Source organism: Chenopodium quinoa, unplaced genomic scaffold (genome assembly GCF_001683475.1).
Source record: "Chenopodium quinoa cultivar QQ74 unplaced genomic scaffold, ASM168347v1, whole genome shotgun sequence".
Taxonomy (NCBI): domain Eukaryota; kingdom Viridiplantae; phylum Streptophyta; class Magnoliopsida; order Caryophyllales; family Amaranthaceae; genus Chenopodium; species Chenopodium quinoa.
The window spans coordinates 3,739,971-3,884,149 of NW_018744813.1; the positions used below are offsets into that span (position 1 = coordinate 3,739,971).

The window sequence follows — 144,179 nt, forward strand, 5'->3', positions numbered from 1 at the left end:
TCATATTAGCCTAAACAGGATTATTAATTATCTTATTACGCGTGATTACAAGTACAAATCCCCTTTAAACATGTATAAAAGGCGTGATCAAGCAATAACAATAATAATATATCAAGCAACATAATAACAATCATCAAAAAAATATTCTCAATCTCAAAGCATAATATTAATAGCAAGGTCCTAGGCATGATACAAACATAATAGAAGAAAAGAATAGAAAGCATCATATAAACATACATGATATTAGAAATTTTAGTTATTACCCTAAACATGATACTAGGAAGCAATAAACATCCTACATGATACTAGGAATAAAAAATAATCAAAACATGATTTCTATATTAAAAGAATAACAATGAAATTACTTACTTGAATGCCTCGTATCACTTTATAATAACAAAATACACGAGTTAGTAACTTCAAGGAAAATAATAAATCAAACAATTTAATTAAATAATTAAAATAGAGATTTGAGACCAAACCCTCAGAAATTATCAACCTTTCACGTCTAGGGCGAAGGCAACTTTGAACTTGGCTAGGTGTGTCTAGAACTTGTGAATGTGGTATTTTGTAAAAGGGATAGGTTTAGAAAAAGAATAGAGAGAAAATAAGCTTCTAGCTTCAGAGAGAAGAGAGAAGAGAGAAATTAGATGATGATTGTGAAGGAATAAAAACGGGGAGATACGACCCCTATTTATAGAGAAAATTGTACGCAAACGATAAAAAAAAGATAGAATTCGAATCAGAATAAAATTAGCTCCTGTAGCAGAGCTGTCGCGCGTGCTACAGACTTTGTCGCCGTGCGACAGACCTGTCTTTTGACGCTGGGAGATTTTTTTGTGGATTTTGTTTTTATCATATCTTTTGATTTAGAAGTCAAAAAAAGTTGTATAATATGTTGTTGGAAGATCTTAAAGTCTAATTTTCAACCCAATTAAAATCAGATTAAAATATTTTTTACATAAAAAGATATGGTCGAAATACTGGAAGGGTGTCAATTTTGGATAGAGTTTCGTATTCCTTTCATATCTTTTTCGTTATAGCCCGAAATTAATATTATAATATATCATTGGAAAGATAATTTCAAGATCTATAAAACCATATAATATTTGGATAAAAATTATGAGATATGAAAATAATATCTAAACATATTCCATTTCGTACAGAACAAGGACTCTCAAAAAGAGAAGTTTTATCTAATTTCGAATTTTTTGATCTTATTTCTTATCTTTACAAAAAAGGATAATTAAGATCTTTTAGAAACTTATAGAAGCTTGTAATAAATTCTAATTAGTTTAGGAATAGGATTAAACCTTTGGACCCTCCACATGATCATTGGGTTGTAGGTAAAATCCAGTTTGAGCCTAGTTTAGTATTTCGGCCATAACTTCCTCATTATTCATCGGAATTGGGCTTATAATATATAGTTGGAAAGGTCTTTTCAAGCCCCATCCAACTACACCATTATTTGACCCTTATCATGGACCAAACTAATCTGTATTGGACGTTTTTCATAAATAGAGTAAGAAAAGAAATGTTTTCAAAAACGGAAAGAAGTATTTTTATTAAAACAACCGCATCACAAGACTTTTCACATTTCACCTCGTTTGATAATCAAATGACGTAAAAGATATTCATCACTGGGTTTGGTTTTCGGGGAGACACAATTAGATGTCTACAGGTATGAAAAGCTTTTATTCCTCGATGAACAATGATTAAGATCTTTGCATCAAGTGCAAGTCTACCAACCACGCATCGCGCGACACTTTACCAAAAGGGTTTGACCCAGTAATATTAAATAAGGTGACTTTGTAGTAAAAGAGGTTAGAGGTCCACCAAACGATCCAAGAGGGAAATTCAAACCTAATTGGATAGGGCCATACTGTGTAATTAAAATTCTATCAAGAGGATTCGTTCGATTGATGGATATTGGTGGCGACGAAATCCTTGAGTTAATAAACATTGATCGGCTAAAAAAGTATTACATATAAATATCCGGATAAACTCGTTCATTTATAATTCACAATCATGACTCTTAGCATTCAAATAAAGATTCTAAGTGTTATGCACTTTACTGAATCACATGGTAAAGCTCATAACACTTGGGGGGGGGGGGGAGGTAATAAAAAATATACCGTTCAAAGTGTTCATATTTTTTGCGAACATCACGAAAAAAACTCTTCACAGTTTTTTTTTTTATGAAAAAACTGTTCACACTTGGGAGGGGGGTAATAATGATTAAATTTTTTTTAAAACGCTCGTAGCACAGGTGTCGCGCGCAATTAAATTAGTTGAGCGCGAATGTCACGCGCAACAAAATCAGCTGCGCGTGACAGACACTCGCAACCTTACGTTGCTGTAATACCTCGTATTTTTATACGTATTTTGTTTAAATAAGTATTTTGAGAAGTATTTAATTAAATTGAAATATTTTATTTAAATCATTTTAATTATTCATTTTAATAAGTTTAGAAATACTTTATAAAAGAAAAGTTTATTTAATTAATTATTTTATTTAAGTTGGGGTTTAATTTAAGAAAGTTTTATTTTAGTAAAGTTTTATCAGGGAAGGGATTAGGAAAGATTAAAAGGAAAGTTTAGGGAGAAGGGTTTCTAGAGAAGGGGTATAAATATTCAACATTTGAGGCAAATCAAACTTTGCCCAGAGTGGAGAAAACCCAAGGTAAACTTCTCTCCCTTTCTCTTTATTTTTCTTTTTCTTTTTCTTTTTCCCCTTTCCCCTTCTCGGCTTCCCCCTCACCGTCGGCCACCACCACCGGTGGGCTGCCGGCACTAGCAGCAGCCGTGGTGGCTGTCGGTTGCCACCCCTTTTTGAACAAAAAAATAAAATTAAACCTTTGTTTTAAAAACTAGTTTAATCCTAGATCTAATTATTAATTATGAGTTTTGTGATTTGATTTTTGATGTTTGATTATGAGTATTATGTAAATTAATTTTCAGATTTTATTTTTAATTGAAAAGCCCCAATTTTTTAAACCTTAGGTTCTTGAATTATTAATTAATGAAGGATTTTGATATACAATGGTTTAAATCTTTGATTAAAGTGTTTTAAGGCCTAATTACAGCAAGTTTTCATTAAAATATAATGCTGGAATTTTTGGTAGTGCATTAAAAATCAAGTTTCTTTAAGGAATTTCAATTACCCATTAATTGTGATTAAAGTATGATGCTTTAAATATAATTTCAGATTATTTTAATTAAATTATGAGGGGTATTATAATAGTATATATTGCTGGAAATTTGTGTAGAGAGGATTTTAATACTCTTCTATGATTTTAAATTGTAGGAGATTTTGAAGTTAGTGATTTCTATTAGTCGAGGCGATTTTAAAATCGTATACAAGGTACGTTCGCGTACTTAGCATAATTTTGTTGATGTAGTAGCATGCAAAGTGTGTTTAATTGATTTCAAGTAGTATCATGCTAGATTTGGAATGAAAATTATGGTTTGGATGTTATTAGTGATTAAATTATGAAGCGTGGTTTATTTGTGATGGATTAATGGATGGAAAATTATAGTTTGAAATTTTTTACGAACCACACTTTTATTTATGGCTTGTTAGAGAGCATGTTTAATTAAACTAAATGTTTAATTTGGTTTGAAATATTAAAAGGGAATTTTATTATGATTCATATAATTTTTATTGACGCTTTAAGCATGGGAAAGGAGCTATGTAAGTGTCTAAGTACACTAGGAATAAATTATATGTTGGTGCCTTAGTGCACTTAAGGTGTTTTTAACACCGAGAGATAGGATTTGTGGCGCTTTATGCGTTTTAAGGTGTCATTGGAATCGAGGTAGAATTAAAGAGGGTTCAACATTAAATATTATGTGGTCACTAATTATCCAAGAACTAAATTGATATGTTTGATTGTTTGAATAATCATTGTTGATTGAATGATTATGGTTTGAGAGTCATCACCAAGTTTAATAATCTGTAAATAATGTATAGTGAAAGAGATTACGCACTAAAACTCTTGGAACGTATACACCTTGAGTATGAACATATGGGGGGAGTTATGTGACTTTATATTTGATCATATTTTCTATTGGAGTTCAGGACGCTATACATTCCTTTTATTATTATTATGCGCAGGAATTCCGCCACTTACGAGTGGTTATTGATGCTGGCACGGTTAGCTCCCATGTCAATAACCTCAATTTATCGGGGGAGGTTAGTGGGGAAACCCGTTCGATGCGTAATCAACGCTAAATAAATTATGTAGTTGTCTAGTGAGAAGTTTTGTTGAATGTTGTATGTTTGAAAAAAAAACAGGTGCAACAAGGTAAGTTATGTGTTAATAGGTAATTGCATGTTAGTGTGTTAATTACGCTTATGTATGCAGCTTTGCTGATTGTGTGTTTTGTGTGTTTGTTGGCCTTGTCTTTATCTTGGTCTTATGATGACCCATTTTTAATGGAGAGCAGTGGAAACAAGTAGAAAGAAGCTTTTCACGCGATGAAGCATATTCATGAATGGGCATGAGTGAAGAGCGAATCATGCTAGTTTCTATAAGTATATGATGTGTATACTGCTTTAATTATTTATGATATTATTATTATGCATGCCTAACGCACAAATTTTGAAGTTGGTTTGGTTTTAATAAGGGTCTATAATGGTTCCAAGTTGTAGGTTGATTTTATTTACTTCGTTTGACTTTGGTTTGACTTTACTTTCGTTGGTTGACTGTTTAAGTTGACTTGTTTTGAATGGTTTTGAAATTAGATCTACGTCGTGTGTCTTTGATAGTTGCCTTAGCCGTTTTCACGGTGGCGGTAATGTCTTAGATATTCCTATTTAAAGTTTTAAACAAGGCAAAATAGGTGTTTTAAAAGAAAGGAATTTCTAGGGTGTTATAGTTGCGCACGCCATCTAATGACGAACTACGAACCCAGAATATTGATTTTTACTAGTGATAAAATAAGGGCAGTTTCAAATACAATGTATACTCGGAAAACAACAATATTAAACTTTGATTTAAGTTATTTAACAAAGTTTGATTAATTTTTCATTTAATTTCTACAAATAGGATTAAAGAATTTTTTTTTTTTGAAAAAAAATAAAAAAAAACTCTTTTTGCAAAGAACTACGCAAAGACCTGATTTCGTAATACGAATGCGTAGGCAATCTTTATGATTCGGTCATATAAGAAAAAGAGCTCATTTTTATTCAAAACAAAATTCAAAAAAACATCATAGAACTAGATAATAAGCGATTCAAAAAAAAAATATATAGTAGTGATTACACTTTATTCAAAAAATATTATTAAACTATTAATATTGTGTAACACTCTAAGGTTTTACTATATCCTTAATCGTCACAGTTGAAGGAGGAGTATTTTCCATTGCAGTACTCTCAACAACCATAGAGCTTTCCCCTTCGCTCTTCTTTCTGACCCAAATGTTGTTCTTCAACTTAGGAATAGAGGCCTTTTCAACTCTCTTTCCCTTGTCCTTAGTATTTGATGAAGCCTTTTTGCGAGGATTTGATGAAGGTTCCTTAATCATAACACCTTGTTGCGCGAGTTTAGAAGGAGCCTTCCTTTTAGGTTCCCTTAAACGAGCCTTATGTGATGAGAAGTCTAACTTTCTTCGCACTCCTTTGTTTTGGCCATTAGGAGGAGTAGTAGTGGACGAATGCATCAAAGCTTCGGTGGATTGAGAGCCAAGGCAGCTTGATTTTGTTGACGAGCCTTATTTAACTCACCCTTGTCCGCCGCATTAATCCAAGCTTTGTAGAAGGAAGATAGTACTATGCTTGCCGTGGGATTTTGCACCAACCACTTAGGAAGACTAGACCAATATTCCATCCAATGAGGAATCCTTTTAGGATTAAAATTCATATCTTTAAGGGCAACACAATCTTGTGGGGGAATAATTTGTTTCATCCCATACTGTCTCATCACCCTGCAAGGAAATATGTAAGTATGTTAGGAACCCCCACTAGTAGAAAAACGTTCATTTGCGTCGCCCTATTTGCGTCACTCATACAAAAGAACGAAGCAAATATTGTTTTTTAGCATCCTTAAAAGTCATCTGCGTCGCACTTATCAAAGAAGTAATGCAATAGTCAGATATATTTCGGCTTTCATTTATTTGCGTCGCTCTTAATTATTGGAACGACGCATATGATAATGTTATTTACGTCACTCATTTAGGGACAAGTGACACAAATGAGCGAGTGAATTAATTTGCGTCACTCCTTAAATTAATAAGCAACGCAAATGAATAATGTGTAGCATTATAGTGTTCATTATTTGCATCACATATTATTAGTAAAGTGACGCAAATAATTATTTTGCTTAGGTTATTTTGGTTTCCCTTACAGGTTAGCTTGCTGCCTCCCTTTCACTAAACAAAAAAAAAAACACTTGCTACTCCATCCCTTCAATGACAGCAATTTCCTCAGCAAAACACCAAGAAATTTGACTAAAAACACCCTCAGATTTTTGACTAGAAATTCAACCAAAAATCCAGCAACATTTGAGTAGAAATTCGACCCAAAACCCAGCAAAATTCAAATAGAAAATCGTCCACAAACTCAGCGCAATTCGACCAGAAATTCAACCTAAAACCCAACAAAAGTCGACAAGAAATTCGTCCAAAAACCCAGAGCAAGTTGACCTGAAATTCGACCACAAAACCCAGTAAAATTCGACCACAAATTCACCCAGATTTTCAGCGATATTCAACTCAAAAACTCCCAGATTTTCGACCAACCCCCCCCCCCCCCACAAATTCAACAACAAAATTGTAATCAAATCGGGAAAAATTCAGAGCTACATTCCTCTAATTTCAATCAAAACACCAAAAAAACCCTAACATATTCGAACCCATATAAACCCCAGAAAAATTGAACAAATTTGAGAATAAATCCTCCATTTTCAGCAAAAAAAATGGAATCAAAACCCTAAGTTTGAACCTTAGAAACCCCAAAAAAAATCAATCAAAATTCCTGGCAGATTATTCGAGTAATGTAGGGAATTATTGTCTGAATACTTGATTAATTTTGCCCCAAAAACCCTAGGAAATTCGAGCAAATTAAAGCAACAATAATTTTTAAAGCAACATTGGTGAATTTGTGAACTCAATTTCATTGGTTCTTGTTTTAATGTTCAAAATTTTCATGGTAGATAGAATGTAGCCACTGACTTGAACAAGGACTTAGTTTAATTTCAGGTTTAGTGTTAGTTCATTAGAAAATAATTTTTAGTGTGATTGAATTTTGTTGGTTTAATATATGTAATTTTATATGGCAGATTTCTCAATTATACGGAAGTGAATTCCTCAAGTTGCACAAGTTTTTGATTGTGGACAAACGATTGACACGGTAGTGCACATACGACATTGTCTTCACTTGTGGTATATATATTTTGACCATTCTTTGTAATATTAACTTAATTTTTGTGGTTGGTATAATGATTGTGAATTATATGAGATTTGTAATTGTGATATTATTAAATGGAATTGCAAAAATATTTGCATCATTGGCTTAGATACCCGTTCAGGGCTTACTCATTAGGAGTAAGTCTTGAATAGTCCCGGTTTGGGACTGTTCTATCTTATTTAGGTTGTAACTACTTGAATTGTTTTTGGGTTTAAGAAGATCATGGCTCACTATTTCCTGATCGTTCTCCGGGTACATATGTAGATAGCTGATTATCTACATTGTGTGCTTGGAGATTTATAGGGAAATGCTGCCAAATTTTCTTCCGAACCAAACTTTATAAATAGTTATTAGTGAGATAGGACATTCAAGAATGGGTTAGGTTGGAGTGATAAGGAACTAGTTGGATCATGTCACTGCATTTACATGAGATAAACTTTGAATGAAAATGATTTGTGCTTTATAATCTTGTTTATGGTTAAGAACATTTATATGTTAGAAAATATACACATTTTCTTAAAATTATTTTTTGTTATTCAGTGGTTGAAAATGGATCGAATTTGGATGTATGGTAAACGAAATTCTACAAGATTTTTACAAGGAATTGAAGAGTTTAGTAATATTACCTTAAAAGACCAAACAGAGAATAAATCAAGGATTATTCTTTGTCCTTGTTGTGACTGTAATAATTCGAGGGGGTATCGTGATATAGATGATATTAAAGATCATCTAATTCGTCGTGGGTTTAAAGAAAACTACACAAGGTGGACATGGCATGGTGAGAGCATACATAATGAGGCAAGTTCTAGTTGTTTCCCAAGGGAAGATGAGAATAATTGTGATGATGATAATGAACATCAAGGTGAGGATATCAATACCGTTGATATTGGTGTTGAGATGAGAGTGAAGTGGATAGATGAGATGAGATGATGAGATGGTTAAGTTGGTTAAGTTGAAGTAACCTCTTTTATCCCGCTAGCTTAGCATCCAAATTGAGCTCCTTAATAGCCCAATATGTCTTGTATTCTAATTCCACCGGAAGATGACATGCTTTACCGTACACAAGTCGGTAGGGGGTAGTACCTATTGGGGTCTTAAATGCAGTTCTGTATGCCTAAAGGGTGTCATCTAATTTATCGCTCCATTCTTTCCTTGATTTGGCTACCACCTTCTCTAATATGACCTTGATTTCCCTGTTGGAAACTTTAACTTGGCCACTAGTTTGGGGATGATAGGCTAGACCTGTCCTATGGTATACACCATACTTCTTGAGAAGGGTGTCTAACTTCCGCTCATGAAAGTGAGATCCTCCATCACTGATTATAGCTCTAGGTACTCCAAATCATGGAAAGATGGTCTTCTTGAAAAGTCTATGGACCACCTTGGCATCATTGGTAGGAGTGGCAATGGCTTCAACCCACTTGGATTCATAGTCAACGGCGAAAAGTATATAGCGATTCCCATTTGAAGAAGGGAACGGTCCCATGTAATCAACACCCCAAACATAAAAAATTTCTACTTCCAAAATCCCGGTATGAGGCATCTCATGCCGCCGCAAAATGTTGCCAGTCCTCTGGCAAGAGTCACAAGCCTGAACAAAAGTGTTAGCATCCTTGAACATGGTGGGCCAATAGAAACCTGACTCATTAATCTTAGCCACCGTTTTGGTAGGGCCATGATGTCCACCATAAGGTGAAGTGTGGCAGTTGGTAAGAATGTCATGGACTTCCCATTCGGGAACACACTTGCGAAATAATCCATCTGCACTCTCACAAAACAAAAAAGGATCTAACTAAAAATAATGTTTAACATCATAAAGGAATTTCTTTTTCTGTTGGTAGGATACGTCAGGGGGTAGAGTACCACCCACTAAATAATTAGCAAAATCGGCATACCATGAGTGCTGCTCCACAACTACATACAAGTGATCATCAGGGAAAGAATCATCTAAAAACTTACCGAATTGTTTATCAAACTTACTCTTCAAATGTTTATTGGGGAATGGTAGTTTTATAACTGGGCTCTGCACATCTCCTCCCTTATCCTGAGATTTTCCCTGCAAAGAAACATTAGAAAGGTTAGTATCTTTTTGTAGCCATGCAGGGTTAATAGGATTAGCATTTGGTATAAAGGAATCAGGATCAGGAACAGGTCCATCTTCCTTTGGCATAGGAGGTCCATCATAGTGTGAACCACTTCTTAGAGTGATCGCATTGGCATGATCTGTGGGATGAATTGGTTGCGATGTAGAGCTCTGCTGACGGATTTGTAGGGTAGATGAAATCTGCGCAATTTGATTATCCATTATTTTATTGTAGGCTATAATTGAATCAATTTGTGCATCCCTACTATCCATGTGCTTTTGCATGCTTGAAAGCATTGCTCTAATTTCTGTCATAGCAGGGTCAGAAGATGAGGAGGTTTGTGATTGGTTTTTCTCGCCAGAATTAAGATGGTAATATTTTTGATGTGGTGGGGGTTGCTGTTGTGTTTGTTGTAGAGGTGGAGGGTTTTGTACATTGGTACTCTGGTAGGAAAGATATGGGTGGTTCCGGAGGCCAGGATTATAAGAGTTAGAGTATGGGTTATTTTTCCTATAGGTTTCAAAGGCATTAACTTGCTCCATGGAACTCCTACAGTCTTGCTCCCAATACCCTACAATTCCACAACTTTCACAGAAAGCTTCATTGTTAGCAACACCAGAAACATTAGCTATAGAGTTAGGAACAACAGTAAGATTATCTAGTTTCTGACAAATAGATGTTGACTGAGTTTGCCGAAAGGATACATAACCGACATTATATTTTCTATTGTTAGAAAACCCTCTTAGATTCCCGTATTGGGAATTGTGTATTGCCATATCTTCGATTACCTGTCCTGCATCTTCCACATTAAGATTCATGAATCTCCCACTAGCTGCAGAATCTAGAATTGATCTAGATGAATTTCCAAGTCCGTTGTAAAAGGCTTGGATCAACTACCATTGTGCCAGATTATGGTGGGAGCATTCTCTCTGTAGATCCTTGAACCTCTCCCAAGCCTCATATAGAGTTTCATCGGCCTCTTGGGAAAAGTTTTGAATAGCACTCCTTAGTACAGCTGTTCTCTCTGCAGGGTAATATTTATTATAAATATTCAAGGCAAGAGTTTCCCAGTCATTAATACCAAGTGTAGTTCTATTCAAACCATTAAACCATGATTTAGCTTTTCCACATAATGAAAAGGGAAAAAAAATCTCCCTGATTTGGTCCTACGTGACCCCAACTTGTCTAATGGTGTTGCAATACTGGCAGAAATCTGCAATGTGAAGATTATGATCTTCACCCTTAGCTCCGCTGAATTGCTTCCTCTCTATCATTGTGATAAATTGGGGTTTGATTTCAAATTGCAATCCATCAAGGGCCGGAGTAGGAGTAAGATGTGGAAAATCTGTCAGGGTTGGCTGCGAATAATCGCTGAGCTTCTTAGGTGCTGCCATCTCTGATTCTGGATCTAAAGGGATTTCTGAATCACTGGAATCAGTTGGAGGGTCTCTTCGATTATTGTTTTCCTCAGAGCCCGCCAGGATTTGTCTGTAGAGATTCTTTTGTCTATGGAAAGAGTGCTCGATCTCAGGATCGAATGGAATGTAACCTGATCTGGAACACCTGGGCATAAAAAAAGAACTAAAAGACAAATATGAGAATTGCCTAAGAGAACTAACATTCTCTGAGACAAGAAGGGAAAATCTAGACTACAAAAAATAATCATAAAATAAAAATAAAACCGTTTCTCCGGCAATGACGCCAAATTTTGACAGGCTAAAGTCGTAATCACCCAATCAAAAATAATATCTAAATCCACTAACTATGTAGATAGGGAAGAAGGGTCGAACCATAGGGAAACGAGTTAATTTATTTCTAATTAATCAAAATAATCTAAATTATCAAGTAACCAAATTGTTATTATAAAAGAGAACTAAACTACTAAGAGTAAAAGTGGGAATGAATAAAAGTAGGAGGGAAATCAATGAAATAAAAGCCTAGGGCATTGGTTCACCAATAAACAATATTCCAGGGTAAAACATAACAATCAATCATCAATGCATCAATTAACCAGATCATAAAGGGCTTTCACTACGTATTATAATCACAGAGTTAATTTACCGGTATTAAATCTCATCTCTTGAATCTCGAATTAACCATTTATAAATTAGTACGCCTATTGAAACTAAGCCTTAACATCAATTCTCATCTCTCGAATCTCGAATCAATATTGCTAAACTCATACAATTAATTAAACCAGGCCTAATCTACTTGCATAACATTAAATCAATCAATAGGAAATTAATCAAGCATTGATAATTAACAATAATAATTTACCCCTTCATATTATTTATGGATCCCCACAAACCCTAGAAATAAAACTACACAGACATAATTAAACATAAACTAAACAAAGCAATTAAAGGAAACATGATGAAGAAAATAAAGTAAAATAAATGAGATTAAAGTAGAAGAAATTGTTACCAAAGTAATCGAAATTAGGGAGTTGAATTAATAACAAAAATAGAGAACAATGTTGAAGAGAGAGAAACTAATCTTAAGCTAAGTAGAGAGAGACAGTCTAAAAGAAGAGGTCCTAAGCAAAAGCCTTAAGATCGTACTTATACAATAATCCAAAATTACTCCTAATTATAAACAAAGGAATCTCCAAAGATGCCTCCCCAGAAACACTTGCCCAATCGGGCGCAGGGCCGCCCGATCGGGCCCACCTTTTTCTTCGCCCTCTTGTTCTTGGCATCCGCCTGATCGGGCTAAAGCTTGCCCGATCGGGCCCGGCTATATGTTGGACTTGGATTGGGCTCCATTCTTGGCCCAATTCGAATCTCCACTTCGGGTCTTGAATACTCGGTGTCTAAAAGCAATTGGTCGTGACTTCAAATGCTTGTAGTTGCACCGCAATAATCCCGGGACAAAGCTCCAAAGATGCAATTCCCTATAAAACTCAATCGAAACTACGAAAACACTAGAAAACACCAATTAGTAATAAAAGTGGCTCTAACGAGCCAAAAACACTACTAATTACGACCAAGGGACGGGGGTAAAACATCATATAAAATAGACATATCAGTGGGATGGTTTACCAATCGGTAGGATCGACTTACGAATTCGGCTGGGAGAAAAAGGAGAAGGACGACACCTAGTCGTCAAATTCTTGGTCGTTGAGGAATTGACCGCCTATAACATCATCTTAGGCCGTCCAACCCCAACGAAGCCAAGGCTGTAATCATCCCTTCTCTCATGCTTATCAAGTATGAGAGGGATGATGGCTCTGTTGGTTCTCTGAACGGGGATCAGAAGACGGCCCAGGAGTGCTACCTCTCAGCCGTTAAAGACACTGTGGCCCCAGAAGGCCAAGGTCAGGAACCAATAGACCTTGACAATGTCAAGGATGCCAACCTAGCCCCACCAGCAGCCGGAAAGAAAAGAAAAGCTACTCAGCTGGTGGAGGTGAAGAAAGAGAAAAAATAGCAATCACTGACCGGAGAGCGGTCAGACGAGCTCCGTCCCCAGCCAGCCGGAGACACACATTGATCTTGCTTTGGATGACAGCTTTCCAGAGCATACTGTTAAGGCGGGGACGTCTGCTTACGCTAATATGGGTGCAGACTTGCACCTTCTGCTGAAAGAATTCAAAGACATTTTTGCCTTTGAAGTGGAAGAGATGCCAGGAGTCTGCCCGGATCTCGCTGTCCACAAACTCGCCGTTGATCCAAAATAGAAGCCCATTCGGCAAAAGAAAAGAAATCACGGCGAGGAAAGAAGTAAGGCGGTAGCTGCCAAGTCAGAATGCTGCTAGATGCCGGGTTCATTCGGCCATGTAATTTACCTTACTGGGTGTCCAATGTTGTGCTTGTAAAGAAGCCGAATGGTACCTGGCGCATGTGTGTTGATTACACAAATCTCAACAAGGCGTGTCCCAAGGACAGTTATCCGCTTCCAAAGATCGACAGTTTGGTCGACTCTACAGCTGGCCACGCCTTGATGAGCTTCATAGATGCCTATTTCGGCTTCCATCAGATACCCATGTGGAAAAAAGATCAAGAGAAGACGACCTTCGTCACTGATCAAGGGTTATTCTGTTATAATGTGATGTCATTTGGCTTGAAGAATGCACCTGTCACTTTCCAACGGATGATTAATACAGTCTTCATTAATCAAATTGGGAGGAATGTGGAGGCGTACATTAATGACATGATAGTCAAGTCTAAGCTATAGGCAGATTATCTTGCTGATCTCCGAGAAACGTTCACCACCCTTAGGCGGCATAAGGTCATGTTGAATCCTAAGAAATGCGTCTTTGGTGTTGATTCTGGGAAGTTTCTCGGATTCCTGATTGATTAAAGGGGGATAAAGGCTAACCCCGAGAAGATACAAGCGGTAATTGACATGAAGTCACCCCGTACTGTCAAGGAAGTCAAAGATTAACTGGTTGTGTGGCGGCATTTGGAAGATTCCTCAGCCGGTCAGGTGAAAAATGCCTTTACTTCTTCCAACCAATCAGGAAGAAGACTAGATTTGAATGGGGGGATGATGCTGAGGTGGCCTTCCAGAAACTGGAAGAGCACTTGCACTCCTTGCCGAGGCTCGTTAGTCCTCTTCTTAGAAAGACGTTGTACATGTACTTAGTCGTCTCAGATCATGCTCTCAGTGTCGTTCTCCTTGCTGAGCGAGACGAAATCCAACTCCCGGTCTATTTCATCAGCCATGTACTAAAAAATGCTAAACTCCGGTACCCAATGGTTGAAAAATTTGGCCTTGCTCTGTATATGGCATTCAGAAAGTTGAAGCCTTATTTTCTGGCACATCCGGTGGTGATCTACACCGACCAGCCACTCAAGCGGCCAATGTCCACCTTGGAGTCATCCGGAAGAATGCTAAAATGGGCTATTGAAATGCAAAGTCTTGAGATCACTTACGAACCGAGAAAGGCAGTGAAAGGTCTGGCGTTTTCCGACTTCATTGTTGAAATAACCCGTCCGGTGGCTCCGGATAATCTTGACCAGGTTTGGAAAGTGTATGTAGACGAGAGCTCTACAAAGAACGCCTATGGTGCAGGCGTAATCTACGAATCTCCTGAAGAAGACAAATATGAGTATGCACTACGGTTCAAGTTTCAGGCCTCAAACAATGAGGCAGAGTACAAAGCCCTGCTAGCTGGAATCCGCATGTGTAAGGCAGCAGGGCAACAAAAATTGACGCCTACTCTGATTCTCAATTGGTCGTTAGCTAGTACGAAGGTACATATGAAGCTACCCATCCGGCAATGATCAAATATCTTCAGGCGGTCAAAGAAGAGGCTGGGATAATTGAAGGGTTCACTCTGAGCCAAGTGCCCAGGTCCGGCAACAACTAGGCGAATGCCTTGTCCAAATTAGCATCCTCCGCCTATTGTGATACGCCTCGGTCAGTCTTTTCGGAAGTTCTTGAAAAAAGAAGCATATATGAAGAGCCCATTGGAATTCTGGACCGAAGCTCTACCTGGATGGATGGCATCCGGGCTTTCTTAACAGACGGCATGCTCCCTGATTCGCCACAGGAGGCAGCCGTTATGAAGAAACGAGCGAGGAACTTCGAGATGAGAAACAGAGAGCTCTTTAAGGCGGGGTTTTTATAGCCTCTTTTGAAGTGTGTTACCCCAGAAAAGGAGAAGGAATTTCTCGAAGATTTGCATGCGGGATACTGTGCCTCCCATATAGGCGGCAGATCCCTAGCCGTTAGAGCCAGGCGGCATTATTTTTGGCCTACCCTTGAGGTAGACGCCAAAGAACTGGTGAAGAAATGTGACAAATGTCAGAAATTTGGCAAACTTATTCATTGCCCGGCTACTGATCTGACGGCAATCCACATCCCAGTACCGTTTGCTAAATGGGGCATGGACATTCTAGGTCCTTACACGCCTGCACCGGGCAGAAAACGGTACATTCTACTGGCTTGGATTACTTCACCAAGTGGGCGGAGGCGGAGGCGGTCAAGAACAGCAAGACAAAGGATGTCATGTCTTTCATTTGGAAGAACATCATCACCCGGTTTGGGGTGCCTATGTCCATGGTGTTTTGATGATGGCCCTCAGTTTGAGACGCCTCAGCTCAAGACTTGGTTGGGAGATTAAGGGATCTCAAGATATTTTGCATCAGTCGACCGACCCCAAGCAGACGACCAAGTTGAAGCCTTTAACAAACTCATCTCAGACAACATTAAGAAGAAGATTGAAAGAACCGGTGGTTTATGGGCAGAAGAATTAATTCATGTCTTATGGGCCATCCGGACAACAGCAAAAGGGGAAACCGGTGAAACCCCATTTCTCATGGTTTACAATTCTGAAGCCGTCTTTCCCATTGAACATTACGAGCCGACTCTCAGAGTCATGCTTTATGATGAGAAGACAAATTGGGAGGCCATGCGTCTAGCATTGGACTCACTCCCAGAACGCAGGGGCAATGCCGCCTTGCGTCATGAGATATACCGTTTAAGAATGACAAGAGCCTACAACAAGAAAGTGCACAAGAGCCCTTTGAAAGTTGGTGACTTAATGTTACAGAAAATGGAGGCAACCGGTAGGGCCAATGAGCTTGGAAAGCTGACTCCTAATTTGGAAGGCCCCTACCGGATCTATGAGGAGGTTAGAGACGGCACCTACCGCCTGGAAACTCCAGACGGAAGACGCCTACCTAGGACTTAGAATGTAGACAATCTGAAAAAGTACTACTTCTAAGTTGTAAATTTTTGTAAACAAGAAGTCTATTAATGAGAAAACGCCTTTTGTTTTCAATTATGTTATTTCCTTTTTAATTTTTAAACCATCTGGGCAATGCACAGACGCCCCAATTGTTCGTTGAACCGTCTTAGTTTGAAACTTAGTAGCAAATTCAACGTCCAAGTGACACGAGGCCACTGACCAGATAACTAAACTAGGCACAAAAAGCGTAGTGGCTATACAGCCGATCTCCACCTAGACTAGAGGCCAATGGCCGGATGGTTGTTTGTTTTATAAAATTGCTTGTTCTGATTTGGATAATGGCGTCCGGCGACACCCCTTTGGGTGAAATCGTCGCAGAGAGAAGCCTACCTGTTTGCTCTATGTACCTATGCAGATAGTAGAGATTGAACGACCAAATTGGTCAACACATAGCCGTCTAACCAGACAGTAAAGAACGAATAAGTTTTTGAATTACCGGATGTCCTAAGACATCAGTCGGTGACCGACCGAAGTTCTTACTTAGGGTTTTCATTCCAAAATTGCACACTCTCCCATTGGGGTAAAAAGGGTTGTGTAATGGCTATGCAATCTTCTCAGACGGTCTTTTTCCGTCTGGGTAGAAGGCTGGAACGCCTGTTGTTTGGACGGCTATGCACTTGGTTTGGGGCAATCACTACTGTGATTGATTGGCTTACAAACATATCATGCTCTTTAAAGCATCAAACGTTTCCAAGCCAATCAATCGACTTAAAGTTGAAACCAACCACAGAGCCGCCCAGGGGCAAGAACAGTCGAATTGTCAATTGCCGCATGTTTTCCGTAAGTTAGGCAAAAATATCAAGTATACATGCAAAACTAAAAACGCGAAATTTAAACGCTAAACGATAAAATGATCAAAACCGACTCGGTCGACACATTCATTAAAAGTCTACCCAACCAAACGGTTGTGGTAGAGAGATGTCAACCGGACCCCGTCCGGGAAAGTGACGCAATTTGTTAATTAACCCGACTCCTCAGCCGGTAAAAACAAGAAATACTCGGCACGCAGGCCGGAAAGAAAGTAACTTGGTATACAACCGCTGAAAAAGATTAAAAAATAATGGCATACTGCCGCTGAAATTATGGTTGAGCTACAGACGGGTCCTCCTGGTCATTCTTCACTTCATCCTCATCCTCTGAGGGAATCTCATGAGCTTGACCATGGACGGGAAGCTCAGGCTCTGGTAGCTCAGTATTGGCCCAAACTTCGAATGACTCCGGCTCCGGCTCGCCCTTCTTTCTCAAGTATACAACTTCCTCAGCATACTTGTGAGCCAATGTCTAGACGCCGTACTCCTTCTTTGGGTACAAAGCGTTACAGGCAATCCTCATCCGGGCGTCATTATCAGCATCACTTTCGGCAACCAGGCACTCTTGTTCCACCTTCAAGGTCGCCACAAAGTTCTATTGTGCCTTAGCAGCCGCGTCCTCCAGCTTTTTCACCCGGGCCTTGAGATTGGTGTTCTCTTTGGAAACACCCTCAAGCTTGTCCAAATCCGCCTGAGCCTTGCCAAGGTCCATCTGAGCCTTTTTGAGCGCCGTCCCTACTTCGCTGGCCTTCTGCTTAGCTGCCCCCAAGTCTAACTCTAGCTGCTCAATCCTCGCCGCTTGTGTCATTATTGTGGCTTTAATCTCAAGTTCATTTATGGTACAGGAGTATAGAGCAACGTTGTCAGCGTCTCTGGCTGACTTATTGGCTCTCTTTACCTCTTTCCACTTGCAAGAGTAAGGACGTTTGAGACCGTCTACCCGCAAAAGAGCCTGCAAATACAAATCACGTTAGTTATACAGGCGGAGTAACACTTGGAATTTATCTTGTTTATATCTCACCTCGACCAGAAGGGACAAAATGCGTTCAAGATTGAACGTCTCTATCCCAGGGATAACATCTTTGTCCTTCTTGCGGACGGCATCAAGCATGAGCATGGCCTTGGCATGCTTCTGGGCGTCTAGCCAATGGGGGGATTGATCTGCACCATAATCAACATTCGATGAGTGCGAAATAAAGGCGGCACCAATCTGTTGTCGACTCTGTGAGGAAGAAGTCTGTAGGGAGTGGGATTTCACTCGCAAAGGCCACCCTAACTCAGGAAAGGATTCAAATAGGTTTGCCTTACCTTAAGAGGCGGCGTGGCGAGAGCCACCCGTAGGCGTTGTAAAACCTCCGCCTGCAGACAGAGGGTTGGCAAGGTCAAGACCCAGGCCTTCGCCTATATCCTGGTTCTTCCCCCCGATGCGCATTTGAGTCTTCCCGGCTGCGGCGCCAGAAGCCATTGTGGAGGCAGATTTTTTGGACTTGCTGGGGGTGGAGGCAGAGTCCTCCCTCGCCCGTTTGAGGCCTTTCTGTGAAATTCATATCCGATAAAATGAATTGTAAATCCAATTGAAGGAAAAGAGTTGGGCGTTTTACCTTGGCCCTGATCTCAGCTGCCTGCTTCTCCGCCAGCTCTTTGCGGATAGTGGCTGAGGATCGTCTGGGGGTCTTCTCGTCTGGGAGCATTGCCAAAGCTTCTTATGCAAAAAGAACAAGTAATAGAAATCAGTAATTACACAACAGCTTTAACACCCCTGATTTACTATTAACAATAAACAATAAATAAAAGAAAAATAAACAACCTTTAAATAAAATTGCGGAAGCATACACCTAAATCGGAGGTATTACCGCCACACTCAACAACTTGTCAAGTGTTAAGGCTTACAAAAATCCTAATAATTACAATCTAATAAACTAAATGAGCTATTTATACAACTTTATAAACTCATGACATCACACTAATCAAAACACTTGAGCTCCTTTAGCTACGACCACTTGATCAACCTGCTTAGAAAATCTTGATTGCTCACCCTTAAGGACAAATTCCAAAATAGATCGTCGCAGGGCCACCATAAGAAAAAGACATGGCCGCAAACACAAGTAACAGAACAAAATAACACACACGTCAGCAAGAAGCTGAGTAATCATCACATATCAGAATACAAAGAATAATATAATAATTAAAATTACTAGATCAATTCAACAATGTAGTTCAAAACTACATTACACATTGTACTCTGAAAAAAAATAACTTTTATCAACTGAACCTCGAATAATAATACAAACTTTCACTCAATTAACTCATAACCAATAAGTGTGCCACGCTCTTTGTTTTATACCTAGCCTTGGACATGGGTATTCAAATAACAAACCAACAAGTATAAAAACTTGAATACTCCCAATAATTAGAAAACACCTTGAATCAGACCATATACGGGCCAATTCTCACTGTAGAGGACCATAGAAAAACAAATAATAAAGATTGTACCTCATTCTTAACTCATGATCATTATCTCATTACCAACATACCAAGGACTAAGGTCTATAACGCTGAGCCTCAAACCAAGAGCAAAATAATAATTCTCAACCTTTTGATCTCATACATCGATCAAATAATCATAAACTTGATAATAAATAGTATCTCAATAATGGCACGAGTTCCCAAATAACATGACAATTCAATTCAAAAACATCTCAACTCTTAGGAAAATAAAACTAGTTCCCAAAATAATTAATTCTCAACCCAAAAATAATACTCTGCATTAGGAACCCTAAAACCTCGATATAACAATACTCCCTATAACAACAACAATCATAAACAATAAAAGTAATATGATACTCATATCCAATCAAATCATATAATACCAATAATCAATCATGTATATATACGAACTTGATCACACGAATTACAATTATAAAATTTACACATAATAATAATATAGAGTGCAAATAATAAATCATATCACACATAATAATACGAAATATCAAACATGTCCAAAGTTTTGTGTGATTACATAAAATAAATAATACAATCAAATTATAAATAAACGATCTAATTAAGGGTTGATAGTGTGATTACCTTTCCGACGAATACCAAAACAATGAGACACAATTGAGAACGAAATATGAAACAAATACTCCAACACTTCAAGTAGAATGACACAAATTCCACAGTGAGTGATGAGCAAAATAATTGAATCAAATAGTTGTACGCCACTCGAAACTCACGTCCAACAATTGATGAGTAAATAAAAGGCTTGATGATAAAAGTTTGGGTGAAATCATAAATCATGATGATAATCACTATACGCTTGAGGTATTGCTTTACAAAAAAATCAAGATTTTGAATGTTCAAAAGTGACGAGATGAGCAAGCACCAAAAAAAAAAAGAACAAAAGTGGCGAGCAAACGGCAAAAGAATAAAAACAATTCAAATAATAAGGGTTTATTAATATTTATAGGTGTTAATAAAAGAGTCTATTTAAACAATATAGGTTTTTAAAACTTTCCTAACTCTAAAATTAAAAAAAAAAATGAGATTAGGAAAGTTATTTAATAAATAAAAATAACTATTTTTTTTATAAAATATAATATATAAAATTATAAAATATTCGGGTATTACAATCTACCCTCCTTAAAATAATTGTTTCTTCCTTTGAGCCATTGGAGGTGATTGAGCTGAAGAAAACCAGCAAAATTAGATTGCCATTAGAAGGAGAGAGAAGAGAGAAAAGTTAATGCAAGTCAAACCCCCCCTACACATACAAAGCTATTTTGCAAAGGTCATTTTTGATACCTCGCAAGCGTTTGTGTTTCTCCAATTCTAACTCAAATTCGTTTCTGAAAATTCCATAGCGACTCTCGTGGATGCCATATTCATTTCCCATGCATAAAATCCTTAGATCCAACATCCGCAAGCATGAATCCTTCGATGAATGAACTTGATCCATCGATTTCTATTCAAATAACATTCGAATCATCTCCAAACACTTCGAAAGCGTCCAAATGACTATAAAATCACCTGAAACATTAAGAAATACACAAACGAAGCGTAATAGAGCGATATATGATGACTTATGCAAATATGACCCTAAAATCGACCAAAAAGACTAAGAAAAAGGTATTAAAACTAACATAAATTAAACGTTCCTAAGGACCCTATATATATACATATGACTTATGAACTGCCACCTCATATCACCCGAAATAGTTGTCGGCGTGATCTAGATCACCCTCCTAGATGACAGTCGCCTCTGCAGGCGGCACTATTATCTCCTAGTTTTTCCTTATTAGGTACTTGTCCTTGAAGGCTTTGAAGCTAGTGTAACACCCTAGAAATTTCTTTCTTTTTTTTTAAAAAAAAATATCTGTTTTGCTCTTTTTAAAACTCAAAATAGGAAAATCTAAGACATTACCGCCACCGTGATGACGGATAAGGCAATTATCAAAGACAAACAGTGGAAAGACTATCTTTAAAACCATTCAAAATAAGTAAACTTTAAAAGTCAACCAAACAAAAGTAAAGTCAAACCAAAATTTAACAAAGTCAGCCTACATCTTGGAACCATTGTAGGCCTTTATCAAAACAGAATAAAACTTAAAACCTTTGCGTTAGTCTCACAAGCATAATAATATAATCAATAAAGCAATAAATCAAATCATAGTCGTATGGTAACTAAGCATGCTTCGCTCTTCACTCATGCCCATCATGAATATGCTTCATCACCTGAAAAGCTCCTCTCTACTTGTCCCCACTACTCGCCATTAAAAATGGGTCATCGTAAGGACAAAGTAAAGACAAGGCCAACAAAACTCACAAACGCACAATCAGCAATGCTGAGTACATAAGCGTAAATAAAACACACTAACATGCTTTCACCCTATCATCACACAACTTACCGTGTTGCACCTGTTTACAAGCACACAACAGACGACATGACCATCCAATAAATAACTCATTTATTTATTTATCTTGATTACACATCAAACTAGTTTCCCCCTAACCTGCCCCAATAAAGGGGTACTAACACGGGAGCTAACCGTCTCAGTATAGAAGAATCACTCGTAAGTGGCGGAATTCCTGCGCATAATAAAATGGAAAGTACAGCGTCTTGTACCCCAAGTAGATTTTTTTTTCTTTTTTTTTTTACATCAGCATAACTTTAACAAATAACAAACTAAAATTAAAGCTAATCAAACTAGTACGACTATTGTTGATGAGTATGTGTGCCTGTTGTACCTTGTCTCGGTCCACTTTAAGGATATTGCAACACTGGAAACTAAATCCTAATTTTTTAATGTCCCGTATGGTCCGGAAAATGCTTATATCGTTTATTTCCTTCTTTCGTAAGAGATTGATCAAATTCATTGAGTCCGAAAAAGTACTTTAGAGAATCCCATGGTTAAACACCATTTTAGAGCTTCAAGACATGCTCGTGCCTGCGAATATTATGCTGAGGTTGCTAATCCGAAACTTGCTCCCGCATCCAAGAAGTCCTCTTCACTAACTTTCATAGCCCATCCAAACCCACTTCTTCCATTATTTTTTTTCAAAAGAGCCATCAATCTGGAGTGTACAATCCGACTGACCCTTAAATCGACAAAAAATATAACCTTCCCGTCTAATATGTACATGGCTAAATCCCGGGGGTTCATGTATTTCTGTTTCCGGAATGTCCAGCATACCTACTGTTGGTAGATATGGTTTGTTGAAATCTTGAAGAGTTTGCAAAGCCTATTCAATGTTCCTTTTCAAAGTAGTATAAGTGTATAACCACCACTATCTCCACTAAAAAGACGCTGGTTTCTAGTGACCCATATGCCCCATATAAGTTGCAATAAAGGTAGATATTGCGTTGCTATGGACACCACCCCGACTATAAATAAGCAGGATATATGTTTGAATCTATTCTCGAAGAGGACCGAAAAAGGATTCATTAGCTGTATATTCATCTGTTACGTGGACATTATTCCACGCAAATTCAACCAAATCACGAAATCTAAAGATGTGTTGTGTGTTCTCAACCTCCAACCCGCAAAAATCGCACAGTATAGTCAGTTGCATACCTCGTTGTGCAAGTTTTTCTTTCGTGGGGATGGCGTCATAGAAACGTTTCCACATGAACATACTCCATTTGGGCGGAATGCGTAGTCTCTAGATGATTTTTAAGAAATCCTCATTCGGTTCCTGAAAGATAGTCTTTTGTGATAAGAAGGCATACTCCGTTTTCACCGTGAACTTCCCTGACGAGTGATTAGGCCAATACATGAAGTCTTTCGCCCTTTCTTTTACAAGCTCCATTCCTAAAATTTGTTGTGCACTATTCCACTCAAATCTCTCTCTTACAAGAGAAGTGTTCCATGAACAAGAAGTTTGGTTAATAAAATCTTTAACCTTCCATCTCAAACTGTCACGAAGAGTCTGATTTGACTTGACCACGGGTGTCGTTCTATTTACCCAATTATTGTTACAAGCAACAATATTATCACCATTCCAAATCTTCCAAGAAAAGCCAGGAAAGAAACGGGAAGCAACTTGCTGGAAACCCTTGCGAGCATAAGAAATGGTGGCAAGCACTTGATTTCTAGGAATACCATGGCAAAGAACGCATTTTACCTTTGCGTCGAAGATCTTAGCCACTAAAAGATGAGGATTTTTGTGCATTCTAAGAACATTTTTGAATAAAAGGGTATCATTCACCATACTAGTTGCTCTAATCCCTAAACCATCCATTCCTATCGATAACTAAATGATTAGACGCTTCGTCCAACGGATACCCTTTTACCCACTCGTAGCCCACCAAAACCTAGTTATGATTGAATCTAACTTGTTCACTATTGCTAGAGGAAATTTTAGTGATTTCATAACATGCGATGTAATTCCCATTAAAACCGAGTTGATCAGTACAAATTTTGCAGACTGTGAAAGCCTACAAGTAGACCATGCCAGGATTTTTTTTTATCTTTCTCCACCAAGCAATTGAAGTGTTCCGACTTTTTCCCCAGTAAGTCAATCGGGTTCCCTAAATGGGTTTCTATAACCTTCATACTAGGAATTTTAAAAATGACTTTGTATTCCATAACAAGATTTTGAGGGACCGAGGGACTAAATTTGATGTATGATTTCTGAAATTTTATTCTTTGTCCCGAAACCGTCCCAAATCTTGTCAAAATATCTTGAATGTTTGCACAAGAAGAATGATCAATTTTAAAGAAAACCATGACATCATCCGCAAAAAATAAATGTGAGATTTTAGGGGCTCTTCTAGCAATTTTAATACCACTAAAAAGTTTTATGTCCTTTGCTAAAAGTAGCATCCTTGACAAAACATCCATACAGAAAAGGAATAAATATGGAGATAGAGGATCACCTTGGCGTAGGCCACATTGTGGCTTAAAAGTTTCAGTTGTTTTCTCGTTTACAATGGCCTTGAAGGTGACGGTTGAAACTCACTGAGAAATCCATTGAATCTAACGCGAGGAGAAGCCATAAGATTTAAGGATTTTAAATAAAAAAAATCCAATCTACACGATCATAAGCTTTCAACATATCAACCTTAATAGCCGCAAGGTGAGTAGAGAGCTTTTTCATATTAATGAAATGAATAAGCTCCTGAGATAAGTACACATTATCCTCCATATATCGTCCTAGGATAAACGCATGCTGATAATCTGTGATTAAAAAAGGCAAAGTCTGTTTCATACGTTTCACCAAACACTTAGCAATACACTTGTAAATCGTATTACAAAGGCTAATTGGCCGAAACTGCCTGACCATTTCTGGGGAATCAACCTTCGGTAGGAGAACCAAAAGTGAAGCATTTAGCTCTGTCAACAGAAACCCTGTGTCAAAAAAGTGTTGCACACTCTCAATTACCGTGTCACCTATGAACTCCCAGTGAATTTTAAAAAATTCTGCTATAAAGCTATCCGGTCCCGGAGATTTAGAAGAGTGAATATCAAACATTTCTTCTTTGAATTCATTAGGTGTGAAAGGTTCTTCTAGATTCTCTGAGATATTTTATGGAAGATTAGGGAAATGAATTTCCCTTAATAAGAGGTCTATGCTCCCTCATGATTCGGGTCATGCTCAGGCTCGTAGGCACTATTGAAATTATTGTAAAATAATTCAGCAATTTTTTCTTGTCCTTTCACCCATTCTCCACTGTCATTACATAAGGTTAAAATTTCTTTCCTCTTCTTTTGTTGTTTAACCTTGTTGAATAATTGTTTAGTAGGAGCCTCCTCTTCTTTCAACCATCTTTCTTTGAGACGCTGTTGCCAATAGCCATATTGTAACTAGCAATCTGGGATAATAGTATTAAGATGTTGAATGAACTGATTACCACCATTCAAGCAGGAGATGTGCACACTAGCACCAAGAAGCTCCTTGTTCACACCATTCCAGTTTATCCCTAACATTTTTCTATGATCCAAACACCATATGCTATGGTCAAATATAAAGTCGCATAACGACCCCCATATGTTCATACTCAAGGTATATATGTTCCAAAAGTTTTGGTGCGTAATCTCTTTCACTTTACGTTGATTTACATATTATTAAACTTGGTGATGACTCTCAAACCATAACACAAACAATAATCTTAATTATTCAAACAATCAAAAATGCCAATTTAATTCTTGAATAATTAGTGACTACATAATATTTAATGTTGAACCCTTTTTAAATCTACATCGGTGTCAAAGATACTTTAAACGCATAATGCGCCACAAATCCTATCCCTCGGTGTTGAAAACACCTTAAGTGCACTAAGACACCAAAAATATAATTTATTCCTCGTGTACAAAGACACTTAAATAGCTCTTTCCTCATGCTTATAGCATCAATAAAAATTATATGAACTATAATAAATTTCCTTTTTAATATTCCAAATCAAATTAAACATATAGTTTAATTAAATAAACCTTCAAACGTGCCAATAATAAAAATATGGTTCAATGACAATGTTCCAACATCACCAATAATTCCAATAAGTTACTTATTTCAACCAATCATGCTTCAAAAATAATTCACCACAACCATTCTCAATTTGATCAATCCAATTCAAATCACCAATACCATTTCAATTCAACCATTCCAACCAATTCTAGAATGACACTAACTTGGAATCAATTAAGTAAATCCTAGCATGTTTCTACACGCTTAATAAATTTTTGAGTACACGTACGTACCTTAATTAAGCCCTTAAAGTGGCCAAATACACTACAACACCTCTCGAACCAAGTCTCCTATATAAAGGGACAATAATACTATATTAATTACCCTTGTATACACAATTTTTAGCAACTTAAACTCATTTAAAACAACTTGTGATAATCTGAAAATTATAGTTAAACCCTTAATTAATCTTTTCTTTAATGGGTTATTAAACCCTTTTCATAAAACCGCAATTATACAACTTTAATAAAATTCCAGCATTTTAAACTAATCAAAAACCCTTTAAAAACTTCATCAAAATACGTCTTTATACTTAAATTATCCACACATACATTGAGTATATAAAAGCCCCAACTTAATTTATACAAGAACCCTAAAAATCAAGTCTTGAATAAATTAAAACCCTAACTTATAATCATATCAAAATCTGAAAATAAAATTAAAACTATTAATATATGATTTTAATACTGCTAAAACATACTTTAAACAATGAAAACCAAAACCCATACATATAATTGTCAAGATAATTAAAATTAAGGAGGAGAGAGAGAGAGAGAGAGAATGAAGGTGGTACGGTGGTGGCCGACTGGTATGGTCGCCGGCCGCCATTGGTTTGGCGTCGGTGGTGGGTTCCGGTGGGTGGGGTCGTGAGGAAGAAAGCACCCCAACTCCTTGTGTGAATCCCACGTGAAACAAGGGAAACCAAAAAAAAAAAAGAAAGAAAGAAACAATGAGAAAAGAAAGAAGAAGAAGAAAAGAAAGGAAAAAGGGGAATAGAAAATAAATAACTTGGACCATTTGAATTTTGTAAGGGAAAATTTTAGAGATTGAATGAGTATTTATAGTGTAGAGTTGTTTAGGATAGGTTTGGGCTTTATAAAAATTGTGGACTTGAATAATAGAATAGGTAGTCCAAATATGAAAATAGAATGGTTGGGTTTATTATGAAGATGGGCTACGTATGGATTAAATATTTGTTGATCCAAATATTAATTATTGTTTTATTTATAATATAATAATTAATATAGTTTGACCCAAAATATATTTTATAATTAAATACATAATATATAAAATACATTAAAAATATGGGGTATTACTGCTAGCCTTAAGAGTTATTCTATCTTTGGCAGCCATCCAGATTTCTGTAGGATTGTCCATAAAGGCCCCTTTGGACATCAGGACCGTTGAGTGGCTTCCTCACCGTCTTTTGAACTAGGCTCATTACCATTAGGAGCAGAGACGGATTCTTCACCGATTAACTCCTCTAATATTCTACTGCTGGGAGTGGTGGGGCACCCAGAGGAGACTCTACTTGCTCATCCGACTTTTCATATTCCCCATATGGGGTAATTTCGTCAGCCGACACTTCTAAAGTGTCCCTTCTCCTTCATGGCTTTGTAGCCGTCTGTTTTACCCTCGGCATTGTGTCCTGCCAGACACAGAGACGAAGGGATTCGAGGATGAGAAAAGCAGGTCCATCCATCTAGAGACGGCACCCCCAATCCTAAACTCAACTATACCAGGAGAACGACTGACTACTGTCCTAAGCTATGTCATGTGTGTTGATGGTGAATCCATTTATTGAAAAACTATATGCACAAATGGAAAAAAGTTTGAAAGAACATAGAAGAGGAGAGATGGTTACCTTTAGAAAATTTGTTGAAACACGTCTCAAGCGGTGACCCGCTGAGTCAACGTAAAGGCAGACTAAAAATTCACAAAACCTCCTACAAACGGTGATCAGAGTCTCTCTCTCTAAAAAAATCTCTCTTTCTCTCCCTAGACTTAGGAAATGGTCAAAGATGAGAGAGGATGAGGGGGGGGGGGTCAAAGGTTATTTATAGAAGGGTAAAAAGAAGGCATGTCCGTAATTTCCTCATAAGGTGACATAGTTTTAACCGTTCACCAACCCTAGAGTGACGCCTGTAACAGGCGCCACGTGGCACGCCACGTCACCCTTGTGCGGGAAAATGTCATGTGGCCTAATTAGAAAGGGACATGTGTAAACCCAAAACAGGTCTAACATGGGGCACTCACATCCTGACACGTGGCATCCCTAGTCAGCAAGTAAATGGCGACCTTCAGGGCCCAATTTCCTAGAAAGTCGCAAAAACGGCACAGCCCATTAGGTCAAAATGACCTAAGGGGCGCATATTCCAATGACCTTATAAATAGGATAATTTCCCCTATTTTGAGGCACGTTCATTTATTACAATCATATGAATTCTCTCACATAAGAAAAAACACCTGATCTCAGAATCCGAGAAGATCCTCACTTTAACCATTTATGCACCTTTTTACATACTCTGTGCACGTTCTGATCGTCGGATGCAGAACTCCAACCACCTAGAGTCTCGTTGTATTGCAGGTACATACAGCTGATCCCAGTCTTGGCGTTGTAACTATCCCAAAAGACATAGAAAACCCTGAAACAGTAGAGATTCTTAAATAACTTTTGGATCAGTTAACGATTAGAAATTTATTTAAAAAAACTGTCTCTTTTGAGTTACACTTTTCTCGATCCACTATTGTATAAAAAGTTTTGAAAATGATTATTTGGGCATTGAGGTTTTCAATTCACTCTGGTTAGATATTAGTTAAATTTGATTTAAAATTTCGCTAAATTATAATGCCACTAAAAGTTTTAATACCTATGTTTTATATTTTTTTACAACTTTAGAATATTTTTCATGTCACAAATAATACCCTAAAGTGGTAAAAAATATGAAACGGAGGTAGATTAACAATCAACATTTAAACATGGATATAAAAAGGGTCTAATAACAAGTTTACATTTCATTTCATGACCTTATAAATTTTTTTTTATCCATAATAGATTTCATGTTATGTTTAGTAATTGCACAAGTCCATAACAGACAATTCCTTCATTTAACTCATCCAATCCCATACCTCATAATCAATTAGGGGTGCGCAAAAATTCCGGATACCTGGTTCCAGAACTGGAACTGGTTTAGACCCGGTGTGTGGGTCCGGACCCGGAATTGGTTACACTTGATCCAAGACCAATTCCAAAAATATGGACCCAATTAGAACTGGGACCAGTTCAAAGTCTTGAATTTTTGGACCTGGTACTCACTAGGTGGGTTTTTTTTTATAAAAAAAAATAACTGTAGATAATTTTTTGAAGCCTATATAATATGATAGGCCCACTCCCATTCAACCAACCCTAAAAATTCTCAAACTCCCCATTCACACGTACTCCCTCTCAAGTTTCCCCTCATTTTCAATTTCTCACAACCTCACGCCTCTCTTCCTTCCTCCCTTCCTCTTTCTTCAATCTTCCATAGTTCCACTACCTCAAACTTTCTTTTTTCTAAATACTTTTTCATCATTGCATCTTTTTTCTTTTTATTTCACCTATTTTGATAATGTAAAATTGTGAGTGATTATTTTTTTTTCTTCTTGCACAATTAGAGAAGGTAGGGAACGAAAATTATGCAATATACTCTGTGTGGATTCTTACTTTGCTTATTGAAGTTGTAATTGCTTGCTACTCTGTGTTATGACAGCGAAATATCTCGGACCCGGTGGTAACCAGTTCCAATACCAGTTCCACTTTTTTTCATCGGGTACCCGGTCTTGCTCACCCCTATAATCAATACAACTAATATCTACAAACCAAAATGAGATTATTTTAATATTTCATCTGTTCCTAAATAATTGACACATTTAAATTTGACACATAAGTCAATCCACTAGTTTGACCTTAGATATATATTACTACCTCTGTTAACTATTATTTGCAACAAAGGAATATTTTATATCTCACAAATAATACCCTTTGTTGCAAATAATAGTTAACGGAGGTAGTATTATATGTTAGTAAAAAAAAAGTATAAAATAATTTGATATTATGTAGCATAAAATTTTGGGTAAAGGGCTATATATAAGCATTAAATATACTCTTGGGAATTGTATAAAATTAGGAATTTATGACAAAAACACACATAAATCAGTGTTATTAGTATTTATATTTTGATGATTTCTTAACTTTTTACGATTTTCATGTGTAAATTTAATGCTTATATGTAGCCCTGAGGGCTATGTATAACATTTTCCATTAAAAAAATAGTTATATAAATAATTAAAAAAAAATCAAATATGACAATTATTTAGAAACAGCTGAGTGTAGGAACTTCACAAGTCATTTCAATTCGAGCATTTTTTTACACATCCTGAACATGAAGCATTGAGGGACCGAAGAACTGATTCTCCAGGCCACACGAATAGGTTTCATAATAGTATACTTTTTTTTTTTTTAGCAATGTACATATTCTAAAGGATAGGTTTCAAGGTACGTTAGGTATTCATTTTCTGTAATTTACAATGCTCTGTTTTCTGTATATATGCGCATGGTAGTTCTCTGAACTAAGCTGTATCTTGCCCCCAATGAATCTAAAGAAGAAGCGCGTATTTATTCTTTAATGTCCCATTTTATATCATCTTTGAAGGGCCCAGATTCACGCAATACCTTCATCACAAGCATCATCTGAGGAATAATCAACAGATCATTAAACCCATAATATAAATAAGATGAATTTGATTGGTTGTGGCCATCAATTCTTGTATCTAATAACATAATAAAATTACTACATCCGTTTCATAATAATCGCAATACTTAAACTATACTTTTTTACATTTATACAAAAAAACATTTGTTAGCATGTAAAATATTATTTGAGCACTCTTTAGGTATATTTTCATTACGCCAACCTTCCATAATTCTTTCTAAAATAAAATTATAAATATTAATGGTCAAAGCTGACGTTGACATATTTATCAGTCAAAATGTTATGAAAATATTACAATGTTGTGATTATTATGAAGGAAAAATTAGAAAAAATAATTCCAACTTTCATCAATTTTGGTACAATAATCCCAACTTTGGATTATTCTGGAATAATCCGAACTTTGGGGGGTCTTCATTTTCTTCAGTCCTAATGACCGGTTACCTGTTGAGAAGGTTAATTTTTTTATGTTTTTTAAAAGCCACGTGTTAGCACATGATTTGTCAAAAATTAAAAAAAAAACTTTGAAAAAAAAAACATAAAACCCACCCCTTCCTCCTTAATCGCCACCCAAACCACCCCCCTCCCCGAAAACAACCCCACCCAGCCGGAAAACCTCCCCCACCCCAGCCGAAACACCTCCCCCTCCCTTCCCCCACCCACGAAAACCCCCTCCCCCTCCCCTTCCTTTACCCCGTAAACCCCCTCCCTTCCCCCAGCCCGTAAAAACTTCCCCCTCCCCTTCCCCCACCCTCGAAAACGGCCGGAAACGACAAGGGGGCTTAATTTCCAGCCGTTTTCGAGGGTGGGGGAAGGGGAGGTGGGAGTTTTTACGGGGTGAGGGAAGGGAGGGGGGGGGGAGGGGTTTTACAGGGTAGGGGAAGGGAGAGGGGAGGGTTTCGTGGGTGGGGGAAGGGAGGGGGAGGGTGGGGAGTGGTGGTCGAGGGGTGGGGGGGAGTTTTCCGGCTGGGTGGGGGTATTTTCGGGGGTGGGGGCTAGAGGAAAGGGTAGGGGAGGGGCTGGTGGAGGGGGTGGTTTAGGTGGGGGGAACTGGTGGTTTGGGGGGCGAATTTTTATTTTTATTTTAATTTATTTTTTTTGGACCAATGACAAGCTGACACGTGTCATGGTGACCTTTTATTAAAGGTTGTTGACTCACGTTGACCGGTTTGGGATTGAAGAAAATGAAGACCCCCTAAAGTTCGGATTATTTCAGAATAATCCAAAGTTGAGATTATTGTACCAAAATTGATGAAAGTTGGGATTATTTTTTCTAATTTTTCCTATTATGAGATGGAGAAAATATTAATTAAAACCATCAACCCACATTTACTGTTCTACTACTTTTTTTTTTGTTCTTAGCCTCTTTATTTGGGGGGGGGGGGCACTTGGTTCAACTCATTCTAAACTCATGCTCCCTCGGTATTCTTTTTTTCATACCATGGACCCACTTTATGTGAGATTTATTAGTCAAATGGGGCTATAAAAGAGGGATGGAGGGAGTGCCTCATACCTTTACTTAAACCAAATACACCCTTAAAGTACTTGATGGTAAGCAATGGATTACAAAACCCTTCATCCAACCAAGAATACCATAGTAGACTTCTCCAATATGCTCATGGCCAAATTTGCTAAAGGAATACTGGGTACTTTTTTTTCAACCATAGTTATCGTGGATAGTTTTAAAAGACAACTCACAGATTAACCTTGTTTTAAATCTAATACAGTAACTTTTAATAAAAATGTTACAACCAATAAATCCTGTAAGAAAATACAGAAACCGTGTACACTCCTATCCTCCAAAAGGTAGAAGATAACTTAAATGTTTGGATGGAGAAAATTGGAAGGAAGTGAAGAGAAAAGAAGGGATTTATCCACCCTTTGGATAACATTTGGTAGGAGGGAAGGGAAGGAAAATGGAAGGATTCATTTTTCCTCCCTCTTTAATAAACTAAATCCTTCCAATCTTGGAAAGATAAAAAGAAAATGTAACCTTATGTTCTCCCTTGTCCCTGCCTTCCTTTCCTCCCCCTTTCTTTTTCTTCCCTCCCTTCCCTTTCCCTTTCACTTTTCCATCCAAACCAGTGACAGGGGGTAATTGGAAGAATACGACCATCCATGTGCTTAATCATGGTTTTATTTTTATTTTTTTAAAAAGATAGGTAATTATATAGGCTGAGAATAAATTATGCAAGAGCTTTCACATCCAATTTAAAATCCGAGGAACACTTTGTTAACCCACTAACAAAAATGAACTGGTGAAAACTTAAGCTGAGATAAATATATTAAATGTGATAATACCTGGTCTGTTTCCCGTACAAGAAAATCTTTGATAGCTTTCCGAAACTCTTCGTCAACAATGTAATGGCAGCTGTAAGTTGTTACAGGTAAGTATCCCCGCTGGATTTTGTGCTCACCCTGAGCTCCTGCTTCCACCTTGTCCAAATTGAATTCAATAGCAGCTTCTATTGCCTACAATACCAACAATGTTATGGACAGACTAATTTTGATTACTGAACAAAATGATAACAACATTATCAATAAGGTTAAACAATAAAAAAAAGTATAAATCCAATGGTGGCTTAATAAAAAGCGGCTCAACAATTTATTAGATTTATATCTGAACAGTCTAGCAAGCCAATGTAATCAGCCATTGATTGTACAAGTTAAGTTTCACGAAAGAGCAGAAAATTTCCATGCATTGACATCTCTTAGGTATAAGTGATACCATTTACAGCTTCAAGATTTTCTAATGTATTCCCGCTATTGATCCCTATTACAGTAACAAAATCAAATCAACTTCCTTTTCCAACCGTCCCAGATTATTTTTTACACTTCAAATTAGTTTGAAAAAATTCTCAATATCAGTGTGATGAACCTGGTTGGTGGGTTGGTGGGGCCACCAAATCAGCCACCTATGCAAGTTTACACACAAAGGAGGAGGCACCTTGAGAAACAAGACAAAAAAGGAGCAGCAGCCAACACTAAGTGACAAAGTAGTTTGCTGAAGCACTATGACACTATGGAGAGCGCCTACACAAAATGTAGGACTGCTTTGAATAGAATGTTTGTAATATTAAAATCATAGGGAACTGTAGTAGGATGTTATGTAAATTTTGATGAGAAAACTTTGAGAGAGTTTCAGCTTAAAGCTACGATTGGAGACTGATAGCCTAAAGCTATCCACCATTTGTATCCCCTGTTTCATTGCAATTCAAGAAAATTAAGCTAAAAGTATCAAATACTATATACTAAAAGACACACCAGTAATGACACGTGTCATATTCTGGTGTGTCATTATTTATTTATTTATTTATTTTTGAAAAAAAATATTCAATTTAAAAGATTTGATGTATCGTTCCAGAAAAAAAAAATGTATTCACAACTATAAACAAGAAAAAAAAGAGAAAAAAAAAATTAAATCTTAACACTATTTGTGACTTATGGACTATTTTTTTAAGAAAGAAATATTTTATACTACGTTTATCACAACAAGATTATAGTAGAAGCTACATGCTTAAACAATGAAATGCAAATATCAAACCAATGAATACTCTATAAGCAAATATGGAAACTTAATAATACTTACCAAGAACGACACATATTGATTATAATTAGTAGATTTTTTCTTGCGATTTTTATTGTTTTCCAACATATTGATTAATTAGTAAATATGGATACTTCAATATGTATATTTCATACGAAAGTATATATATATACATGTGTGTATATATATATATATATATATATATATATATATATATATATATATATATATATATATATATATATATATATATATATATATATATATATATATATATAGAGGAAGGCTCATGTAAGAACCCTCCTCTATATAAGAACCCAATCTTATATAAGAACCAATCTCAGCCCTTTATTAGTTTTGATCTAACCACCTAAAATGATCCTTTAGTAATGGCATTTCTGTAATTCTTCTTTTATGTTCTAAATTTTTTTGCCTACTCCTATGTTCTAAATTTAGTCTATTTATGTTCTAATTTTTTTTTTCCTATGTTCTAAATTTAGTCTACTTATTTTCTAAAGTTTTGTTTCCTATGTTCTAAATTTTTTCTACCTATGTTCCAAAGTTTTTTTTTCCTATGTTCTAAATATTCTTTTACCTTTTGCCTATGTTCTAAATTCAGTCTACTTATGTTCTAAAGTTTTTTTTTTCCTATGTTCTAAATTTTTACTACCTATGTTTAAAAGTTTTTTTTTTTCCTATGTTCTAAATATTCTTTTACCTATGTTCTAATTTTTTTTTTTCCTATGTTCTAAATTTAGTCTACTTATATTCTAAAGTTTTTTTTTCCTATATTCTAAATTTAGTCTACTTATTTTCTGCTCATATAACTTAGTGCTAATTTAATTTGTTTTATTGGATTTTTTTTTTTTAAAAAAAAAACATTTGAAGTTTTTTTAGTTATTTATAAAGATAACCTATGTAGGAATTGAACCTACATCCTCTATGCATTTGCATAGTGCTCTTCCAATTGAGCTAATAGGTTTTATCATATGTTCTAAATATTATTTGCATATGTTCTATAATTTATTGCTTAAGCTCTAAATTTTTCAATCTAAGCTCTAAATATATATATGTTCTAAACTATTTTCCTATGTTCTACATTTTATTGTTTATGTTCTAAAGTTTTTTGTCCATGTTCTACATATATATCCTATATTCAAATTTTTTTGTCTATGTTCTAAATTTATTTCCTATGTTCTAAATTTTTTCCGTATGCTCTAAATTTTATCCTATGTTCAAAATCTTTTCTACCTATTTTCTAATTTTTTTTTTCTGTACGTTCTAAATTTTTTCTATCTATGTTCTAAATTTTTTCACCTTATGTTCTAAATTTTTTCACACTATGTTCTAAATTTTTAGTATATGTTCTAAACTTATTTTCTATGCCCTTATTTTTTTTTCCCAATATTTTTTTCCCAATATTCTAAATTTCCAATTTTTTTTCCTATGATCTAATTTTTTTCCCAATGTTCTAAATTTTTACTATGTTGCAAATCATTTTCTCATGTCCCAAATTTTTCCTATGTTCTAACGTTGTTCGTATATTCTACACCTATGTTCTAAAGTTTTTTCTACCTATGTTCTAAAGTTTTTTCTACCTATGTTCTAAAGTTTTTTCTACCTATGTTCTAAAGTTTTTTCTACCTATGTTCTAAAGTTTTTTTTTTCCTATGTTCTAAATTTTTTCTACCTATGTTCTAAAGTTTTTTTTTTCCTATGTTCTAAATTTTTTCTACCTATGTTCTAAAGTTTTTTCTACCTATGTTCTAAAGTTTTTTCTACCTATGTTCTAAAGTTTTTTTTTTCCTATGTTCTAAATTTTTTCTACCTATTGAACTTTAGAACATAATTGAACTATATAAAATCGAACAAAATCAACAATGAAAATGATAAATCATAAAATAATAGATAAAATAATTCATGCAAAATAGAGAAAATAATTCATTTCCCCAATTCATTCCCCTACTCCACCAGCTTGCTGCCCTCTTCACTCCACCAACTCACATCAAGCAGCCCACTCGCAACACCCCTTCAACACCACCCGAGCAGCCCACTCGCAACACCCCTTTAACACCACCAACCGTAATTAGTTGCTGCCCTGCACCACCAGCAACACCAACAACAATTATTCTGCCACCAATTGCAGCCAAACCACCAACTCCAACAGCACACTACCTTCCTCCGCATAAACACCACCATTTGACACCACCTTCGCACCACATCTCCAGCAACAGCCGCAATAACCACCTGTGCACCTCCTTCAATGCCGTAATCAGCCACCTATTCACCCGTCACTCCTATCCCGCAACAACCAATTAACCACCTTCATTTCAAGTAGATTATTGGCATCAATTATAGCTCCATTTTCACGACAATCCTCTACCCCACAACAATTGAACAAAAATTGAATTGAACAAAATCAAACAAAATCGAACTAAAATTGAACAAAAATCAAAATATTAGCAAAAATCGAACTAAAATTGAACAAAAATCAAAATATTAGCAAAAATCGAAAAAAAAATCGAACTATATAATTTGAAAATCAAAAATAGAAAAGAAAATAGAACAAAAAAAAAAGAAAATAGAACAAAAAAAAAAAGTCGAACAAAAAAATAGAAAATCGAACAAAAATAAAGAAAATCGAACAAAAAACAAAGAAAATCAAACACAAAATAAAGAAAATCGAACAAAAAAAAAAGAAAATCGAACCAAAAAAAATAGAAAATCGAACAAAAAAAAAAGAAAAACAGTTCGAAAATTCGAAAAGAAAAACAAAAATTGAACTATAAAATTTTTCAACAAAAATTGAAAAGAAAAAAAAATCAACAGTTCAAAAATTCGAGCCCAATATTTTCGAAAATCAAACTCAAAAAAATCGAAAAGAAAAACAAAATCCACTTCAACATCATGCTAATTTAGGGAGATTTTTGGGGTTTGAAGAGAGAGAGGAGGAAAGAAACGTGAGGAAGAGAGAGAAAATTTTGGGTGGTGGGTAAGGGGTTAGAGGGAGGATACGTGTTTTAATCTGAACCGTCCGAATTAATCTAATCCTACGGATGAGATTGATTCTTATATAACTAAGGTTCTTATATAAGGATGGGTTCTTACCGGATCCCTCCCCTATATATAACCGTCCGAATTAATCTAATCCTCAGTATTGACTTTGTGTGTTGTGCATAAATTTATTTTCCACAAATGGTATGTTTGTAATACTGTAAAGTCTATTAAAGAAACATATGATGAATGTCATTGGATTAACAAGGTTCATGGAGACGTAATTCAAATTAAGCATTTCATCAAATGAAAATACAATATATAACAAAGTTGCTTCTTTGATGTTGCTTGCTGCAGACACACTTTGCTTCGGTTGGTTGGTGACAATGTGACACGTAAATTTTAGCTTCTTAGATACTTTTCGTCTTAAAGCTATTATGAGTGTTGAATATATAATGTATAACAAAGATGATAATGAAAAGTCTAGGTTACGATTCCACTGGAGGAGGTAGATAAAACTCATGGGATTAATATATTTTACATTCTTGCAAGCACTCTTCACTCATTTATGATGATAAGAGATGTCGATACTAAAAAATTCACAACTTCATTGTTGGGAAAATGGGTGTTTAAAAAGGTCATGGGCGCATCACATTACTATATATCTTAATTCCTTCCACAATATGGTGCATGGGCTCATCACATTACTATTATTTTTTGTGGGGGCACAAAGAGCTAGCATTAATTTTAGTTAGCGAGAGGAACAATGTAATAAACCTCTTCAATGTTTGGACGTTTTTCCAAAGTGAGCCAATTTTGGCAAATATTAACCAAAATGGTTGCGTGGCAAAAGTATTTACCAAACTAAGCTTCCAGGCTAAAACGCTGTCTCGGTCAGCGTTTTATGCCTGGGTTTTTTTTTTAAAAAAAATCAACCTAAAAACGCTGTCTGGGACAACGTCTTTGTTGTTGACCTTTTTTTTAAAAAAATTTTGTAATTGCCTTTTATTTATAAAAATGTTTTTAAAAAAAAAACAGTTATACCAAAGATGCTGTCCCAGACAGCGTTTAACTCTGGAACTATAAACGCTGTCTCAGACAGCGTTTAAGGTTATTAATGAAACGCTGTCTGAGACAGCGTTTCTGTCGTTTTTTTTTCCCTCCAAACCCCTTCTTTCCCAAACTCTAACTTAATCCCCCTCTCTCTCATACTTGTGCTCCTCCGTGTAGACCACCGCCGGCGCCGCCACCTCCACCGTCGCCCGCCGTCACCTCCACCGTCGCCCTCCGTGTAGCCCACTATACACTCCCCTCACCCTGAAATAGGTATTCATTCAACTTTCTTTGTGTTTTAAATTCTAGGGTTTATGTTGGTGATTTCTAATTTTTTTGGAATTGGGTTAAAATGTTGATGAGGTTGAGTTGTTAGTGTTAAAAATGTTGAATTGTTAGTGTAGGTATTGTTGAATTATTAGTGTTGGTAATTGTTGAATTGTTAGTGTTGATAATGGTAGTGTTGATATTGTTAGTGTTGATAATAGTTTGGATAATGTTGAATTGTTGTTGTTGGTTTTGTTGAAGATTGTTGACAATGGTTGATAATTATTAGGTTTTGAACAATTGTAATTACCTACATTGTTGTGTAATAATGGTGATTTAGGGGTTCTTAGTAGTTAATTTGTAGAGTATGTAAAATTTTTTTGTTTGATTGTGGTGATTTAGGGATGATTTAACGGCTTTACGTAAAATGTGTTTTGGTTGTTATGTAGAATATGGCTGGACAAAATGTAGCGTTGTTATGTCGATGGGGAGGTGAAATTTTGTGTAATGGATCAAATGTGGAGTACAGTGGAGGGAATATGGACCTTATAACACTTGAACCGAACATGACTGTGACTGATCTGATGAATGAGGTTCACAGTTGTATTGGTTCAAACCCTATGACTGTTGAACTGAACCTTAAAATGAGGTGTGATACTGGTCATGGGGTGCAAGTGTTACCTGTCTCTACGAACAGACATTTGAAAGGTTTGAGGAGCATGGTAGGAATGAAGGGTTTTCCCAATGAGATATATGTAGAAACAGTGCCTATATGTACCCAACAAAGTACTCGGGCAGAACAACAAGCTACATATGTCTCTGATTGCGTCCTTCCAAGAGCCCGCAAACCACATTCCATCGAATGCATATGGGATGGGTTCTTTCACTCGAATGATGCCGGACGACCAATTTCACTTGCCTTTTAGTTCTCATATAGCTTCACCAGTACATGCGGGGGGACGCGTGACAGTGTTCGGCCAGCCTGCTCCGTCGTCATCGAACACCGTGGCATCTTCGCCGATGCAATTGCATAGCTACTCTCCTATGCAAGGTGATGATGGTTCACCGTTTCGAGAAGAGCCAAATCATTTTGATGATGTTGTGAATAATGAATTGTCGGTGTATGATGTGTATGCGGAAATGGATGATGAGGACGAGAACGGAGAGGGGGATGATGAACCTACACAGGTGGAAGATGGTCAGCCGTTGGTTAGAACTCCCATACCTTGGTTCAGTGAGGTACCCGAGAACTATGAAGTTGATCAGTATTGGGCCGAATCGGGTAGCCACACCTCTTTTGTTCCCGGGGGAGAATTTGAGAAGGGAATGTATTTTGAGAGCAAGAAACTGCTTCAAGAAATGGTGAAGATGTATTCTATTAAGAGGAATCAATTCTACACCACAGTGACCTCGAATGATGGTGTCCTACATCTGCGATGCAAGAAGAAATGTGGTTGGATGCTACGGGGTACCAAATCGAGTGAGGACTCACGTGGTTTTACCATAGTCAAGTACAAAGGCCCGCATCGGGAGACATGTATCACTGAAGTACTATCTAATGATCACCCACACTTGGATTCGTCCGTAATAGCCAAGTATGTGAAGTCCTTTGTGCGGAAAGATCCTTCGTTGAAAGTGGAATTCATACAGGAACTGATCTCGAAGCAATTTCATTTCGATGTCCCGTATCGACGAGCGTGGTATGCCAAGGAGAAAGCTATAGCTGAGATATTTGGGGATTGGGAGAGTTCATATGGCAGACTTCCCCACTTCATGCAAGCACTCCTACGGTCGAACCCGGGAACATGTGTCGTATGGAAACACAAAGCTTTAGTGGATGGTGTATACTATAGCAACATGGAAGTGTTTGAACGAGTGTTTTGGGCCTTCGGTCCTTGTATCGATGGCTTTAAACATTGTATGCCTGTTATCTGTATCGATGGGATGCACTTGTACGGGAAGTATAAAGGAACACTGTTGGTTGCTACGAGTGTTGATGCAAGCTTCCAAGTATTTCCTATTGCATTTGCGGTGGTTGAAGGGGAAAACACTTCCAGCTGGTCTTGGTTCCTAGGTTGTATTCGAGATCGTGTCACGCAACGGGATGGCCTTTGTGTTATTTCTGATCGGCGACTGTGACATTGCGGGACGTGGCAATACTGACGCGCCTTCCAGTACAGGGGACTGCGGTGACGGGATCATTTCTAGTCGATCCCGTTGGATTGGTTGTGCGGGTTCTCGGGGCGCAGCCGGGTCCCAACGATGTTAGGGGCTCCGCCTTGAGGACGGTCTGGTTACGAGATACTTTCCAGGGCTTGCCTGCGGACGCCGATGACGCCACAGTACAGAGATACACTCGAGCGTACTTGTTCTTCCTCATATCCGGCGTGTTGTTCGGCAACAAGAGCAGGAGCCACTTGCAGCTTATTTACCTACAGCTGTTAGACCACGACTGGGAGCATATCCGTGGATACAGCTGGAGTAGTGCCTCTTTGGCGGTGTTGTATCGCCAACTTTGCAGAGCCTCACGGAGTGGTACGCTCGAGATTGGAGGACCTCTGTTTGTGCTTCAGGTATACTACGTATATTATCACAAGCGAATTATGCAATGAGTAATGTCATATTTAACATAGTTTTGTGTTTTGCTATTGAAGCTATGGGCTTGGGAGCACATCCACGTAGGAAGACCAGGTAGGCCTGCTGTACATCGTCCGGGGCAGCAGGACCAGGATGACCAGTATGAGCCGTACATCGCTCCGCCTCGCCCTGATGAGGCTTACGGTTGCAGGTTTGTAACAATTATCATTTTTTTTCCCATATACGATTTCATTTTGTAAACATACTTACCAAATTTGTTGCCCTAGGTGGATGGTCCCCAGACTCACACAGGCACATGCGGCGACGGGTCTCCCATACTACCGAGACGCCCTTGATCGACTCACTGAGGATCAGGTACAAACTCTGAAGACATTTGTAATCATTTAGGTACTGTGTATACTGATTGTGGACTAACTTATTTAGGATGTGTTATTGCAGATCACATGGGATCCGTATGTACCGGAGTTGGTAGATGTCATGCCTGCACATCTACTGGAGCATCAGGGAGAGTGGCGTGCCCGGGTCCCCCTGATCTGTTTCGAGGTTGTGGAGAGTCACCTACCTGACCGCGTCATGCGACAGTTCGGACTGCAGCAGCCTATTCCCCAGAACTGTGACACTGTCGTGCGCCTTCACAACATTGACCGTCGGGGAAAGACGGAGACAAACTGGGCACTGGAGCAGCGGTTGGGTCATGTCGTTCAGGGTTATCCTATGCAGGGCGTTATGGATCATGACGATCCGTACATGGTGTGGTACAAGCTTATCACACGCCGTTTCATCAACCCCAGCTACACACCACCGTCCACCCATTACCACCCGGCACATGACGTCATTAGCGGATATGTGAGTTTCTTTTACTATACTTATCATCCTCATTTTTTAACTTTTTTAAATATCATGTACTTGACTGATCGATGATTACTACAGGCGGCGGATATGGTGGCGATGTATGATGCACTGTCCCTCGCCCTTACAGACGGACCCACCAGAGCCCAGGTCCAGCGGATGCGAGATATGTCCGCGACTTCCTTACGCAGACATGGTCACGGTCATCTCATCCAACAACGGGACGGTGATGATGGTCACTCCATCCATTCGCGGTTCGACCCCAGCCAGAGTAGCAGTGTAGGTGATCCTACGTCGCACACAGAGGCAGAGGAGTACATCTTCCACAGTTCTGCACCCTTCAGAACCCAGGAGGACGCATCGTCCAGCCAGCTCACTCCCCCCCCCCCCCCCGCGCCGGAACCCATTCACCACCATTCACCATTACACTCGGCGTCGTCCAAGACTAAGGGACGACAGTGAGGCTAGGGAAGGGTTACACCAAATTGATGAGTAGTGAACGTATGTATCATTGTTTTGTCCTTTTTCCTGGAATGCTGTATATAACGATTGCATTATCAATATAAGACATGCTGGTTGAATGAATCTGTTTGTGTTTTGAAGTTTTGTTTGCTTATTTATCCAAATCGGATTTATGTCAGTCAAAATAGATCCTTCAGGGCTAATGTACATTAAACAACAGACATTTGGAATCCATAGTCGAAAATGGGGAAGAATGGATGGCCCGTGGTGGTTAATGTGGTTGTTCATGGTGGTTTTAGTGTTGTTGGTTGTGGTGGGTGGTTATCGACGGTTGTTGAATGGTTGGGGTTGGTGGTGGAGCTGGTTGAAGTGTTGTTGGAGGTCAAAAGTGGTGGCAGATGGTGGTCGATGGTGGGGGTTGTTGGTGGATTATGGTGGCAAGAATCATGGCAGGGGGTGGTGGGTGGGGGCAGAAGAAAGTGGCAGATCAGTGGCAAAAGGCTGATTCTGCTGCTGTTTTGCACACCAACAGAGAAACGCTGTCCCAGACAGCGTTTTAGGTTGAAAATAAGACGTTGTCTGAGACAGCGTTTTAGGTACAAGGAAGTTTGTACATAAAGCGCTGTCTGGGAAAGCGTCTTTGGTATAACTGTTTTTGTTTTTTAAAAACATTTTTATAAATTAAAGGCAATTACAAAATTTTTTAAAAAAAAGGTCAACAACAAAGACGCTGTCTTAGACAGCGTTTTTAGGTTGATTTTTTTAAAAAAAAACCCAGGCATAAAACGCTGACCGAGACAGCGTTTTAGCCTGGAAGCTTAGTTTGGTAAATACTTTTGCCACACAACCATTTTGGTTAATATTTGCCAAAATTGGCTCACTTTGGAAAAACGTCCTCAATGTTTAGCTCACTTGTTGAACCAAGGCAAACTCATGTTACGTCTTTTAATAATCATGCCCTCAATTTGTATCTACATTTGTATTGTCTAAAGAATCATTCACATATACACGATCTTGTGGCTTTTGAAACTTTATAGTGATCGATGGTTCACATGACTTCTTTAGAGTACGTCTCAAAATGATTAAAATTCTTGTAAAAGAAATGCTTTTTAAACTAGCCCAATAGAAGTCCAAGAATTAGCCCAGGTGGCCTTGCCCGGCCAAAGATGGTCTCGCCCGAAGGCGCGCCCGGCCAGGCGGGGCGGAAGAAGAAAAGAAGTTCTTCGCCCGAGCTGGGCGCTAGAGAAGACCTCTAATGGAAAAAGGCAGGCTCGATCGGGCGATGCAGGCGCGTGTCTCGAAGAGCTCGTTTCCGGCGATTTTTACTTAGTTTCTAATTAGGATTTTAGGAGCTTAGTATAAATACGTTTTGGGTTGTTTTTATACGACGGCTCTCGATTATTCTCTTTTAACTTTTTTTATCTCTTCTTTTAGACTTTCCCTTCTACTTAGTTTTATTTCCTCTCTTATTTTTTCTCTCTATAACTTTACACTTTGTTCTTGATTCAACTCATTATCTTCGTTAAATTTGGTAACGATTTCTTCTCTATTAATTTCAGTAATTCTATTTCTTTAATTCATCATGTCTTGTTTAATTGCTTTGATTAGTTTAGATATAATTATGCGTGAGTAGTTTTCTTTCTAGGGTTTGTGGGGATCCATAAATATTATGAAGGGGTAATTTATTGTTGTTGATTGTCAATGCTTAATTAATTTCCTATTTATTGATTTAATGCTATGCAACTAGACTTGTGCGGGTCTTTTATGTATGAGTTTAGCAATATTGATTCGAGATTCGAGAGATGAAAATTGATGTTTAGGCTTAGTTTCAATAGGCAGGTTAATTTATAAATGGTTAAGTCGAGATTCGAGAGATGATATTTGATAATGGTAGATTAATTCTATGATTGTAATACATAGCGAAAGCCCTTTATGATCTGATTAATTGATGCATTGATGATTGATTATTATGTTTTACCCTAGAATGTTATTTATCGGTGAACCTACGCCATAGGCCTTTATTCCTTGATTTTCTCTACCCTTAATCTTAGTAGTTTAGTTTCTCTTTCATAATATTATTTTGTTACTTAATAATTTAGATTGCTTAGATTAATTAGGAATAGAAATACTTGTTTCCCTATGGATTCGACCCTACTTCCCTATCTACTTTAGTTAGAGGATTTAGTTAGGTAATACTTTTAATTAGGTGATACGACTTTAGCCTGTCAAAACTTGGCGCCGTTGCCGGGTAAATGGTTTTATTTTTATTTTTGATTGTATTTTTTTGTAGTCTAGATTATTCCCTCTTGTTTCAGAGAACGTCAGTTCTTTGAGGCAAGTCGCATATTTGTCTTTTAGTTCTTTGTTTACGCCCAGGTGTTCCCGATGAGGTTATATTCCATTCAATCTTGAGATCGAGCGCTCTTTCCATAGACAAAAGAATCTTTACAAGCAAATCCTGGCGGGTTTTGGGGATAACGATAATCACAGAGAGCCCCCAACTGATTCTAGTGAATCAGAAGTTCCTTCAGATTTAGAATCAGAGATGACAACACCTAAGAAGCTCATCGATTATTCGCAGCCGTCGCTTGCCGATTTTCACATCTCACTCCCACTCCGGCCCTTGATGGAGAGCAATTCGAGATTAAATTCCAATTTATCACGATGATAGAAAGGAAGCAATTCAGTGGAGCTAAGGGTAAAGACCCAAATCTTCATGTTGCAGACTACTGTCAATATTGCAATACCATCGGGAAAGAGGGGGTCACACAGGACCAAATCAGGGAGATCCTTTTTCCTTTCTTTTTATGTGGAAAAGCTAAATTATGGTTTAATGGTTTGAATAGAACTGCACTTGGTATTACTAACTGGGAGACTCTTGTTTTGAATTTCTAAAATAAATATTACCTTATAGAGAGGACATCTTTGCTAAGGAGCGCAATTCGGAACTTTGCCCAAGAGCCAGATGAAACTTTATATGAGGCTTGGGAAAGACTCAAGGATCTGTAAAGAGAGTGTCCCCACCATAATTTAGCCAAGCCTTCTATAATGGGATTGGAAATTCATGTAGAACGATTTTAGATTGTGCAGCAGGTGAGAGGTTTATGAATCTTAATGTTGATGATGCAGGTCAAGTTATCGAAGATATGGCAATCCACAATTCCCAATATGGGAATCCTAGAGGCTTTGCTAACAAGGGGAAACATAGTGTTGACTCATTTTCCTTTTTGCAAGCTCAATTAACCTCTATTTGTCAGAAATTAGATAATCTTAGCACTGCAAATATAGCTAATGTTTTTGCTATTAATAATAATTCTAATTAACCTTTCTATGAAAATTGTGGAATTGTAGGTCATTGGGAACAAGATTGCAGGAGTTGTGGAACCATCCATATCTTTCCTACTCCAACACCTACAATCCTGGGCTTCGGAACCATCCATATCTTTCCTACCGGAGCACCAATGTTCAAAACCCGCCACCTCCACAACAATCACAGGCACCACAACAACCAGAGCAGAAATATTACCATCCCAATGCTGCCAGAAAAACCAACCACAACAACCCTCCTCATTTTCTGACCTGCTTCGACATAAATTAGAGCGATGCTAGTGAGTATGCAAAAGCACATGGAGAGTAGAGATGCTCATTGATTCAATCATATAGCCCATAATAAAATTGTAGATAATCAAATTGCACAATTTCCTCTACTCTACAAGCCCGTCAACAGGGAACCCTACCATCGCAGCCAACCACACGATCAAGCTTTTGCAATTACTCTGAGGAGTGGTTCACACTATGATGGCCCCCCTATGCCCAGAGATGATGAACCTGTTTTATTGAAAAATGCTAATCTTAATCGGTTAAACCAAACAATGTTGCTAATAGCCCTACAGGGCTCAAGAGTAGTATAATACATTGCAGGCTACAACTCTAGGGAAGGTAGCAACAACTCCAGACAAAAGCAGTAATGCTCCAAAGCCAGTTATCAAACTTCCATTCCCCAATCGTCATTTAAAAACAAATTTGGATAAGCAGTTTGGTAAGTTCTTGGAGATGGTGAAAGATTTGTAGGTAACAGTTCCTTTTACAGAACTAATTACACAAATTCTTACATATGCTAAATTTATGAAGGAAATATTGACTAGGAAAAGGTCTCTTAGTGAGGTAGAGACCGTCGCTTTTACTGTAGAATGTAGTGTCGTACTACAAAAGAAATCTCCACCTAAACTAAAAGATCCGGGTAGTTTTTCTATCCCATGTCATATTGGCAATCTAATGATTGATCATGCATTATGTGATTTGGGAGCTAGCGTTAGTGTCATGCCATTGTCTGTGTGTTCCAATCTAAATATGGGTAAATTAAAAGCTACTAAGTAGTTAAATTTTATATACCTTTTGATTTTTGTTGTTCTTGATATGACCGAGGATTTGCATACTCCAGTTATTTTTGGTAGACCTTTCCTTAACACTGCAAGAGCAATTATAGATGTGAAAGGGATGATAAAATTATTTTCAATTTGAATAATACCCCTAAAAGCCCCATGACAGAGGAGAAGTGTTTTAGTATTGATGTGGTTGATAATTGTTCTAATAAGCCCCAAGCTCTTGTTAAAGATCTCTTGGAGGCGGTATCTTGTGTTACATCTTCTACAAGAGAAACAAACAGATGGCAAGAGGAAGTTGATGTAATAGAAAGAGCCCTTTACTGTGTAGGTCTTGGCTTTGAAAATGAGAAGGTGAAGACAAATAAGCAAGCTGCGGAAATTGAGCCTATAGTGAGAGTTCCACTGTATCGAGTTGCAATTGCTCAATCTAATGACAACTTGAGACAACCAAAGGTCAACAAGGGGTCTCTTATGAGCAGTAGGCCTTTATTCCTTGATTTTCTCTACCCTTAATCTTAGAATCTTAGTAGTTTAGTTTCCCTTTCATAATATTATTTTGTTACTTAATAATTTAGATTGCTTAGATTAATTAGGAAAAGAAATACTTGTTTCCCTTTGGATTCAACTCTACTTTCCTATCTACTTTAGTTAGAGGATTTAGGTAATACTTTTGATTAGGTGATACGACTTTAGCCTGTCATTTGGGTAAACCAATTACCTCTTGTTGTTATGAGAGAAATTAGAGAATTTATTTTCTTATTCAGTCACTTGGATGAAATAAATTACCCCGTGACTAGAGAATTAGATTGATATAAATTTTTTTGGAAACATAATGAGTACTAATATTTGGGATGTCGTGGTAAATTTAGTAATGTGAAAAAGATTGAAATTTACAAAAAATTTCTTCATGAACTATAGAATTGGAAGCAGTGTTGTAAGATAAAGATGACGATGATAATACGATGGTATTGTAGTTTGTTGTCATTTTTTGTTTACTTGTCGACTATTCTTGTGTAAGACATTTCTAGTTTTTGACAAGTGTTTTTTTATCCCCTGGTTTTATAGGTCAAAATTTCACTATTTATGTTAATATATTTGTGCTACATACTTCTTCCATCTTCTTTAATTCGCTCCTTAAATTGCGTGCCATGGGACTATAGGTTAAGTAAATAGAAACGGAGGAAGTAAATACCAATGAATTATACGCAACCATTAACTCCTGGCGACAAAAGTGCCTGGTCAAAAGATTCTTCACTATCAGGATTATGACAAAAGGATACACCACAATTGCATTGCCAGAATACTAAAAACTAAGTGGATGACACAGTGATTCTACTATTAGAAAAGAGTTAAGGCAAGCTGAAGAATCAACATTATACTACAAGTATGATAAATTGATTACGAGCCTACAATGGAATAAGTATGACATTAACAGGAACATGGGTGGACTTAAACACAAGGGTTCAACAAGGAAGAAATAGATGAACAAAAGAGGAAAAAAAAAAGGATTCTGAACCGTCCTTAGAGGTGTATGTAATAACAGAACAAATTTCAGTAGCACCGGTAGAAAAGCTGAAAAGGGTAGCATATTCCCCAGACAAGAGTAAAAATAAAAAATGACTCGGAAAAAAGTGGCATACTCCCCATTAAGAGTAAAATTGGAAGTGACCCAGAACAACAAATCCTGCTTGTACAACTAGCAAATGTATAAGAAAGTAGTAACAGACAAAGATAGTACAGTAAAAATTCTTAAATTAACATACATCATTCCTATAATAGTCTCTACAATGCTAATTCACTGATTTGAAGGAGCTGGATGGTTAAAGAAATTCATGCAAAGACTCAGAATCACTATATCACATTATGGCTTCACCTTAGACAAAATTTGAACTTTGATATGGAAAAAAAAAAAAAAAAAAAAAAAAAAAAAAAAAAAAAAAGGCAACCTACAGGATCAATTTCGAAGGGAAATATCACATATTCACATGCCAAGTTAGGTTAAGCAAACCTGGTAGTAACATGCTTCGAAATGCAAACTTGGATAATAAGATTCCGGAAGACAACCCCATAGGCGTCCATACATAGTATCACCGCCAATAAGATTGAGAGCCCCAGCAACAAGTTTATTCTGTTCTTCAGCGGTAACTAGAAGCACTTGATCTCCCATTTTTGATGCCATGTTGTGAAAAAAATCCCTTGTCAAGTAAGGAGTACCCCACCTACATATTAAGTGTAGCATAAAGACGACTTTTCTCCTTATTTGAAGTATTATATTAAATGACTTAAAAGTTAAACCTGCACAAAGTTATTTTAAATAGAAAATTCCTGTAGGAAAAATAAAAGGCCATGAACTCTACTTGTTGTCGGTAGTATTCTTGTAGAATTGATAGAAGGTGTCCCAGTGTTTTGCCTGAAAAATGAAGATTTCAAAATCAGATAAAGTAACTTTAAAGCAACCAACAATAACAGCAAAGGAGAATATATGAGTTATTGCATGCATGGCATGATAAAACTTAAATGCTACCACAATAGTTGAGTGTCCTAGTTTTCTGGAAAATTAACACTTATCTCCCTCCATTCATTGACACTTTGACAGAATAAAGCCATAGTAAGTTTCATGAATTAGAAAATAACCAAAAAAACAAAAAAGTCATCAGGTCCCACCATGATGATGTTTTCAGCTTTTGAAGAGCCCAAAAATAAAAAAATCTAATGAAGAGGACAAACAGAGATAATTAGTGGCTGAAAGTTCCATGCTTCTAAGACTTTTTACCTCACTCAATGTGCACCCAGGTGAATTTTTTTATAAGAAACCACCCATCCTAAGGCCAAGTTATGCAAGCTTCAACTGACAACCTAGGTTGCATGAGAACGGGTACTGATACGGGTACGAAATGGATGCGTGCGAAAAAACATCAACCCCAAAATAGGGGACACGGGTACGTGATGTTAAAATTCATACACATGACCTACACTTAAAATCACAAAATGGAAATATAACAAAATTATCAAATTTATCAGCATAAAATACTTGCCTATTTGATTTGTTTTTCCTCTCAAGTTCTATATTATCATTCGATCCCCTCATTAGATCACACTATATCATATTAAAATATCATAATGCTCTTTTAGTTCACATATAACAAAGTGCTATATATGAAGACACCCCTATTATTTAACTATTACCTTATTTACTTAAAATAGCTTAGTTTATTAAAAAAAATCTTGTAAAGACAATTTACCTCTAATTGGGATGTTACATTAAAAGGTCAAAATAAAGCCTTTTTTATTTTATTTTTTTTATTTTATTTTTTTATTTTTATATTTTTTGAGAAAAGGTCAAAATAAAGCTCAAATGGAACAAATTCTGATTTAGGCTTTGTTCTCCCCACCCATTCTTATTACTTGTTCAAGAAAAAAACAAACCATATTAGAATAGACATGGTATAAAAATGCGGCTGTTACGTCGCAAACCAGTCGGTTTGTAACGGATTTTGAACTTACCAATCCGATATTCCCCGTTTTAGCACGGCGTTTTCCTAAAGGCCAAGATTTCGGCCGATACACCCGATACGAAATGAATCTCGGCCGCATCGACGTTGTAGACTTAAAATTTGGTTATTTTCCATACGAATTACTCACTTTATAGACTAAAAGAAAGGGAAAAAAGAAAGTAAATGGAGAGACTCCATTAAAACCGACGAGTTTCTTAAATCAGAACCAAGGAAATAGTGAGAAAGTAATAAGTGGGACAGCTGTAAAAGGTTTTCACATGTAATTTGAAGTAAATAGTCCAGAGTAATGGGAATGAGTTTGGTAGGCTTTATTTATTTTATCTAAACTATGTATTAAAAGGCGTTCCTTTTAAACGAACGGTGCCACGTGGCACTCTTCAAAGTATGTGTGCTATATCACAATGTCACGTCATCATCCAAAATATATATATGCCACGTAAGGTAGCCACTTCATTTAACAAAATAAAATATGCTTTGAACCCATAACCTCCAATACATGTAGATAATACATTAACCATATCAACCAAGTATTATTAATGTTTCAAATTTCACATAATATTATATATCCCTTTCATTTATTAAGTAAAATAGAGGCAATATAATTCATCTATTTTCACAAAATTAGAATATAAATACATATGATGTTAAAAAAAAAAAATTGACATCCGAGGCAATGCTCGAACCACTGCACACACTAACTATACAAATAGTTGAACATAATTGTTAAATTAAAGCAAGAAGTATACAAACTAGCAACCCGGGGGTACACTCTAGTTGCATAGTAATAAGTTGATGGGACAATAGTGGGCCAATGGTCACTTGCTATGAGCGTATGACAGGTGGCCTTTTATGTTATTTGTTTTTAATAAATTGTTGTCAATGGGTAAATAATAGACGAAACAAGCTTTGGAGTAATGCGGACTTATATTTTATGGTTTAAAGGTCATAAAGTGTAATAATTCAATTTAAAGCCCATATAAAAATAATTAAAAAATCCTAAATTATTATTAAGATTAATAAATTTTAAATAAATTTCTACTGCTACAACCTCGATCCGCGATCAACGCATTAGTGCCGTTACCGCGACCATTCCCGCGATCGCGACCGAAACTCTGGACATAATAACAATCCACCACCACCCACTTTCTGCCACCCCTGAGCACATCGCCACCGCCGTCAACCACCATAGAAGCGCCGCCATTCAATTCATAGAATCGGACCCAAACCTCATTCGAGCCTTCTCATACTCCTCTTTTTCATTCATCCTCTTCATCCCCAACACCCTCGACCACCCTCTCGCCGCAAATCACCGCCGTGACTAGCTTTACACCCACGTCGTCCCTTCGACACCCTTCTCCTCGCCTATTGCAATTTGCAACATCCATGAGGGGCTTCACGAAGGGGCGAGAATAGGTTTGGGAATTGGGTTTAGGGATTGGGGGTTGGGTTTAGGGACGGGAATGGGGAAAGGGAGGGGATTGGGTAGCCGACGACAAAAGAGGGAGGCAATAGACGGCCACCGACCGCTGGATGGGGGAGGGGGCTGGTAGTGGGTGGTTGTAACTTGTAACACCTCGTATTTTTATACGTATTTTAATTAAAATAAGTATTTTGAGAATTATTTAATTAAATTAAATTATTTTATTTAAAATATTTTAATTATTTATTTTAAATAAGTTTGGAAATAATTATAAAAGAAAAGTTTATTTAATTAATTAATTTAATTAAGTTGGAGTTTAATTTACGGAAAGTTTTAATTTTGTAAAGTTTTATTAGGGATGGGATTAAGAAAAATTAAAAGAGGAAAGTTAGGGAAAAAGGGTTTGTAGAGAAGGGGTATAAATATCCCACTTATGAGACAAATCAACTTTGCCAGAGTGGAGAAAAACCCAAGGTAAACTTCTCTCTCCTTTCCCCTTATTTTCTTTCTTTTTCTTTCTCTTTTTCCCCTTCCCCTTTTCTTTTTTTCGGCTGCCCCTTCCACCACCATTGCCGACCACCGGCAATAGGTGCCCGCCTCCGCCAGCAGCGTCAACCGCTGGCAACAGGCAGGGCAGCCGGCGTGGTGGTTGCCACTGCTTTCTCTCTCCCCTTTTTCGAACATACAAATAAAAAAAAATTAGATCTTTATTGTGTTAAAAACTAATCTATGCTTAAATCTAATTGTTAATTATAAGTTTTGGGATTGGATTTTGATGTTTGATTATAAGTATTATGTTAATTAATTTTCAGATTTATGTTTTTAATAAAAAAGCCCTAATTTTTAAAACCCTAGGTTCTTGATTTGTATATTATTGAAGGGTTATGATGTATAATGGTTTAGACCTTTTATTAAAGTGTTTTAAGGCTTAAATACAGCAAGTTTTAATTAAAATATAGTGTTGGAAGTTTTAGTAGAGCAATTAAAATCAAGTTTCTTTAAGGAATTTTAATTACCCATTAATTCAGATTAAAGTATGATGTTTTAAATATAAGTTAAGCTTATTTTAATTAAATTATGAGGGGTTTTATAATAGTATATATTTCTTGAAATTTGTGTAAAGTGAATTTTAATACTCTTCTATAATTTTAAATTGTAGGAGACTTTGAAGTGAGTGATTTTAATTAGTCGTGGCGATTCTAAGATAGTATACAAGGTACGTTAGCGTACTTAGCATAATTATGTTAATATAATAGCATGCTAAATGTGTTTGATTGATTACAAGTAGTATCATGCTAGGTTTGGATTGGAAATTGTGATTTGGATGTTATTGGTGATTGGATTATGAAGCATGACTTATTTGTGATGGGTTATTGAATGGAAATTGATAATTTAGAATATTATTTATGAACCACATATTTATCTATGGTATGTTAGAGAGCATGTTTAATTAAACTAAATATTTAATTGAGTTTGGAATATTGAAAAAGAATTTTATTATGGTTCATTTAATTTTTATTGATACTATAAGTGTCTATGTACACGAGGAATAAATTGTATGTTGGTGCCTTAGTGCACTTAAGGTGTTTTTAACACCGAAGGATAGGATTTGTAACGCTTTATGCGTTTAAGGTGTCATTGGCACCGAGGTAGAATTAAAAACGATTCAACATTAAATATTATGTGGTCACTAATTATTTAATAATTAAATTGGTATATTTGGTTGATTGAATAATTATTGTTGATTGAATGATTATGGTTTGAGAGTCATCACCAAGTCTAATAATATGTAAATAACGTAAAGTGAAAGAGATTACGCACCAAAACTCTTGAAACGTATATACCTTTAGTATGAATATATATGGGGGGAGTTATGTGACTTTATATTTGTTCATAACTTTTACTGGAGTACAGAACGCTGGACATTCCTTTTATTATTATTATTATGCGCAGGAATTCCGCCACTTACGAGTAGTTATTGATGTTAGCTCCCGTGTCAGTAACCTCAAATTTATTTGGGGGAGGTTGAGGGGGAAACTCGTTCAATGCGTAGTCAACATTAAATAAATTATGTAGTGTTTAGTGGGAACTTTTATTGAATGTTGTATGCTTGAAACAAAGGTGCAACGAGGTAAGTTGTGTGTTAATAGGAAATCGTATGTTAGTGTGTTAATACGCTTATGTACTCAGCTTTGCTGATTGTGTGTTTTGTGTTTGTTGGCCTTGTCTTTATCTTGGCCCTATGATGACCCATTTTTAATGGAGAGTAGTGGAAACAAGTAGAGATAAGCTTTTCAGGTGATGAAGCATATTCATGAATGGGCTGAAGAGCGAATCATGCTAGTTTCTATAAGTATATGATTGTGTTATTGCTTTATTTATTTATGACTTTATTTATTATATGTGACTAACAAAAAGGGTTTTGAATTTCGGTTTTGTTTTAATAAGGGCCTACAATGGTTCCAAGTTGTAGGTTGACCTTATTTTACTTCGTTTGACTTTGGTTTGACTTTACTTTCGTTGTTTGATTTTCAATGTTGACTTGGTTTGAAATGTTTTGAAATTAGTCTTCCGCCGTGTGTCTTGATAGTTGCCTTAACCGTTATCACGGTGGCGGTGATGTCTTAGATATTCCTATTTAAAAGTTTTAAATGGGGCAAAACAAGTATTTTAAAAGGAAGGAATTTCTAGGGTGTTACAGTGGTGGTTGGGATTTTTCATTATTTTTTTTTCGTTTTTATTATTTTTTATTTATTTTGATATAATAATTTAATTGTAAATTGAATTTAAAAATCTTTATTAATTTTTTTAAAAAAAGACTAACCACGTAATGACACGTGTCATACTTTACCTTGACAACTGAGTTTGGTCAGTTGTGAAGTTGTTACGGTTGTTAAGAAACTATAACAGAATTGTAATTAGTTAGTGTTGAGCCTTTTGGTTTTGATGGACAAATTGACAAACTCGACTAATGAATGTTTTGAGTCTTTGGTGAATAAAGGATTCAAGCAAAGTTCGTTCCGGAGTAGGAACTTGGATGCGGAGTAGCATTCTTTAAAAAGCCTCGTGCAAATCTCACGTTCTAGTTTTAATTGTGAGCACTCAATAATATAAAGTCGGAAAGGAACTCAATGACTTATGTTAAAGACTACTGGAATAAAAGTTAGTTTTAAAAGATAATTTCTTAAAGAAAAGATAATTTGTAAAAGTTTTAATAAAGATAATTATCGAAGATAATTATCTAGTTGTTTTAATAAATAATAAATTTATCTTTTCAAATAAAATCTTTTTAAACAAACTTTTGATAATCTTTTAAATAAATATTTGATAAAGTTAGCAAGTGGTTTTTCTGTGAGAAAATCTTTTATACGGCTAATGGTTATCAAGTTGTTAGGATAGTGGTTTAATTAGATAAGGCTAGGAAACCTCTTCATGATCACAATCTGTCAAGATAACTCCACAAGTTGTTAGTGGGTTGTTGACATGTGGACGTGATTATGGTGGAGGTTAATGACTAAGCCTTCTCTATAAATACTCATGCAAACTATCTCAGCAAAACATAACTCTTGAGCATAAAAATTCCAGTAGCCATCTAATAACATAAAGAGAGTTATTATCCTTCTTATATTCTTGAGTGCAGTAGGTATTTGTAATCACATATTGTATTCAAGTACTTTGGGGTTGGGATTGTGAGTTTGTAAGGTGAGGTGAAGGAAGCTTCGTTGCTGAAGTCTTCTGTGAGAGTTGGGAACAAGTTCCTAATTTGTGGAACTTGTTAACGGGTTTGAATCTTCACTTGTAAAGAGTTTTGATTACATAGTGGAAATTTAGAAAAGCCTATATCTTCTCTCGTCATTATTTCATTTAGTTAAAATCCGCAAAAAGGTTTTAGATTTCACCTCAAATACAATTCACCCCCCCTCTTGTATTAGCCAGTTAGACTTTCAGTTGGTATCAGGGCCGGAACTCAGAACACGCAGGCAACCCTGTTGAGTAAGTTCCTGGAAAATGGCTTACACAGAGGAAAAGGAATTCGAGAGTACATCCATTCAAAGGCCTCCATACTTCAACGGCAAATTTTATCCTTATTGGAAGGATAAGATGGAAATCTTTATCCAAGCAGAGAATTATCAGGTATGGCGGATTATACAAGTAGGAGATTACGAAATTACGAAAACGAATGCTAATAATGAGGTAATCCCTAAACCTATGGATGAGTATGAAAAAACTGATTTTGAAAAACTTGAAATGAATGCTACTGCCAAAAAATTTTTAATTTGGGGACTTGGACCCGATGAACATACTCGTGTCAAAGGGTGCAAGTCCGCAAAGGAAATTTGGGATCTTCTGGAAGTTACACATGAAGGAACGTCAGATGTTAAACGTTCCAAAATAGACATTCTTTTGTCTCAGTATGAGCGCTTTGAAATGGGAAACAAAGAATCCATTAAAGACATGTTTACTCGATTTAAAAGTATTACTAACGAACTAACGTGTCTTGGCAAGATAATTCCTATAGATGAGCAGGTCAGAAAAGTCTTAAGAAGTCTTCCAGACAATGACAGATGGAGAGCAAAGGTCGCAGCGGTGCAAGAATCAAAAGACTTCACCAAGTTCAATCTGGAACAGCTTGCGGGTTCCCTCATTACTCACGAGATCCAGTCGAACAATCGGACTCAGGAGACTGTCAAAAGTCAAGGGCTAGCATTAAGAGCTAATGAAGAATCCGAAGAGAAGTCTGACATCGATGAAGAAGAAGCTGCAATGTTGGTGAGAAGGCTGAAAAAATTCTACCGTAACAACAAGTTTTTAGACAAGAAGAAAGGATACAGTAAAAGAAATCAGGAACCCAAAGCCAAGTCTTCTTGTCACAAATGTGGAAGCACCAACCACTTCATCAAAGAGTGTCCATTATGGGAATCTGAGAAAGGCAAGGGAAAAGAAACTGATCAAAGCAGAAATTCCAAGCCTAACTTTTCTAAAACAAATTTCAGGAAAGCAATGATTTCCACGTGGGGAGAATCGAGTTCCGAAGAAGAGGAACAGGAACACACAGACGATGAAGTAGCCAATCTCTGTCTAATGGCAAAGCATGATGATGAGGTAGTCATTCAACCTAGTTATTTGAAATCTCTCTCAAAGGATAAATTAATCTCTTTATTGTTAGAAACCTTAGATGAATATAAAGAATTATGTGCAAAACTAAGGCAAGCCGAAAAGGCAACTGGAATTTGTAGAGATCATGTTAAGTATCTGAATAGCTTAAGAAATGATGTTCAAGGCAGATTCTTTGAATTGTTAGATAAAAATATTATGCTAAAAGAATCCCTTGAAAGAGTCAAGAGTGAGAATATCATGCTGAATATTGAATTGACTCAATATAAAATGTTGTGTACTAACATTGATTCTTGCAGGTCTACTGAAGTTCCTTTAATCATGTTTAATAATGAACTAGAGCATGTTAAGAAAGAGATAAAGGAAACCAATGATAAAAATGAGAAACTAGAAAAGGACCTAGAAATTGCAAGAAAAAGTAAAAATACAGCAAGCACGGGTGTTCCCAAGTGGGTAAAGGAAGCTCAGACAAAAAGAACAGAAGGTCTAGGCTATGTTCATAAGAAGAAGTCCACTGGAAAGAAAAAGAAATATGTGAACTTACCTAGTGAGACCGTTTGTTCTTTTTGTGGTAAAAAGGAACATCGCAGTGAAGAATGTACTAAGAAAGCAAATCTGTACAATAAGAATGTGAACTATGTTTGGCAGAAGAAATCTGATTTAAATGTGTCAACACAGGAACCCATGAATGAAAGGGTTCCTGCTACTAACCCTTAATTTCTTTTGCAGGTCGCAGTGAGGGGGAACAACCAGTGGTACCTCGATAGCGGTTGCTCTAAGCACATGACAGGAGATGAATCCAGATTTCTCTCACTGACGGCCTATACAGGGGGAACAGTGACCTTTGGAGACAATAAGAAAGGCAACATTGTTGCTGTTGGCAAAGTAGGAAGGTCAAGTTCCCATGCAATTGACAATGTATTTTTAGTCGAGGGTTTGAAGCATAATCTACTCAGTATATCTCAGCTTTGTGATAAAGGAAACTCTGTAAGCTTTTCTTCTGAAAATTGCAAAATCATCAACAATAACACTGGAAAAATCGTTTTGGAAGGAACTCGTAAAGGGAACACGTATACCGTGGATCTTAACAAAGTTCCAAAATACAATCTATCCTGTTTAAGTGTTATTGAGGATGATCCACTTCTATGGCATAGACGTTTTGGACATGTTAGTCTTTCATTGCTTGACAAATTAAGGTCAAAGGACTTGGTAATCGGATTACCTTCTATCAAATTCCTAAATGACAAAATTTGTGAAGCTTGCATCAAAGGAAAGCATGTTCGATCATCATTTAAATCAAAGAAAATGGTAAGCACCACAAAACCATTGGAACTCATTCATATGGATTTGTGTGGCCCCGTTAGAATTCAAAGTAGAAGTGGAAAAATATATGTCTTAGTTCTTGTAGATGATTATTCTAGATTTACATGGGTCATATTCTTACATAGTAAAGATGAAACTTTTGATATGTTTATGACTTTCTTGAAAAAGGGCTTAATTAGGCTAGATTTTATTTCTACTGAATGACAAATTGCTGATATATTAACTAAGCCTTTAAGCAGAGACAAGTTTGAAAAGATGCGTGTGGAATTGGGGATGCTACGGCTCAAGTGACTTTTGTTTGGAACCCCTAAGGTAAAATCGGATGTAACTAACGATGCTATGCTCAATCTTGTGTGCATAACACAGCTGAAATTACCCAGGGGAAAGATTTGTGAAGTATTGAAAAGTCACGTATACATACTTTTAATATGTTAAAAATATTGAGCCATGTTTTTTTTAAGTTCCCTTTTCATCATTCTTTACTCTCTGTATCATGATCACGTAAATTATCATCATAATTTACAATCAATTTGCTCTTATTTATCCTTTTCATTTTTTATTTATCTGTTTTTTTTTTCTTCTTGTTATTTTCTTTCTTATCTTTTATTCCTATCTTATTTTTTTTATTCTTATCTTTTTCCTTCCTTATTTTTTCATGATGAATTTTTCTATTCCTCAATACAAAAAGATTTTATTTGCTACGTAAGATAAGAAGCATGTATATCAACTTCTTAACTTACGATTTTATTTTATCAACATTGAATTAGATGAGTGCAATTATTTCACCAAATTAAATCCTACTACCTCTAAAACTACCCCACTACCTCACAGTTTAAACCGTCACTTTTCTTTCTCACTCCTCCCCATTAAACTCTTTTTCTTCTTTTCACTCCACCTTCACCTATCAAATCAATTAAATTCCCCATACACTCCCATAACCGGCCTCACTCTCTCTCCTTCCTATTCACACTATTCATCTTCTCCTTCCCTTCATTTTACCTTCAACACCATGAAAACCAACCGAAACACCACCCCAAAAACCCGATCACCACCATTCAAACCCTCCTCAAACACGGGGTCTCCACAACCGGTGCCAATTGCGGTGGTGCATCCATCTGCTCAGCCAAAGAGGAAGGCTAAGGCTGTGAAGGGCGGCGACAGGAAACGGCGCGCAACCACCAAATTCCCATCATGGAATTACACTCTCGGATATCACATCAACTATGATTGGTGTGTGGCGAGTAAGTTCACTGAATTTACTTCTTTAATTGATTATCAAAAATGGACTCACTTGTTCCAGAATTGTTCTCATTACCCTGTTTATCCTAAATTTATTTATGAGTTCAAAAATACCTTTCAATGTGATAATGGTGTGTGCTCGGCCGTAGTTAATGATATTCCAATTTCGTTTGATGCCAATTATCTTGGAAATCTATTTCAAGTTCCTGTTAAAGGCTATTGTTCTTATTTAAAGCACAAACAATCTGTAAATATTGGCCATAATGATGAATGCAAAATCCTTCAATTTATTGAAGGAAATCCGAAAGTGAAAACTACTCACCATCATGCCCTAACACCCCTTCATAAGCTACTGTTTACCTTCACCTGGAAGGGTATAGTACCCCGTTTACAAAAACGGAGTACCGTATCACTCTTGGATGCCTCCCTCATATTCTGTCTTGCATGCAAAATACAGATTAATTTCCCTGCTCTAATGATTGAACACTTGAATTTTTATGCTCAAAAGACCACAATTCCATATGGCTCTTTCCTTACTGTGTTGTTCAAATCTTTTGGTATTGATGTTGAATGTGAATCCCCAACATATCTCAAACCCGATAATATCCTCTCTGAACAATCATTACTTAGACTGAGTCTTAGGCTTACAAATGGCAAAGTATGTTTTGTGCCTCGGAAAGGAGGGGAGAAAAAGAAAGGGAAAGGGAAAGAAGCTAAGGAAGAATGTGATGCAAGCAGTGACCAGGGTAGTGAGGAGGCTAGTGAGGGTGCTACCACCTCCAGTGATTCTGAGGGAGATAAGGAAGAAGAAAAAAGTTCTAACGGAGAGAAAAACAAAGAAAAAATACTTGAGGGAGATGTGCAAGGAGAAAAACAGGAAGATTCTGAGGGGGAACATATGGAAGTTTCTGAGGGGGAAGCTCGACAATCTGACTTACATGAGGGGCAGGGAACTGATCAAAGTGAGAGGGAACATACCACAGACTCTGAGAGCACAGCTGGACCACCTGTCATTCCTGTGTTTACAGGGGGCCTTAGAAGGAGTAAGAGGAATGTGGTCAAGCCTGCCCTTTCTACTACACACCCTGTGACTGTAGAAACCATCAGCTCCTCAGACAAATCTGATTCCACCTTCAAACCTACCCAAGTTCCCTCTTCCACTGAACCCTCTTCTATTCCTGTCTCACCTACTAGGCAGCCTTCTCATTCACCTTCTCCTCCTCCATTTCAGCCTACTGGCTTTGCTGCTTTCTCTGGAACTCGTGTGTCTGTTTATGATTTTCAACAGGTTCAAGCAGATATGGAGAAGTTGACTACTCTGGTGAGCAAGAAACTGGAGGAAATGGCCTCGGAACTGCTTTCTCTTAAAGGCCAGGTGCAGGCTCTGGCAGATTCTCAAGCAACCGGATTTGCAGGCGTAGAGGCAAAGCTTGCACAGGCTGAAGGCAAGTTTAGTGAAGGCAACAAGGAGATCTTGGAAACTATCAACAGAGTAGCCTTTGAGGAAGTCGAGGAAGACTCTATTGATCCCACAAATCCAACCCTTGATCCTACCAATGCAGCCTTTTAAATCCTTGATTGCACTTATTCTAATTTCATATGTTGAACAATTTTATTTTGGTCTTGTTTAATCTCTCTGAACTTTGGTTTGTACGCCTTTATCCTTTGCTACATTCTCTATGTTCCTCTTCTATTTCCTAAATCGGAACTTGGCTCGTATTTTTCATATGATTGTGTGTGGTTGCTGATGATTTAGTACCTAACTTATTTTTGCCTTGCATTATTTGAGCTCACTATTCCCTACGTAGTCTAGTGGGAGTATAGCAAAATGTTTTTTTTTCAATCTTTTGATAATGCCAAAAGGGGGAAAAGACAAACTTCATGGCGGCTAAAGTGTTTACCAAGGAACTCACACATCGAAGGTACAAACTTTTGCCAAGTTCAGTTTTTAAAGTCTTTGTTAATTTTTCTTTTGCTCAGTTTTTTTTTTAAAAAAAAAAAAAAAAAAAAAAAAAAAAAAAAAAAATACTTTTTAATATTTTTCTAAGTTCTTTAATTGTTTTTTTTGTTTTCATGCCTTACTCTAAATTTTTGTTGCATGCCTGGATGATTTTATTTACCTAAGTTTGTCAATGTTTGTCATCATCAAAAAGGGGGAATTTGTTGAGCCTTTTGGTTTTGATGGACAAATTGACAAACTCGACTAATGAATGTTTTGAGTCTTTGGTGAATAAAGGATTCAAGCAAAGTTCGTTCCGGAGTAGGAACTTGGATGCGGAGTAGCATTCTTTAAAAAGCCTCGTGCAAATCTCACGTTCTAGTTTTAATTGTGAGCACTCAATAATATAAAGTCGGAAAGGAACTCAATGACTTATGTTAAAGACTACTGGAATAAAAGTTAGTTTTAAAAGATAATTTCTTAAAGAAAAGATAATTTGTAAAAGTTTTAATAAAGATAATTATCGAAGATAATTATCTAGTTGTTTTAATAAATAATAAATTTATCTTTTCAAATAAAATCTTTTTAAACAAACTTTTGATAATCTTTTAAATAAATATTTGATAAAGTTAGCAAGTGGTTTTTCTGTGAGAAAATCTTTTATACGGCTAATGGTTATCAAGTTGTTAGGATAGTGGTTTAATTAGATAAGGCTAGGAAACCTCTTCATGATCACAATCTGTCAAGATAACTCCACAAGTTGTTAGTGGGTTGTTGACATGTGGACGTGATTATGGTGGAGGTTAATGACTAAGCCTTCTCTATAAATACTCATGCAAACTATCTCAGCAAAACATAACTCTTGAGCATAAAAATTCCAGTAGCCATCTAATAACATAAAGAGAGTTATTATCCTTCTTATATTCTTGAGTGCAGTAGGTATTTGTAATCACATATTGTATTCAAGTACTTTGGGGTTGGGATTGTGAGTTTGTAAGGTGAGGTGAAGGAAGCTTCGTTGCTGAAGTCTTCTGTGAGAGTTGGGAACAAGTTCCTAATTTGTGGAACTTGTTAACGGGTTTGAATCTTCACTTGTAAAGAGTTTTGATTACATAGTGGAAATTTAGAAAAGCCTATATCTTCTCTCGTCATTATTTCATTTAGTTAAAATCCGCAAAAAGGTTTTAGATTTCACCTCAAATACAATTCACCCCCCCTCTTGTATTAGCCAGTTAGACTTTCAGTTAGATTACATCCTGATAATCAAACTATAAATAAGCTAGCTTGTATATCGTATTGTTCATCCAATCATCAATACAATCTTCTTTCTCTCTCTTATCCTTCTCTCTAATCTTTCTCTCTCTCCAACCTTCCCTGTGTTTTCTGATGTTAGTTAGTAGTTGAGCAAAGCTCCTGCAACATTGGTATTAGAGTCATTTCTGCTGCCACTCTACCCTTTTCACCATTGTTGAAGAAACACTGAAGCTCAGCTCATGCACTTAACGTGCTTGTTGAAATGCCTGAGTGAGTTTTCAAGAATTAAATCCAGAAATTTTTCTCAAAATTGTTCAAGGCCTAGTTTGTTTCATTGTAAAGAATTGTAGTTCTGGCTCCTGCAATCTCTAAGAAAGTGACGGCAATGGAGGAACAATTACGGTTGCAAGAAAAAAGGTGGGTAACTCAACAATCTCATAACAAGATGCTGGAAGAATCTATTCTGAAGATGATGCAGTCATTCAGTGAGATGAATGAGAGATTGAAGATAGCTGAATCGAAAGGAATTCTGCAAAGTCTCCAAGAAGCTTATAATCTCCCAGATCTTTTGATAATGGATTCAATCCAACCAGAATCCAAGGGTATGTTCCTAAACTCGAATTTCCTAAGTCTAATGGAACAAATTCAAGTATGTGGATTAAAAAGTGTAACAAGTACTTTAATTTGTGTAAAATTGCTGATCAGAAAGTTGATTTGGCTTGTTTGAATATGATAGACAACGCTGAAAATTGGGTTTCTAGCTATTTAGCTATGAGAAAAAATGTTGATTGGTCTGAGTTTATAATTGATTTGTCAGCAAGATTTCGGGATGAAAGTGGAGTAAATGTAGTAGAGAAATTTAATAAGCTTCAGCAAAATGGTTCCATTGAAGAATATATTGATGATTTTGAAAATATGAAATCTCTGATGTTGCAACAAAATCACGTGTTACCTAATTCATACTTTCTTTATAGTTTCATTGGTGGACTAAAGGCTAGTGTGAAACCTTTTGTGAGAGCTTTTAAGCCACATTTAGTTGCTGATGCTATTGAATATGCTAGATTACAAGAGGAATCTTTAAGTATAGATCAAAATAAGCCTTACAAATCTTCTCCTGCAGCTTTTGTTTCTCCCAAAACTCAAAATTATGTAGCGTCATGTTCTAAACCACCCCTTTTGCCAACCCCTGCTAACAATCAAAACACATATAAAAGACCCTACATATATATTCCTGCTGATGTGAGGCAAGAAAAGATACCTAAGGGTTTATGCTACTATTGAGATCAGCCTTATGATAGAAATCATAAGTGTAATTTCAAGAATTTTACCGTTGAGATTCCCGATGATTCCAGTGATGATGATGATGAGTTTGATGAGAACAATTCTCTTAAAGAAGCTGCTGCAGTGTTGACAGAACCTTTTATTTCGGTCAATGCTCTTTCTAGTGACCAAAATATTCGTACCCTGAGAATTAAAGGCCTGGCACAGGGTAAGCCTTTGCATGTTCTCATTGATTCTGGAAGTACTCACAACTGCTTGAATCTATCTTTAGCTCAAAAGTTAGGATGTAATTTGCCGTCCATGTTATGGTAATCATATAGCTTGTCAGCTCAAAAGTGGGAGATGCAAGGTGAGTATTGTAGCACAGATGTAATGTTGATTTATTTGGGGAGTTGCGATATGGTGTTAGGGATTCAGTGGTTGACTACTTTAGTTCCAATTAATTGGGACTTTAAGAAGCTATTAATAGAGTTTTCTCTAGGGAATAAGAAGTTGAAGCTTGAGGGTATCACTCTTGCAAAATTGAGAGTAGTGGAGGGAACACCATCGGATAAACTTCTGCAAATGTTGCTCAGTTATGTCTTTTACAAGTCAGAGCTACTTCAGATTCTTCTGTAAAAGAACAAATTAAACTGCAGCATGTCCAGGGTGCAGATCAGATTGAACATCCTAAATTAGTAAAGCTCAAGCAAGATTTTGTCAGAGTGGTTAAGGAACCAGCTGAATTACCTCCTTCCAGAGAAATTTTTTATCATAAGATTCCACTTGAAGTTGGTGCTGGTCTGTAAACATTAGACCATATAGATATTCTTTGAAACAAAGGGATATCATTGAGCAGTTGATCCAAGAAATGATGGAAAGAGGCATTATACAAAATAGCTCAAGTCCATTTGCTTCTCCTGTGGTGTTGGTGGGAAAGAAAGATGGTATGTGGAGGTTGTGTGTGGATTATAGAGAATTGAATAGAAGAACTGAAAAAGATAAATTCCCTATTCCAGTGATTGAGGAGCTAATTGATGAATTAGTCTGGCAGCAGTGTTTACTAAGCTTGACCTTAGGGCAGGATATCATCAGTTGAGAGTGCATTATGATGATGTATTCAAGACGGCTTTTAAAACTCATACTGGTCACTATGAATACTTTCTTCAAGCCACTTTTGAGAAAATGTGTCTTAGTTTTTTGTTATGATATATTGGTATATAGTCGGGATTTAATTGAACATTGGAAGCATTTGGATTTGGTATTTAGTTTGATGCAGCAAAATATGATGTATGCCAAGGCTAGTAAGTGTGTATTTGCAGCTGACAAGGTAAAGTATTTGGGTCACTTTATCTCTGCTAGAGGTGTTGGAACTGATCAAAAGAAAATATCTACTATTGCAAGCTGGCCCTTCCCTTTTACAGTCAAATAGTTGAGGAGCTTCTTAGGACTTTCTAGTTGTTATAGAAAATTTGTTCGAAATTATGCTGTCATTAGCAAGGCATTGACAAATCTTCTTGAAGAAGAAGCTTTTGTTTGAAGTGAAGAGGCTCAGGAATCTTTTGAAGCTCTCAAATTAGCCTTAACTTCTGCTCCTGTTTTGGCTGTTCCAGACTTTGCCGTACCTTTTGTGCTGGAAACCAATGCTTCTAAAGTGGGTATTGGTGCTGTTCTCATGCAAAAAGATCACCCTCTTGCTTTTATCAGAAGATCCTTGGGTCCAAGGTGGCAGAAATTGTCAGTTTATGAAAAGGACTGTAGCTATTGTGTTTGCTGTTAAAAAATGGGAGCAGTATCTGATTGCTGGTCATTTTATAATTAGAACAGATCAGAAAAGCTTAAAATGGTTGCTGCAACAAAAGATTTCAGCTCCATTTCAACAGTTTTGGCTATCGAAGTTGATGGGATTTGATTACGAGATTCAATACAAGAGTGGCAAAGAAAATGTAGCTGCAGATGCACTTTCAAGAGTTCAAGGAGCAGAGATGTCATACATGTCAATTTCTGTAGTTTCATCTGATGTGGTAGAATTAATCAAAGCAGGTTACCAGCTAGACCCCAACTTTGTGTCTATTTTGCAGCAATTACAAAGCTGTGAATGGGTTCAAAATTTCAGAATACAAGACCAGATGTTGCGAAGAAAAGACAAGATATTGGTTGGACCAGATGAGAATCTCAGAGGAAAACTTTTTGCAATGGATACACGCCTCACCAGAATATGGTTACTCAGGGAGGGAAGTAACTCTCAAGGGAATCAAAAGATTATTTTATTAAAAGGGCCTTACTAAGGATGTTAGAATATTTGTGAGAAAATGTCAAATTTGTCAAACTTTTTAGTATGATCATGCTGCAAAACCAGGGGTTTTTACAACCTTTGCCTGTTCCCGAGGAAGTCTGGATAAATATCTCTATGGATTTCATCAGTAGCTTGCCTAAGTCTTTGGGTAAAGAGGTGTTTTTTGTAGTAGTGGATAGACTGAGAAAGTATGCTCAATTTATTCCTTTACCTCATCCTTTTACAGCAGTACAGGTTGCTGAAACTTATTTAGACAAGGTTTTCAAGTTACATGGGTGGCCGAGAAGCATCGTCAGTGACAAGGATGATATTTTTTTAGCCAATTTTGGAAAGGGATGTTCTCCTTACATGGTACAGAATTTATGATATCTTCAGCTTACCATCCGGACAGAAGTGGTGAATAGGTGTCTGGAAACTTATTTGAGATGCGTCTCAGAGCCGACCTCGTAATGGTGGCCCACGGAGTTTGTGGCCCAAGGAATTGGTGGCCTAGAAGAAGCCAGCCGTGACCAAACGTGGCCGTGACCAACAAGGACGCGGTCCTTTAAAGAGGGATGAATGTATAGGGATGTCCATTGCAAAGTATAGGACTTGAGTCCCATATCGGTCATATGGGGGGCTGATGTGGGGTTTATAAAGGTCAATGGACTCTCCTCCCCTTGAGCTAGCTTTTGGGGTGGCTCTCTTATTGTCCTTTATCAAAAACACCAGATCTCGGAATCCGAAAAGATTTACTTTTACTTTCCGCACTTTTACCTTTTTTCGAACGTTTCTAACTTGATCGTTGGAGGCAGAACACCGCACAACCAGAGCTTCCGTTATTTTGCAAGTACAAGCGAAGGGAATCCAGTTTTGGTGACACAAAAAACCCGAAACAGAAAAGTTAACTTATTTTGAGCTAGTCACGCAAAAATTTACTTATTCTCGACAAATTTTCCTTTTTCTTATACATTAAAATGCAATAAAAGTCAAAGTTTAGTCAAATTAAAAAATCAACTCTTACCAAACCTTTAATTAACTTCATATTGCAGTCATTTTTCATCACAAATGCCCCTTTGACTACAAACTAATGAAAGAGTATAAAAGTGATGTAGAAGGGTAAACTTTAATGTGGGTAATGGTAAGATGAGTATTTGATGTGCAAACACAAAAAAAAAAGTGTTTAAAAACATACCTTATAAGGAAATAATGCAATTAATAAACAACTTCCTAAAAAAGAATATGGTGCAAATAAAAAAAATAATTAATAATTAAAAAATAAAAAAATGGAGGAAATACTATTCTTAGGTCAAAATGACCGACTTTCATCCCATTCGAAACCTTAAGGTATGGTGGCATGTAAATTGGGGTTTTCTTCGATTTATATGATTTTTAAAATTCGAACTTGGTTAATGTTGCAAATAGTTGTGAATTATGATTTTGGGGTAAAAATTGAGTAAAAACAAGGAGGTGGATGGTATGAAGCTCATGTCGCATTATAGATTATGTTTACTGAGTTTTGGGTTTAAATTCATCATAAGGGGGGTTTTGGATCTCTTTATAATTGAAAATCAAACAAAAAGGGAAGGGAGAAAAACACGGAGAGTGGGTCATACGTGGTCGGAATTTGGCCAGAAAATGATCATAGGTAGAAAAACTTCGCGAATTTAAAAAAAAAAGAGTATAGTACTAAAAAAAAGTTACTAAGGTAGTAAATCCTATAGAGTAATATTCAAAAAGGTTGTTAAAATAAAAACATCCTATATTTTATATCAATTGTAGTTGATTTTTTCAAATTTGTTCATATAATATATTTGTTACATTTCCCAAGTCCCAAAATTCAAAAATAAGAAAATATCTCCACTTTAATTATATCCACAAACACCACAAATAAATCTTTAGAATTTCTTGTATATAAGGATAAGCAAGAGCAAATAACACCTATAATGGAAAATATATAACAATTGCATTGAAACAGTTGTTGCTAACATATAACAAATGTTAGTATCTTTAAGACAAAGATTCAATTTTGAGGACATGGTAAGCATAAGGAGGGAGAAGTGGTGACGCAATGCTTTTATGACAACAGGGGCGCGGATACAAGGGGGGTTCATTGAACCCACAGTTTTTTTAAAAATAAACTATAAGTTTTAATTTTTTTTTTTTTAAAAATAAGGTTAAATAAATTTTTGTGAGGTAAATAATCAAATGTGCAAGTTTGGTGCATTGGTAAGGGAGTGATTTATAGAGCGGCGAGGCTCCACTTAGGTCCTGGTTCGATTCCAGCTGCCCTCATTTAAAATAGTGGGTTGTGTGCACGCATGAGAAGTTAGCTATAATTTAGGAAGTTGTCCATAGTTGGATCAGTAATTTTAGGGTATTATGTTGGTCATTCCGTTAAGTTAGAGAGTCAAATGAATTTAGAAGTTAATGGGTTTGGTAGTGGGTTAAATCATGGCATTATGTTTCTGTTATGTAATAGTATTTAATAGCGTGTGGATGTCCATTCTAGAATGTGAAGGATTAGATAAATGTCCAAACCTTTTTGTATTACTAAGTCTTTCCACATTCTATTTTCTTTTCACGTAACTAGCTAGACTTTTCATTCGCCTAGCATTGTGTATATATATATAGATGTACTCCCCATCAAAGTGTGTAGAGAATAATAAGAATAATATACAATATCTTCTCCCTAATATTCTTTCTATAATTTCTCCTCTACACTCTCTTTATACCATTACTTTTATAACAGTTTCCACTTTTTAGCTTATTATTTGTTGTTTGTTAGCCTATATATATGGCTCTTGTATTTCGTGAGTTAAGCATGAAAAAATATTATTGAGTTCCTTATTTTACTTGCTTCATACTTATCTAATATTATTATTTTTTATCCTTTAGTATTAGTTTCAACAGTCCTCTTATTCCTCTACTCCTCTTAATTCTTAAATCTTTATTTGTTTGTAATTTAGTGATAATTGGATTAATTACTGACTTGTTTAATTAGTTTTGATATATTGTTGAACACTTGAATTGTTGACAAATTGAATTATAGAAACTTAGAATTTAAAATTTTTACTTGGTCTTTTAATTGATAATTAGAAGAAGTTTACATTGTCAAATTTGTGTTTATTGGGGACTTGGAATTTTTGTTTTATGTGTAATAATATTGATTTTTTGCAATAGAATTATAGATTTATAGAAGTAATAATATATTAGCACGCTTTCAAAGTATGAAAACTCGAAGAATTCTTTTATAGTTTTTTTTTTTAACTGTGTAATCTATCCATTTATAATAAAAAATTTGAAATTATGTATTGAATATTTAATCAATATATGATCATCGTTTATTTTTTAAGATTCCAAGGATATTTTTATAAGTCTCTTTGTTTTTATAAAAGCCACTTATTTAGCTTTGTTATTAGATAAGGTGGCTAGGATTTTTAAGAGTTACTCAATTAGGCAGATTTAAAAACACTAGGTTAATATGCAATTTTATTTCTAATGAGTACCTTAATCTCATATCCTCGAAGACGCTTCATAGTCAAATTTTGTGCAGAAATCTGTAACAAACAGAAACACGAAGTTAAAATATTTCAATTTTCATAATCATATTCAACAATTTAGTTATAAGCAACTTCCTAAACATAGTTTTATTCAAACAAAATACTACGTCTATTTCATTTTATTTATAACTTTAAAGGGCACACATACTCCTAGGCAAAATTTGTTTGTGACTGTGTTACACCCAAAATTCAGAATTTTGACTTTTTATTGACTTTCTTGACTTTGACAAGTAAAATGGGTCTTAGAGTCGGCAAAAGCCTTTGGGATGAACTAGTAGAGGTATAACAGGAATTTGGAATAATATCATACAAAAGCCCAATGCTAAAGCCGGTTTGGAGACAAGTGATATTTTAAAATTTAAAGAGAGTTGGCGCCAAGAAAGCATAACCGCACAACAGTTATGGGAGTCAGCCATAACCGCTCCATTTTGCTTATAAATAGAAGCGTAAAGATCAAAGGAAGATATCAATAAACAACAAACATTTCATTTCTTTTAAGCTTTCTTCTTAGCTTCCGTAGTTACCCCTTGGTAGACCTGTTAAATGGGTTAAGGGCCCATTTAAAGCCCTGCCAACCCTTTTATAAAAGGGTTTTACCCATCCAACATTTAAATGGGGTGGGCTTTTAAAGGGCTATTAAATAATGGGTTTTTAAGGGGTTAGGTCAAAGTTAAAAAGGGCTGAAATTGGGTAACACTTAAGAGGCTTTTTGTATCCTTATTTTTCTGTTTTTTTCTAAAACTTCCTAACGTCAATTTCAAAAATTCCCTATTTCCCCCAAATTATGAACCCAAAAAAAATTCCCAAATTCTAATCTACAATTTATCACGCTTCTTCTTGCTCGCCACTCTAAATCTTCAACTACCAAGGTATGTTTTTGTGTATTAAATTCTAAATTCGTTTGTTTTTATGTCAATTTATGTGTTCTTGCTTGCCGCTCTTAATAATGTACGAATCTATTGATTTTGTGCTTGGATTTTAAATTATATAATATTTTTTGAAGTTTGAATGCTAATTGACTATCGCCTCCTCAATTTAGGTCCTGTTTGGTAGTAGCGTTTGAGATAGCGATTAGTGTTCTGATCGGTCAAAACACTACCAGAAAAAATTTAAGATTGTTTGGTAAGGTAGCGATTCTAGTAGCGGTAAGCGATAGAGATAGCGTTTAGGTAGCTTTTCTCAAACGTTAAAAATAATAGCGTTGAGAAGTAGCGGGTAGTGTTTTGGGGTTTTTTGTACGTACCCGAGTGGAGGGCGTGTGCATCCCGTGGGAGACAGATCTGCAATGCAAAACTCGAACGGCCTGGTCAATTTTTTATTACTTTTAAAACAATTATTATATCAATTTTAATATATTTTGTTATTGCAACCACTACTTTTGACACTCATACTATTAACCTTTATCTCGACAGCTAACCTCTACCTACTACTAATTGACCGCTAAAAGCTACCCGCTACCGCTACTTTTGCCAAACTGGACCTTAGTGGTTTATAAGGTTGATTATGCTTTAATTGGTTGATTTACTACAGTTATTCAGTTCATGATAGGGTAGGGTCAAATTGGGGCAACTTTAAATCAGGTTCAAGTCTAGTGTTGATTGAATTGTGATAAATTGTTCTCTTGTCTAAATTTATTTGTTCCAAATTTGATTTGTGTTTTTAAATGACCTAGCACAAAATGTATGCATTGAACTGCTAAATGTGTTTGTAAGGCTATCATTATCTTTTAAGACATTAGTTATTTTTTACTCGGAAGTACGGAAATTATTGTTTTCTCATCAAATAAAACAAATGCCAATTTGATTTAGCCAGACTGCCAGACCATTCATTGATTAATCGAATAACATCAAACTTTACCCTTTAAAAAGACGTTCATCTTTTACATTAGATGAGACTACAGTGAACATTAGTGTCCGTTTTCTCACTTTAAGCTTGATTTTAGGCTCATTATACTTAAATTGGTTCAATATATACTGTTGATTAGTGCATCTCTATGAAATGTACAAACAAGATAATGTAGACGAGATTCAATCTCAAATCTTTTACCTACTTTTGCAGTATTTTTAACCATGGAAAGTGAAACAATTGTTAGAGCTCTCGCAACAGAAATGTGGCTTTTACTAGATAATATAAAACCGATACCTCACAAAGATAAATAATATTTTGGGATAAACAAATAACCACTATGAAAATAATAATAAATATAAGAAAATATACTTTCGTATTGCTAATAAACCTTTGAAGTGAAATAAAATGATTACATTATATTTCTGCATTATGATTCTACACATTTATAATGAATACAAAGCTAATTAAACAATGGTTCACATTGTTTATCTAATAATCACTAATATTGTTTCCTCTAATTAGCAAAAACTAAACAAAGATAAACATGCCTATTATCCTCCTTATATTGCTCTCATCCTATACTTTCTTTAACTTTCTCACAATTCTCCACCTCGTTCAAAATTAGAAAACATTCAAATTTTGGACAAACGAATTTCAGTTATCCGTATCCGGTTGCACCATTTTATAATGACTGTCTACGTACCCTCGGTCAGGATCAAACCAATCGTAGTTCCATTTATTTATCCATGTAATGTCTAACATAGGACAATATTTAGCAATTCCAAACAGTGTTGGAAATTGCTTCCCGAGACGACTTTGGTTAACATGTCTGCAGGATTCTCATTTGTATGCACCTTCATAAGAGAAATACTACCTTCCTCTATGATATCCCGTAAAAATGATACCTGACATCTATATGTTTGGTACGAGCATGATGAACTTGGTTCTTAGCCAAGTGAATAGCACTTTGGCTATCACAGCTTAGATTCACACTATTCTACTTCAACCCCAAATCATCTAGAAGTCCCCGCAACCACAATGCTTCCATAACTCCTTCTGTCATAGCCATATACTCGGCTTCCATCGTAGATAGAGCCACCGTAGCTTGTAACATTGATCGCAAACTAACTGGAGCACCATGTATTTTAAACACATAACCAGTAGTAGATCGTCTTCTATCTAGATCACCGGCATAATTCGAGTTAACGAGCCACTTATTTGACATGTATCTCCACTAAAGCATAAACATGTATCATTGGTGCCTTTCAAGTACTGTAAAATCCATTTCCCTGCTTCCCAATGTGCTTTACCTGGGTTCGCCATGAATCTACTAACAACATTGTGAAATGTCTGGACATGTACACACCATGACGTACATTAAGCAGCCAACTGCACTAGCATAAGGTACATTATCCATGTATGCCTTATCTTCCGCTGTAGTGGGAGATTGTTTACCAGAGAGTCTAAATTGTGGAGCCAATGGTATCATCACTGACTTAACACTTTTCATCCCAAACCTTTCTATAACCCGCTCATTGTAGCCTTTTTGGCTCAAGAACAATTTTCGATTTGACCTTTCTTTTCTAATCTCCATACTTAGTATTTTATTTGCAGTGCCCAAGTCTTTAGTTTCAAACTCTTCACCGAATTGAGTTTTTAACCTATTTATCTTCACCTTGCTCTTAAAAGCAATAAGCATGTCGTCCACATATAATAGAAGATAAATATAATCACCTCCACGAAGTTTGTGAATGTATACACAACAATAATAATTACTTCTGGAAAACCCTTGCTTTAACATAAAAGAATCAAATCGCTTGTACCACTGTCGAGGATTTCATAGTTAGAGTATCACCCACAAGCATCAATGTTTGAACCAGATTTTCAAATGATTTCGGTAATGAAACCAATAACATGAGTGCTTGGTCTTCCTCATCTACCTTCACGTTAATCCTATCAAACTTCGGATTGAGGTGCCTTCATCCATCTTGCATGTATACAATTTGGATTTTAAGTAGATCCTATTGTTAGAGTTTTTGTCATGAAATTAGTCTCTAACTTTGTCCACACCCCGGCGGCCATTGCTTCTTCATTTACCAAGAATGCAACGTCCCTCTCAAGGCATAATATTATAGCCGCTCGTGCTTCAAGATCTAACTCTTCCCAATCCTCATCCTTCATGTCCCCGGGTTTTTGTTCTTTTCCCGCCAACGCCTTATGCAACTTTTGTGATACAAAATTTTTTTTATTTGCATCCTCTAATAGGAAAAATCATTTTTTCCACTGAATTTTTTTATTTCATATTTCCCAACTTTAACCATTCCGCTAGTAGATGCCATTATAATTAATTTCAAATCCAAAATTTTTTTTACCACTTAAGATTTTGACGTCGGCTCTGTCCAATTGTTAGAGCTCTTGCAGCGGAAATGTGGCTTCTACTAGATAATATAAAATCGATACCTCACATAGATAAATAATATTTTGGGATAAACAAATAACCACTATGAAGGTAATAATAAATATAAGAAAATATACTTTCGTATAGCTAATAAACCTTTGACGTGAAATAAAATGATTACATTATATTTCTGCATTTTGATTATTCACATTTATAATGAATACAAAGCTAATAAAACAATGGTTCACATTGTTTCTCTAACAATCACTAATATTGTTTCCTCTAATTAGCAATAACTAAACAAAGATAAACATCCCTATTATCCTCCTTATATTGCTCTCATCCTATACTTTCTTTAACTTTCTCACAGCAACTACAACGTCAATGCTGGTAGATGATGAGGTTGCTGAATCTAATGCCGCCCGTAAGCGTAAAAGGAGTAGGAAATCCAAAATTTAGCGAGAAATGACAAAAGGAAAGAATGCAAAAGGTGAGCGAATCGCTATTTGTAAGCATTGTAAAGGTGAGCGAATATGTTTAACAACTGATAATTGGAAATCATCACATACTTGGCAACATTACATTTGCATAACCGCCTATTTTATTGATCATGATTGCAAACTTCATAAAAATATTATTAAGTTCACATCATTGTCACCCCCTTTTGATGGACAAAGGATCTCAGAAGAGATTTTTATATTTCTTAATCAATGGCATTTAGATGATAAAGTGGTTAGCTTAACGGTTGACAATGCAAGTTACAATGATATGATAGTTAAGCACATGAAAAATCGTCTTAGGTTAAGGGGTATGTTGGTTAGTGGTGGTTGTTTTTTTTCATATAAGATGTTGCGCTCATATCGTCCAATTCGGTCTATCTTGTATTGAGAACATATTAGATAAATTTAGAAACTTGGTAAAATTTGTTACAAGATCATCTTCTAGAAGCAAGGACTTTTATGATACTGCTCAAAAGCCTTTTCATTAGAGACTAAGAGGAAACTTCGTATGGACATGCAAGTTCGTTGGAACTCTACATATATGATGCTTGATAATGTGCTTTACTAAAAAGATGTGTTTATTCATTTAGGGTCATTACATGCATCTTTCAAGAGTAATGTGCCTTTGGAGGATGAATGGGAAAATTTGAGTGTTGTTCACAAGTTTTTGAAACTCTTTTATGATGTTACATGTATGTTCTCGGCCAATAAGTCTCAAACTTCTAACATGTATTTTAAGGGCATGTATGGTGCATCGTCGTTTACTTGAGACATCTAAAGGTCCACATGAATTTTTAGCTCAAATGGTGTTATCTAGAAAAATTTGACAAATATTGGTCCGAGTACAACATATATCTAGCTTGTGCGACAATTCTTGATCCAAGGTTTAAGTTAAAGTTTGTGGAATATTGTTTTGACAAGATATATGGTTCAGATGAGGCTATGTGTAAAGTTGAAAAAGTGTTGAACACTTTAAGATCTTTGTATAATGAGTAGGGCTGTACGGAGATTGGTCTGGACCGTAACCAAACCAGACCAAACCGCATTTTGGTTTGGTTTACGGTTTGGAAAAATACGGTTTGGTTTCGATTTTTTGGGAAATACGGTTTGCGGTTTGGTTTGGTTTTTAAAAAATTTAAAAACCAAACCAAACCGTAAACCAGTAAACCGCATTTTAATATTTATATAATATTTATAAAAATTAAAATAGTTATTATATATTTTAAAAAAGAAAAAAAAATAATAAAAACCATGAAAAATCATTAGAAGACTGTCAGTAATTCAGTATAATACTATACTCCAAGATCAGTTTAGCTCCGGCAATCATTGATATCGCATAATGTAGTCCCTGATGTTGTCAAGTTGCTGCCAATTATTAAAAACTATAAGGTAGTATGAATTTTTTTTTTGGGATAAATGTATTATGTTTTTTCCACTGTAATTTGTTATGTATTATTTTTATTATGTGTTATTGTGTTAGCACTTGATTAGTTGGTTGTTATTTTATTAAAACTTTGTAGTGTAATTTAATCCGTTTGGGCTAATTATTTGAACTTTATTATAAATTTGATAAAATTTGACAATTTTTAGGAAAAAATGTCATCTCATCATAAACCGCAAACCAAACCGCACCAAACCGCATTATTACGGTTTGGTTTGGTTTGGTTTCAATATTAATATGGTTTTGTTTGGTTCGGAAAATTGACCAAACCGTATTTTGCGGTTTGGTTTGGTTTATACTCAAACCGCACCAAACCAGACCATGTTCACCCCTAATAATGAGTATAAGTCAACATTTTCAACTTTCCCAATTGTTGCTCCCTCTACTACAAGTACGGATTGAAGAGGAAAACTTCTTTGATGATTATCAAAACTATAGTTCAAGAATTACAAGGACTCAAACAAAAAAGTCCCAACTTGAGTCATATTTGGAGGAATCAGAACTTGATTTGAACATGGAGCTAGATATTCTAGAGTATTGGCAACAAAATGTCGTGAAATTTCCGGAGCTTGCAATATTGGCACGAGATCTTCTAACAATTCCTGTTAGTGCGGTGGCTTCCGAGTCGGCTTTTAGTGTAGGGGGGTAAACTATATCTCCTAATCGTAGCTCATTGAAACCCTCAACGGTTCAAGCCCTAGTTTGTGTTCAAGATTGGCGCCGTGATGAATATAACATCCCTTCAAATTTGGATCGTGATTCTAGCTCGGATGACGATGAGGCCATTGATGATGATGAGGTTGATGACAGTTTCCTATACTAGGTAGTTGTTTTATTTTATTGCTTTTGGTTATCTTGTTCTATTTCATATCAATAGAGGATACACCGGGTATAGTATATATTTTAGAATACAATGATTAATGAGCAGTGATATCATGTGAGAATACACTATACTTTTTTTTATTGGATGGAATGTGTGGCTACTGCTCTAATAGTTAGTGGAAAGTGGACAGATTCTGTACTCTAATAGTTAGTGCACTGGTAAGAGTACAAAATTGGACTTGTGGTAGCTTAGTACATTGTTAATTTCAGAATTTAGACATAGCAATTAACTGAATACTTGTTTCCATGTCTGTCCTTTTGTGCTGCAGTTTTACAAATGGTTCACAGATCTTGAAGCTGCCATGAAGTCAGAGGTCAGTCATTGTCTAATGTTGATACACTGGTTATATGTGCTCATGATACATAATGAGGCAGACATGAATTTTCCCTTCATTTGGCTGAATTATGTGAATATTCAATAACTTACAGCATTAATTCAGGGATGATGCAATTGGTCTTAACTGTTGATTTACACCTGAAACTATCACTCACTGTTTTAAAAATGTGACAACAGTAGAATTTTTTCAGTGTAGGTTTTTCCTGGTTGCATTTGAGTATTGGTGGCTACAAGCTACAGGCTGTCAGGGAGTAGACATGCAAAAGATTAAGAAGCTCAAAAGATCTCTTCAAGGTCTCTGTTGATGCTGCTATATTGCGATAATGAAGAATTTGAGGCAAATTGTACTGCAAGACTTAAAAGTTTCAGACAGATAAGTTGTCTAGTGTGGATAAATTGTGTAATGAAAATCATAAGTAAATAAATAGGTTGTCTGAAAGTTATCTTGTTCATATCTACTGCTTGAGAGCAACTTGTTGGCTAAGGCCCTTTATAATTATCTTATATTGTGTTTATTTCATGTTTGTTGTACTTTGTTTATACATTTTAATTGGGCCGGTCCGGGCCAGGCTTAATGGCCCAAGGACAACTTCGGCCCATTTTGGATTAGGATTGGCCCGGCCCATTCCATATAAAGCCCGGCCTGGCCCGTTGAACAGGTCTACCCCTTGGCTTAGTAGCCAAGCAACAACGTAGTTTACCATCTAGAATGTATTGAAGAGCATTCGTCTTTTCCAATTGCATGATCATGGAGGTAACCTCTCCTTCTACAATTTGTTATATACACCTGGGTGTACCATACACCCAACTATCCGAAAGTTAGTTTTTGTTCTTCATTTGATGATAAAATGAAAAACAATCACCAAAATGAGACCATATACTCATGGGTGTACGGTACACCCGGGTGTATATAACAACCTCTCATCTCCTTAAACTTGTACAATGGTAGACTTGACTCTATCCTTTCATTAATGGAATGCATTTGTATCTTTGGTCATATGTTTAAGCAATCTAACTTATTTTACTTCTTTTGAGAAAGGTTCCTTATTTGTTTGTTTTACGTTAGCAAGGTTTTTAGCGCTTTTTTTTTTTTAATAAAATCTGAATAGTCATCTTAGCTTAGATGTTTTTAATAATAAAATATGAAATTATTTATGTAAAATGTCACAACTACCTTTGACCATAACCGTTATATGCTTAAGTTAGCTCCTAAATTATAGGCTTGTAGCTCCTAATTTGTAGCTTTATCATTAAGAGTAATCTACCTAGTTGTACATTCTCTAGGCTAGAACTATGTAACTAACTCATGAATATAAAAACACTTATGCATCATGAAAAGGCATTATATCATCTTTCATTCACAAATACTATACTGACTATCACGAAGGGGAGATTTGATTAAAATTCTCAACAAAAAAATTGTTAAGTTTATTTTCATCATCAACTCTTTAAGTAAGTACATACACTTTTCTATAATTGTATAAAATTGTTCAAAATAAAAATTTGAAAGTTATTCTATTTATAATTAGTAGTTTCTTTGTAATTATCACCTTCACCCATGTATATAGGATTATTGTTAAAGTTTACAATAATTATATAACTAGGTATTAAATTATCACATACACCAATTTATCAAAATGTATCGTGGTTGTCAAGTTTTTTTCATTTGCAATTCAACGACATGTATTGATATATGAATTCGTGATGACAAAATGGTGTAAATTTCCCAATTTTTTTTAAAAAAAATTACTTGTCAAATTACTCGTATGTCTTTGTGATTCAAGAAAAATAGATTTGATGGTATGACCTGAATAATTGTAGTAGTCATGTTTCGATATAAAATTTTAATTTATTTATAATATATCTTTATTAATACTACTAGTATATATTGATAGAGATTAGTGAGCAAAATTAGAATTCAAATATTTAAGCACATTTTAATAATTTTCAATATATTTCAAATTAATCTTTGTTAATTACTTAATAGAGATTAACAAACAAAACTAGTATTCTAACATTTAAGCAATGAGTACAATACCATGCTATTTAGGGATGTGTAATTGTGTATTACTGTGGTCTATAAAAGCTATATATACTGACTTGTAAGCTAGCATAGGGGGCTAATAGCTCATTTTTCATTAAAGTTTAAACATAATAATCTGCAAAGTTTTTTAGCATAGATGGAATGCATTATGTAAACCGATATTAGGACTAGTATAGTTTATATTCCAGAGTAATTACCAAAGACGTTTGTTTAGCCGAACTAATACAATAAATTTTTATGTTAAAGTAATCTTATTGTCTGCCATTTTGTGCTAAAGAGTGAAGAGTTTAAGTCCTCATTGGTTAGCCAATAATCAATGTCATAAACTGACAAATTAAGGAGTAAATTGCTGAGTTTCTCAAAAAGGCAAAAGATGTGCTAGCACTCTCTAGCAGTAGTATCAATTTAGCTACTCCATAATTAAATTTGACCAAAATTGAATTTGAATACGAGTATATGCACTTGAATAAATATTCCTATTGTTTTAGTCTCCCTATCTGTTGATAATACTTGTGTCTGAAATTATATGCAATATGTGCGTACATTTAGCCAAAGACAATGCCCCCTAAGGAAACGGCTAAATGGACCCCTAAAGTGACGGAGAGATTTTGGATGTGTTCCCTGAAAGCAGAAGCATTGGTATTGCTAAGTTTGATTGGGATATTGTCACAACCACTTTGGCCGACCGAGGCATAAGCGTCGACCAACCCCCCAGGCATGCAAGGCCTTCGGGATACCACTTGCCCAGAAACGCATTCAGATGCTCAGTTCAAGGAGAACGAGCCAAGTGAGGCCAAAGTGACTCATACTCATTTCTTTGAGAGGTTATATGGAACTAAACTAATTGGCATCTACAACTACTGAATACTTTGCCAACGGAAGAGAAGCAATTGCTTGGAAGCCTCACCATTGAAATCCAACGTTGAACCATGAATAACGCTATTTGACATTTTTTTATTAAATCAATTTTTTTTATAGCCTAGGAGAATGAGAGAGGATATCCCAAGTATCATGGGTCTGACCTTTTTACGCTCCTGGCGAATATTTTTTCTTTTGCTTTGCTTCAAATCCATCAAAAATCCATCAAAACTGTTGCCAATGAAAAACAATTGAACCCGCATCAGAGCTAAGAATTCAATGCAAGGGAAATTATTTTTACAAGAATTGTAGACACAATTAGTTAGGTCAAGGGAAATCTAATATTTAGAAGTTTCACTTCTATGATAACCTTAATAATCTTTAAGGCCAATGCATATAGTGGGTTTACTTTGATTATAGGTCCACCAATTGCAATATTTACCACTTAAGCCAATCCTATGCTCCACCAATTGTCAGAATATCACAACTACATCCTTTGTTCTATTTTCTTAGATGTATAATTGAGGGATGCATATAGTAGTAATTGTATAAGTATGCTTCACTTACTTCTTGTAATTCCGATTTTTCCAGTGGTATTGCATGCCTATTCTCTGAAGGAAGCCCTTCTCTTTCATCCTCTGCCACTGACTTTCATTCGAAAAAGTAACATGCATTGATGAGACCTGGAACTGGAAAAAGAAATATAGAATTAATGACACTCTGCATAAAAATCAACACTTAGGGTACTCATTAGTGGCCTCCTGAGTAAAATTGCTTGTACTCATCAAATCAAAATTCATCGATTTTTTTCAGGTCTAGTTTAGTGATTCCATTTTTCCCCTTTCAATTTTTCAAACCCCCACCCCAAGATTCAAGTTCCTCCTTGGAAAAAAACAAGAAAACAAAAGGATAACCAAATTATAAAAAATTTATTAAAAAAAAAGTGCCACTTCCAAACTTAGAACTCCTAAACACCAAAACCATCCTAGCCAACAATCACAGTCACATCTCACTCACCACCACCAGTCCACCACAACCAACACCACCATTTCAGCCACTATCAACACGTCCACAACAGTGAACTTGCTCTGAACCACCAACTGCCCCACTGAGTAGGTGACAACTATGATTCCTCTGTAAACACCGTCATCCCTAGATCTCATCTTCCAGCACAGCCGACACCATCCCCTCCACTCAACCACAATGACAATTTGATGTCCTGCCATAAAACATCTCTACCTCATACTCACCACAATATCACTGCTCCTTTGACTTCTGAAAAAACCACAATAGCCAACAAAATCCAGTGACATATAAGAAGCAAAGAGGTGTATGTCTTGTCAAATCCCTTTCCTTGAAGTAAACCAAGAGTAATCTTCATTACTTTCCAAATAATGAAACTCAATAAACAGAATTAAAGGTATAGATTTCCTGTATTTATGATTAAAATAAGAACTCAATCAGTGAGCCACTTTTCCACAGTTTCAAAACCAACCTCAAAAGACCATAACGTCAAGCCTTTTGAGTTTCTTCAACAACTCCTTCCAGTACAAGAAAGAAAGATATCTGGTGTTCTATTTTCAGAACCTTTTCTTTTCTGTGTTTCCTTACTAGCAGGTAATTTTTTATACAAGTCATTGAGGAACAGCCCCTTTTCCCTAGGCTTGGCGGGTTATCAGAAATCAGTAAGGCTCGGCACATAGGAAGAACACTGGCCGCTGGCAGGATCCCTACTTAGTGTTGTCATGGTCTACTGACACAACAAAGAGGTTTTCCTTTGGCAAGTCGCTAAAAGTAGTCTTTTAAGACAGATAGTTCTCAGATAACAGTTAATATGAATTGAAGAGTAAAATATCATAGTAACAACTAATAATGCGCTATTACTTGTATCAATTTGCAAAATTTTCAAAAAGTAGTCATCTCAAAACACTAGATTTTCAGTTTAGCGAATGTCAGAAAAAATGGTATCTATATGAGACCATGTTTTTCAGTTTGATTCCCCCACTTAAGCATACAATTAAGTTAACTTCAAACTTGGTACTCCGTACCTAATATGGCACACAAATTTTTCTTCCTTAATGGTTTTCTACAAGGAAAGTGCGGTAAGCTTGGTGGGATAGACATAGTATAGATAAGTAAGCACAGGAAATTTTATGCTTCCTAACAAGTCAATATTCAATCATATACTACTCCCGTTATATGTTATGTGCAACTTTAGAATATTTTATATTTCACAAATAATACTCCAAAGTTGCACATAACATTTAACAAAGCTAGTATATATATATATATATATATATATATATATATATATATATATATATATATATATATGCATATAGACATGTACCTTCGTCGTTAGATCTTTTAATGCTGAGACAACAATATCAAAAATCTCATCTTTGCAGGCTGTATTACGAAGTAAGATTCTTGGACCAGTAACTGGAGTGAATGGAACACAACTTTGTAACTTGGGATAATACCTCGAACCATAACTATAGTAAGCATTGGCCCATGAATGATCAAAAACATATTCACCATAGGAATGACTGCACTCCCATTTAAAGAAAAACAAATCAAAGTGACTACGTCAGCCAAAGAATCAATTGAGAAATTCTCCTTTTTCAACAGCTTTGCATGTTACTACCTTTTAAGGTATAGTGGAACAACACCAATGACATTGTCAACTTCATCCATAGCAATAATGTGCTTTGGTGCCCATCCTGTTTCCTGAATAATTTTTAGTCATAAGAATAAGTTCAATGAGATACTTATGCAAATCTAGATCAGCTATCGATAAGTATTTAGAAGACAACACATGCAAAAGATGAAAAGAGGGTGGAAAATAAGTATTAACTTGTAAAATGAAAGCATTCAAGTCTATCTTATGATAAAAAGCCCATCCATTGAATGACACTTAAGAATAATGCAACGAGCGTGGGATATTAAACAGATAATTACTCAAGCGGAAGGTTGATTTAGGATAGATTAGCTCAAAAGCTTGCGGTACTACCATCAGTGGGAGACATTGAGTCTGCACGAAAAATCTGGGAGACTCCACAGAGAATGTATAAGTCAGTGACAATGGTGCGCTCAACTGTCAATTAATTGGAAATATCCGTCTCCGAATAGAAGTGAATTTGAAGCAAAAATCACTGGTTCGAAGAGCTGAGTTGCAAGACTAAGGAAATGGAAACTTTTTAATATCACCAGAGTTGTGAAATGTTTAATTGCTTGAGGCCATAACTCTCAAAAGTTCATACAATTTCTGGATACCTTCTTACTTGAAACTACTACTATTTTTACTACTACAATTGCTCATAAGTGGACAAAAGCTTTAATTGCTATTTTACTACTACTTGTCTCTAGCTAAGTTGCCATAGTAAAATTAGGCCAACAGCCCTGCTGAGCAGGGCTACTGAGGAGTCGTTGCTTGTGTTAAGGGTGGGAGAGTGCCCTGCCGTGTCTGCTGCTTTTGTCTTCTTCGGTACACGACAGTGATTGGAGGTGGCTGGTGCATTGCAATACCGCCCTCCAAAAGTGCCACCTTGTCCTTAAGGTTGAAATCCGGGAACTTGGACTTGATTGCTTCGGCATCTTCCCATGTGGACTCGAATTCCGGTACTCCAAGCCATTTGATCAATACTTCTAATCCTTCGCTCCGTCCCAACTTAGGCCTACTATCCAACACTTGCTCGGGTTCCACCACTAATTCCAACTCGGGGGTGATCTGAGGGGGAATTGTGGGCGAACTAGGTACATTACCCACAGCTTGTTTAAGCTGCGATACATGAAAAACAGGGTGGAGGTGGCAAGATTCCGGAAGCAACAGCTTGTAGCCCACCTTGCCCACGCGCTGAGTGATCTCGAATGGCCCATAGAAGCGGGCAGCAAGCTTCTATGGGTTGCAGCTTCAGAAAAACATGATCCCCCACCTTAAATTCTACCTCCCTTCTCTTCGAATCAGCATTACCCTTCATCACTTGTTGAGCATGCACAAGGTTCATCTTCAATTCTTCTAGCATCATGTCCCTTTCTTGCAAGAACTCCTCCACCTTGTCAACCGTGGTCTGACCCATTCCGACCCTCATCAACTTCGGTGGGTCTCTACCATATAACACTTTGAACGGAGTCATTTGGGTGGATGAGTGAGTGGAGGTGTTGTACGAGTACTCCGCCCAAGGTAACCACTGAGCCCAAGTCTTGGGTTGCTTTCCGGCAAAACAACGAAGATAGGTCTCTAGTCTCTCGTCCACGACCTCCGACTGCCCATCTGTTTGTGGGTGGTAGGAAGTACTTCTCTTGAGGTCTGTCCCTTGAAGCCTAAACAACTCCTTCCAAAAATTGCTCGCAAAAATTCTCTCTTTACAATGCTACCCAGAATCCCATGCAAACGCACCACCTCTTTCACAAAAATTTCAGCCACAGTATAAGCGGTAAAAGGGTGTTTAAGCCCTATGAAATGGGCGTACTTCGAAAGTCGATCCACTACCACTAACACCGTATCCACCCCCCTTGAACGCGGAAGTCCTTCAATAAAATCCATCGTTATATCTTCCCATACTTTCTCTGGGATGGGTAGTGGCTGCAATAACCCTGCCGGAGATTGCTGAGAAAGTTTGTTGCTTGTTGCGCTGGCAGACTACACACCCCCTAATGTGCTCTGGCACGTCTCGCCGCATTCCGGCCCAGCTCCACTCCCTAGCCAACCGTAAGTATGTTTTGGTTTCCCCTTCATGGCCCCCTTCCGATGAATCGTGATAAGCCCAAAACAGACTGACCTTCAAGTTCGAATTTCGCGGAATTACCCTTCAACTCTTGTACAGCAGCCTGCCTGTTCCACCGAGTATCCCGGGGTACCTTCTCCTCTCTCCACCGCCGCCCTCAATTTCTCAATCTCCCTATCTCCCTGAATTTCCTTCTCTAAAACTTCCCAATCCACTGATTGTGATGTGATCAAGGCCCCACATTCTGGGTTCTCTTCACCTCAGCCCCTCCTAGACAAGGCGTAGGCCACCCGATTCGAAACATCGGGCTTGTATTGAAGCTCAAAATCGAACCCGATCAACTTTCGCACCCATTATTTATATTCCATCCCCACCTCTTGTTGTTGGGTGATGTATTTTAAACTTTGTTGATCGCTCCGTACAATGAATCGTTTCCGTAATAGATAGTGTTTCCACTTTTGCACCGCCAAGCACACCGCCATCAATTCTTTCTCATAAATTGACTTACTCCGGCCACCGGGCCTAACAACTTGCTGAAAAACGCCATTGGACGGCCCTCTTGCATTAGCACCGCCTCTAACCCGAATCCAGAGTTATCGGATTCCACCACGAACACCTTCTGAAAGTCAAGCATCACGAGCACTGGAGCAACAGTCATGGCGGCTTTTAGCTTGTTGAAAACTAAAATAATCTTTTTTGAGTTGGTCAATTAATGGCTGGGCTAATTGGGCTAGATAAATTTTCTGTAATACCCCGTTAGGCCCAAAAAGCCTCTTAAGTCCCTTAGAGACATGAGTGTGGGCCAGCTCTTAATGGACTCAATTTTATCTTGATCAACCGCCACTCCTTCTTTGGAGATAACATGCCCTAAGTAAGCAACAATTTCCCTCCCAAACTCACATTTTTTTTTTATTGGCAAATAAAGAGTGGGCCTTGAGCATGGCTAAAACCTCCTTCAAGTGACCAACATGTTCCTCCTTGCTAGTGCTATACACTAGAATATCGTCAAAAAAGACGAGTACAAATTTGCGTAAAAAGGGACGGAACACCTCGTTCATCAACGATTGAAAAGTAGTCGGGGCATTAGTTAACCAGAAAGGCATGACTAGAAACTCATAGTGACCCTCGTGGGTACGAAAAGCCGTTTTATGGGTGTCTTCAGACGTCATTTTAGAGATGTCTTATTGAGCTGTTAAATCGTATCACTAGAAATTCAGTGGTACAAAAGGATTTTTTCCCAAATTGAGCTTTATTGGTAAATTATTTACCAAATTGGTCTCGTGGGAAAAGTATTTCCCAAACTAAGCTTCTGGGGTGAAACGATGTCTCGGACAGCGTTTTACACCCAGTTTTTTAAAAAAAAAAAATTCAAGAAGTAAAACGCTGTCTCAGACAGCGTTTTACCTTGTTGACCTGTTGGTATGTATTTTGGCAAAATATACTAGTATATTTTGCCAAATTATAGTGGAATATGTATATGGGCTTTAAAACGCTGCCTGAGGCAGCGTTTTATGTTGAAGCATAAAACGCAGCCTGAGGCAGCGTTTTATTTGAAGCATAAAACACAGCCTGAGGCACCGTTTTATGTTAAAGCATAAAACGCTGCCTCAGGCAGCGTTTTTCCGCTAGACTGCATTACCAGCAGCATCTGCTACACTGCATCACCAACAGTTTCTGCAATCTGCTGCTGCCCCTACACATAACCCTCACCCAGCAGCATCAACTCAGCCCCACCATGAACCACCACCCCCACCACCATCCACCACCATCAACCACCTCCCCCACCACCACCGGCCGCCACTCTCGACCACCCCTATGCAATGCAAAACACCCTAAACAACGCAAGGACATTCCCACCACCCCCATCATTAACCACCACCCCCACCACCATCAACCACCTCCCCCACCACCACCGCCCGCCACTCTCAACCACCCATAAACTACCATAAAACACCCTAAAAACCGCAAGAGCATTCCCACCACCAGCCCCAACCTTTCCACCACCATCGACCACCACCGACAACCATCAAACACTGGAAACAACCCCAACAGCATGATAACCATCGTGAAACAGCACTTTAAGTGCAGGAGACCAAATATATGCTGCTTGATACATATAACGGATATAAAAGATATAGTTTCACTAACAAAAGTCAAATTCGGACAAATAAGGGAAATAAACTTCAAATTGTACAGAGAGTCATTTAGAAAACATTTCTTGTATTAATAATGTAAGCGTTATATACAACATTGTTAAATATCTGAGTACCACAAAAGGATCAACTAACTAATACTATCCGGACTCATGTATTGGAGTTAACTGATCTCCATCCTGTGTGTCCTCCGTCCGTCTACGAACACGCCTCGGACGCCTCGTGTAATGCTGAATGGTGGTGAATGGGTCTCGGGACGGTGGAGGAGTCATCTGGCGAGACGATGAGTCATCCTGGCTGCGGCCGGGAGCGGTGTTATGGATGAAGTAATCCTCTGCCTGTGTAGAGCCCGAAGTATGACCTCCACCACTACTCTGTTCAAAGTCGAACTGTGAATGGAAGGAGTTGGAGTCATGATCGTCCTTGGGGTGGATGAGATGGCCATGGCCATATCTCTGCAAGCTATGTATGCCCATATCTCGCACCCGCTCAACCTGGGCTCTGGTGGGTACGGCTGCTAAGGCATCTGAAAGTGCATCAACCATCGCACCCATATCCCCCGCCTGCAGTAATCATCCATGAATTAGTAATATGATATATAATTTCAAATAATTTTGGAAAACAAGAAACTGAAAAAACTCACAAGTCCGCTGATAACATCATAAGCTGGATGGTAGTGCGTGGACGGTGGGGTGTAGGTAGGGTTGATGAAAAGGCGTGTAATCTGCCTGTACCATACCATGTAAGGATCACGCGGATCCATAACACCCTGAAACAGGTGACCGTCAAAGATGGACTCCAACCGCTGGTCCCAAAGCTCAATGAATTGATGATGCTACATTGCCCAGTTTGTCACCAACTTTCCACGACGGTCAATGCCGTGGAGGCGAATACTAGTGTCACAGGGCATGGGGATAGGCTGGTGAAGTCCAAACTGTCGCAACACTCGGTCCAGTAGGTGGCTCTCCACGACCTCGAAACAGATCATGGGGGTCCTGGCAAGCCACTCAGCACGATGCTCGAGCAAGTGTTCCGGCATGGCCTCTACCAACACAGCAGAATAGGGATCCCATGTCATCTGCAACAAGGATATATCGTGAAAAGGTTAGGGCAATGCCAATAAACAGTATAAAGAGTAAACAAACGATTACAAATTTAGTGCAAGATTCCACCTGTTCATCCGAGAGTCGATCGAGGGCGTCACGGTAGTAGAGAAGACCTCTCGCTGTATGCGCATGTGTTAGTCTGGGAACCACCCACCTGTGGCAACAAATTATTTAAGAAGTTGTACTAGCTAATTATAACAAAATTTGAGTACACAAGTATAATGTTACCAACCTACAACCGTATGCCTGATCGGGTTCAGGGAGCGGGGGAGCATCGTATGCTGCGTACTGATCGTCCTGGTCCAGCTACCCTGGACGGTGTACAACAGGCCTACCTGGTCTCCCTACATGGATGTGCTCCCAAGCCCATAGCTGTTTTAAAAATCAAATAAAAGGTAAAGCATAAATAACGTCAAGTCATTATCAAACTAGGCTTAAGGATAATGATGAGGTTTACCTGTAGCACAACCAAAGGACCTCCAATCAGCTGTGCTCCACGCTGTGATGCTCTACACAGATGGCGATACAAGACCGCCAAACAAGCACTACCCCAACTGTATCCACGGATCTCATCCCAGTCGTGGTCTAACAGCTGCAGGTAAATAATCTGAAGATGGCTTCTGCTCTTGTTTCCAAAGAGCACGCCCGAGATGAGCAGGAACAAGTAAGCTCGGGCGTATCTCTGCACTGTGGCGTCGTCAGCGTCCTGAGGTAAATGTCCAAAAGTGTCGCGTAGCCAACCGGTCCTCAGCGCGCTGCCCCTGATCTCGTTTGGCTCTGGCTGAACCCCTAAAATCCGACCTACTAAACCTGCGGGGTCAAGTACCACACCCCCCTGTCACCGCATTCCCATGGATGGGAAGGCGTGTGAGTATCGCGACGTCCCGCAGCGTGACTGTCGCCTCCCCCACAGGAAGATGGAAGGAGTGTGTCTCCTGCCTCCATCTCTCAACTAATGCTGTGATAAGCCCTCGATCTATTTCTCTGTAGCCCACGCGATGAATACCACCAAAGCCAACCCAGTCGACGTACTGAAGAACGCGTGGATTGACTGCCCAGCCGGACCTCAAGTGCCTGCACCCCAACATTTCCGCTATGTCCACCTGGTAATTCATTTAAAAACTGTAAATAAGGGTCAAGTATACAAAAATACAAGACAAATCTGTATATGAAATGGCACATGAGAAATGCTTCATTGTAACATATAGGCACTATTTCTACATATATCTCATTGGGAACACCCTTCATTGTAACAATGCTTCTCAAAGCTTTTAAATGTTTGTTTGTGGAGACAGGTAACACTTGAACCCCATGCCCAGTCTCACACCTCATTTTAAGGTTCAGTTCAACATTCATTGGGTTTGAGCCGATACTACTGTGAACCTCATTCATCAGATCATTCACAGTCATGTTCGGTTCAAGTGTTATAAGTTCCATATTCCCTCCACTGTACTCAACATTTGATCCATCGCACATAATTTCACCTCCCCACCGGCATAACAACACTACATTTTGTGAAGCCATATTCTACATACCAACCAAAACACATTTAAGGATAATCGAATTCTAAAACAATGTCAAAAAACCCTAATTTAACAATACATAACATACATAGCTTCGATAATGGAAATTTATATCAAATTTCGAGAACCTACATGTGTAGCTAATATGACAACAATGAAACAAGTCCATTCTCATTATCAACATTTTCATCACCAATTTCATAAACTCTTAGTACCGCATACAACTATCAACATACTAATACCGCATTACCATCAACAATTTTATCATTTTTTTCACAATAATAGACCACATTACCATCAACAATTTCATCAAGAATTTCATCAAAAACAAACCACATTATCATTGACAATTTCATCAACAATTTCGTCGACAATTTAATCAAAAATTTCGTCTATATTTTTCCTCAACAATGTACCACATTATCATCAATAATTATCAACAATTTATCACATTTCATTACTAATTAGCAACAAATTAATACAATTTACATCACAATTTGCTACAACATACAACAACTATCTACTACCAACTATTCAATGTAAAATTCAACAATGTACTACGAATTTAGGGTTTACCCGGATTTAAAGAGTGAGTGAGACAATGCCGGCAACAACTTCCGTTCACTTTGGCGGCGGCACGGCAGGGGAGGCGTTGGCAACGGTTGTGGTTCTTTGTTGCTGACAATGAGAGTTAGTGAGAGAGAGAGTGTAAATTGCGTGAAAGAGATTGAGAAAAAAAGGCCTGGAATTCGTTATAATTCCCGCAAGAAACGCTGCCTGAGGCAGCGTTTAATGTACAGATAAAAACGCTGCCTCAGGCTGCGTTTTATGCTTGTACATTAAACGCTACCTGAAGCAGCGTTTCATTTAAAGATATAAACGCTGCCTCAGGCAACGTTTATTTGTATAAAACAGGTATGAAATACGAAGTTTTTGAAAAAAGTCAAACTACCATAAAACGCTGCCTGAGGCAGCGTTTTATGTCTTGAATTTTTTTTTTTAAAAAAATTAAGTGTAAAACGCTGTCCGAGACAGCGTTTCACCTCAGAAGCTTAGTTTGGGAAATACTTTTTCCACGAGACCAATTTCGTAAATAATTTCCGCATAAAGCTTAATTTGGGAAAAAATCCGGTACAAAATATGTAGAATTATTAAGGGAAAAGATATTAAATTATATTGCATTAATTAAATATGAAAGAAGCCTTTATCTAGGCAACAAACAAATCAACTCATGCTAAATTAAAGGAAACACTAATGAGATCATGGTCCACGAAACATATTGCTATGCTTATACTTAGAAAATGGATTATAGGATTCCTAACTAACAAAAGACCATGAACAAATAAATGGCATGTTCTTATCCTAAACTTTAGGAATTACTTTGAATCAATCCAACATTTTCCCTTGATTCAAAGTCTCATACACTCAACTAAACTTTGATAATGACTTTGACATTCCATATTGCCAATTGCCATGGACTTCAAATTGAAAATCATACATTTTGATCTCAAAACGACCAACACTTAACCGTGGTACACTCGATTTTAGAAGAGCTTGCTCTCTTCCACTTTGAAATATCATAACAATCTTCCTAGACATTTTAATTTTTGATGCACACTCACTACCTACATAACATTGTTGATGCACATTATCACCAACATAATATTCTCGGAGCACTTCTCTCCGCACAACCAAACCTCAACATTTTTTTTATTGATGTACGTCTTATCACTCACTCAATCTTGTTATTCACTAACTTACATTTAATGGAGCACGTCTCTCCATTAACTCTCTTTGACATTGCCCTCCAATTGACCATGTCACCTTGCATCATACCAAAAATATTTGGTATTATCTTGAAAACCGTCTCTGCGTTGATTACGACTTCTACAACTGTAAAGAATGCGATCTTTACCTCAAACGATTTTTTCCCTCTTTTTCACAGGACAAAATCCCTTTTCATGGGGCTAAAAGGGAACCCATCAATACACCACACTAACCATTACTTCCATGGTTAAACACAAACACGCTCACTTAAAAAAATTTTACTCGATATTTTTTAGTTGCTCACACGCAATGAAATCAAGCTGCGTTGCTTGTTTCCATACTCAATTTTTTTTCATACTCACTTCATTCTCTCTCTTTCTGTTTTTTTTCATCTCTTTCCCTTCTCCTTACCCTTTCCTTTACCCAAGATCTAACCCGAAACTCTGATACCATGTAGAATTATTAAGGGAAAATATATTAAATTATATTGCATTAATTAAATATGAAAAAAGCCTTTATATAGGCAACGAACAAATCAACTCATGCTAAATTAAAGGAAACACTAATGAGATCATGGTCCACGAAACATACTGCTATGCTCATACTCAGAAAGTGGATTATAGGATTCCTAACTAACAAAAGACCACTAGCAAATAAATAGCATGTTCTTATCCTAAACTTTAAGAATTACTTTGAATCAATCCAACAAAATACACTCTCAGTGGTATGAAATATAGTCTTAGTGGTACTAAAAAAGATTCAACTAGAGTTTTAGTTGAACAAAATATAGACTCAGTGGTAGTGGTCACATTAAATTTTTGTCTGTTTTGCACGTGAAGTGGGCCCACACTACCTTTTTCACTCTTCCTATCTCTCTCCACATTTCTCTCTCTTCATTGTACCTTTTTATTTTTTAATAGTTGTGAGACACTTTACTTTGTCTCACAAAACTTCCTTTTTACTTCCTCCAAGAAGGGAGCGTTACTTGATTCAATTACGGAGTAGATTAAATTGTTAGGGGATGATTGTATAGTGATCATAGAAAATATGATCACCATAAGGCCAAAGTGAACCCAATGAGGTGTCACCCTCATGGCCACACACCAAAAAAAAAAAAAAAAAAAAACCTACTTCATTATTTATTTTCCAAAAATTCATTTTTTGTTGTAAAACAAGGAGAAACTTGAGAGAGAATTAATAGTATTCTACTTGTATTTCATATGATGAAGGTATATATATATATATATATATATATATATATATATATATACATATATACATATATATATATATACATATATATATATATATACATATATACATACATATATATATATATATATATATATATATATATACATTTATTTATATATATATATAGTACAATAATTGATAGGGTTTTCTTGGAGAATAATAACCCTAAAATCTAGAAAATTCTGGAATGATACAAGGGTATAATGGATATCTACAAATATATTTCATAACACTCCCCCTTGGATGTTCATTATCGAAGATTGTGCCCCGTTAAAACCTTATTAGAAAAAACCATGTGGGATAAAAACCTAATGAAGGAAAAAGAGTACAAAATTCTTCGTAATACGCTCGAGATGCTGCCTCATTAAAAACCTTACCAGGAAAACCCAATGTGGGACAAAACCATGGTCAAGGGAAAAAGAGTGCAGCGCGTATTTTCTAGTGACGCAACAATGAATCCAATATGTTGTATATCTTCTCATATGTAGTAAAATATCACTCGTTGATATGATCTTCGATCCTCTTAAACTGAAATTGCATCTTCAAGTCTTCACGCTAACATGTGAAGTGTCTTCATTTCACCATACATGTGTTTATCTCTAATAATAATATTTCAAATCTCTATTTAACAGTTGATTTAAAGGTTAAGCTTATGCAATTATGATTTCTTTTGGAAGTCGTTATTGATGATCATTACTTGATCAAACATTCATTAATAATAATTTGATTACAAAACTTGATATTATTAATGTCATTTTTAAATCTCATATGAATTATATAATATAATACATGTAATTATATACGTTAATCACGGTTCTTCTGGACCATAAGAAAACATTCTCACGCATAAGTATTCCATTGATATTCTTTAGACGTTTCATAATTGACACAATAGGTCTCTTGTAAATACAAATAGTAAATCTCATTAACTCTCGTATACTCAAACTTCAGGTTGAGATGTCACTGATGTAGTTACATAGACTTTTCAAGAGTTTGATAGTAATTGCATTATTCAAGAGATAAACTTTGTAGGGCTGGATATTTAAATACGTCGTATATAAGTTGTTCAGGAACTCTTTTTACATGATTGACGAGGGGCAGAACTAGGTCGTTGAAACTAATCCTCCCTCGGTCAAACTAAATTTATAAACACTTAACAAACCTATATAATAGTATAAAGGCAAGTCAAGGATCGAATCTAAAGGAATGGTAATGTTCAAGCGCTCTCAATTATGCGCCTAAGCTAAGTCGAAGTCTAAGGATAGAAGGTAAACACTAACAACTAACAAAACAAAGAATCAAACAAATAAACACTAGGAACGGGGATTAACAAGTAATCATGACAATGGTAGCAACTCGGGAACAATATGCACATCAATGGTTGTGAAGACTAATGGCAAGCTCAATCAAAAGAGTCAACAAGCTATCTCCTAGAGGTCAAACTAACGCCAACTACGAGAGACTTTAACTAGGAGCATCACTAATCAAGCTCAATCGACAATTGCAATTCCTAAATCAATGGTCTGTATCATTAGAAATTACAATGCAATCTAGCATAATTCTCAAGGCCTAATCGAAATACACACATGCAAACTTCCATTAATCACTTTAATCTCAACAATGAATCAACACAATCCCCAAATTATGCACAATCAATCAATCATACAAGTTTCACCCAATTCTTAGCAAACAACTACTCTAACATCATCATCAAATCAACTAACAACTAAAGATATATGAAGAACAACTACACTAATCAAGCATCAAACATCAAAATCAATCCAAACAAACATGAATATTAAACAAAGCAATATAATGAGATAGAGTTAAGAATGCTCATTGATAATAGAGAAGATCTTCAACACAATTGTCACCATTGAATCATCAAAATTGAAATTCCTCACTTTCTCTCTCTAAAATCTACTCTTAAACTAACCCTAAAACTAGATACAAAATCTCTCAACTAAGCTAAGAATATGATAAAAAACTAGAATAATACTTCTTCTAAAATTACTCCAAAAATCGGGTTACAATGATATTTATAGAGGGCGCGAAAATAAAAAATCCGTAAGCTTTGGTTGTGAATAATCACTAAGCTTCTTTGAAGCCGTCATCTTTGATTCTGCGTCTGATGATGCCTCTAAATCGCTAATATCAGTTGGAGGATCGCGGTGATTATTGTTATTATCACCAGAATCCGCCAGGATTTGCTTGTAGAGATTTTTCTGTCTATGGAAGGAACGTTCGATCTCAGGATCGAATGGGATATAACCTGATTTGGAACACCTGGGCATAAACAAAAACTAGAAGCAAATGTGAGATTTGTCTCAGAGAACTATCGCTCTCTGAGACAAAAAGGGAAATAATCTAGACTACAAAAATTATCAGAAATAAAAATAAAATCGTTTGCCTGGCAACAGTGCTAAATTTTGACAGGGTAAAGTCGTATCCCCTAATCAAAAGTAAATACCTAAATCCTCTAACTAAAGTAGATAGGGAAGTAGGGTCGATCTCCACAGGGAAACAAGTCTTTTTACTCCTAATTAATTATTATAATCTAAATTATCTAAGTAACCAATATTTATATTTGAGTATGAAACCAAACTACAAAGAATAGGAATAGGGAGAAAACAATATATAAAAGGATCTAGGGCATAGGTTCACCAATAAATAATACTCCAGGGTAAAACATAGTAATCAATCATTGACATTGCATAAATAACACGATTAATAGGCTCTCGCAATTTATTAATCAACATAGATCTAACAGGCTCTCGCAATTTACTAGATCTAAGTTCTTATTGAAAATAGCCTTTAATATCAAATTAACATCTGCTCGATTCATCAATTTAATATTGCTATACTTTTACAAGCCGTAATTGTAAAACGTTAAAACAATTCAATAAGAAATTATCATGCAATACCAATAATCAATAATAGTCAATCATCAATGCATCAATTAACCAGATTGTAAAGGGCTTTCGCTACGTATTACAATCACAGAATTAATCTACCGGTATTAAATCTCATCTCTCGAATCTCGACTTAACCATTTATAAATTAACCTGCCTATTGAAACTAGACCTAAACATCAATTCTCATATGTCGAATCTCGAATCAATATTGTTAAACTCATGCATAAAAGATCTGCGCAAATCTAGTCACAGAGCATTAAATCAATCAATAGGAAATTAATCTAGCATTGATAATTAACAACAATAAATTACCCCTTAATATTATTTATGGATCCCCATAAACCCTAGAAATAAAACTACTCACACATATTAAAAACTAAACAAATCAAAGCAATAAAATAAGTCATGATGAAAGGAAACAAGATAAAGAGAAGAGATATCGCTACCAAACTAATCTGTATTAATGGAAATAATCAAGAACAAAAGTTGAGAGAAGAGTTAAGAGAGAGAGAAGAGTTAAGAGAGAGAAAAGATCCTCAGTAGAGAGAGAAAGTCTCAGAAAGAAGGTCCCCTAATAATTCCGTACAAAATCGTATTTAAACGTTTCCTAAAACAGGAATTAAAACTAAACTAAATCAGATCTTCCAGAAACGCGCGTTCGATCGGGCGTGCCTTTTTCTTCGCGTTCTTCCCAAGCAGCATCGCCCGATCGTGCTAGATGCTCGCACGATCGGGCGTGCCTTAGCATGCAACCCTATGGTTTGCCGCGCCCGATCGGGATAGAGGTTGCCCGATCGGGTCTTTGCTCCTCTTGAGGCTTGGACTTCGATTGGGCTAGATTTCTCGGCCCAATCTGGGTTTCCTCTCGGGTCTCGAATACTTGGTCCAAACGCCTCAGGATCCCAACCGAGCCCTTAATCACCGGCTCTCATCGATCCTGGGCTCCAAAAGTGGTCGCGTCCTTCTAGCTTTCGTAGTTGCTCTAAAATATCCCGGGAAAATACTCCAAAAGCATAAATCCCTGCAAAAGTCAACCAAATCTACGAAAACACTAGAAAACACCAATTAGTAATAAAAGTGGCTCTAAAGAGCCAAAAACACTACTAATTATGACCAAGGGACGGGGTTAAAATACTATATAAAATAGACACATCAAACTCCCCCAAGCCAAACCTTTGCTTGTCCCTAAGCAAAGATCTCATCAATGAATCAATAAATATGCTTCACCCCATAAAGTAAAAATCGAGCACAAACGATTCAGAGTAAATCAAATAAACATGCTTCAGAGTCAATTAATCAAATCCATCTAATTACCTTTCTTCCGTAACAATTGTCAAATAGAGCAAACCACTAGAGCATATAGAATTCAAGACTAGTGCTCACACACTCAACTCTCATTTATGTGGCGAGTAAAATATGTACTCGATCGCTCTCCATCCAACCCCTTAATGTGAACAATGCCCTCCCAACTCACACTAGTCGACTCGAAATACGCCAAGTCATAACTTGCATTGATAAACAACACTTTCACATTTACATAACTTCTATGCACAAGGTCGGAAGGTCTTTTAAGCTTGTAATGTAAGGCTAGGGTAAAGGTAGGATATATTTAGGATCATGTGAGAGAAAAGCTATGCATTAAGGGAGCCAAAACCTAATAAACCCATGATCAAAATAATGATGATCATACATCTACATAAACATAACCAACTCCAACAAAAACCTCCAAATACAACTTTAATCATCATAAACAATCCCAACACTTACAATAATCACTCATAAAAATATGATAATGTATAACTTTGAGTGAAAAACAAACTTTGAACTCATTCTATTATTTTTTTTTTCTACTTGAATTTTTTTCTTCTTCTTTTTTTTTCTTTTTCCTTGAACAACCTTCAAATAGAACATTTGAGCATTAATAAATTTTTCTTTTGCTTTTTTTTTTTTCTTTTTAACTCATATTGGAAAATTCAACTTTGAAACACAATATCAATATTTTCTAATCAAAAATCAAAGAACAATAACTCTTCTTTTATTCCCACATTGTGCAAATAATATGCACACCACAACTCCCTCACCTCACCAACTAATAGCTCCCCCAAGCCAAGCTTGGGACTAGTAACCAATGGGGCTCATATAGGCTTGTAATGTGGCTAAATAAACAATAACAGGGCACAAGCAACAACATGGGTAACAAGAAGGGAACAAATGTATCTAATACTCTGAAGGCTACCTAAAAGAATGATCGCCTTCGTCCTCCTCATGTGCATAATAATAAGTCATGAAACACTACTCATAGTTTCAAATCAATACTCAAATTCATTGACATACCAGGAATTATGGAACTATCACACATTTCCTAACCAAATCAACTAGTCAAGCACTATATTCACAAATAGTTGGACAAAGTTGACGCATGTTAAGGTTTTAAGGCAATCAAACATCAAATCATGATCAACTAATCCACAATGCCTATCATCAAATACCAAGAATCAAAACAATTTTCTCAAGTAAGGGGCACAGGGAAGCATAATTTATAATTCATTGGAACGTATTTTTGGATTTTTTTATTTTTCAATTTTTTTTGTATTTTTCATAAATAAGAAAGCAATAAAAACTAACCTAGAAAGAAAGAAATCTAACCTAATAAAACACACCAAAAATAAAAGAAAAGAGGAAAAGAAAAATACCAAACAAAAATCTCCCCCAAGCCAGAATCAGACCATGTCCTCATTGGCTCGGAAACTAGCTCAGCATAGCTAGTCCTCATCATCATCCATCCTCTCATGTCCTCCTCCATGACTCGAACCGACACCACCTTGGCTTGGTCCAGCACCACCATAACCCGAACCACCTGCAAAGGAGTTAGGGTCCACATTCCCACCCATACCCCCAAAAGGTGCATCACCTCCAAATCCGCGGACCGAAGAGTAGTCCACATAAGTACCATACGCACCGGGGTGAGAATACCCTCCTTGGGGGTATTGGAACCAATCGGGAGTAAGTGAATCGGGAGGAATAGCCCCCCGACGGGCATAATCATCATACATGGGATAAAGGCCCCTCCCGAGGTTCCTCTCTATGTAACCAACCCGCCCATCTAAGGTGCTTAACCTAGAATCTAGGTTTTACATCATACCCTCAACTCTCCCTTGCCCTGTCTCGATGCGGTCTAATTGGCTCCTAAAAGCCGAAAAGTCATAAGGGGCATTGGGATCGACGTTGTAGTCGACCGAGGAAGTGGGTATGCCATAGGTGAAGGGTGGAGGTGGTTGGTAGTGTGGTGAATGGTGAGTGGGGGAATGGTCTAGGGGGGATTGGTGGGGTTGTGGTGAAGGGTGAGGTGGTTGAACCTCACCTTGACCATTAATCTCGAAAGTATAAGAAGGCTTCCCCTTCTCAAATTTGGTCAAGGCGGGGTTGGGTAAGGTAAAGGCTTGGTCCCTCCTACCCGATTTTCGGTGGACTATCCACCAAGTATCACTCCCCACAGGTTGCACCCAGTTCAAACTCCCTAAATAGGGTAGGTCCATGAGGTTTGATCCTACAACTTTCCTATGCCCATCCGGGTTCCAACCTTGGTGTTTCTTAGCAATGTGGGTCACTAACCCCCCAAAATAAATAGGTGCACTAGACCTACTAGCCTCGGCCGCATTGGCCGCCCTTTGGAAGTGATTGGCTATCCTATGGGGTATGTTCAATTTTTCAGCGGTAGGAAAAACATAGGATGCCAAAAGTTCCAATTCATCTCTCCTAACATTTGCCGGTTCATGCCTCCCAAAAATAGTGAGGCCGGCAAATCTTTTCCAAAGTTTTGGGACGGGATGTTGAATCCACGTCCCTTTGGCATGCTGGAGGTTTACTAAATCCTCCCCAGTTAGCCTCTTATAGACCACGGCGGTGTGGTCTTGAGAGGGTTCAATCGGTTTATCCGATTTTAAATCAAACAACTTTCCAAATTCTTTAAGAGTTAGTCTCACATCGTTGTTTAATTATCAGAATTGTACATGAGTAATTAGTGCATTCATTTTAATAACATTAAAACTTGAAATAAATTACAATGTTAAGTAGTCATACGTATCATGGCACATTTGAAAGAAACCACTCATGCCTATACCTTTGAACAATTTTTCCAAATATTTATCTAGGCCTAACCTAACTAGTGTGGGATGATGAATAAAACGGGTAGAGATTACCTGGTGATCGATGAGGTTTATCATCCTAACCCGTTGCTCCTCCGAGGTAATGACAACCTCCTCCCATCCCGGAATTTGAAGATTTGGATTGACCGTTGGTTGTGGTGCCCTCGAACTCTCACCCCTTTGGGTCCTTGAACGTTTTGAGGCCATTATATGAGGAAAAAGTTGATGCTTGGAGCTTTCTCTCTCTAGGGGTTTGAAGGAATTATGAGAGAAAGTGGGAGAAAATAGGTGGGAAATGTGGAGGAAGATGTGAGGATTAATAATATGTAAAATTTTTTAGGTTTTGATGGATGAATTTAAGGAGATCTTGAAAAAGAAGTGAGTTTGAAGGTGTAAAAAAAGAGGTTTTAGAGAGAGAAAGTAATGGAGAAGAAGATGAAGTACGAAGAAAATGAGGAAAGAAAGAAGAAGAAAATTATAAGGGGACGGCCAAAAATAGGCGCGCCCGATCGGGCGAGCCTCGCCCGACATATCTTTTCCTCCACTCGATTTGCGCTCGATCGGGCAACCTCGCCCGATCGGGCGAAATTTCCTCGAGTTTCCGACTCTCTTTACGCGCCCGATCGGGCGATGTTTTCTCGACTATCCAGCTCACCTTGCGCGCCAGATCGGGCTAAATTAAGGCTGGAATTTGCCTTGTTTTCGCGCCCGATCGGGCGAGCTCCGCCCGATCGGGCCCGTGCCCGATCAGATTTCCGTAGCTTTTCTTCGTCTTTAAATTTTTCTAAGTCTTTCGACCTCTTAAACCTATACCTGTTCAAAAACACTTATAAACGGTAAAATTTCACTCTCCTCGCCTCTCAAAATAAAAATTAAAGAAAAGGAAAAAAAAGTACAGAAAGCAAGAAATACGGGTCGCCTCTCGCAAAGCGCTGGTTTATCTAGGTCCCGCACGACCTTCTTACCAAGTACAATATCTACGACCCTTGGCCTAACGCTTGATCGGGTGGTTTCTCACCCGGTCTAGCGGTGTTCAGGCTGCGATTCAGCTTTCTGACATACCCTGTGGGACGCCAAACCACCTTATCTGGTGGATCCTCTTTGACTTGGATTGGGGGATCTTCAATGCTATGCACTAAAAATCCTTCTTCGATCGAGTGTTGCTTCAAATTGTCATTGCGTTCAACACTTGCAACTCGACCTGGCGAAACACTTACCGTAGGCTCGATTCGCACAACTTGCTTTAACGGTTCCACCTTTTCATCCTCAAAACCAAGACCAACATTGTAGAGTGCTCTTTCTAATGCATCGACTTCCTTCTGCCATTTGTCTATCTCATCTGAAAAGGATGCCACACAAGATACCGCCTCCAAGGGATCTTTTCAAGAGCTTGGGGCTTATTAGAATAATTTACAACCACATTAACACTGAAACATTTCTCCTCAGTCATGGAGCTTTTAGGGGCATTATTCAGATTAAAAATAACTTTATCATCCCCTATTAATAGTGTTAACTTACCACTTCGTACATCTATGACTGCTCCTGCAGTGTTAAGGAATGGTCTACCCAAAATAATTGGGGTTTGCATATCCTCAGCCATGTCAAGAACAACAAAGTCTACAGGTATATAAAATTTACCTACTTTAACGGGGACATCCTCTAAAACACCTAAGGGGTATTTGAAAGAACGGTCGGCCATTTGTAGAGTTATATTGGTGGCTTTTAATTTACCTATATTCAACTTAGAACACACAGATAATGGCATGACGCTAACACTAGCACCCAAATCACATAATGCATTATCAATCAGGAGATTACCGATATGACAAGGGATAGAAAAACTACCCGGATCTTTTAATTTAGGTGGAGACTTATTTTGAAGTATGGCACTACACTCTGCAGTGAAAGCTACTGTCTCTACCTCACTAATAGACCTTTTTCTCGTCAATATTTCTTTCATAAATTTTGCATATGAGGGGATTTGTGTGATTAATTCAGTAAAGGGAACTGTTACCTTCAAATCTTTAACCACCTCCAGGAACTTACTAAACTGCTTATCCAAGTTTGTCTTCAATTGACGATTGGGGAATGGAAGTTTGATAATTGGATTTGGAGCATTATTATTCTTGTCTGGAGTAGCCACCTTCTCTGGAGTTTTACCCTGCAATGTAGAATTAGATATGTTAGTATTATCCTTTAGCCCTGCAGGGCTATCAACTACATTGTTTGGTTTAATGGAATCAAGATTAACATTATTTAATAAAACATGCTCATCAACTTTGGGCTTAGAGGGCCCATCAACTTTGGGCTTAGAGGGCCCTTCATAGTTGAACCACTCCTTAGAGTAATTGCAAATGCTTGATCCGTAGGCCTATTCGGTTGTGCTGGCAGAGCTCTCTGTTGGCGGGCTTGTAGAGTAGCGGAGAGTTGCGCAATTTGATTATCCATAATTTTATTATGCGCTATAATTTGATCAATTTTCGAGTCTCTGCTCTCCATGTACTTTTGCATACTGGCCAACATTGCTCTAATTTCCACCAGAGAAGGGTCAGAAGATGGGGAGGGTTGTTGTGGCTGGTTCTTCTGGCTAGCATTGGGATGATAATATTTCTTCTGCTGTGGCGCCTGTGGTTCTTGTGGTGGTGGATTTTGAACATTAGTGCTCCGGTAGGAAAGGTACGGATGATTTCGATACCCAGGATTGTAGGTGTTGGAGTATGGGTTATTCTGCATATAAGCTTAGAAGTCATTAACTTGCTCCACGGAACTCCTGCAATCTTGCTCCCAATGACCTACAATACCACAATTTTCACAGAAAGCCTCATTAGAATTATTATTTATTGCAGAAACATTAGCTACATTAGCAGTGCTCAGAATATCTAATTTTTGGCAAATAGAGGTTAGTTAAGCTTGCAAAAAGGATACAGAGTCGACACTATGCTTCCCCTTGTTAGCAAATCCTCTGGGATTCCCATATTAGGAATTATGTATCGCCATATCTTCAATAACCTGACCTGCATCATCAACATTAAGATTCATGAATCTTCCACTAGCTGCAGAGACTAAAATTATTCTAGAGGAATTTCCAATGCCGTTATAAAAGGCTTGGATTAACTGCCATTGCGCTAAATTATGGTGAGGGCATTCTCTTTGTAAGTCCTTGAACCTCTCCCAAGCCTCATATAAAGATTCATCGGCTTCTTGGGCAAAGTTCTGAATCCCACTCCGTAGTACTGTTGTTCTCTCTGCAGGATAATTCTTGTTATAGAAATTCAAAACAAGAGTTTCCCAGTTAGTTATACCAAGTGTAGTTCTATTTAAGCCATTAAACCACAATTTAGCTTTTCCAGTTAATGAGAAGGGAAAGAGAATCTCCCTAATTTGGTCTTGAGTGACCCCGGCTTGCCTGATGGTGTTGCAATATTGACAATAGTCGGCAATGTGAAGATTCGGGTCTTCACCCTTGGCCCCACTGAAGTGCTTCCTCTCTATCATCGTTATAAATTGAGGTTTGATTTCGAATTGAACCCCATCAAGAGCCGGAGTAGGGGTGAGATGTGGAAAATCCGTAAGCTTTGGTTGTGAATAATCACTAAGCTTCTTTGGAGCCGTCATCTCTGATTCTGCGTCTGATGATGCGTCTCAATCGCTAGAATCAGTTGGAGGATCGCGGTGATTATTGTTATTATCACCAGAATCCGCCAGGATTTGCTTGTAGAGATTTTTCTGTCTATGGAAGGAACGTTCGATCTCAGGATCGAATGGGATATAACCTGATCTGGAACACCTGGGCATAAACAAAAACTAGAAGCAAATGTGAGATTTGTCTCAGAGAACTATCGCTCTCTGAGACAAAAAGGGAAATAATCTAGACTACAAAAATTATCAGAAATAAAAATAAAATCGTTTGCCTGGCAACAGTGCTAAATTTTGACAGGGTAAAGTCGTATCCCCTAATCAAAAGTAAATACCTAAATCCTCTAACTAAAGTAGATAGGGAAGTAGGGTCGATCTCCACAGGGAAACAAGTCTTTTTACTCCTAATTAATTATTATAATCTAAATTATCTAAGTAACCAATATTTATATTTGAGTATGAAACCAAACTACAAAGAATAGGAATAGGGAGAAAACAATATATAAAAGGATCTAGGGCATAGGTTCACCAATAAATAATACTCCAGGGTAAAACATAGTAATCAATCATTGACATTGCATAAATAACACGATTAATAGGCTCTCGCAATTTATTAATCAACATAGATCTAACAGGCTCTCGCAATTTACTAGATCTAAGTTCTTATTGAAAATAGCCTTTAATATCAAATTAACATCTGCTCGATTCATCAATTTAATATTGCTATACTTTTACAAGCCGTAATTGTAAAACGTTAAAACAATTCAATAAGAAATTATCATGCAATACCAATAATCAATAATAGTTAATCATCAATGCATCAATTAACCAGATTGTAAAGGGCTTTCGCTACGTATTACAATCATAGAATTAATCTACCGGTATTAAATCTCATCTCTCGAATCTCGACTTAACCATTTATAAATTAACCTGCCTATTGAAACTAGACCTAAACATCAATTCTCATCTGTCGAATCTCGAATCAATATTGTTAAACTCATGCATAAAAGATCTGCGCAAATCTAGTCACAGAGCATTAAATCAATCAATAGAAAATTAATCTAGCATTGATAATTAATAATAATAAATTACCCCTTCATATTATTTATGGATCCCCATAAACCCTAGAAATAAAACTACTCACACATATTAAAAACTAAACAAATCAAAGCAATAAAATAAGTCATGATGAAAGGAAACAAGATAAAGAGAAGAGATATCGCTACCAAACTAATCTGTATTAATGGAAATAATCAAGAACAAAAGTTGAGAGAAGAGTTAAGAGAGAGAGAAGAGTTAAGAGAGAGAAAAGATCCTCAGTAGAGAGAGAAAGTCTCAGAAAGAAGGTCCCCTAATAATTCCGTACAAAATCGTATTTAAACGTTTCCTAAAACAGGAATTAAAACTAAACTAAATCAGGTCTTCCAGAAACGCGCGTTCGATCGGGCGTGCCTTTTTCTTCGCGTTCTTCCCAAGCAGCATCGCCCGATCGTGCTAGATGCTCGCACGATCGGGCGCGCCTTAGCATGCAGCCCTATGGTTTGCCGCGCCCAATCGGGCTAGAGGTTGCCCGATCGGGTCTTTGCTCCTCTTGAGGCTTGGACTTCGATTGGGCTAGATTTCTCGGCCCAATCTGGGTTTCCTCTCGGGTCTCGAATACTTGGTCCAAACGCCACGGGATCCCAATTACCGAGCCCTTAATTACTGGCTCTCACCGATCTTGGGCTCCAAAAGTGGTTGCGTCCTTCTAGCTTCCGTAGTTGCTCCAAATACTCTAAAAGCATAAATCCCTACAAAAGTCAACCAAATCTACGAAAACACTAGAAAACACCAATTAGTAATAAAAGTGGCTCTAAAGAGCCAAAAACACTACTAATTATGACCAAGGGACGGGGGTAAAATACTATATTAAATAGATACATCAGGTTCAACACCCCATCTTCATGAGAGCACGGCTTGAGAGCGCAAGAGCTAGAACTTGGAGAATCCACTTCCTTGCATCTTGAGCTTTCCAATTGCCATGAGCTTGTTTCTAAAGCATATCCCACCTTAGTAGATCATCAATATCAAGACCCGAACCTTGTACAATACCTACAACCACGAAAATAGAGCAAATAAAGGAGAAAAGAGTAGAAAAACCAACAAAATGCATAAAAGCTACAAAATAAGAGAGGAAAGGTAAAACCAAGACCAAATGCATAAAACTAAGCATTTATTAAGCATGAAAGCTATGAAAAGAAGGTAAAAAAAACCTAAATGCTCATCAAATGGGTGCCATTTATGACACCCATCAATGATTCATAACGTGCAATTAAATAAGTATCATCAATAATTTCATTACAATTATAAGCCCATTGGAATATAAATATCTCTTTCTAATTTCTCATCAAAGTTGTAAATTTGTCGTACTATACTTTAAATGAGCATTCACATACACCACAACCATTGTAAGAAATTAATCCATGCAATATGAGATATATAAAAGATGATAACATATTAAACAAATTATACAATGAGTAATGCATCTAACTTCCTACATATGCAATAAAACATTAACCTATGACTCACATGCACATGAATATAAGACTCAAAATGACGCATGAAACTTTATAGTGTGGATTTAAAAATCCACATTTCACTGGACTTCAGGTCCATGATAAACTTATGATCATTATCATTATGTCGACATCAAAATGTACATATATTTCAGATCCCTTACTCATTAGTCCATTCCATTATGCATATGCATATTATTCATCGGTTCCATTATGTACCGGTATCATAAAATTCCTTTAACTTACATTTCACATGCTATTTTTACTATGATATCTGAATACATTTCTCATTGGTACCATCATAACTTTTCTTACATCATAGGCCATCTATTATAATAATTCAGATATCTATACCACTTTTAGGGTATTTCATACACTATGGTATTTATATACTATTACACTATTAGTGTCAACTGCACTATCTTGCCAAATACCATATCTATTAGACATATATTATAATAGGCCATCTATTATAATGTCTTCTGGAAAACAATGTCAATGGGGAGACATGTGTTGTGCAGTTGTACATTTTCCATTCTTTTCCAATTTCTTATGTGCTGACATATAATAGCCCCAATCAAAAGAATTGTTATACAAGCATAGATTACATGCTTGTAATTCTACTAGGCGGTGATCTTCTGGATCTTTAAAGCCTTAAATAATGTATTTGGTGAGCTTATGGTTCTCTGATAGTTTGCAACAATATATACGTTATTTTAGTGAACTTCTGGTCACCCATTACTCCTTTTTATAAGCTATTAACTCTTAAAATTTTCATCAATACAAATTAGTATGAATCACAATCCAAATATATATAGCTTAATCTCAATGTTATGTCCTGCCATTCATTTCATTTCATACATCTAATATTGAGAGAGAGTTAGCATAGTATCAAACGAAACTTCAAGTTTCTATAACGGGTAATTTTTAAACCCCGGATGACCTAATTTAATTATCACATCCAGTCACTTTTCAAAATTTGAACTCTGGTCAGTTTTCTAACACTAGTGATTACTTTATTAAACTTACTTTAAGCATGGCCATGAAATATGATATGATATTATAACACCAACATGTGTTTCTTTATACAATTCGCAAGACAATCAATTAATATTTTATCCAATAATTACTCATACTCTACTGGAGTTTAAACTATAAACTTGATACATGTTAATCTCATTGGATATTTCATACTCTTCTGGAGTCTTTTATATAATCATCAAACATATGAACTTTATTAAAGTGATTTCTTCTAGAAATGTAATGAGATTTACCACTTCCTCAAATTTGTCATTGTCAATAGTGACTCCTTTCCTTTTCAAAGATACTTTATTATCTTTAGAATCTATTGATTTATCACGCTTCAGGCATGCTATAGGTTCATCAACAATTGATGTTGTACTTTTAGGACATCAATTTTAAATTAGAGCATTTACAACTAGTATATGATAAATGTCATTTGTTTATATCCATCTTCAGGATGGTATCATTTCAAAATATTTAATTAACACGTGGCCACTTTTAATAAATAAATCGTTGATATTTAAGTTATTTTATGTATCAAACTAACTATCAATATATTTTATTATTTATATGCAAGGATTACATACAATCTCCCCCTAATCCTTGCATATGGGGGTATGGAATGAATCAATCCAACAACCTTTAAAATCCTTGCAACTTTTTAGCCATAAATTCTTTTGGCAATGTCATGTATCAATTAACGTGTTTCTTTTAGCAAAAATATGCTTATATAAAATTATACTTATAGAACACTTATCATGTTCCTCATGCCCAATTACACTCATCTTAAAAAAACGAAACCTCTTATATTTATGGGCATAATAAAACGTTGATTGTGTATAAATTCTCACAATGTCATATTGCAATTTATAAACTTAAAAAATTATTTCTTGGTCCAATAGTTAATATGTAATCATCTTTGCAATTCTAATTAAGCTTTTCAATGATTTGTAATTACGAAAACATAATGAAAATATGCTTCCTTTTAATCACATGAACTCTCATTCACTTATGGAGTGAGTACATATAGTAATTTATGTATCTTCAATACTCACTTAGAGTTCAATACCTAAAATACATTCAAAACCTTTTGTAAATTCTTTCTCATGGAATTTTTGTCTATATACAGACGCATTAGTATCGCGGATGCTTTTTAGCAACATACTTTATTAGAAACTAATAGAATTTACTAGGTCATATACGTATTTTTATATCATTTTTAGGGTTTTTAAACCTTTATAAATTTAAGGAACTTCAGGTCCATATATATGTGTAAGTATTTCATGTTCAATTTATTCATTATTCTTATAATCCAATTCGACTTCATGCATATAGGTATATAAACAAAACCAATCATATGCAAATTAACATTTCTAAGTTTTAAGACATAAGGAGTGCGCATTTATAGAGTATTAGTTTGCAAGTTAATAGTATTACACTACTTGCCTTTACCATTTCATATGTATATCATATCATACTTATTACTATCATCGCATATTGTAATTCATCAATCAAATCCTTTTTTGATATGATTAATGTTTTGGGTATTTTATACCCAGCCAAGTGGCCCAAATAGAGCCTGACATGTGTCACTGGAAGGGGCGCCACCTTGGACCTTCCAGATGGTGACACGTGTCAGGCAGATACATCCCTGATTTTGGGTATTTGATGATCCCAAGTGGACCAATAAGAGATCAACACGTGTCGCCCTAAGAGACGCCCAAATGGCCTCTTAGGATGTGCGACACGTGTCACTCAGATATCACCTCTGAAATGGCGGCCTTCAAAGGCCCAAACTTTGAGGTGTCGGAAAACGGCGTGCCCTAATCCCTAGGTCATAAAACCCTAGGGAGGACACACTTCCCCAAAAGACCCTATAAATAGGGATAATTCCCTTATTTACGAGGGGACGTCACATCAACATTTATTACAGAGCTGTCGTTCTCAAGAAACAGACATCACAATACCCGAGCTTGGAATCCGAGCAGATAACTTTATTTCCGCACGTTTTACTCCGAATACTTTACTAACTTAATCTTCGGAGGCGGACCACCGACCATCCGGCGGTCCGTTTGCTTTGTAGGTACAGGCGACCTTGTGGAATCCAGTCTTGAGTTGTAACTCTCCCGAGGGACACAAAAAACCCCGAAACATTTGGCACCGTGTGTGGGGAGAGTACCTCTAAGATGGCTCCCCAAGATAATCCTGTGCTGCCTCCAGAGACCAACCGACCTTTGGAATAAATACAATTCCATACGGACCATGACTCAGGTGACGACGCAGATGTCGAAACCTATGTGGCCCCTAATGGGTCACTTATCTCTAAGCGCCTCCGTTAGAAAGACAGGCGGGAGTGCAATGCTAACCAGGCGGGTAGTAATAGGCCCCCTGGACCCTCAAGTAAGCCCACAGGGCATGCGACTAATGCCTCCCAAGCAGCAGGATCAGCCCCAGTCACTCGTGACGAGCCTAAGGGATGAAATCAAAGGACTAATCAACAAGCGGACGACTGCCAAGTCTGGGCAGCAGAAGTCGTTCCGATATCGACAACCGACTCCTCATCTGGAGAAGGCTCGACCTCAATTTGACCTGTCAAGACTCCGTTTCCCTGAAACGGTGAAAAGGAAAGCCATCCGGCATGTTCAGCCGGATGGTAGCAAACAAACATTTCTTGATGCTCGTTAGTACATCGACTAGCTAAGGAGTCAGCAGCTGTCGGAGTCGGCTTCAACGTCGACTTATCACGACAGCTTTCAGAACACCTCGGTGAGGAATTCCCCTTCCGTGCCGAGGACTCCCTCAAGCGGCCCCCTCATGCAGTCGGGCCCTCACCTAATCAATTTGGCGCAATATGTGGCACAACCACCTTACAGACCTCCTGCTTTGCCTTACATCCAGCCTGCCTTCTTCGGAGGAAAGGTGGTATATAACTATCAGCCTTTGGACTGGCAGCTTCGGCTACAAAACCTTGGGGAGCAGCCTCTGCGTTCTCTAGGAAAATAGCCGAGGACAAACAGCCGACCAAGGTTAAAAATGTCATGGTTGGAACTTATGATGGTACTTCCAACCTTGAAGACCACCTCTTGGCATAAACCCACCTCATGTACTTATAAGGGTTGAATGATGTCGCCTGGTGTCTATGCTTCCCAGCCACCCTGAAGGGCGTAACCCAACACTAGTATGGCAATCTACCGGCTGGTTGCATAAACAGCTTCAATACGCTTGCGTTCTTGTTTGCTTCTAACTTCCCAATGAACATCCTTACAAAGAAAACCAGCCTTGATATAGGCCATGTGCAGCAGGGAGCTAGAGAAGGGCTGCGATCATACGTCAGGCGGTTCAATCTGGTGAGAATCTAGATACAAGGACTGTCTGACAAAGTGACTTTCATAGAATTTTTTAAAGGTCTGAAGGATGGGTCGACTTTCAAGTTTGAACTTGTCCGCAAGAAAATATTCACCCTTCAAGGAGCCCTGATGGAGGCGGACGCCTATATACAGGCGACCGAGCTCTTTCTCCTTTAATAAGCAGTCAAACTCTAAGAAGTCTGACCGATAGAAGGAGAGTCGGCCTGCTTAGCCGTCTCTAAAGAAAGAAGAGAGCAAAAAGAAAAAATAGATCTGGGCGGTTGATAACTCCGATCAGCCGGCCTAGAAGAAAAAGAAAGAGTGGAAGTCGTACGATCCAAGGTACGAGTTCCACAAGGACAACTACTCCATTGTCATGGAGATTAAGGATCGGCTGACTCTTGAGAAGCCGACTCCTATGAAAGGTTCCGCTGAAAATCGGAACAAGAACAAACGCTATCATTACCATGAGGATGTCGGCCATGACACCAACGACTCCTTCAGTTTCAAGGGGGAGCTTGATCGTCTGGCCGACAAAGGAGCGCTGAAATCTTATGTGAAGTCCAAAGTGGCTTTAAAATCGAATCTTGGGAAGTAGAGCAAAAAGACTCCCCAGCCTGCTATCAACTCTGAAATGGATGAGGAACGGTCTATACGATAGCAGGCGGATTCGCCAGTGGTGGTCCAACCATCCGAGGCAACAATGATCATCTAAGATAGATGGTCCATTCTGTTGATGAGGGACAGGCGGCTAGCACATCCGCCTTCCCTGAAGTCATCATCACCGAACAGGATAGAGGCAAAGTCCATCGGCCGCATGATGACAATGTGGTCAAAGAATGCAAAGTGGCCAAACAATTGGTTGGTCGCATCTTAATTGACACAGGATGCTCCTCAGACATCATTAGCTACAAATGTCTATCCAACCTGAAATACAGGCCGGATAGTATGACGGATGTCTCCCACCTCCTTGTGGGTTTTGGGGGAGGAGTTGTGCATCCAGTTGGACGCATTAATTTGCCCATCCGACTGGGAGAGAAAGGAAGTGGTCGGCATATGACCATCCGATTCCTTGTGGTCGAGGAGCTGACTGCCTACAACCTCATCCTTGGACGACCCATTCTTAACGAGTGCAAGGCAATCATCATTCTTGCTCTCATGCTTGTCAAGTATGAGAGGGATGATGGGACTGTTGGCTCCCTAAATAGGGACCAGAAGACGGCTCGAGAATGCTATCTCTCGGATGTCAAGCCTGCGGCTGCCGCAGCCGGTCAGGGCAAAGAGCCAATTAACCTTGATGAGGTCAAGGATGACCATCCGGCCCCACCAACCATTAAGAAACGAAAGCCTAATCCGCTGGCGGTGGTCAAAAAATAAAAGCAATAGCAATCACTGACCGGGGAACGTTCAAATGACCTCCATCCCCTGCCGGCTAGTGAGCACATTGATATATCTCTGGACGACAACCGTCCAGAGCAATCTGTTAAGTTGGGGACGACTGCTTTTGCTAAGTTGAGCACAAGTTTGCACCAACTGTTGAAAGATTTCAAAGACATTTTTGCCTTTGAAGTGGAAGATATGCCAGGCATCAGCTCGGATCTTGCTGTCCACAAACTCGCCGTGGATCCCAAAAAGAAGCTCATTCGGTAAAAGAAAAGAAACCATGGCGAGGAAAGAAGTCAGGCGGCAGCCGCCGAAGTTAAAAAGCTGTTAGACGTTGGGTTTATTCGGCCATGTAACTTCCCTGAATGGGTTGCAAATGTTGTGCTTGTAAAGAAGCCGAATGGTACTTGGCGCATGTGTGTAGATTACACTGACTTGAACAGAGCATGTCCGAGGAATAGTTATCCACTTCCAAAGATCAATAGTCTGGTCGACTCTACAACCGGACATGCCTTGATGAGTTTTATGGATGCTTACTCAGGCTTTCATCAGATTCCCCTGTGTAAAAAGGACCAAGAAAAGACGACATTCGTCACTGATAAGGGGTTATTCTGTTACAATGTGATGCCGTTTAGTTTGAAGAATACGCCTGCTACTTTCCAACAAATGATTAATACAGTCTTCATTAATCAAATTGGGAGGAATGTAGAGGCGTACATTGATGATATGATAGTCAAACCCAAACAACAGACGGATCACCTATCTGACCTCCAAGAAACATTCGCCACACTCAGGCGGCACAAGGTCACGCTTAATCCAAAAAAGTGTGTCTTTGGTGTTGATTCTGGGAAGTTTCTCGAATTCTTGATTGACCAAAGGGGGATAGAGGCCAACCCTGAAAAAATACAGGCGGTAATCGACATGCAGTCGCCCCGTTCTATGAAGGAAGTTAAAAAATTAACCGGTTGTCTGGCAGCTCTAGGAAGATTCTCAGTTTGACAGGTGATAAGTGGTTTATTTGACCACTTATTGTGTTAATTTAAACCCGATTTTGCATTCATTTCCCCTCTTTATAACCCGTTTTTGAATAAAAATGTTTTGTCTCGGCCTTGCCCCCTCTTGGTTTGTGTTTGTCCATGTTTTGCAGGTCTATTGACTCAATTTGGCAAGCATTCGATGCATGGTTTGAGTTTAAGGCAAGGAAATTAGAGAATGGATAGGGCACTCCAAACCTTCTTCCATGTTTCTACAAAACTTAAGGCCAAGTGCACCCTGTGAGGAGCGGGCGCTCCTCCCTAAACTTTCAAAACTGCTTGTATTTTGAAGACAGTCGGAGAGGGCGTGCAGTAATCTGGAGCGGGCGCTCCTTCGCTGGGAATCGGTTTTCTTTTGACGGATTTCCCTATGTGTTTCGGGGAGTATAAATACTTCCCCTTTAGTTCATTTATAAGGTAGACAAAAATAGCCTAGTTTTTAGAAACTCCTCTTAGTTTGAAACATTAATTTATCTTAGTTTTCATCAAATTAATCATTGTAATAGTTGGTTTCAAGATTCATCCTTAAGAATTGGCACTTTGTATTTAACTTTTCCAAGCTTCAATTAGTAACTTCCTTCTACTTTTCTCTATTCAATTTCTAATTTTATTTGTTCTTGATAATTTGTTATTGGATAATAGTTATTTCAATTGTTAATCACTTTTCCCCAATTATTGAAGAAGTTAGAACCCTAATACTTGTTTTCATGTTGATAAACATGAGTTGTGAGTATTCTTCTTGCTAGGGGTTGGGTGAAGCTCACCCTTTTGGGTTAATTATGCAAATGTGGGAGAAGCATTGATGTTTGTATTGCAATTAAATGGATTATATGAGATTTCTTGTTAGTTCTTCATGATAGGATTAGCTACCCTTGACTTAGGAGCTTGATATCATGATATGCTTAGTTTGACAAGGGAATGTAAATTGAGTATGTCATTACTTATTACAATTTGATTATGTATCATCTATTGCTAGACTAATGAGGAATCTAAGTTTAGTAGTGTGAGTTGTTTTCTAATTGCATGAGGTTGATTTTACATATTGTCCTTGCTATACCTTGTCTATTTTACTCCCCGTTTGCCTAATTGCCTTGGTTGAGTGGATCCCATTCCCTAGTGTCTTTAATCGATCGATTTAGAATCATAGTTTGTTTGTCTACTTGAGGAACCCCAATCGACCATAGACTTCGAATTAGCTTAAGTGTTAAGATCTTTAGCAACCATATCCCGTTCCTTGTGGACCGAACTCTTACTTATCATTATGCTTGGTTTGTAAGGTGTTTGCTAATAAATGTGTTTGATTGAGTGTGGAATGTGTGACTGTTCTAACGCCCATCAAAATGGCGCCGTTGCCGGGGAGCGGTGTTGTTGATTGAAAATTAATTACTTGAGTCTAGTTCACCATAAAACAACAAAAATTCAAAAAAAAGGTGTGTTTCTTTTTTGCTACATTTGTAGCCTCGTTACTAATTGTAATTGTTGAGAGTGTATGCGCAGAAATCATAACAGGATTTTGGTGCCTTACGATCCCGAGATTGAGCAAACCTATAGGGGGAGAAGGAGAGTCGGTTCTAGGCCATTAACTACTTCCCCAACTAGGGAGATCAATTTTGAGGAAAGACAAGAACAAATGGCTAGCGAGGAACAACCGGTCCAAAGACCCTTGAAGGAGTTGGGAACTCCGGGAGCTTATAGAGCTTCAAGTGGCATTGCTCCACCCGTTACTCAAGCCAATGATTTCGAAATACGCCCTACAATGATTAATTTGATCAAAAGGAGGCAATTTAGTGGAGCAAAACATGAGAGCCCTCTTGCACATTTGAACAAATTTGAAAAATATTGCAACACGATCAAGGTAAATGGGGTAACTCAAGAATTTGTGAGACTAAAGCTATTTCCTTTCTCCTTGATAGGAAGGGATCTTGAATGGCTTGAGAAAGAAGTAAGGCCGAACTCCTTGAGAACTTGGGACGAGGTCACCACGGCTTTCTTAGGGAGATTCTACTCTCAAAAGAAGACGGCCGAGGCAAGGGCTTTGATACAAGGTTTCCGTCAATGGGCTAGTGAAAACATTTATGAGGCTTGGGAGAGGTATAAAGAATATCAAAGGGAGTGTCCCCATCATGGCATTTCGACATACCAAGTGCTTCAAATCTTCTTTGGGGGCTTGAGCCCACAAGGAAAGACTAGCCTAGATGCGGGAGCGGGTGGCCCGATTATGAACAAGACGGGGAGGAGCAAGTCATAGAGATAATTGAGGATGTGGTGAGGCACCACATGGATTGGAAAGAAGGGGAGAGATAGTCTCTAAACAAGGGAGGAAATGCGGTTTACTCCGTTGATGACCTTAATGCCATCAACAATATGACGTCCCAAATCGCCAACCTTGGCAAGGAGATGACGTCCATCAAGGCAAAACTAGAGACCTCTAGTTCAATCCAAGAGCATCCCTCCCAACCTAAGGGGAGAGGTATGAATTCTAACTCTTCTCCTTCTACTTCTAATAACATGCCACATGGGTGTTTGTTTTGTGAAAATTGTGGGTCTTATGACCATGATACCTCTTCTTGTAATTATGATTCCCAACCTCAACTCCAATATGAAGATGGTAATGATAATGAAAATGAAAAAGTCAATGCCTTGTCTTATGATAATAGTCATGGGAATGACAATCAAAGATACTTACCACCTAATCGAAGAGAACAAGGGGGGAATTCCTATAACCAAAGAGGAAATGATTATGATTACCATAACCAAAACCAATGGGGAAATAAGAACCAAAGGGACCAAAATCCCTAAGGTAACTACAACCAACAAGGTGGTTATGGTAACCATAATCATAATAACCAAGGAAACTATGGGAATCAAGGGCAATATCACCAAAGGGGAAACTCTAATAATCGGAACAATTGGAACAACAATAATAATAGAGGTTCTTCTAATCAAAATGCTTCTAATTCGAATGTTAGAGGTAATAGAGCTCCCTAAGACAACTACTATGCACAAGCACCACCTAGTAGGTCTAGCTTGGAGGAAATGATGGAAAGTCAAACTAAAATGTTCAATACTTTCATGGCCTCTAGTGAAAAGAAATTTAGTGAAGTCATGACCCATAATAAATTTCTTGAAACACAAATTTCTCAATTGGCCAATGCTTTGAAGGAAGGGACTAGCACTTCTAAACTTCCACCCCAAGGACTAGATCCTAAAAGGCCCGTATATGCTATATCAAGTAGGAGTGGTAAATTGTTGGAAGAAAGTGCTCTTAAAAGAAGCAATGAGAGAATGAACATGAGTGAGCCTCCCCTTGAGAGTGATTTTGAACAAGAGAGAGAGAAAAACCATGAGAATGAAAAAGAGAAAGAATGTGTGAAAGAAAAAGAATTTGAGAAAGAAAAAGAATGTGAAAAAGAGAAAGATTTTGAAAAAGAGAGTGAAGAGAAAAGAGAAAAAGAGAGAGAAACAAAACAATTGCAAAAGCTACCATATCCTCACAAATTTGTTAGAAACAAATTAGATGTGCAATTTGGAAAGTTTCTTGAAACATTAAAACAAATTCACCTTTCAATTCCTTTTACCGATGCTATCAAGCAAATGGCTAACTATGCTAGGTTTTTGAAAGATATTTTAAGTGGAAGGAGAAAGTGTGAATTGGTGGAAACGGTGAATCTCACCGAGAATTGTAGTGCAATCATCATGAATAAAATGCCACCGAAATTGAAAGACCCTAGTAATTTTTCTATCCCTTGTGCTATGTATAATATGCAAATTGATAATGCTTTATGTGATCTTGGGGCTAGTGTTAGCCTTATGCCATATTTGGTATATCAAAGACTTGAGATAGGGGAGATTCTACCCACCAACATTACCTTACAATTGGCCGATCGTTCCATAAAATTTCCAAAAGGTAAGGTAGAGGATGTTCCTCTAAGGGTGGGAAAGTTTGTAATCACGGTGGATTTTGTTGTGTTAGAGATGGATGAAGATGTGAACATTCCAATAATTCTAGGAAGACCTTTTCTTGCTACTTAGGGCGCTTTAATAGATGTTAAAAGTGCTAAGATTTCACTAAAAGTAGGAGATGAGGTGATAGAATTTGATTTGAATGAGAGCATGAAATATCCAAGCTCTAGTCTTGATAATTGTATGATGATTGATACTATTAATTCTATTGTGACTTCTATGCATGAGCACTTTCTCACTACTAACGATGCCCTTGAGAATGTCCTTTTGAATAAGGAAAAGATAGGTGAGCAAGGCAAGGAGATGACATTGTATGAAGGAATACTTGAAGGAAGTATGGAGAATGCATTGAGCAAGTATGCATGGGAATCACAAGCGATGATGCTTTGGAAATAGCTACCTCAAGAGAAGGTAAGGGTGTTTTAATGGTAGAGTTAAAACCTCTACCATCACACCTAAGGTATGAGTTTTTGGGTCCTAATTCAACTTTTTCCGGTAATTGTGAATTCTTTTTTGAACGAGTGCCAAAATCAAATGTTATGTGGTGTTTTAAGAAACCACCAAGGTGCTTTGGGCTATACCATTGATAACTTCAAAGGTATTAGTCCTGCTTTATGTATGCACCACATAACACTTGAGGAGGGTGCTAAGCCTTCCATTGAGAGGCAAAGGAAACTCAATCCTCAAATGGGGGAGGTGGTGAAGAAAGAAATCACCAAACTCCTTTATGCCGACATCATCTTCCCCATTTTGAGTTCTAGATGGGTTTCCCCCGTTCATGTGGTCCCTAAAAAGGGAGGAATGACCGTAGTTGAAAATGAGAATGGTAATCTCATTTCAACTAGAACGGTGATCGGTTGGAGGATGTGCATAGACTATAGACGTCTAAATGCATCCACTAACAAGGATCATTTTCCTCTTCCTTTTATCGACCAAATGCTTGAAAGACTAACCAAGCACAAGTATTATTGCTTTCTTGATGGTTATTCGGGTTTCTTTCAAATCCCCATAAACCTGGATGATCAAGAGAAAACAACTTTTACTTGTCCATATGGTACTTTTGCATATAGGAGGATGCCATTTGGGCTTTGCAAGCTCCGGCAACCTTTCAAAGGTGCATGATGAGTATCTTTGGAGACATGCTTGAGGCCGAAATGGAAGTATTCATGGATGAGTTCTCGTTAGGGGGCCTTTCATTTAAAGATTGTTTGTCCAATTTGGGCAAATGCTTAGCAAGATGTGAGAAGGTCAACTTGGTCCTAAATTGCACTACTGGAATCCGGGAAAATAGCGACAATTTTTCTATGACAGCTAGCAAAACTGTCGTTATTTTTAAATTTTACGACGGTTTTTGTTTTTGTCGCAATATTACGACACTTTTCTAATCTGTCGTTGATTTACGACGGTTTTTGGCCAATAAACTGTCGTAATAGACATTAAAAATAATTGTAAATTTTTATAATATTTGCGACAGCTTTAAACTGTCGCAGATTACGACGTTTTTGAAACCGTTGTAATCTGCGACAGTTTAAAGCTGTCACAGAGTTGTTTTTTTCAAAAAAAAAAACATATGGTATATAAATACCCAACAATCCCAAACCAAACCCTAATAATGTATTGTACGCCGATTTGTTACTCCTCTCCCTATCAGTTTCTCTCTCCTCTTTCATTTCTTTTCTCTTCTCTCTTTCTCATATCATCTCCCCTCTTCTCCTCCTCTCTTTCCTCTCTTTTTCTTCCTCCTCTCTTTTTCCTTTCTCCTCTCTATTTCTCATCCTCCATTCTTTTCTTTCTCGTACTCCTCCTTATTTACACTTAATGCTGAGGGTTTTTTTAGTTAAATTCATATTTTTAAAGTTCAATATTGTGATAATGAGGTTTTTTTAGCCAAATTGGACCATAAATATTCCAGATCTGGAGTTTTTATGGTCGAATTTGACCCTTAAAACCCAAAGAAGAGGAAAGTTTCGAAGGTATGTTAATTATTTTCGTTCATCTTCATTTGATTTTTTTTTTTAATTTGTTAGATTTTGTTATTTTGTCATTTATTTTCGTTTGATTTTTTGTGGTATTTTTGTTTGAATTTTGTACCGTTTTTGATAACTTCTGTTATTTCATTAACTTGTTTGTTTTATTTATTCTTGGTTTTTGATTATTTGATGTATATTTGTATTTCTTGTTTGATGTTTGTTATTTTTGTGTATTTATTTTATATTTTCATTTATCTTTGGTTATTATGTTTTTTTTTGACAAGAAGAAAAAGGATTTCATTATGTTTTATTTATTATGTTGGGTTTTTTCTTTGATTTTTTTTTGTTTGTTGGGGTTTAATTTTTAGATCTTAATGTTTAGTTTTTTTGGGTGCAAGGTTAGGGGGTTGTCGGTGGTTAGTGTAAGGGGGAAGTGTTGTATTTTAGATTTTTTTGGTTTAATTTCAGATGTAGGGTTGTTTGTGGGTTTATGAGTTTTCTGGGCTTAATTTGGTGGTTTTGGGTGGTAGTGGAAAGTGTGTGGTGGCGTTAGGTGGTTTGTGGTGGAGGTTGGTCGTGGTTACGGGTTATGCGGCTGGGCTATTGTGGGTGAGGGTTAAAGGAGGGATGTGGCTGGGTTGAGGGGTTTCGTTTTTTTTATTTATATTTTTTTTTATTTTTTGCGATGGCTTTTAGCTGTCGCTAAAGTTGGTGTTTGCGACAGTTTTAATGGCTGTCGTAGTTTGCGACGGTTTTTAGCTGTCGCAGATTAATTATTACGACAAAAAATAAAACTGTCGCTGAAATTAGTAAAACCGTCGTAAAAAAGGTTTACGACAGTCAAACTGTCGCAAAAATAAAATTTTGCGACAACTGTGATTGCGACAAACGGTTTACGACAGTTGACTGTCGCAACTATTTTTTGCGACGGTTTTTACTATTTTTACGACAAATTTTGGCTGTCGCAAAATAGCTTATTTCTTGTAGTGTTAGGAAAAATGCCACTTCATGGTTGAAGAGGGAATCGTCCTTGGTCACAAGATATCAAGCAAGGGGATTGAGGTCGACAAGGCCAAAGTTGAAGTGATTGAAAAATTGCCACCTCCAATTAATGTGAGAGGAGTAAGATCCTTTTTGGGGCACGCCGAGTTTTGTAGGAGATTTATCAAGGATTTCTTACAAATTGCTAGACCCCTTAATGCTCTTCTCCAAAAGGATGCCATCTTTATTTTTGATGAAAAGTGTCTTCATGCTTTCAACAAATTAAAGGAGGCTTTGATCTCTACTCAATCGTGCAAGGGCCAAGATGGGATTTGCCATTTGAACTTATGTGCGATGCTAGTGATGTTGCAATTGGAGGGGTGTTGGGACAAAGAATTGAAAAGAAACTTCACGTCATTTACTACATGTCCAAGACCTTGAATGAAGCTCAACGGAACTACACCACAATGGAGAAGGAGTTTCTTGCCGTGGTACATGCTTTTGAGAAGTTTTGGAACTACCTCATTGGTTCAAAAACTATTGTTGTTTTGGGTGTTTTTGTCCCTTGGGAGAGTTACGTCACAAAGACTGGTCCGGCTACGTTGTACTTGCAAAACAACGGAGACTCCGGGTGGTTGGAGCTCCGCCTCCAAAGATCAAGTTAGTAACTTGAAAGGGAATAAAGAGTACGAAAATTTAGGTGGGGATCTGCTTGGATTCTAGGCTCATGTGTTTCTCTGATGAGAGAGAATGTAGGTGTAATAAATGATTGAATGTCTCCCCAAAATGGGGAAATATCTCCCTATTTATAGGGTCATTGGAGAATGTGCCCCCACCTAGGTCACTTGACCTAGATTTTAGTGGGCTGCGCTGTTTTACGGCGCTTCTTGGGATTTGGGCCCTTGAAGGCCGCCATTTCAGAGATTTATCCAAGGGGGCCATGTGTCAAGGGGATATTAAGCCATGTGGGCCATCCTGAACTCGACATGTGGCCTCCTCTCATTGGTCCACGTGTCTAGGGTATTTTTACCCTAAACATTCACCCCTCACAGGGCTCAGGTGCGTATCACATGGGGCCTGTGACACGTGTCCACCTATTAGAGGTGAACAGTAACGCATAGTAAAATTTAAATTTCAAACAAGAATTTCCCCCACGTTTTCACCTTCTATAAATAGAAGTTTACCCCCCCTTCCCCCCTTTTTCTCTCACCTTGCGTTCATTTGACTTTTTTTTAGAGAGAAAGAGAGAGCTTTTAAAGAGAGATTCTCTGCCTCCATCTGCGTTAGAGAATTTTCGAGTTTCCGTGTGCTAGCAGTTCAACACCTGGTTTACCCGCTGTATCGGTTTTCAGATTTTTCAGAGTTAAAGTAAGGTAACCGCCTGTACCATTTTAGCTTTTCTCTGGTTCAACTTGTATACAATTCTTTCTCCGCCTGTATACATAGTTTTAGAAAATATAAATGAGTTCTCAATCCACACACTCGGCACTGCGTAGGACACTCAGCTGGTCCCCTGACGGCTGAGTCTAGAACAGTGGGTGCCTTTTCTGGACTGTCAGAACCGATGTGCTCATCCCTGAATTCCTCCCTCTCTGTGTCTGTGCAGGACACAATGGCCAAAACGAAACAGACGACCAGAAGGTCTAGGAGCCGGTGCACTATATCAGTGCCAACCAATGAGGTTGTCCTAGACGGGGAACAGAGGGATTTGGAGGAGAGCAGGTCTGATAAAGAGGCTCCCTCTACTTCCGGGAGCTCGGGGGTATGAGAGGTAGGCGGCGAGGGAGCCGCCTCTTCTAATGAAGCCAGGGATGCTGAGGCCGGCGAAGGGTCAAGGGCCAAATCTTCCAGCTTTGACCAAGATAATTTTGCGGCTGACTATCAGCAGCCGCCTAAGGTCGCCGACAACCCCAACCCCAAACGGACTAGGATGTTGCCGGGTAACATTGCCCTACTAAAGAGCGGCTTTAGGGATTTTAAAGAGAAGCACCCCTTTGGAAGGGGCTGGGACATCATCATTCCGCCGGCTGACGTAGTAATGGCCTGGAGCGATGATATTGATAATGCAAACCATTACTTTGTCTGCTACGAGGCGGTCATCGAAGCCGACCTCCAGTTCCCCCACCACCCCGGGATTAGGAAAATCCTGAAGGGGTACGATTTAGGAGTTTGGCAGCTCACCCCCAACTCGTGGGTGAACATTCTAAGTTACATCGCCGCCTGCGAGCTCCAAAATATAAATCCAAGCTTCTCCGCCTTCACTCACATGCATTATTTGAGCAAGGCCCCAGGCGGCCATGGGGCATGGTATACTCTGACTACCTTGCCCCAATATTTGATGAGTTTGGACAAAGTGTCCAAGTGGTCCAGGTGGAAGGACAAGTTTTACTTGATTTCTTCCCCAACTCTAAGGCATAATCGGACACTGCGCCGGTACAACACAGAGCCGGCTCTTCTAGGCAGGAAGTGCCCTCTCCCGGAGCTGTCTACTAAGGCCCGGGAACAAATAATGGATCCAGGGTTTTTTGAGACAACAACCGAGCCCATGGGGGATGGGACTCACATTATAGGTCCCAAAAACTGGATCCCCCATCCAGACTTCTTCAAGGACGAGTGCTTCTTGTCCGCCTGCGGGCTGAGTCCCATGTTTCCCAAGGGTAGATTACCTTACATCCGGAGTATTTGTTATTTTAGTAATACAAACTTTCCATAACTTCTTCTAATCTTGAATTCCATTCATGCAGCCGACGCCTTGAAGATGGTTGATCTGGCAAAGACTCCGGCTAAGTTGGCAGCGCTGCTGCGCAAAGAGGCTGCACTTGCCAAGAAAGCAGCCGTCGATGCAAAAGAGTATAAGAAAGGCGGGGTAAGACCGCCTGACTTTTTATGTGTATTTTTTTTACTAAGGCAATTTGTCAGTTGGGTATATTTAACCTTGTTCACTTCTCAGGACTCTGCTAAGAGAGTGCCACGATCCTTATCCAAGCTTCTCAAAAGGCAAGGAGAAGATCTGGAGAAAGCTTCGGCTGCAAAGGCCGCTAGAAAGGACCCCCCTCCCTAGACACATTCTGCTGCCAAATCCGATCGTCCAACGACCGAAGGCAAATCTCCTGCTGCGATGAAGATTTTGAGCGAAAGCTCAGAACGCTCACAGCAGAAAGCGCCGGATGCCTCTACGGCATCGAAGGGTGGTGAGCCACCTAATGGTTCAGCTGTTGCGGCAACAACTGGGGAGGAGCAGAAGCCTGCGCCCCATCCGGATACCCAAGGTAAGGGAAGGATTGAGATACCTTGGCCACTTGACTTTATGAGAGTCAAGACTAAGGTAGATCCCTTTAGGGGTTCAGTCAGCAGGCGACAACGGATGAGTGCCAATTATGCTGCCTCTTACTCACAGAGTACTACTTTTGGTGCAGATCTGACATCTGACGAGCCGGATCTTGCGGGTTTCGTAAAACGAATGGTGAGGACCCTCACCCGGTCGGAGAAGAACTCCATACCTGACCTGCAGGTGGTGGACTTCGACCGGATAATGGGCCAACTGGCTGAGGTAAAAAAATCCCACAACCCCAATACTTTTATTTTATTTTAACTAAGCATATCATAATCCGGCTGCTCTTTTCTCAGGTAATGCTTAGAGTGGATGGCCTCCGGGGCCCCTTCAGGCGGAAACAAGAAGAGGTAAATGACGCCAAATGGAGGGCCCTTGAAAATCAACTTTGCTGAATATGCTAATTATATGTGTGATTCAAAGATTAAAGTAGTAGAGTTGAAACAGGAGGAGCTGATCCGGAGCTTGACGGTTGCGAACGACGAAGCTAACAGCCGGGCTGATGACCTTGAGCAAAAACTGAAGTATGCCAAATTTGAGCTCAAGGAATTAGAAGATGTTGATCAACAAAACACTCAACTCCGAGCAGACGTTTCCCGCCTGGGGGTTGAGCTTGTCACTCTGCGAAATAAACAGTCGGACGGGCTCGCCCAAGAGCAAAAGCGGCTGATGGAGGAGAATGAGCGTGATAATCTTGCCCGGCTGAAGATCACTTGGAGCCTCCTCTACCCAGATATAGACTTCGAGGTCTATAAACTAAGGTATGATTACGCCACTGAGGTGTATGATGCCCAAGTACTGGGTGAGGCTCCTCCGCCTCGCTTCAAAGATTGGGCTGCCAAGCAGGAATATGAAGTCTCTGATAACGAGGAGCCGGCGGTGGATGAGAAAAATGAAGGACAAACCAGCCAAAATCAGCCGGAGCAGCAGCATTCACCTCAGCCTTAGGCGGGCCTCCCCACTTTCTGCGACAGTATGCCATTTTGTTTCTTTACCAGCTTGTATGTCGTGTATTGTTGTATCTTTACCAACTAAGGAGTTGGGTTAACATTTTATTTCTTTCCTTCTTCACCGGATGTGTCCGGTTAACACTTATTCTGGCCTTTGTGCCATTATTAATATTAATGAAGTATTCCGACTCAGTCGGTGTTTATATATGTTTCTGTTTGAATTTTTCAATTTGAATTTTGCGTATGTTTGCAATTCTTTAATATTTTGCCTAACTTAAAAAAGCATGCGGCAATTTGAAATTCGGGTGCTCTTGCCCCTAGACGGCTGTGTGGTTGGTTTTATTTCAAATTGATTGATTGGCTTGAAAGCACTTGATACTAGGAGAAGTATGGAGTATTTTTAAGCCAATCAATCACAATGGTGATTGCCCCAAACCAAGTGCACAGCCGGCCATTAGAGCGGTGCTTTGAGCTTCTAACCCAGGCGGTTATATTCCGTTTGGGGTTATCACATAGACATTACACAAAATCTTTTGCCCCAATAGGTAGAGAGAGTGCAACTTTGGAATAAATAAACTAAGTGAGAACTTCAGCCGGTGACCGACTGATGCCTCAGGGCATTTGGTATTCGGTAACTTAATCGTTCTTCATAGATTATTCTGGTCAGACGGCTATGAGTTGACCAATTCGGTCGTTCAATTTTCGCCGTCTGCATAGGTACGTAGAACCAACGAATAGTCTGTTCTCTGCGACGATTGCACCCGGAGGGGTGTCGCCGGACTCCTTTGTCCATTTTGGGACAGGCGGTTTTATAAAATAAGCAACCATCCGGCCATTTATCCTTTGTTCTTGTTTGAGACCGGTTGTATAGCCACTAAACGTTTTTGTGCTTAATTTTTAATCGGACCATTGGCCGAGCGTTATTACAACATTGAATTTACATTAAATATCGAACTTAGTTGGTGACGAATAGTCCGTATGAGTATTACCCAGGCGGACAAGCAATTATTAAATTACACTAAGTATCAAACTTAGTTAGTTAAACAAAGAGTCCTTCTGAGTATTACCCAGGCGGACAAGCAATTATAACATTAAATTACACTAAGTATCAAACTTAGTTAGTTAAACAAATAGTCCGTCTGAGTATTACCTAGGCGGACAAGCAATTATAACATTAAATTACACTAAGTATCAAACTTATTAGTCAAACAAAGAGTCCGTCTGAGTATTACCCAGGCGGACAAGCAATGAAAATAGCAAAATAATTTTGCAAACAAAGTCTGAATTCTCATTAATTGACTTACTGTTTACAAAAATTTACATTTCTCAGAAGTAGTACTTTTTTAAGTTATCTACATTCCAAGTTCTATGGGCTAGAAAATACGGTTTCAACTTCTTGAAAGCCATATACAAGGAAAGGCCAAATTTTTCTACCATGGGGTACCAGAGCTCAGCATTTATAACAACATGATTAATGAAATAGACCGGGAGCTGAACGCCGTCTCTCTCAACAAGGAGAACAGCACTGAGGGCATGATCTGAGACGGCTAGGTACATGTATAACACCTCTGTAGGCAGTGGACTAACAAGCCTTGGCAAAGAGTGAAAGTGCTCTTTTAGCCGTTGAAAGGCCGCCTCAACATCATCCCCCCATTCAAATTTGGTCTTCTTTCTGATTGCTTGGAAGAAGTAAAGGCATTTGTCACCTGACCGGTTGAGGAACCTCCCCAAGCCCGCCAGGCAACCGGTTAATCTATGTGCTTCCTTGACAGTGCGAGTGACTTAATGTTAATTATCGCCTGTATCTTCAATCAGGAATCCGAGAAACTTCCCAGACTCAACACCAAAGATGCATTTCTTAGGATTTAACATAACCCTATGCCGCCTGAGTGTGGTGAAGGTTTCTTGGAGATCAGCAAGGTGATCCGCCTGCTGTTTGGATTTGACTATCATGTCATCTATGTACGCCTCCACATTCCTCCCAATTTGATTAATGAAGTCCATATTAATCATCCGTTGGAATGTAGCCGGCGCGTTTTTCAAGCCAAATGGCATCACGGTAACAGAATAACCCCTGATCAGTGACGAAGGCCGTCTTCTCTTGATCTTTCTTCCACAGGGGTATCTGATGGAAGCCGGAGTAGGCATCCATGAAACTCATCAAGGCATGCCCGGCTGTCGAATCGACCAGACTATCGATCTTAGAAAGCAGATATATGTCTTTGGGACATGCCTTGTTGAGGTCTGTGTAATCAACACACATACCCAGGTACCATTCGGCTTCTTTACAAGCACAACATTCGCCACCCAGTCGGGGAAATTACATGGCCGAATGAACCCAGCGTCCAACAACTTTTTAACTTCGGCAGCTGCCGCCTGACTTCTTTCCTCGCCGTGATTTCTTTTCTTTTGCCGGATGAGCTTCTTTTTAGGATCCACGGCGAGTTTGTGGACAGCAAGATTCGGGCTGACGCCTTGCATCTCTTCCACTTCAAAGGCAAAAATGTCTTTGAATTCTTTCAGCAGAAGGTGCAAGTCTGCACCCAACTTAGCATAAGCAACCGTCCCAACCTTTACAGTACGCTCCGGACAGCTGTCGTCCAGAGGTATATCATCAAGTTCTCCAGCCGGTTGGGGACGGGCTCATCTGACCGTTCACCGGTCAGTGATTGCTATTTTTTCTCTTTCTTCACCTCCACTAGCAGAGGTGCCTTTCTTTTCTTTTCGGCTGCTGGTAGGGCTGGGGCTGGGTCGGCATCCTTGACATTGTCAAGGTCTATTGGCTCTTGGCCGTCTGGAGCCACAGTATCTTTGACGGATGAGAGATAGCACTCCCGGGCCGTCTTCTAATCCCCATTCAAGGACCAACAGAGCCGTCATCCCTCTCATACTTGATGAGCATGAGGAGGGATGGTTACAGCCTTGACTTCGTTGAGGGTTGGCCGACCCAAAATAATGTTGTAGGCGGTTAGCTCCTCAACGACCAAAAACTTGACAACCAAGTGTCTCCCTTTTCCTTTCTCACCCAGCCGGATTGGTAAATCAACCCTTCCGACTGGGTAAACCATCCCACCCCCAAAACCAACCAAGGGTTGGGTAACCGGATGCATGCTGCTGACATTGTATTTCAGCTTTTGCAGGCACCGGAGGCTGATGATGGTTGATGAGCTGCCGGTGTCAATAAGGATCTGTACAACCAGCTAGTTGGCAACCTTACATTCAATGAAGACCGGGTCGTCATGCGGACGGCGGACACTGCCCCTGTCCTTCTCAATGATCAGGATGTCTGGGAAGGAGAAGCTAGCAGACACCTGCTCATCATCATCTTTGTCCATCTTTCGAAGATGGCTCTTGGTGCCCCGAATGGTAGGGCTACCGCATGAGAACCCGCCTGCTATTGTGTAGACCGGCTCCTTGTCAGTGTCCGGACTACTAGCAGGCTGGGGTTTCTTGGAAGACTGCCCCAGATTCTTCTTATTAGTCCCCTTGGACTTAGAAATGTAGGAATTTAACATCTCCTTGTCAGCCAGACGGTCCAACCCCCATTGAAGGCTGAAGCACTCGTTGGTGTCATGGCCAACTTCCTCATGGTATTGGCAGAATTTGTTTTTGTCCCTTTATTGAATGGAACTTTTCATTGGATTCGGCTTCTCTAGGGACAGCCGGTCCTTAATTTCCATGAGGATGGAGTTGTAGTCCTTATTAAACTCGTACTTAGGAACGTACAGTTTAAATTCTTTCTTCTTCTTCTTTTGAGACGGCTGGTCAGAATCACTAACCGTCCAGACTTCTTTTCTTTTCTTGCTCTCTTCTTTCTTCTTGGTCGGCTGAGCAGGCCGACTGTCTTTCTGTTTGTCAAGCTTCTTGGAGTCCGACTGATTACCAGGCGAGCAGAGGTCGGCTGCTTGAATATAGCTTTCCGCCTCCCTCAGGGCCGCCGCTAAAGTGAAAGCCCCTTTTCTGACTAGGTCGAACTTAAAAGTCGACCCGTCTCTCAGACCCTTGAAAAAGTCTGTAAAATCTACCTCATCAGACAGCCCTTGGATCTGAATTATAATCAGATTGAACCGCCTAACATAGGAGCGCAACCCTTCTCTCTCCCCCTGCTTAATGGTGCTCAAGTCAAGACTTGTTTTCTTAGCAGGGATGTTCATTGAGAAGTTGGAAGCAAACAGGAAGGAAAGCTTCCTGAAAATATCGATGGACCCGGCAGGTAGGTTGCCAAACCACTGTTGGGCAATGCCCTTCAACGTAGCCGGGAAGCATCGACACCAAGTGGCATCATCTAACCCTTGTAAGTACATGAGGTTGGTGTATGCCATGAGGTGATCTTCCGGGTTGGTGGTACCGTCATAGGTACCTACCAACACATTTTTAACCTTGGCCGGCTGTGCCGCCTTGGTTATCTCCCGGGTGAATGCAGAAGGTTGTTCACCCAGGCGGAGCAGACGAAGCTGCTAGTCCAGTGGCTGGACATTATTATATGCCGCCTGACCTCCAAAGAAGGCCGGCTGCATTAAGTAAGGTGGATACTGATGAGTGACATTTATGTCACTCTTAGGGAGTAGTTTTAGAGCTATTTTCTTGTTTATTTTATCTTATTTTCCTTTTTATTCTCTTATTTCCCTTTTAATAAAATTTCTAGTTTATTTCTTAGTTTTAGTGTGTTTTAATTTAATTTCTTTATTTAGTTAGTTTCTAGTTTATTTTCGTATTTTATTTGCTTTCGATTTATTTTATTTCGTTCCTTTCCTTTGTTACTTTCATAGTTTTAATTAGTTATGTTTTAAGTTTATTTTATTTACTTGTATAGTTTTATTTAATTTTTATTAGTTTAGTGTTATTTAATTTATTTTCTATTTAATTTATTTTATTTTATTCTTTGTCCCAATCCTTTCTCGGTTTTGTGTGTAGGTGTTCGGGTTTCGTGCCAAGTGAGTTCGGGTTACGTGCCAAGTGAGTTCGGGTTTCAATTTGAGTCAAATGCCTAAGCCCCATTTCGTGAGCATACTGCCAGCTCCACCAACAGGTTCCACCGTAACAGCCACCACGCAACCACCTCCTATCATCCACCACTCACCTCCATTTCCCCTGCTCCAATTCGCACCAACAACCACCTGACCACCACAACTCAGAGCAACAGCCCCTGCTGCCTCCCTCACGCAACAATCAACCCCTTCACCACGTAAACCTGCAGCACCACCATCACCCACCAATTTCATCCATCTCACACCAACGCACAACCCCACAACCACCAACAACAGCAACCACAATACTTTCCACCACCAATTCGTGCAGCCACTCACCCGCTAGCAACCACCTCCAATAATCAACCAACACCCCATAACAACCACCAACCTTTCCCCTGCTCCCTCACGCAACCACCAATTACCAACCCTGCCACACCGCTGCTGCCTCCTTCCACCAAAATCAGCCACAAACCATCAATTGCAACCTCACGCCTGCCACCTAGCAGTCGCGCGATCGCAACCATCCCGCAACAGTAAAACCAAAGAAGCCCGCATCTCCCATTCTCCAACCACCACCAATCTCCACACCTACTGCAATTCGGCCCCTCAATTAAGCAAATATCAGAGTAAATTTTGATTTCAATCAAGTTCGGCAAACCGCGTAGGGGTTCGATCGAAATGCAAAAAATGTCAAAAGAGTCATAAACTTTGGAGGTTTTGTTATTCGAAGAGGAGTGGTCGAATACACCCATGGTTCGACCGAACCAACCCCGTAGTTCGGTCGAACCAACCATCGGTTCGATCGAACCAATTCACGAGACTCGCACATGATGTTTAATAAGATCGAACGGTTGATATTGAAGGTCGAAGCGAGGATAGCCATTGATGGTTGATGAACGGTGGTGATGGTGATGCGCTTCAATGGAGTTAAGAGCAGCCAACTGATATCGAAGAAGAAGCTTGAGGAAGGCTGATGTTTTTAGGAATTTTGGGATTTATTTCTCCTTTTTCTTTTATTTTTATTTCTTTTTTCCTTTCCCTTTTCTTATTTCTTTCTTTAGTTTTACTTGATTTCTTTTTATTTTCCTTTTCTTTCATAATTTTATTTCCTTCTTTTATTTTTCTTACTTTGGCTAACTTAGTATAAATACCCAATTTTGGGGGTAATTAAAACAATTATACAATAACCATCTATTCTACTCTCTAATTAGTTTTAGGAGAGCTTCTCTCTCTAGGTTTAGGTTAGGATTAGGATAATTTAGAGAGAGAAAGTGAGGGTTTCACCATTGATGAACTTGGATATTGAAGAAGAAATTGATCATCTTTTCTATAGACTTTCACCTTCAATCAATGAGATTCTTTAACTCTCTCTCCTCTATTTTTATTTTCTTTATTTTGATTATTATTTTAGTTGTTGGTATTGCTTGTTAATCATGTTTATTCTTGATTATTTGTTAATTAATCTTGTTATTAGCATGATTAGTGAGTAATTTCCCCATTAAGGGGATGGTTGTGGTGTAATTGGATCTTGAGCATGTTCTAGGTTTTAGAATTGATTTATTTGTGATTAAAGTCTTTATTTGCTTGATATTCTTTGATCTTCTTGCAAGTGCACATTGTTAGTTGATTAAAGGTGAATATTTGCTAACAAGGAACGAAAGTTGACTTAGTTAAGGTTCATTACTATTGATTGTTATTTAATAGTACCTCCTAGTATATGGTTCTAATGTGGAAACATAGAGGCTATGTTAGGAGAAGCCAATTGAACCCGGAAGGCGGCTAGATTGGAACCTTATCGATATTCAAGCATGTTTAGTTCATAATTAATTCAATTTCTATGCTTTTGTTTATGTTCAAGTGAATGCTATACCTAAACCATTTCCCTTAGTGTTATATTTCTTGTTTTAGCATATTTAGACTTTAGTTTATTTAACTCCTATTCCGGACTAGCTTAATTGTCGATTACATTTGGTGGTGTTTATCCGTTCTCTGTGGTTCGACCCCTATGCTTGCCTTATACTCGTATTAGGTTTGTTTAGGTTGTATAAATTATATTTGATCTAGGGATAGACAATTGACGACGAGTTTATTCCCTTGTCAAATACTGGCCGTAGACCTGAGAAGGTACATACAGTGCAGTCCCAATCATCTGAGGGCCAGAATGGACGATATTACCGCCTGTCTGACTCTCATGCAAGGAAAGTGCATTCCCTGCAGAAGTGTTGTTGAAGCTGTTTGGAAAATTTGACGTAGAAGCCGACTCAGACAACTGTTGATTTCTCTTGCGGGTGATGATCTCCCGAGCATCAAGAGTTGATTTTTTGCTTCCCATCGGCTGTTGAGTCCGGCGGGTGTTGTTGGTATTCCTCTTAGGCAAAAGAATTTTGGACCAATCAATGGTCCCGGCTGCCTTCTCCTTTGGATGAAGAGTTGGCTGCCGATCTCTGACTGACTTCCCGTTTTCTAGAGGAGTCTTCTTCGCCGACTGACCCCTACTTGGGCCAGCCCGGCTCTTAGTGATCAGATCTTTGATTTCACCCTTGAAACTTGTCATGAACCTCATGAGTTCGTCTCGGGTGACAGAAGCTGATCCAGCTGCCGTGTGGGTTTCCCCTTCCGGCTGCCCAGGGGGTCGATTTGTACCCGCCTGGGTGGCACCCCGCTCCAGAGTGTCTCTATGCCGGATGCGCTTGGTTATTAGAGGGCCATCATCGGCTGTATAGGTTTCAACCTGAGGTCTTCATCCTTCTGGTCTGTAAAAACTTCTGGGTCATCGCCCAGATGCTTAGGGGGTGGTACAGACTCTTGAACCATCTTTGAGGTACTCTCCCCCACAGAAGGCGCCAAATGTTTTGGGTGTTTTTGTCCCTTGGGAGTGTTACGTCACAAAGACTGGTCCGGCTGAGTTGTACCTGCAAAACAACGAAGACTCCGGGTAGTTGGAGCTCCGCCTCCGAAAATCAAGTTAGTAACTTGAAAGGGAATAAAGAGTACGGAAATTTAGGTGGGGATCTGCTTGGATTCCAAGCTCAGGTGTTTCTCTGATGAGAGAGAATGTAGGTGTAATAAATGATTGAATGTCTCCCCAAAATGGGGAAATATCTCCCTATTCATAGGGTCATTGGAGAATGTGCCCCCATCTAGGTCACTTGACCTAGATTTTAGTGGGCTGCGCTGTTTTACGACGCTTCTTGAGATTTGGGCCCTTGAAGGCCGCCATTTCAGAGATTTATCCAAGGGGGCCATGTGTCAAGGGGATATTAAGCCACGTGGGCCATCCTGAACTCGATACGTGACCTCCTCTCATTGGTCCACGTGTCTAGGGTATTTTTACCCTAAACAATTGTTTATACCGATCATGCGGCTATTTGGCACCTTGTGGCAAAGAAAGATTCCAAACCTCGTCTTCTTTGATGGGTCTTATCTCTGCAACAATTTTATTTTAAAATCCGGGATAAGAAAGGGGTCGAGAATGTGGTTGCGGATCATCTTTCCCGATTAGAGAATGTGAAAGCTAGTGATGATGAAATCCCCATTTGTGATGAATTGAGAGATGGTGTGCTCTATATCTTGAATGAGAAGGAGCTTCCATGGTTCGCCGACTTGGTGAACTATTTGGCTTGTGGAGAATTCCCTCCCGATTTCTCCAAAATCCAAATGCAGAAGCTAAAAAGGGAAGCAAGGCACTATGTATGGGATGATCCCATTCTCTACAAGAGAGGAGTAGATGGTTTTCTCCATAGGTGTGTTCCAGATGAGGAAGTGCAAAATGTGCTCAAGATGTGTCATTTCGATCCTTGTAGAGGGCGTATGGGAGCAAACAAAATAGCATTGAAGGTTTTGCATAGCGGGTTGAGGTGGCCTCACATCTTTAAGGATGCTTGGGGGTTTGTGAAGACTTGTGACCGGTGTCAACGAACCGACAATATATCCAAGTGAAACGAGATGCCTCATCAACCGATTCTTGAGCTAGAGGTATTTGATGTGTGGGGTATTGATTTCATGGGGTCATTCCCTACTTCTTATGGAAATCAATACATCCTTGTGGCGGTCGATTACGTATCAAAATGGGTTGAAACCATTGTCTCCCCAACTAATGACCTCAAGGTAGTCATGAAGATGTTCAAGACAGTCATATTTCCAAGATTCGAAAATCTTAGAACAGTGGTAAGTGACAACGGTTCACATTTCGTTCATAGTGCTTTTCAAAAGATGCTAAGAAATCACAGGGTTCACCAAAGATTTGGCCTTACCTATCATCCACAAACTAGTGGGCAAGCGGAAGTGTCCAACCGTCAAATTAAATTAATCCTTGAGAAGACGGTTGCAAGGAATAGGAAGGATTGGTCAGAAAAGCTTGATGACGCTCTACAGGCATATAGAATAGCATACAAAACCCCAATAGGCACAACTCCATATCGTCTTGTATATGGAAAATCTTGTCATCTACCGGTGGAGCTTGAACACCGAACTCAATGGGAAATCAAGAAGATTAACTTTGACTTGGCTAGTGCGGGAGAGAAAAGATGGCTTGAATTATGTTCTTATGGTTTTGATACAGAAAATAGGAAGCAAAGAAGTAAATAAGTCAAGCCATAAGCAGTGAGGAGCGGGCGCTCCTAAACATTGCACGCCCGCTCCTCACAGGGTGAAATTAAACATCCGAAACAGAAGGTGTGATGGAGATCTGGAGCGGGCGCTCCAATATTTGCACGCCCGCTCCTCACAGGGTGACCCCTTTTGAAGAAAAAAAAAACAGTAGGTTTTTCAAAAGATTAGGAGCGGGCGCTCCAAGGAACTACACGCGCGCTTTGCAGCCAGGAGCGGGCGCTCCAACATCTGCACGCCCGCTCCTCACAGGGTGTTCCCTTTTGAAGAAAAAAATAGTAGGTTCTCCAACGATTAGGAGCGAGCACTCCAAGTCCCTGCACGCTCGCTCCAACAGCTGGAGCGAGCGCTCCACTAGCTGGAGCGAGCGCTCCACCATGTTGCACGCCCGCTCCTCACCGAAAACCAAAAAAAAAATATGGTCAATATGTTTGCCCAGGTCTGGAGCGGGCGCTCCTCCTTACTGCACGCCTGCTCCACCTATCCGGGTAAAAAAAAAAGGAGAACCTTACTCCTCCTTTTAATCTCCTACACCCATTTTCACCAATCATTCTTACATTCATATTCTCTCTCCTCATTCCCATCTACTTCTCACTCTAAAAACCCTCATTTTCTCCAACTTCTCTCTTTATTTTCATCATAAAATCCTAACTTTCTTCACTCAAAACTCACAAATTCTTATTCTCCATTAAATTCTCTCTCCAAAAACCATAGTATTTCACAAATTTGGGCAAAAATTTTGAAGACCCACAAGTTGAAATTGAAGAACAACAAAGGAAAAGGGCCAAGATTGCTAGAGAAGGAGGAAATTTTGGTAAATTGGAGGATTTTAGAGTATTTTCATACTCTAATTGGTAAAATCTTCTTCCTTACTTCACTTTCCCTCTTAAACCTTATGGTTTTTCTTCATTCTATCTCTGAATTTGTTTATTTCATGAATGTTGTGTGATTAGTTGCATGATTAGGTGATTTAAACAAGCTTACTTGCCTTTGAATTAATTTGTGGATTCTTGTGATTGGTTATGGAGTAAGAGAATTGTACTTCATTTCTTGCTTAAGTTTGATTAACTTGTGCATGAAAATTGGTTAAATTGTGTGAAATTGTGAATTTGTTGTGTTGGAACTGTTGGTTGGGTGTGTTAGAATTATATTGAATTGTGAGCAGGTACTTGGATTTATTCGGGGGTTTGAAGTTTCGGAGATTGTTTGTGTTGTGTTGAGTGTGTGTTTGTGGTGTTTTAAGTTAGCTTTCCAATCCAAACTTAAATTCCAACATGGTTCTTCATTTATTTGGAGGTGCGGGAGGGAAGAAGAGGAAGACTACTTCCGGCATCCAAATAAACAAAAATCGTCATTCTAAAAGCCCAACCGAAACCCTAAACGAAACAATAGATCAATCAAATCCTCCCCCTTTAATAAAATTACCCGAAAAATCCAAAGGATACCACAAAAAGCTATTCACACGAAAAATGCTTCAAACCCGATTCTATGATCAAGAGTCGTGCCAATTGCTAGGAATAGACGACAAAATTCGTCAAGTGGATGCAAGATTTGGATGGTTAGACTTCCTTAAAAAAAGGGAGGAAACATTCGAATCGCTCACTCTTGAATTCCTATCCACCCTAACCGTGAGAAAGATAGTGGGGAAGGAGAGCCCATTGAGTGCGAGATTAAGTTTAACATGTTTAATAAACCACAAACCATAAGCTTAACTCGCCTCAATCAGATATTCGGGTGGCCCGTGAACAACTAAATAACCAAACCCGATAGTTACAAGCTCACCAGTTACGACGAGTGTAATTGGTGGAACACTATCGCAGGGTACCCCACATTCACGTCCCGGTCTAGCCACACTAGCCATATCATCCACCTCGTACTTCGTATATTCATGAGATTTATGGGGAATGCTTGCTTCACGAAGCAAGATCTCGAGAAGTAACAAAAGAGGAGATTAAATGCCTCTTTATAGCTTCCTGATTTGAGGGGGACCTTGAGGGGAACATGAATATGGGGTACATACTCATTAAGCGGTGCTACGATATCAAGATGAGCACGGAGTTGACGGGTGATATTAAGTGTGGTGGGATGATCACTATCATCGCCAAGGCATTGGGTTTCACCGGTTGGGTTAACCAATTAACCCCAATTATGGGCGGCCAATCCTCCTCCTCATCTTCCTCCTTCAACCTTGAGTCGGCCTTCCACCACCTCAACCTATCTAACTAAAGAATTCTTCAAGAAAATGAATATCAAAGCTATGTCTCCCAAATGTCCTACCAAAACTTCGTTGAAATGGGATACTTTCTCCCCTATGTCAACTATCCTTACCGAACCGTTCAAGAAGGGCCGGTTGTGGGTTGGAACGACAACCAACCCACCTATCTATATTGGCAAGGACCCCGTAGCTTCATTTCGGAGCTACGTTCCTTCCTTCCCTATGATTATCACAACCCAGAGGTTGTGATTTTAGGGGGGACCCCTCTTACTACCACGTCCTCGAGACATGTGGTAAATTGACTCCCGAGGACATCGATAACCACCCCCAAAGAGGATATTTCGGGTTTCCACCCGGGTATGATGGTGGTTGGGGCACTAGTAATGCACCGGATTACGGTCATTACTGTAATAGCCCCAACTATGATCTTCCTCCCTATGTGGATCAACCTTCCTACTCTGGCAATGTAGATCCTAGCTATAATTTCTTGCCATCACCGAGTAGGGAGGAGTGATCGGGAGTAGGCTTAGACTTTTGATTTTACCGTTCCCTTCTCTCTTTTCCCGTCATTTATAACACCGAGGGCGGTGTCGAGTTCTAGCTTGGGGGGGGGGGGAGAGTTGTCCTCTTTGTGTCTATCTTTTGTGGGAACGGTATTCAAATGTCTAGCTTGGGGGGAAGTCTAGGGGGTTTTTGTGCCTAAGAGTAGGTTTTGGTTTTGGTAGGATATGTGCTTTCTTGTGATGCTTTATGTGCTATGTATGGAGAAGTTTGAGTTTGTATGTGGAATGTTTGGCATGAAAGACTTAGTTTAGCCTTTGGGACTTGTGGTAGGATTCATATGGTTTTATGTTCTAGATTGCATGCCTATTTTAGGTTGGTTGTTGCCCTTTTCACGATTATATAGCATGCCTAGGCTAGAACAATTGCATATTGATGTTTTTGTCTCACTTCTCCTTATGAGTGTGCTATTTGGAGCATCTTATCTATGGCTATGATTATGCTTTGGTTGGTTTGTATGAGGGTTGGTATCATGGGTTGATTGGTATTGCTCTTGGTCTTTCTTGATGATGATTTATATGGATTAATGATGATGGATTTCCCTAATATCCAATTTTCTTTTTCTTATCCTCTAACCCCTCTAAGATCCAAATTCCCTAATATTTAAAACCCTAATATCCAAATTCTTTAATTAGTTCTCCTTTCCCCCATTTTCAGCTTTCTAAAAAGAGAAAAAAAATGAAAAATGAGCTTTGAAAAAAAAAAAGAAAAAAAATGAGTTTGCTTGCCTTTGATCGGTTTGCAATAATGATATTGGATTGTATGTAGTGGATGGTTGTTTTCTTTTTGTAATAAAATTTCGAGCTTAGATGCCCTTGGTTGAACATAGAATTGGCTAGTTTAGGCTAGTGTGAGATCGCACTACTACATTTTTGATCTATTGCAACCCCTAAATTCGTTATATTAGGCATCAAATTTCGTTGCATCAGGCCTAATGCCACGGCTATGTACCGTGGCATCTGCTGGCGTTGCAATAGGTCTAATGCCACGGCATATGATACCTAATGCCACGGCATCAATGTTCCGTTGCGTTAGATCAATACCTGATGCAACAGCAATATCATTGTTGTGGCAATAGCTATAATACTTAATGCCACGGTTTCCTATACCTAATGCCACGATGCATATACATAATAATAATAATAATAATAATAATAATAATAATAATAATAATAATAATTATTATTATTATTATTATTATTATTATTATTATTACACATGAAGCTATATAAATGTATCAAAATAAAGGAAATTTTCATTGAAATTTAAAAATTAAGAGTATATTTATACAATTTCGCACTCAGAAAAATTAGGTTACAGATTCAAATATCACTTAAAACTACATGTTTATTCGTTGGAACATGATTTTGATATTGTTAGAAAAACTAAATTACAAGTTCAAAAATCTTCAACTAAGCCCAAAATTCCTCTACCTGGCTCTCCACCTATGTTTACATCAGAGAAGACTTGCACTACATTTGCTTGCATGTCTTAAACCTAGTCGAAATGTAACAAGATCTAACAACTTCATCAGCGTGAAGGTAATATTCAGGCCTACTACAACAAATGAATATTCGCAAATAGCCCGATCTGCATTTAATACAAGAAGATAGTGCATGTCAGTATATCACATACCTATTTAATACAATAAAAAGCAAAAAGGGAAGTAGGTTTGAGTAGTGAGATAGATGACTAAAACAGCCTAGAAGACAGAGATGAGGTCCTAGATCGATCACAATAATCTTCTTGTGGTTCTTTTGTGACTTAATTTAAGATCATAACACAATAATACATATTTAGTAGAAAATCAACCTTGATTTCAACCTCTATACAACAAAAACGCAAATCTTAAATATAAAAAACTCCATCCTCTTTACAAATTAATTCCAACTACAGAAAGAGAAAAAAGGCAATCAAAGACTTACATCATAAGCCTCAGATAGCAACTTGAATTTAACTTCAATTTCCTTGATTGTGGTGTTTCTCACTCTTATTTCCTTCCTCTGAGAAGATAATAGATGAGCTTGGGCCCCGAGTGAACCCAATCTTTGACTTATGATTTGGGGTTGTTAGCTTCCTCTTCAGAGCGTTTCATCACCCGAATTATACAATATCCTCCAAGCTGCTAAACTGCTTCTTACTATCATATAATTGACCATTGCATTTTTATAAACAATCAACTCTAACTCCATTGCGCATTTTTATAATTGCGCATCCTTTGGAATTGATGGTTTAAAAAATTCAGGAATAATCACCAAAAATATTCAAGGATTAGCTTCTTGGAACCTATCCAACTCAATAAAAATAGACACTCCAGAGGTTAAACTTAGCTTACTTTAATATAAAGCCACTACAATTATGATGTAATTGGCAAGGAATTATAAATGCAGACAAGAAACACCATAAGAAGATAAGGCAAACACACCTACTCTAAACAATTGAAAACTAACTCCCAAGCAAAAGCTAAGCGTTATGTATTCTATTTCATCCACACATATAACAAAAAAAAGTTCAAATCTCACACAGACAAAATCAATCTCATTTATCATACTTACATGGCTAGATATACAATTAGCCTAGATAGCCTAGATATCTAGTATGATAATTTTTCAGAGAGAAATCACAAAAATTTTGAGGTTAAAGAGGTACAAAGAACCTGCATAATAGAAATGGTTAGGGTCTATCTTAAATATCAGTAGTCCCATGGTTTTGTTGTGATGAAAAGCGACCTTTAACATTGGCTCTAGCTGCAATGACAACCTTAATGTAAAGAAAAATGAGTAAGGGAAATTATTGAGGAAGGGAAATCAATATAAATGTAACCGTATAAATTCATACAAAATAAGTGTTTTATTTTGTTACTATAAGTTCGTCTTTTTAAGTTTCTATGATTTAAATTGTGTGCAACACCTCCCTGCACACAATAACTGCTTTAATGGAGAACTTTGAGTGCACTTCAATGGAGGTATAACATAATGCCAGGGGAAAATGAGAAAAGAATGAATAATTTCTCTGATCCTGCAGACATACAGGGGATGATTAAGGAAAATCCTTCTAATGAAACATGACAGCATTACCATTAGCTTTTGTGGTGACAAATACTTATAAATATTTAGTAGTTGCGTCAGTGCTTGGTTTTTCCAATAAATGTTAGTTTGCAAAGGTGTAGTTCTGTAATTCTCATTTCTCCATGAACTGCAATTTCAAGCTCCACTACAGTCCTGTTTGAGTAGTGTCTTTGCAAATAAGTAGATAGTGCTTGATCAGTGCTCGAGAGCTAGACTCAATATCACAAGTTGTGACAAAGACCAACACATACTCAATACTCCATGACACATTCTATAGGATAAAATGAGTAGTTTCTAGACTTGATACAATCCAAGAATTATTTAAGGCCAGTTCATGACCATTACGGTAATAGTAATAATTTCCATGAACATTTTAAACCTATCACTACATTTTGGGGCTTACAAAATTTCTTTCCACTTTCTCTCTAGTGTACAAATACACACAAACACACTCAAATTCATTTTTAAAACAAGCTAAAACCAAACCACATTACTCCCAAAAAATGCATCTAAAGGGTGTTCTCATGAATTGAAGCTATTTAAACTGCATTAGTGAGTATGTTACCTTTTTTTTGGGCTTGGCATTTCTATAGATTGAATGTAAGAGTAACAACTGTAGCTTCATTCCCCTAGTAAGCTCCTAGTTGTTGCATTGGCTGCTACCATTCCACTACTAGTTCCTACAAATCATAATGAATGAGTTCCACAATGTTTCCTGCTGAGGCTATAAAGTGAGAAATCACAGCACACATAGGACAGGAGAAATTAATTTCCACCCCTTCGAAAATTACCCAAATACATTACTTGAGTCAAGTTCATAGTACAAATAAATCTGATAAAAAATAAAATAAAAAAAAAACCCCACAAAACATTTAAATTATCAACAAAAACCATCAAAATTAAAACCATAAAACACAAAAACCCCAACTTTATTAGCAAAACCCATCAAAATTTACATGCTTTCCCTAGTCACTCGGTTTAATTAAGAGTGTGAGTGTTTTGGATACTATGACATAGGTTGTTGGGGCTGATTAAATAAAATTTCAGCCATAAGATTAATTTATAACTACAGCCTTTTCCATGAAAAAAAAAAAGAATAACATGAACTTATCAAAATATGTCAAATGGTTATAATATTTTAGATAACCCACAAATCTACTACTCTATTCTAAGAGCATAAATTCATCCTTCACAATAATCATCCTTTAAGATATCCATATTAAATACAAATTCAATAATTTAATTGAAGTTCTCAACACAAAGCTATTAAAAAACTGATTTCTAACAGAAAATTTAAACTAAAAAACATAATATAAAATATGGAAAACCATGAAGAAAACAAAGATATATTCAACAAAAATCGATCAATTATTAAGCTAACTAATCGAAAATTATATTTTCTGTAGATAATTAAGGGAAATTTAGTAATTAATACCTCGAATTTGGCTTAAAAGAAGAGTAATACAAGCATTGATGTCAACAAGTTAAATAAGGCGAGCAAACATTATATTTTTAAGATTTTATTCCACTCCATCCATGACTAAGAAAGAACACCTTTGTTGAGATAAGTCGAAGCTCACATACAATCTGGTGACGAAAATTGAGGTTGAGGGGAACAATTCGCTCAATAATTTGCTATCCAAATTGCCAACTTTATATCAATTCACCTATACACCGGCATAAAATAAAAATAAGAAACCAAAATTAGAAACCCCAGAATGTTCTATAATACTCAAATAACGAAATTGGAAGCTAAATGTAAGGGTTTACCTCGTAGTTATCTTTAGTAAAGGTAGATGAACCTTCGAGCTCGGTATTCAGAGCTTCAACCGGCGTTGAGACAACGGTGATTTTTTTTTTTTTTTTTTTTTTTTTTTTTTGAGGAGGACGACGACTTAGGAAAAGAAAGAAGATGGAAGTAAATGAGGAGAGAGAGAAAATAAACTCACAAAATTAACCCAATAGGTTTTGAAATTTGGGGAAAATAAAGGAGGGAAATTAATTAAAAGATACGATGCCTATGTAGTATTCCGTACTTAATATTTTTTTTACCTCATTGAACGTCGCATTAGACCCCTCTAACACAACGGTTGTAAATATATCGTTGCATTAGAATGTAGCCGTTGCAGTAGGGTATGCTGTTGCAACGGTTATAAAGAGTCGTTGTATTAGATTCTTTTATTGCCACGGTAGTGTATGTAACCGTTGCATTAGCTCTTTTCCTGACGTTGCATTTGATCGAAAATGTAGTAGTGGGAATAACTTTCCCGAATGTACGAGACTTAAAGTCTAGGTTTGTGGTAAGATGGTGTCACATATCTCAAAGGAATTTGATCTCCGAAAGGTAGTATTTGATCCCACATTGTTCCAAAAAAAGTGAGGTATTAATATTTTTCAAGCCTACTACATTTTGCATGAGTGTCAAGGATCCTCTTTGATTTAGTACCTAGATCGAGAACTTGAGTCTCAACTCCTAAGACCGTGGCCTAAACTACTCTTAGTATTGATAAAAGGTGTCATGTATTGTTTATTCACAAAAGGTTAAGGCATATTTTTTTTCTCCTTATTTCTTTTATTACCATTTCCATAGTTTAATTTTTTTTTTTTAGTTCTTTGTAATTAGTAGATATTGATGTAAATACCCAAGTTTTGTTTTCAAAAACAAAAAAAAAAAAGAAAAAAAAGGGGAAAAAAAAGAGAAAAAAAAATGAATGAAGAATAAAAAAAAAAAGAGGAAAAATGCCAAGAAGTAATGTATTATCACCTGCCTAGAAACCAAACAAGCTTGGGGGTGTATTCTTAAAAGACCATTCATGGTTGTAACTTGGGTCAAGGTTAGGAGCCTCTTAAGGTTTGCTCTTAACGATACATTCTAGTTGGCTCAAATTGCAAAACACTTCTAGTTCTATATATGCCTTAACTTTGTGTCGTAGTCCTTGAGTTTTGCAATGATTAGGAGAGTAGTGGAAGCCTTTGTCGGTGGAGGGAGTTGATTCACAAGCATATGGAGAGGGTACTTTTTCATTGAGATGTCGAGTGTTTTGAAACCCGCTTTATCTATGTTTTTCCGGCTCCTTCGAGGAGTCACGAGGCACTACCATTAGGGGGGATTTGAACTTTTTGATCAGGACGCGGTAAGATGTGTTGAATAGGCTTGAGTTGAGTATTTTTGGGAAGGTTAGATAGGCCTTGGCTAGTCATGACGGTGGTTGATCTTAGGCATATACCTCATGCTCGAGTTTTATTGCTTGAGGATTCTTGAATCTATGCATGTGCTTTTCTTTGAGAAAATTGATCTTGGGGTTTGTTTTTGGGCAATGTGAATTGCTTGAGGACAAGCATTTGGCTAGCTTGGGGGGATTTGTTAAGTGGTTTATTTGACCACTTATTGTGTTAATTTAAACCCGATTTTGCATTCATTTCCCCTCTTTCTAACCCGTTTTTGAATGAAAATGTTTTGTCTCGGCCTTGCCCACTCTTGGTTTGTGTTTGTCCATGTTTAGACGGGATGCGTCTTCTAAAAGACGCTCCTATATACACAGTTCACGATAACTTTATAACAACAGCTGAATATAGCTCTATTAACTCAATCTGGCAAGCATTCGATGCATGGTTTGTGTTTAAGGCAAGGAAATTAGAGAAGGGAGAGGGCGCTCCAGCTGGAGCGACCGTGCACCCCTTAGGAGCGGGCGCTCCAAACCTTCTGCCAAGTTTCTGCCAAACTTAATGCTAAGTGCACCCTGTGAGGAGCGAACACTCTTGGCCGTGGAGCGGGCGCTCCTCCCCAAAATTTCAAAACTGCTTGTATTCTGAAGACAGCTAGAGAGGGCGTCAGCAATCTGGAGCGGGCGCTCCTGGCCGTGGAGCGGGCGCTCCTTCACTGAGAATTCGTTTTCTTTTGACGGATTTCCCTATGTGTTTCGGGGAGTATAAATACTTCCCCTTTAGTTCATTTGTAAGGTAGACAGAAATAGCCTAGTTTTTAGAAACTCCTCTTAGTTTGAAAAATTAATTTAGCTTAGTTTTCATAAAATTAATCATTGTAATAGTTGGTTTCAAGATTCATCCTCAAGAATTGGCACTTTGTATTCAACATTTCCAAGCTTCAATTAGTAACTTCCTTCTACTTTTCTCCATTCAATTTCTGTTTTTATTTGTTCTTGCATGATATTTAAATCTTCTTAGTTCTTGATAATTTGTTATTGGATGATAGTTATTTCAATTGTTAATCACTTTTCCCCAATTATTGAAGAAGTTAGAACCCTAATACTTGTTTTCATGTTGATAAACATGAGTTGTGAGTAGTCTTCTTGCTAGGGGTTGGGTGAAGCTCACCCTTTTGGGTTAATTATGCAAATGTGGGAGAAGCATTGATGTTTGTATTGCAATTAAATTGATTATATGAGATTGCTTGTTAGTTCTTCATGATAGGATTAGCTATCCTTGACTTAGGAGCTTGATAGCATGATATGCTTAGTTTGACATGGGAATGTTAATTGAGTATGTCATTACTTATTGCAATTTGATTATGTATCATCTATTGCTAGACTGACGAGGAATCTAAGTTTAGTAGTGTGAGTTGTTTTCTAATTGCATGAGGTTGATTTTACATATTGTCCTTGCTATACCTTGTCTATTTTACTCCCCGTTTGCCTAATTGCCTTGGTTGAGTGGATCCCATTCCCTAGTGTCTTTAATCCATCGATTTAGAATCATAGTTTTTTTGTCTACTTGACGAACCCCAATTGACCATAGACTTCGAATTAGCTTAAGTGTTAAGATCTTTAGCAACCATATCCCGTTCATTGTGAACCGAACTCTTACTTATCATTATGCTTGGTTTGTAAGGTGTTTGCTAATAAATGTGTTTGATTGAGTGTGGAATGTGTGACCGTTGTAACACCCATCATCAGGCGAA

General features: G+C 37.9%; 2 protein-coding genes and 1 long non-coding RNA gene across 5 annotated transcripts; 1 reads left to right on the forward strand and 2 right to left on the reverse strand.

Moving 5' to 3' along the window:
* Nucleotides 1–30,409: 30,409 nt before the first annotated feature.
* On the reverse strand, nt 30,410–84,155 carry LOC110703994. The gene is made up of 11 exons (XM_021881792.1): nt 83,907–84,155; nt 83,624–83,857; nt 82,724–82,806; nt 82,427–82,625; nt 80,644–80,765; nt 80,241–80,307; nt 69,715–69,765; nt 49,223–49,275; nt 48,874–49,084; nt 33,012–33,182; nt 30,410–30,691 (listed from the first exon to the last, which is right to left on the reverse strand). The coding sequence occupies exons 1-11, from the start codon at nt 84,153–84,155 to the stop codon at nt 30,617–30,619; spliced, it is 1,515 nt and encodes a 504-aa protein (XP_021737484.1). The 3' UTR covers nt 30,410–30,616.
* Nucleotides 58,331–61,480, forward strand: LOC110704032. The gene is made up of 2 exons (XM_021881823.1): nt 58,331–58,483; nt 59,851–61,480. Exon 2 carries the CDS (start codon nt 59,953–59,955, stop codon nt 61,045–61,047), a length of 1,095 nt encoding a protein of 364 aa, XP_021737515.1. The 5' UTR covers nt 58,331–58,483; nt 59,851–59,952; the 3' UTR covers nt 61,048–61,480.
* Nucleotides 84,156–137,465: 53,310 nt separating the features above from the next.
* On the reverse strand, nt 137,466–141,442 carry LOC110704033. 3 transcript variants are annotated; one of them, XR_002507853.1, is made up of 5 exons: nt 141,032–141,427; nt 140,816–140,928; nt 139,827–139,941; nt 138,119–138,409; nt 137,466–137,783 (listed from the first exon to the last, which is right to left on the reverse strand). It is a non-coding gene; the product is annotated as an uncharacterized LOC110704033 (long non-coding RNA). The 3 variants fall into 3 exon arrangements; XR_002507854.1 differs by having other exon boundaries at nt 138,119–139,941; nt 140,846–140,928; nt 141,032–141,442; XR_002507852.1 differs by having other exon boundaries at nt 138,119–139,941; nt 141,032–141,442.
* Between the last annotated feature and the right edge of the window lie 2,737 nt (nt 141,443–144,179).

Excerpts from the sequence above, each read along its gene's own strand:
- LOC110704032 (XM_021881823.1), top strand. The coding sequence starts at position 59,953 with ATGATTGAACACTTGAATTTTTATGCTCAAAAGACCACAATTCCATAT.
- LOC110703994 (XM_021881792.1), bottom strand. The coding sequence starts at position 84,155 with ATGGGTCAGACCACGGTTGACAAGGTGGAGGAGTTCTTGCAAGAAAGG. Across the intron at positions 49,085-49,222 it reads AAGAATACTACCGACAACAA|GTGGGGTACTCCTTACTTGA; the intron begins GTAGAGTTCATG and ends CTTAATATGTAG. Across the intron at positions 30,692-33,011 it reads TTGTACGGGAAACAGACCAG|ATGATGCTTGTGATGAAGGT; the intron begins GTATTATCACAT and ends ATTATTCCTCAG.